The sequence below is a fragment of the Melanotaenia boesemani genome, chromosome 18 (genome assembly GCF_017639745.1).
Source record: "Melanotaenia boesemani isolate fMelBoe1 chromosome 18, fMelBoe1.pri, whole genome shotgun sequence".
Taxonomy (NCBI): domain Eukaryota; kingdom Metazoa; phylum Chordata; class Actinopteri; order Atheriniformes; family Melanotaeniidae; genus Melanotaenia; species Melanotaenia boesemani.
Genome location: NC_055699.1, coordinates 24,740,234 through 24,884,412, shown reverse-complemented (window position 1 = coordinate 24,884,412; position 144,179 = coordinate 24,740,234). Strand labels below are relative to the sequence as shown.

General features: G+C 40.6%; 1 protein-coding gene and 1 long non-coding RNA gene across 2 annotated transcripts; both read right to left on the bottom strand.

Annotated features, from left to right (window-relative positions):
- Positions 1 to 80,425: 80,425 nt before the first annotated feature.
- On the bottom strand, positions 80,426 to 119,059 carry jcada (junctional cadherin 5 associated a). Its single transcript, XM_041968895.1, has 5 exons — positions 118,544 to 119,059; positions 97,188 to 97,716; positions 91,395 to 92,585; positions 84,265 to 87,773; positions 80,426 to 82,625 (listed from the first exon to the last, which is right to left on the bottom strand). The coding sequence occupies exons 2-5, from the start codon at positions 97,550 to 97,552 to the stop codon at positions 82,591 to 82,593; spliced, it is 5,100 nt and encodes a 1,699-aa protein (XP_041824829.1). The 5' UTR covers positions 97,553 to 97,716; positions 118,544 to 119,059; the 3' UTR covers positions 80,426 to 82,590.
- A 447-nt stretch (positions 119,060 to 119,506) lies between these two features.
- Positions 119,507 to 143,026, bottom strand: LOC121628442. The gene is made up of 4 exons (XR_006008175.1): positions 143,015 to 143,026; positions 137,883 to 137,890; positions 133,950 to 133,954; positions 119,507 to 119,574 (listed from the first exon to the last, which is right to left on the bottom strand). It is a non-coding gene; the product is annotated as an uncharacterized LOC121628442 (long non-coding RNA).
- Positions 143,027 to 144,179: the final 1,153 nt, after the last annotated feature.

The following is a 144,179-nucleotide window of genomic DNA, read 5'->3' as shown; positions in this document are numbered from 1 at the left end:
ATCATCATTACTGTGGTTGCATTGTGGAGAGAGGGTTGCGTTGGATCCCTTGTACAATAACTGCCTGCTTTTCCTGTCTGAGAGGGATCCATATCACACAGACCATTGTAAGACTCCTGACAAAAACAGTGGTGAAAGACAGTTCATTTTTCGAGAGCGACCAGATCTGTTTCTTTTGTTCACATCGGCCAGCCACCATCTAACACCTCTGGAGGATAAAATTAGTTGACAACTGACAAGTAAAATTTGCTGTAACCCTTTGACCTGTCTGAACGTTGTGGTCCTGTCTGTTTACACAGACATATATACACCCTGTGCAAACACACAAAGAGAAAACTTCTGTCTATATGCAGAGCACTTAAAGATACAGACGTCAAGCAGAGTTTAACAGTTTGATGGTGTGTTTACTGGTTTATATGAGCAATCTGTGATCACATGAGGCTTGGCTGTGGATTTATATGTGGAATAGATTTGGACTGGGGACAATGTCTAAGGATGTTTTACACTGTGATTCCTCACATAATCCCATGTCAAACATAGACATCACTACTTTTTGAACTGACACAAAAGTTTGGTTTGAAGTGACATATATACACCAACTAGCCCTTTATTTACATACAGCTTGAGCTTTGTGACATGGCGCATTATCTGCCTGGAATTATCCATCGGAAGATGGTGCTCGGTGGTCACAAGTTAGGAAAGTGATGTGTGCATGTGCTTGATATACTGGTTCCTTTTGCAGCCAGTAAATCTGTATGTTACTGGTTCTAGTCAAGCCCACAGAAAAAAATCCAGAGTTTGCTCATTTTTTCCTTATAAGGGATTAGACTTCCTCCTCATTGAATTTATGAACAGATTAACATCATTTTACTGATACTGTGCAAAGAGAAGCAACAGTAGTGGTGGGCAGATTGATCCAAATATCAAAATGACTATACCAACTTTGCTGATATTACTAATAATATGATGATTGATGATCATTACTGTAAAAACATGGACACTTTAGTTTCAGCTCTCCTGTATGCAGGATGTGCTACTGCATTTCATCAAAGAAGTAATCTGCTGTCTTTATCCAAAATGCCTCTCCATCACACATTGCTCCTTCTTGTCTTTGTTGATGATGTACGTCACATGACTCAACTACACATTAGAGAGCAGGCACCCCCACTGTGAAACCAGCCCAAGATCTTGTATTCATTACTTAACAGATTTGTGATCTTCATAAAGAACCTAAAAATAAGTTGATAATAACCAGCCTGTTCACATTGATAAAAAAAAAAAAAGAAAAATGGATTAAATTGTCTTGGAGTAATCTTTAGATCAGGGGTTCCCAAGTCCAGTCCTTGAGATCTAGTATCATGCAACTTTCAAATGCAACCCTTCTCCAACACACCTGAATCAAATGAATGGCTCGCTACCAGGCCTCTTCAGAGCTGAGGCCTGCATTTGTTTCAGGTGTGCTGGAGAAAAGATGAGTCTAAAAGTTGCACGATAGTAGATCTCGAGGACCGGACTTGGGCACCTCTGGTTTAAATGGTACAGTATGTACACCTTAGAAGCTGTGGTTAGCATTATACTTTAATATTTTTGACTGAAAATGAGCTACAGCCACCAAACTTGTAACATATGACCGTGTTCTGAGTGTATTCTAAAAAGTAAATAATGTAAACACCCCCATGGTAAACATATTTACCAGGGAGATGCATATATTTGGCACTGCAAGGATATGCAGCCACTCCTATTTCTGACTAGAAGGATGCTTTTCATGGCAGGGGTGCTTATATTGGCACAACACCGGGAAGCAGCATACCACCAACTAAGGAGTGTGGACCAGAATGTCAGATGCAACAGCTGAGTGGTTCATCATGTGATCCTGCAGCCCTCCTCTAAATGTAATTCTCTAAAAGTATCAGAAACTTCCTATATAAGGAAGATAAAGTTGTTTTTGATTAATTCAATTCCCAGCTGCCACCTGCATGCCCAAAATCAGCTTTTCCTGCCGAGATAATGCCAAATTTGCATATTTAATAGGCCCATGGCATCACTTGTTTCAACATTTTTATCAGTGTGTCATCACAGTGTATGGTTCTTTAAGTCTTAATACCAGGCTGCACATAAATCTTGAAGCAATTTTTCTTTTTGCAGATCACTTACTGAACATTTAAACTCAGTCCTCTATGCACCATTCAGGACCACTGTACACCTTTCTGTTCTTCTGGGCCCCTAACAGCTCCATCTCTCATCCTGCACCCAAATTCCACAAAAAAGAAGAAGACATGGAAAAAAGAGAAAGAGAGAGAGAGAGAAGAAATCATATTGATTATTATTTCTGTGAGGCTGGCTCCAGACAAATTAGATTGAATGGACTCCAAGACAAGTTAAATCAGTCCAATTAGGTTATGATCGGTGGCTATGGATGCCACAGCACAGAGTACATTTGTGGACAGAGATGTACATAGAAGAGACAGAGAGACCAGCCTGGTGCTAATGTCTCTCTAACTCAATGGAGGGGCTGCCTCGCTGCGTTGGCAGGCAGCTCATTTCTCTTTGACCGCTCCATTAAAAACCCACCAACATGAGCACTGTGTGTGTGCAAGAGTTATTCTTTAAGACATATCACACATGACCATTTTTATTGTACAACTGGACCTCACATCTATCTGCTGTATCTCAAATCATTGTGTGTGTGCTGCAGCGTGCTCCAGGAAACACACATTGGATGTCTTACATTCTGGGCTGAGTTCCTCATTGTACCAACATAAAGCCTGGGGTCTACCCTGCTGTCTCTCTCCATAGGCTGGATGTGTTATGGAGTAATTACTGGAAGTAAGACTCCACTGCTGGACATTTTCCCGACCAGATGATCAGGAATAGAGGGAGGAAAAAGGAAAAAATTGTGTGTGTGTGCTACTGATCTGTAACAAATCAGGGAGGTGATATTGAACTGCCTGGACACTGGGATGATGGTGGTAACAGTTTTTAGGCTGGCTGGTACCAAAATGTGAGCAGTTCAAGATGTCTGTGTAAACCTCTGCAGGCTGGTGGGCACAGTCTCGGTAAAAGGAATAGACCTGTGAAGTTGTTAAAATGTTCATGATTTAACATTGTGTGCGAGTATGAAATTGTTTGAATAATTGTCTCAGTTTGGAGAAAAAATATATAATATGAATATATAACTGTATTTCAATACCAAATATAAAATATCTATTAAACAGGGCCTCTTGTCTGCTTCTAATCTCTAACCAACTATCAGTTTCCACATCCCCCAACACATACAGCACAAAGCACACATTCATAGGTTGTGCTCTCTGACCCTGACTGTGATGTCCTGTAGGGCCTGCAGGGTCCCTATAGGTGTGGCTGTGCATGGGTCAGGAAATGCTGGACTACACCCTCTTTTGCTTCCCAACGACCCCTGAGGACCCTGAGGTGGCATTTCCCCCTCCGATATAGAGCTAAAAATACTGAGGCTTGTCTGCTGAGGCCCCTGGCTGATCATGAAGGAGGGAGGAAGGAAGCAGCCTTTCCTGTTTTTTTTTTCTCCTTGTCATTTATCTTCTTTTCTCATTCCATCTTTTCCTTCTTTATTTTCTCATAAACTAACTTTTCTGGATAGGTATTAAAATCGAATGAGAAATATAAAGAATAGCCTGCTTCACCTTAACCCAGGACAGGAGTACACCATAGCATGAAAACATTTTTGAAAGAAGTATCACAAACAGTGGACCGGATTTCAGCAAATGTACGTCCAATGCCTGGACACACATGAAAAAGACATTAGCGAGTTCCATGAATAATATAGAAAGAAAAAGAAAGGAAAAAATCTCATCTTCAGACTTCAGACACATTGTAAATACTGAGTTTGTGACTAGATTAAAGGCATAGTGTGTTAGCATAGCGGACATATGGTGGTAAAAATGAGTATAGCAAGTTGTGAGTGGACAGTTGCCATCAGTGGCTAAAATTCTTCCAGACATAAACATGTTTTTGTGTGTGAGTGGATCCAGTGGCTTCAGGTGCAGCGATGCCTGACCTACAGGTACTACTTCAGCATTGTGTACATGTGTACTGTCTTCTTCTATAGTCCTTGTAAGACATTGCTTATCCTAAACAGTGATCTAGCAGCTACCAAACAAAACCAGAGTACCTGGAGACATAGGTCAGGGACAACACTACGGAGATGGATGATTAGAGTTACAAAGTATGTGCAGCTTTAAAAATCCCATGGAGCACCGTTAAATCCATCTTTACTAAATGGAAGGGCAATTGCACCACTATTAACATGACTAAAGAGGACTGTCCACCTAAAATACACATCAGAGACAACAAAGGTAACTTTGAAGGAGGTGGAAAGGCCACAGTGGAGAGTATGTGTGTTCATACTACCATTATAACCAGTACACTCCACAGCCTTTGGCTTTGTGGCACAGTGATCAGGTCCTCTGGTCAGGTGTTTTGGGATGACTTTGTCTTGAATTGGTGCTATGAAAGTAAAACTGAAATGAATCAAACTGCATGAGACTATAATTCAGCCTTTTGACCACTAAGGAAAAAATGCTCATCGAGACAAACTCAACTCCTCTCCCTCCCAAGAGGCGTGGTGGTGGCAGCATCATCCTCTGGGGATGTGGTTCATCAGAGGGACTGGAAAACTGATAATGAAGAGGAAAACCTGTTTCAGTCTTCCAGAGATTTGAGTTTGTGTTGGATGTATATCTTTCATGAGGATGATGACCCGAAGCAGGAGTCTGTTCCTCGAGGATGTTTCCCCACTTCAACATACCTGAGTGAAATTAATGGGTCTTTGTGCCAACTTGCCAACAAGCTGTTGGGGCCATTTGATTTGAACCTGGAGTTGGAGCAGGAAAACAACTAAAACCTACAAGACAGCGGCCCTCGAGGACCAGAGTTTGACATCCCAGATCTAGAGGAAAATGGGCATTCTAGGGATCTTAAAAAGAGAATCCAACTTGTTAGGATTCTTGGAGATAATTACAATTATGATAGTAGGAAAACAGACCAGAAAAGTATTACATATTGAGAGTATCTAAAAAACACAACACGGGACTGATTACAGGGATTCCAGTGGATGGACATTAAAAAAAAAACTAGGAGTATTCATGACTAAACTAGTTTAGACATTGATAGAGCTGTCTAAAAGTCCACAGCCTGTTTATAGTTTTGGTTTAAGAGCTCACACTCGTCCATGTAGTAACCCACCTCTCACCTGATTGCCAGTGAGATAAGACTTCAGCCTGCCTGATCCTAAATTAGATTAGCAAGCACAGAAATGGATGAATGGATGTATAGCCTATGAATGACCAAACAAGGAAAGCAGGGAACTGTTCCAGCTCCTTCTGCACAGAAATACATTTTGAGCTTCGGGTGATGTTTAAGGTGATGACATATTGTTTAAATACTGCAGATAAGCCAGAAAACATTCAAAAACATGCAATGGGCCCCTGCAGCTCCATCAGTGTCTGAACTTGTGATCAGAAAAATGAACCTATACTGCAAAGCTTGTAGAAAGACCAAATGGTAGTAAGAGGAAATATTTAACATTCCACAGATAGCCAGTGGTGTGTAACCTGCTAAATGCTGCTCAGCCACCATCAACTTCACCACAATACGAATTTTTAAACAAAATCTAGAAGATGTATTTGCGAAGAAACAGCTAAACATTCATTTCCAGTAATAACCAAAAGCCCAAATCCAGGTCTGACTGTAACAAAGGGGAATTTTGCAAGTGTAGCAACAGATGGGGTCTTATCAGAGACGTTAATCACGTTAGATGAGTTTATTAGATGAGGCAACACTTCTCTGTGGTTTCTGTTGTCTTGTGAAAAAAACCAGTCCTCAAACCCAATGTGAGTCTGCTGCAGGATGTAAACACAAGGTTCCCCATGTATTTCCTGTGTAGTGAGCAATTACAACCATCCCATGGGGGATAGAGAGGAACCAACACAGAGAAACTTAATACCTTTTGGGTTGTCATCTTAACCTGGTGTTTATGGGTGGGGCAGGGATGGGGGTGGTACATTCACTTGTAAGAGAAAGATGGACAATTTTACTGTAGCTTAACATCATATTTTACTCTATAAATGGTTGATGTCTCTTCCTTGTTAAAGTGGACCTCTAAGAAGGATGCAGTCCTATCTCATCCAGCACCTAAGAACTGCTCCAGCTTAAGTTTTATGACATAAAAATAAACTGACATATGGGACTCCACCTTGATGGATCATTGATAATTCGATATAATTTATAATGCTCCTTGGCTGTAATGGTTCAGTTGTATTTACCTGGTGATAAGGATTTACAGCTTTATAGCAGGGAAATAAAGCAATTACCGATGCAAGGACACACATGTTTATGGTCTCCTCCTATGTGCACTGTATGTTTTTTCACAAAATCTGTAAGGGGAAAATCTCTCAGTGTGTCTTTACAGCCTTGCTGATTCAAAGCTTTAAAGTTCACTTTGAGCTTTAAAGAAGTAATGTAATCACAGTCTGACACTATTTTACTACTTTTGTTGTACATTTATAGAACAAAAACAAATTAGGGACTTGTTTGTTGTACCAGATGTTGACAGGTACAGATTCTTCTGTTTTTATTTATTGTTATTCACAAAATGAAAATCAAACAAATCTGGGTCATTTAACTCTTTAATACCGTATGTATCATATTTATATACATTTTCTGAGACCTAAATATACAAAAATAATTTTTAAGCATCTTTTTACATTTTATTAAAGGGCCAAATAAAGATGTCAGATTAAAAAAATACCTTTATTTTTTGCTTGGGCCAGTTTTTAAAGGGTCAAACATGCATTTTTAATAGATTAGCGATTCTGAATTGAACCAAGGAGTGTGCGTGTGTGTGCGTGCTGTGTGTTGTGTTTGGGGAGGCAGTGGCTCAGGTGGAGGATATCATCCCACTTAGGCTATGTCCACATGGCCCTGAAGCCGGTTCAGGTGTGAAAACGGTGGCGAAAACTAGTAGAAATTCTTCAACATCCCCACAACACCGCTGTAGTACATAGTACAGGCTGTCGGGGGCGCTAAAGAGTAACACTCCAAAGCTAGAGCAAAACAACGCATGCGCAGATAAAGGCTCATTGCGGGTTGCAGGAAGTTCACATCGGAAGCAGAGAAGAGAAGATAGCTGAGGATTCACTACGAAGTTGAGCTTCTTCTTAAAAAAATGCTTGACTACAAAGCATAAAAAACTTGAGGAAGGATGGATTGGGAATCGGCACGTGTTCGTCACATTAACGTCATATCCTCGAGTTGTGCGGCTTCGCTGTACGAACAGTACCGCAGACGGTAGAGGACTCAAACCTACCCACTTTGGTACCTGGTTTCAGACATGGTCAGTTTCATGGAGACTAATCCCTGGCTTCATGGGGATGAAAGGGTGGTTTGCTAAAATACTTTTGCGTTTTTGCTGCAATCCGGCGTCGTGGGGACGGCCCCTTAATCTATAATTCTGTCCTTGAGCAAGAAACTTCCCCCACCAGCAGAGGTGTTTCTTGGGTCTCTGGAGGCCCCACTGGAAATTTCACAGGGGCCCCCTCCAACCAGCGTTCATTTTCTTTTTTACATTATATACTTATAACTTATATATTATGTTATCTTTAAAGGCATTGTTGTTACACTATTACATTCTTCAACTTTTAAATGCTCTTTGACAGCTTTCACCTGTTCTACTGTCTTCTACTTCATTATTTACTATTTTCAATTAATTAACCAGGATCAATATGATTTAATGTCATTCCAATACTGACGTTTAAACTATGTGCTGAAATCTGCAATATGACCCTTTAGGATGCCATTTATAGCTAATACAGCACACACATAAGTAGTTTTCAGAAGGATAAAACCGACTGGACATGGAAACCGCTTTGCTTACAAAATTTGTTGACTATGAATTCTATAATTTAACATTCTTAGCTTTACAGTTATGCTGAAAGAGTTTTAATTTGATTTTATCCAAGTTATCTGCTTTTATTTTCAGCCTGGTCACCCAGGTATTCATCAGGCGGACAGACTGAGCTCTGAGCTAAATTAGCTTCTGTATTATCTGCACTACTTACCACTGTCTTGCTCTCTTATTTACTCTTCCTGTTATTTAAATCTTTCTTTTGTCATTGCCATACAGAAAGCTTCTCATTTTTATAAACGTGCTCTGTTTACGGCACCTCTACTTGCAGCAAGACTGAGAGGTGGAGGTGGGGCCCCTTTAGGGAGTGTTGTAGTGGTTGGTCACTGTCATTGAAAACTTTCCACACTGTCACTGCCCTGTCTTGATTCAAAGCTGGTTGGCCCTCGGAGGCCTCCCTCTGGCTCAGGGCCCCAGGCATTTGCCTGATTGCCTGTTGGCAAGCAGTGCCTCTGCCCACCAGGCACGCTGGTTGTCTCCAGTGTTTGCACTACTGATGTATAAATGTTTGGTGGTCGGAAAGACAGTTTTCCCGTTTGTCATACATGGTCTGAGGCTGCGCTTGTCTTTGTTTTGTTGTCCAGCATCATAACAGCAGAGTGATGATCTGGCTGCTGTGTTGTGCCCAATAAATTTGCTTTGCCAAAAGGAGCTTTATGGATATACCGCTCCTCATCCTGCAGTCGATTTGTCTGACTTAGGTTAATTTATTCTGCAGTAACATGTGCACTCCTGCTTAGACAGAGCATGTCTGGGCACATCTGTATGACTAGGAGTTGGTGGGGGTCTCCAAATCCTGAGAGCATCTTATCTCCTCATACCTCTGTTGGTATGGGCAGAGGAAAGACCTGGGGAGGAAGAGCTTGAATGAAGTGTGTCCAAGAAACAGGAATTTCAGATGAACATCTGCTTTTTTTACAGCCTTGATCTCAGACTTCATGTCAGTCTGTTCAAATCGGACAATATACATATAAATTTAGTACATTTTGCAGGAGAATCCTTAACTTTGGACATACATTAACTCAGAGAGAGGTTAAATTTATACAGTTTACAGTTATATGAAGTGACTGAGACCCAAGAAGGCAAAGATGCGGTGTGTTAGGGAAAAGCTATCTCAAACATTCCTCTGTTTGTTCCCACTTGACTTCAGAAACAAGAGTAAACAAAGAAAGTATCCAAGGAACTCAGTCAGACTGGAGTCCAGTATGATTTCCATCTGATTTTTTTTACTGCGGATAAAATAGCTTTTATTATCCCTTACTGACCAACCCATGTTATAATGTTCTTCCAGACTTCGTGCTCAAGGCTGGCAGATCCGTTTGAGTCTCATTTTTACCAAACGCATTTGCTGCCATAAAATACAGATGATGACTGCATGTGGAATCTAAATGTGCAGGACTATAACCCACTGACTGCACACAACCGCAACAAAATAACCTAAAACAATTAAATCATATTTTACCCCTGGCAGGAAAACACACACACACACACACACACGCACAAACATTAATTGTGGTAAATTAATTAGCACACCCCGTCTTCCATTATATCTGCTGATTCTTCATGTCTGTGTTTAGACATTTTTTTTTTAAATTTGGAAATTCAACATTTCAGCCACAGAGTAGAGTTGTTGTGATATTGGTGGATATCACAAGACTTTAAAACTTCATTACTTTTTCCAATTTTTAACTCGTCCCATCCAGCACTGTAGGAAGTTTTTTTTTCTAAAATAATACAATTTGTAAAGCAGGAACTGGTCAGTATCAAAAATTTCCTCTTATTTCCATGTCTGAAGTCAAAATTTAATGAAGTATCTGGGTTCTATGTGGTTCTATGATCTTATGGAGTGGCACATGGAGGCATTTTGTAATGAAGTGACCACAAATGGTTCTTTGCCTGATAAAGAGTTTAAGAATTCTTGTGAATTAAAGGGACATTGTGTAAGAATTATTGCCATGTAATGCTGTATTTGTGTATGACATTCTAACATGTTGTGCATTCTAGCGTCTCATTTTCTCAAACACGTATTGCAACAACAGTAGCCGCCGGATCTCAAAAGGCCTCGACAACACAGACGAAAGCATCTGATAGTTATTAGAGTGTTCGCTCTGTTACACACAAAAAACTCACATCTGAAGATGAACGTTAACTTCATTCACTGTCGCCATGTTCACAAACAACGCAGTTCAACTACTTCCGCTCCCTTCACAACCATGAAACAAATACAGAAGTATTAACCAGTAACACAGAAACTGTTTTTCAAACTTAACACACTCAGGTGAAGAAGTTCCCTCTGGATCATAACTGGTCAGGAGGAAAACATCTGGTGGGATAGAAATTCACTGTCAGACATGATTCCTCTCCGTTTAGAAGGAGGAACGGTTCTCACAGGGGGAACGGATCTCGATGGTGAAAAAGGCCTCGACACAGTGCCGGCTTTTTGTCCCAGTAAAACCAACTTATAAAGCCTTCCCACCAGCGTTTAGTCCAGATTTAAAAGTTGGCTTTTACAGTGACTATGAAAACAACTGAAATAGTAGTTCTACCAGCAAACTACTGTTATGCTGCCCATGGTAACCATGGTAATGAGCAACACTGTCTAACAAAACTGAATGAAAAAAATTAGCTTTAGGCTAATTCCTACCAACAGTATTGCAATTCCTACTGGCTTACTCATATACAAGTAGATGCCGCATTCGGGCTTGTCAGGCACGTCAACATGGCCGCCATCTTGCGTCGGTCAGATCAGTCGGACTGTGTCAGACTCTCTGTCTGAAACCAAAATGCCAGACTTTTGTGCTGCATACGAAACACTAAAACCAAGAAATAAGAGATAACGTTTCACAAGTAAGAAGTGGTTTTATTTTATTTAACTGTTATGAACATTTTGAATTTAGTTGTATCTCTTAAGCTATCATAAATGAAACCTGCTTATGTCGGGACAAGAAAACTAAAAAATGTTTTTGTTAGTAAGACATCAGGAAGATGATTTAAGTTACATTTGGCAATTAGCCACTTCATATAACTGTGCTATGTAGGTCATGTCATTTCAACATTATCTATTAAATCAGTTTCATGCTAACATTAACTTTAACTGTTGACCTGTAGCTACATAAGAACTGATAACTGAATGATGTTCAGATGGATTTGTTTTGTATGTTTCCAGAAGATAAATGTAGGAGGCAGCATGGGTAGCAGCACTCAGTAGGAGAGACTTTGTGTTATTTTCCTTATTTTTAAGGAATGGCTTAGTGGGTAGACTGGTCGTCCTGTAACCAAAGGGTTGCCGGTTCGATCCCGGCCTGGTGAGCTCATGCCGAGGTGTCCCTGAACAAGACACCGAACCCCTAATTGCTCTTGATGGGTCGTGGTTGAGCGCCTTGCACAGGAGCTTCCACCATCAGTGTGTGAATGTGTGTGTGAATGGGTGAATGTGACGTACATGTAAAGCTGGGACTCTGCTGGACAGACACCTCCAGAATTGTGCATAATAGACATCACTGTGTCATCACACGAGTCCTGAATGTTGAGTTTTAAGGTTGGCCATTCCAGAAAAACAAGGAGGAAAGGCTATAGCCTCAGATATAGCCTTGGCTATCGATGGATGGATGGATGGATGGATGGGGCATTGTTAAAATATTGCTTTTGATATCTTTCTTGAGCATAATTCTTTTTGTCTTTCTTCTCTTTACTTTTTCAGAATTTTTCTTCTTTTTTACAGTAGCTGTAACAAAAAAGAAGAAGAAAAAAAAACCCAACAAATATGCAGAAGGAAACTCGCAGGATCAGTCTCTCTTTCTTTAGCTCTATTTCTTTCACTCATCACACTGGCTGGTGTTGTGACCCAGAAGCAAGAACCTTGTGACCAGAAGTCAGTGATCTAACGAAGCTTTCACTGCTTGACTGGTCTTTAGGAGGCTGAAAGTGGTACAGGCCGTTACCCTAATGACCCACACTGATCCACTTTATATAGTGATGTTTAATCTGGTAAAATTTACAGAAGCTTTTCAATATCAGGCTGGCTTTTAATATGAAATAATGAAATTCTGCTGAGTTTGTCTCAGTTATGTCATATAAAAGAAAAAGCAGTCATATTCAGACTATGACTCAGGAGGTAACAAGCTGATCTGGCAGCCAGACTATGTCTTGGCAGCTGTACATATTTAAATCTAATCTAGTCTGCCTGAGCTGCACAGATCCAACTTTAAACCAGCCATTGTTCAGTGATAGCCTTCAGTTACACCAGGCTTTCAGGAAGCTGATTAGACACACAAATGCAGAACCAGGCCAATGCTTTCTGGCACCAAACTGCAGTCAAAATTTCAATTATCAAAGTGAAAACACAGGAAAGGAATGTGACTCTCAGAAAATAAGCTGTTAAGCCTGAGCTGACATTATGACCCTGGTCTGAATGTCACATCCATGTTCAAGTTACTCACTTATCTGATAGAATGATGTATTATTTTAAGGTGATACTGCAGGTTTGTTATAGCAGAAAGGTTAATGGTGGCTTTAAAGTGTGCAGTTTTGTGTGTACAAGAGATTTGATAAGTCAGATATCTTCAAACATGCATCCATATATTAGTTTGCCAACTGTATGAAATAAAAACTGTATAAAAAGCCAGTCGAGGCCATGTCTGCCAAAAACAACCTCATGCTAAGTGGGACAAAGATGGTTTTTGAGAAACGGGTTTTTCTGTACTGGTTCAATGGATGCTAAGCTGCTTATTGGTTAGTATTCTATGGACTTTGTTTAGATTTTTTGTCATTATTTTTCCTACAACTTAGAGTTGCAATGACTTGTCTAAAACAAACTGTACAGAAAAAAATATTTTTTCAGATTTAGCTTAAAAGGAAAAATCTTTTTCCAACTGTAACCCTGATACCATAAAAATAGGGACACTGTGAAATGTAAATAAAAACAGAATTCAATGATCTCCAAATCTCATTAACCTATATTTTATTCCCAGTGGAACATAAACAACATATCAGTTGTTAAAACTTAGACATTTTATGAATCTGATGGCAGCATAGAGCAACGAAAGGCTGGAAAAATCTCCCTTACAAAACTGCCCACAGACCCCAGGGAGGAAGCCACTTCATCAGGGGGTTAGCATTAATCAATACCCTGGGGAGTTATTCAAGAAAAAAAAAAAAAAACACCACTGGTACCATGAGTTGGAAACTTCATGCTAAATAGATAATACAGTCTGGCTACTTATGGATTGGCTGAGCTCGTTTAGAATGAACTGAATTCATTGATTTAATGGGATCATAATTGGATTACAAAGAATTTGATCGAATCAAGTGATAACTGGATTAAATTGGACCGCATCTTTAAAAGTGCTTTAAAATGACTTTTATTGAAATGGACAAAATTTTATTTAATGTAATTATTTATTGGACCGCGTATTTACATGTCCTTCAGGAGCTGATTCATCCCTGGAATTGGAAGGGACCACAATTTTAACCCCTCCTCTCCTTGTTGAGAGCTCTTACCATCCCAGGAGGCCACAAGTCCAAATCAGCTGACCTGGTTGACACTTTTATGTCTCATCTGCCTTTCTACCACAGGTCAACCTTTCCAGGGATAATAGTCTTGAATGCTGCAGACAGTAATGAGAGAGATTTTAAAAGAATCCTTGGTTAAACCTTTTAACTGCATATAATCCTACAACAACACTGAGTTCACACCAAAAAGACTACAAAGACAAGCCATGGTTTCAAACTTTTAGTATTTGTGTTTTCCAAGCCACCTTTGAAGGCATCTGGCTCCAGTTCAGCTCCTTTTCACCTGTGCTGCTCCCTATGTCTTTCCTCTCTCCAGTTTTTCTTGTTTATTTCCAGCCTGCTGGATTTCTGACCCCGCCTTCCCCAGCCTGCCGTGAGTCTGAGTTCTGGTTTGGACTGTAATAAGTTTACAAACAAGTTAACCTAAAACTGGATTGATCTGGATGAAAGGAAAGAATGCTGGACTGGATTAAGATTTCTTAAATAGTGATGCTGTGATGAAGCCCCGTAAATGTGTTGAGTGTTTCTGGCCAAGTGCTTCTCCAAAGTGTGACCTGACGTGCGTTGGTGAAAAAGAGGAGAGGAGGCAGGGGGGGTTGTGTGTAGTGTATTGATACAGAAATGTCCACATCTTTTGATATGTTAATCTTCTTTAACTGAATTTAGATTGTCTACATGAAACAGCTTTTTAAATATTTTTATTTTGGCTAAAGACTAAATAAAGTGTTGACCTAAATGTGTGGAAAAAAAATACTATTCCATTCAGTCCATGTTCAGTGTGGTGCTCTGTTTGCATGGGTCAATGTTGCAACTCGAACTCGCAAAATGTTACCTCGCGTCAACGCGAGTGGCCTATGTGCCAAACAAATACTTGCATCAGGTGGCTGCCATGATACATACGGGGACACGTCACTAACAGCACGTATATCCCAGCCCTTTAAATGCAATAAGAGTCACCAGCTGCATGATAACTGGTGATCCGGACACTTACTGGACCATGCACATGAAACAAATCATAACGAAGAACAGAAACCAAACCACATGCCACTCTCCTCCCACTAATTCCACTCACACCAATAACACAGGAGTAAAGAAGATGAGTATAAACTTCTTCATCTGTCTCTGGTGTGTGTTAGTGCTGTGTGATTTACTTGGTGGCAACAAGACTACACTAAATGAGTTACCCAGATGTCCCTGAGCATGAAGCACGATGGAAAGCAGGAGAGTACAAACAGGAAGTGAAGAGCAACACACAGGCCCAGGAAGACATCCTCCCATTCCTCCAAATTATGCTTTTTAATTGGTTTAATGGGTCAAGGCTTTCAGCACGAGGAGAGAAGACATGCTGATAACACAGACGCTGCAGCATCAGCTACAGCAGGGATCTTTGACCTGCAGCCAGGCCACCACTCTAGCACATTTACAGCTGCCACACAAACACCAATCACAACTGTCCATCAGTGAAGCTAACAAATGTTTTAAGTGGCTCTGACTCCCCCAAGACTGTTTCCATGTCATGCCAGTGAGCTATTTTGTTTTCCCTCTTGGAATTTTTCAAGCCATCTAGGGTTCTTAAATTAGACATTTCAGAGTGGTTTTACTCCAGCCTATCATCTCCTCTTGGCATTGTTGCAGACATCAGGACTGGATGGCCGGGATGAGGCGATGCCTTTTGGAAGATTCTCTCTGTCTCTCTCCCTCTTAAACTCATTGTTTTATTTTGTTTTTAGTTGTTATTTTTTTTGGTCCAGAAGCCACAGCAGCTGTTTCAGTACTGCAGCTACTGATCGTTTTTCCCTAACGTGACATATCTATCTATATATCTATCCTTTTGCATGTTATAAAACCTCATCTGTCATGTCTGAGGCTTAAGCTCTGTTTTTTAAGGGGGCAGTGAAATCTCACAAATGCAAACAGGCATGAAAGTGTTCATTTTTTACTGCTCAGCTCTTCTAATTGTGATTCTTCTAGAAAGAATAAATATAATTTTTGAATTTACAAGCAGTAAAGGATCTCTGCATTATTTTTGACTCAAATCCTACTTTTCAGTAACATGTTAGTAATTTTTTTTTTTTTTTTTTTATCTTAAAGACGCACTACAGAACTTTTGCAGATTTTCTCAGAGATGCGCCCCCTACTGACGGCTAAGCCAGCATCCATCTTGCATCCTACATGTACTGAGAGATCTCCCCAGCCAGTAAAAGACAGTCTTATGTTGACTCTTGTCTTATATCTTCCTCTGATAATGTCTTCTTGCGCTTCTTTGCTGGATAAGCCACAGTGCTCGTTCATAATGACCGATGTGTCGATATCCGATTGATAGCATGTGACGAGGTGCATAAAGCAAAACTGCGCTCCAACCTCACGCAGTGTCTCGAAAGAAAAAGTTGTATAGCAGGTTTTCCAGCCTCGAAGCCTGCATTGAGCAAAGTGGGCATGTACAAATATAACCAGTATCGAGGCTCGTATTATTTTTCTGAAAATCCCGTTACCAAAGACACACAAGGCCCTGTGTCTCTGAAATTATGTGACTGCCTTGTAAAGTGATTCGATTGGTGTAAAAGCTGTAGGGAGTACAGGAAGTGTTCTGCATGATTGGAGGTGATGTCGAGGATCAGTACATCCGGGAAATTGACTGACAGCACTGACTCGAAAGAGGAACCACCAAAAAAGTGACGAATCATTTGAGAGCATTTTGACATGTCTCCCAATAAAGAATAAATTAGATACACATAAAACTTTAGAACTTTATTGATATACTTGATTCATGTACAATTGATACATTAATAAATTATTGATAAACCACCCAATCCGCACAGATTAATTTAATCTGACTTTACAATACTCAGTATGGAGATTCTGCGTAACACATCATTATGTTCACAGATCCATTGGTATGTAGCCACATGGAATATCACAGGACTGCTGTACATCAAGTAACCAGCAGACGTCAGTACTCCTAAATGAGCTGTAAAAAGAGGGTTAAAAAAATTGAAACTTTTGGAGAAGCAATTAACTAGAAAGACTTGACACATTAACAGGGCACAGTCACAGCGTCACTGTCCAGTCTGGAGGAAATGTGCAGCCAGATGTCAATATTTTGTAAGGAAACTACATTAGAAATCAAAACCGGTGTGGTGATACTGGTGATCCATGTAGGTCTGGAAAGACTTTTCAGACCATTCTACAGTTACCTGTCAATAACCTGAGGTGGCACCTGAGGTATCCAATCAGATTTCAGAGGTGGCCCATGTGCCCCCCCCCAATAGCTAAAAGCCCATTTACGCTCCTTTTCGTACGTAAATAACAAGTACTCTGTTTCAAACATTGGCATATGTCATTTTACTCATACTTTCATGCATCTTCATGATTATGAAGTGAATTCCTCCACTAGTGGGCAGTGCTAAATGCATGTTTACTCCCGCGAGCCAACATGGTTTCAGACACCTTTTAGTGGCGGCATGTCATCGATATGAACACACTCTACACATTTTCATATCCTCTCTTCAAAATCTCACACAGTTTCTACAGTTGCTGCCTTCATCTTCATTCTTCTTCTGCTTTTTTGTTCCCTTCCTGATTCTCTTCTTCGTCTCTGGTTCGTTACTTTCGCTGGTTGTATGTCAGATATTATGCTCAGCACTGCCCCCGCCATTTCTGGTGGTATTGCTCTGTCTTCTGCGTCAAGCAACGGATAGCTAAGCTCTTTTAAAACCGACCAAATAACGTACGTAACTGATGCAGAAAATGGACGAAACTGCACAAGCATAAATGGGCCTTTAAAAATCTCACCTCTTACCTCTTTTAGCAACATCCCTAGTTTGTCCCTGAGCAGGATTGTAGCTAGTAGGATTTATTTGTTTTTTCATTTTTTTCAGTTTTTTGACATCACTCTGTGAAAAGAAAGATTAATTTAACTGCTGACTGACATGCTGATCTTGCAGACGAGAAGAAAAGCAACAGGATTTTCAGGAAAATTGGGGAACACACATAGTAAAAAGGGAGACCTCTGCAGAGATGCAGAATGCAAACTTTTATAAATGCTAGCCAGCCAATTCCTCTGCCTCCACTGTTCTAAACCCAAGAAACCCAAATGACTCAGAGTAAAAATAATTGGAGGTCTCGTCTCCAGTTGTGACTGGAATGAAGTCTATGAGAATAAGCCACAGCCCCTGGCAGCCTTTATTCCTCCAACTTATTCAGAGGATGTGGAAAACTTGCCATAATGCTGCAGTTTGAACCTCTGTCACAGCTCACCAGGCAGCTGCATTAAAAGCCGCAGGGATTGCAAAAACATTGTCTTTGACACTAAATGACATTTAAATGACAATATGTCAGATTTTATTGAAGTAGATCATTTTACAGGCCTGTGGAACCCTGTTGGACTACAAGCTCATTCAAGATCACTGCAGCATAATGTTAAACTTTTTTCCCTCCTTTTGATGGTGGGGCTCATTTCTGGAGGATATTTTAAAAAAAAAACCTTGTTGTATGAGGAGCATATTATCATAACTGATGGTAATCCTTGATTTTGACTTATAATCACTCTTTTATATGGAGTGTGTCCATATCAGAGGGTCAAAGCCAGGCAGGACTCCAAATCTTCTTACAGGACAACAGATCCGCTCTCATTTAGTTGTTTGTGAGTAAAGCCATGAAATTCAATGCATTTAGCTCGTTTCATGGTTTAGAAATATTTTCATGGTTTTTATTGATCACTTTGTCATGATTTCTTTATGTTCTTGCCTCATATGATGTCTCTCTTTTGATCTTGTATGAGTCTTTTTATTTATCATACTCAACTTTTTTACTTAATTTAATTTAACTTGATTTTCCATCATTTTATTTAAACTTTATTTGACTTTATCTTGTTTTAATTTGTTTTAATGTTCTTGTTCGGTTAAGTGCTAACTCTAAATTCTGCCTAGGTAAGTGGTTGTTGGCTCTGCGATGGACTGGCACCCTGTCTAGGTGTACATGGCCTCTCACCTGCTAATCTGCTGGGATAGGCTCCAGCTGCCCTGCATCCCTTAACTGAACTAAGGGGTATAAAAATTGGATAAACTCAAATTTTTCATTTTATTTAATTTGTTTTTATGTAAATTGCTTTTCAAGTGTTATACAAATAAAAATGTATTCCCTCATGTGGAAGGAGGTTGTGGTGAAGGGGTGGGTCGTACATATTTGTCTCACCTCCAACTCTTAAGCCTAGACTGCCCTTGGTTGAATGTACCCATGCAACTTGGTTGTTGCATGGGTACATTCATGGAGGATTAGATACTACATTAAAGGATTAACCCTGCTCATACTTTTCAGAAACTGACCACCATGTTTCTGCAAGCTCAGTCATTTCTGGGCTTGTAGAACAAGGACATATCAGTCCTCCCCATGTCCAACAGATGAACATAACCAGATGGAGCATGGTGAGACCATGCTAAAAGAGAGAAGGAAAAATAGGTTTATGCATAATTTACTATTTTTATGTATAAGGAACTCAACCTATTCAGTAGTCTTGAACTTCATTCATAGATTGTTTTTATTGTTTTTGTTTTTATCACACCAACATTGATACTATTGCACAGAAGCTCCTGGATTTTCCTCTGTGGTCAAAGTCACGAGATCATGCCTGCTGGGGGACAGGAGGCCAGGAGTATAACAAACTGACCCGGTAAGAGAGTCGAGTCAAATGGGTCACTCCGTGCACACTAACTGGCCAGTCTGAAAAGAGCTGGAAATTCATGGCTTGAAAAATTAGCTGTTGTACTGTCTTTCCTTAGTGTTTCATTCACATTTTTTTAGACATTTCTATGAAGATCTCAGAAAACTGTCAATTTCTTTAAAAAGGGCATAATAAGTTTCTTCGATTTTTTCTTTTTTATTCGTACATGTCAGCTGACGTCACAGACGTGTTCCACTAGCCGCCACCATATTGAATACCTGCACTGTGTACCTGAATCACACAGATGCCTTCAAAATGCTGATGAGAAAAAGAAAGGAAACCAAGATATGTCTTTCTATCGATTACAGAAGGAAGAAGAACATAGTCAGAGATGGTTTTCAGCGATCAGGAGGGCTAACTGGACGCTGACTGCAAGTAGCCGTCTGTCCAGTGTACATTTTGTATCAGGTGAGTTTCACCCACCGCCTGTAATTCTAAAATAGTTTATTTAGGACCTTAACATCACTCTTACATCACTCATCAGTCTTGCTCTATAATTTGGTAGATTATTTATATTGCGGTAGCCTCCTCCTGTGCAGTGCCAACAGCTACATAGAATTAGCCATCGTTTACATAAAGTCGATTACCAGACCAGCTTCCCTTTCTTTTAGCAAAAACATCTTCTTGTCTTTGAAATGCCATATTTTTGGGTCAATGACCCAGCCTGCCGTGAAATATCGACAAGCATCCGTGCATTTAAAAGCTTTCAGACTTTCTCCTGTGTACGAAGATGGGTTGTGTATGAGGTAGATAGAAATGTCGTAAAAAGGAAAAATCCGGTAGCTTATCATATGATGGTAGCGGTTGGAAAACTTCTGCAGTGACTCCGTAAGGATCGCATCCATTAACAGCTATTTTTTCGGTGTATCTTCGTAATTCTCGTGAATTAAAATGAGAAATATCCATCTGTACCGAACACTGAGCCTCTCTCCCTTCCGGTGTTTGGTACTAAAAATGGTGGAAGTAAAGTAGAATGCGTCGCGCCCCTGAAAGGCATATATACTTTATTTTTCCCAATATACTTCCATTATATTTCTTAGGTTGTATACTTTATGTATTATTGTATTTATATTGATATATTGTAGTCTTTGTTTTTAATTTTTTAAATAGTTTTTTTGTAATGCATCAGTTTTGTTGTATACACTGTCATACAACGACAATAAATGCTTTGACGTGATATAATAAGCCTCCTCACCGTAAATGGTCTGTGGCCCATAGTGTGGAGCCACAAGATCCGTTGGTTAGGTTAAAACAAAAACACAGTCAGAGGAGCAGCCTAAAGTGAGTTAGGGTGTTTAATAAGTGCCAACTGAATCTATGAGGTGAATGCACTTACACACTTTTTAACCAATAAGGTGGCACGTGTGAGCCCACACATAAAGCACAGGCTTGTCAAAAAGAGGCCTGTGAATTGAAGTGCTCTGTTTCATGAACTATGAGTGAACTTGCCCAAAATGGGTTGAAATGTTAAACAAATATGGTTTCTAAAAACCTCAGAAATATACTTCTTCCTCCCCTGCCTCAAGCTCTCGTATCCTTCACCCTCACTTCCTCCACCCACTGCCGCTCAAGCTCTGCCAATTTACAGGCTGATATTTTCCAGTGCTGCCAGAACAAGGGCCTGTATGTTAGAGACGACACTTTCCTTCACTAGTTGCACATGTGCTCACATTAGTTTGGCATTTTGTCAGACTAGTCAAACAAAAGATCTTACTAGTTACTCTTTCTTTAGCAGCTTGTGAGACTTTGTTCAACTAATTAAAGCCGAAGCCTCCTGCCCAAAATATAAATCTGATCTGTTTACACCAAATGAACCACGAGAATTCTTAGATCGTGTTTTTGTATGATTTTTATTTTATTTCTCAGTTTTTGCTTCCTCTGTGGCTCAGGGGCTCCCTGCTGGATGTGGTGGTGGTGCTAAGGAGTCGACTCACCTGCTGCAGATCACCTCAGTGCTCCAGATCGTTGCCTTACTAAGTGCTACAACACTGGCCAAGCACCGTTTTTACTCCAACTCCAGAAAAAGTATTGTTTCTGGATTGTGACGTTCTTGATTTTGGGAACCCAAACTGTGTTTAGGTTTAGTTGATTTCTCTCTTTTTTGGTGGGAGGACAACTTCTCGAGCCTTTGAAAACACCCTTTCGTGGCACAGATGAGGCTAGTGGTGAGAGCTTAGCTGCTTCCGAATGAGTCACGTGAACACGGGCAACGAGGCTTCCGACATAATCAGGCCGTTCCTCTGTGAGTATACTTACCCAGATACGAGCTTTGCAGGAATACTTTCTGGATTACTCCTCGCCAGTCCGAAGACTCGGTGCAGTACGTCCCACCACCAATTTTTCTTAACCTACCTGCTGTCTGCTCCGTCCTGGGTCTGGCCTTTCTTCCTGCTAGCCCTAACACATCTGGGTGCAGCTTGCTTTCATCCTCAACTTCGGCTTCAAACTAAACATTTAGTTTTCCTGCCCCTGATATCTGGAACAAACTACCAGAAAACCTGAAGTCTGATCCAAACCTTCGCTTTTTTAAATGGGCTCCTAAAACTTTATTTGCCACTGTTTTTAATTAAGAGCTTTTATGCTTTTTTCTCTTTCTTTCATTTATTGTACAACACTTTGCTCAGCTGGTATGTTGTTTTTAAAGTGCTTTAGAAATAAACTGGTTTGGTAATAGGGTAATTAATTTAATTTTTATATATTTTCTTGCATATGTACACTGACAGTGATGTATTTCCTTTTAACATCTTTATCATATGTATCTCACTGTTTATAGTCTGTTGACTTTTTCTCTCTATTTTTGCTTCTTTCTATTTAATGCCTTTTACTCATTACTTTGTTTCAATGCTCCTATTTAGTGTGTCTTCTGCACCCAGCTGTAATGTTTTTAATGTTTTATGTAAAGCACTTTGAGTTGTTTTGTTATGCAACGTGCTATGCAAATAAACCTGCCTTGCCTTTTTCACCTACATGATGGCCTACTCCACTTCATATGTTAAATATTATCCCTCCTCTTTACCCTTATAAACCCAGCATCCACAGCAAAAGCAGAATGAGAAGAAGCAATTTACTGCTTTTACAGGTTGGTTGGTGCTGCTGTGATCTTGCAGCCACTGTGTTGAATTAATGCCATGTTCTGCTGCTCAGACCGACTGAACTAATGGCCCTAAGGTATGCCTTGGCTCCGCATCTTCATTCCCTCACTCAGTAACCTTCCCTTTCCACTTCTATGCACTCAGAGGCAGAGGTTTTGGTGGCAGACACTGGCCATTTCACCTCAGACGTCAGTTGGGCTTGGACTGAATCTCTGAAATGCAGTGAATTACAGGCTTCTGTGTCACTCAACCCGACTAGCTTTCAGTATTGTTTCCCTTAATTAAAATCTTTATAATTTCTGGGTTTATTTGTGGTGATGTGACTGAGTTTATTTAATCTGAATTACTTGTGTTTCTCCACTGCTGCATGCACAGAGGCATTCATTTGTTTAACTCTGTGAGTGTGTAAGTGAGCTACATTAACGAGCTTCTGTTTTATGTTTGAGTTTCCACTGCTTATTTCCTGATCTCGTAAATGAAGTTTATTCACCAAAAAGGGGAAATTTTAAATACACATCCTTTTTTCCCCTAACAAACCCTTTAAAGGGCACATTTTCCCTGAAAACATGGATGGCTCCTGTTTTATTGATAGATGTTCATCCAACCGGAAACGCTGGGCCGGCCGACATTTGTGCGTCATTTAACTGGATGCTAAGCCAAGTGGGTGGGATAACAGCAGTCATGAGATTTGTTATGGTGGTTAAACCATCTGTGTGTGTTAGGGATTTTTACTTTTTGTGCTTGTTTAGCTGCATTTAAATGAAAGCAAACAAAGATTGAATCTTTTGTGACTGTCTGACAGAGTCCAGCTGTGTTCAACAGTGGTGATTAGTTGAGAAAGGCTAAACAATATTAAAAAAAAGAGCACACATTGCTAACCTTATGTTACAGTTTAATTTACCCTTACATTTCTTACTGTAACCTGATTTGGGCCAACACTTACCCTTCTTATTTACAAGCAACCTATAGATGTCAGAAATCTTTTGTATGAATAGCCAGCTCTTCTTATTTAGCCTCAACTAAACCACAGTTGCAAATCTTCACAATCAGCGAGGTCAACAAGTACCAAACAGGGCTTCTTATAGTGGTTTTCCTTCGAACATCTCTACTGTTTCTTTTCACAGTTACTTTGATTTTATCCCTTGTCATCATGCACATTTTACAATAAGTAAGGATGTCCTACGCGTTCCTTTCTGTTTGTTACTGCTATTTTGTCATGTTCTGTTTTCACTTGTGATTCGGAGATCCTACTGGGCATGGTGGTGGGCTAATTCTAATCAGCTGGTGGTGATGGGAGATGCCATTCACCTGCTGCTGTTTGGCTCAGCCAGCCTACATGGGTCTGCAGCCCACTTGTTGCCAGATTGTTGCCTTACCCTAGAGGTATAACACCAGCCATTCAGAAAAACAATCTGCTCAACTGTACTTGGGCTGAGAGGGTTTTGTCTCTTGCTCAAGATCTCTCCTGCTTTGGAGAATATTCTCTCACAAGGGACTTATGTGGCTGGGATGGAAAGACATGTCTTGGCCAACTCAAATAGATGAGGGAATATGGTGGCATGTTAAGTCCAGTAATCTAGATGGTCATCTCCTCTTGGAAGATATGGAGCTGAGAGATAGCGCTGAACTTCAACAGTTGCATCAGCTGTAACACTCGTTGATTTCTCCAACCCTGCTGTCAAACACATCCCAGAGGCTCTCTTCTTCATCTTCATTGGCCTGTTGTGCTGTAGTGGCCGATGTTGATGGGACAGAAGGATTTGGCTGTTGCTGAGAAGTTGCTCAAATGACAACTGAGCACTCCAAAGCTTTCACAGCTTTGGATGAATTTTCTGAAGATCCAAAGGCCAGAACTTTGAATTGCAGATCCAGGAGAGTTGACACCGCAAGGATCCTTACAGGCTCCTCCCCACATCGTTCTCTCAAGTTCTCTGAAGATAGATGCCTAACCGACAGGCAGGCTGGTTAATCTCTGACCTTTCTCATGCAACTTGTTATGAATTAGTCGGACCAATGGAATGATTTTTGAAGCAGAAACTTTCTTCTCAGATGACAATTCCGAAATTGCTTCATCAAAGGCAGTAAGAAGTTGAAGGCACTCGCTGACCGTGTCTTTGTCAGCACTGTAGAAATGGGTCAAATTGGTGTTCAGGGAGGACAATGCTGCTGCCACAGCAGACAACAAAAATAAGTGCTGTTCCATTTTGTCTCAGCTTCCTGGATAAGTTTCATCACAGGTTTTCCCATTTGCACCTGAATGTCTAAAAGCTTTTGCTTTGCTGTGGCACTAGACTTAAGGAAGCCTACTATCTGCCTTGATGGAAGACGTGATGCATGCAGCCGCGCGGTTTGCTCAATGGCTTTTTTCACTAGCAAATTCAGACTGTGTGAGCAAAACAAGGCACATGTTGAACATGTAACATCTGTGCACAGGCAATCATATCAGGTGCATAATCAGTGATTAAACATGTGACCTTGTTCTGTATTCCCCATGAATGAAGGAAAACACTTTTGGTCTTCTTGAGATGCTCAGCTGTGTGTGGCATAGGAAATTTGGACACTCCAAGAACAGTGGTGGCAAGTTTGTTGCTTTTAATAACAGAGTGGCATGTCACTGCCAGCTAGGCGTCCATGTTAACTGAGGTCCATTTATCTAAAGTCAAGCACACAGCCCTCTGCCTTTTCACCTCATCCATTGCTTTGTCCTTGCACTCAACATACCTGGACTTCAGCATTGTTTTCAATGTATTCCTGGATGGGAAAACGTAATTTGGGTCAAGTTTCTTCACAACATTTCTAAAACCATCATCTTCCACAATTGAAAAGGGTTGTAAATCCTTCACAATCAGGTCAACAAGTGCTTCGTCAAATTACTTTTGCCTCCCTGTCAAGGAACAACAAAAACAAACATGGAGTGAGGAGGAATGTTGATGTGCAACTTTTGCTTTGTATTGTCAATAGTAGAATTAATCATATGTGCGTGAATATATGTAGCTGTTTAACAAATATGACTGTTTTTGCTCCGTTGTAAAATTTACAATCATTGTAAATAGTAGGCCTAATTAAAGTCAAATGTGCACTAAAATATCATTAATAAACAGTCTCCAATTATTTCTGATTCTGAATACAGTGAATGTACATACCACAAACACAGTGCTGGTTTGATTCAGCACTAGATTGTGTTGCACTGGGACTGATGGAGACATTAGGATGTTTAGTCCATAGGTGTCTCCACATTGTTGTTGTATTACTGCAAAAGGCCAAATGCTGCATGCAATGCAAACATTTACCCTTTTCTCCTCAAAAGCTCGAAGTAATCCCAAACAGCTGACCTGGGACGTTTTCTGCTTCCTTTCATTTCCATTTTCAAACTTTCTCAAAAACACTCAGATAAATGAGGCAAGACTTCACAAATTAACACCCGTTAGGAGAGCTTTTAAATGTTTGATGCACATCAGGTGATTAACTATCCGCCAATCCAGCAATAGCATGAGACATAATTAATAATATTAGAGTATTTTTACTTTGTGAAAATGTAGTAAACATTATGGACACAAGTCAAAAAGATCGCTTCACATTCAGTTGTGTTTCACTGAGTTTTGAAGCAGGTGAAACAACCGTGAAGTTCTGTGATTGGTGACATAATGGAACGCCATATGGAGCAGTCACATGACATTCGAGTCTTGATTCAGATCACAGAACATTGTTTCGGATCAAACTTTCCACATCAGTTTCAATACTGACTCGAACACCGTTTTGATCTTGCCATCACTACTTATCAGCCTACTTTTACAGAAGAGTTCCATTTTCCAGTCTGGAAGAACCACCACAAGCTGTTGTCTGGTCTGCTGCACTACCACCACCTCTGCTTCAGTTTTTTTGTTACTCCTTCAAGCACTCTGGATTCACTGAAACAAACCTGTTACCACCTGACTGTGTCTGCTGTCTGCTTCTTCCTGGTTCCTGCCTGACTTCCTGCAAACCTTAACAAGGACCTCCGTTGATAAATTCTCATTTGTTTATCAAGGTGCGGTGCTGTGGAGAGACGTAAAAAGTCCAACAGAATCATGTTTCTCTTTAAATATTTTTAAGACAAAGCTGAAAAAACTCACTACAGATGATCTAGTCACCTTTATATAATTGTGTCTTGTAACTGTCTTGTAATTTTTTTATTCTTTTGTTTTTTGTTTTTTTTTTTGTTGTTGTTGTTGTTTAATATAATCTGTTTAATGCTGTATTGTATATATCTGTGTGTATAAGAAGAAGATATGCACATATGTGTTTGTGCATTCTGTCTGTGTGTTGGAGAGGAGAGGTATGGGGAGGGGAGGGAGCTGTTTGGTGTTAAATATAGTTAGATATAAGTTTAAGATGGGAGGGCTGCTCATAAGCCCTAACACAACTAACACAAGCATTTGTTGTAAGTCATGTACACCTACCAAGAGAAATATGACACTAAAGCTCATTCCTACTAATCAATTCTATTTTCTTAAATCATCTTTGAACTCTGAATATTTTCTTTCGCTTTTTTTTATACATTATGATTGTGCAGTTTATCCATCCATACCAGCTTTATCCTGTTCAGGGTTGTGGTGAGGATGGAGTCTATCCCAGCGACCACTGAGTGAGAGGCAGGTCCACCCCGACCAGGTTACCAGTTCTTCAGTTCATCCAGGATAAAACCACATCAATTTAAATGGAAACGTCTTGTTTAAGAAGTTGTCTGCTATCGATTCAAAATACGTAGAAAGAGTGGGCTTAATTAAATAGCTTGTAGCTCGAACAATAAACAACAAATAAATAACAAGAGCAATAAAGATTAGTTAACACATCCTGCTATAAATCCAGTGCAGATGTGTTTTTTGTTTTGTTTAGTCACAAAGTGCTGTGTGGATAAGGAAGAACCAAGCAGAGGAGCCCAGAGGAGGAAACCATGTAAAAAATAAAAAATATACTGATTACCGATCAAAGCAGAACAACATTTAAAGCACTGCTGGAAAGGAAATGAATCAAAGAATGAAAAACAGAAACTCAGCATGGCAAACTTAGATCTGACAGAAAATAAAGAAACCTGGGGGGACTAAACACTGAAGGACATCCAGACGAATGAACAACAGGTGAGTGGTGATCAGCAGCTAAGGGCTTTGACAAGAGCAGGAGAAAAATGAACAAAGATGAGCAAAGGAAGTGAGATTAACTGCAATACAAGACATAAAAATGGAGGAACATTAACTAAACAGGAGCAAAAACATAACAAAACCAAAACTAACAAAACTAAATTAAGAGATTTTAACAAAACATGACATCAATCTCAGAAACCAAAAGACAAAACCAAAGTTCAACCAAACCCACAGACCATGACATCCTGTCATGACTCGTATGGGGTTAGGACCCACAAATTACCACTAGAGGCTATTTTTATAGGTTGTTCTTGATTGCATGAACCTATGACCCATGGAGTCATTTCTGGGAAGAACAATCTCCTCCATCTACAGCATCAAGCCTGAAAATGACCAACCGCATACACTGGAAAAGCATCTGCTTATCAGATGATTGTGCAGCTAATTTAAACTCATTTTAAAACATGTGTTTCCATTACAGTTTTTCGGAAAATAAAAGCAATATTCCCAAAATTACAACAAAGAGCTACTGCGATTTAGTGTTTCCACTGAATGGTGTTTAGCGCATTAGCCGTTATTTTTGTAAAATCTCGTCTCGTGAGACTCCACTTTGAGGAGGAAGGAGATTTCTAATTCTTTGTAAAACTCTGCATTTTGCTGTTGTTTGCTATCAAGGATAGCAGTTCTATTTTCTTTCCTTAAATTATTTGTAAAAAGATTTCCGTCTCCTGTGTCTACTCATGCCGCGCCATCTTTACTTGATGTGAATTAGTCATCCTGGGACGTGTAAATGCGAACAGAGTGTTTCCATTACACTGCTGCAATATACTTTTATACTGACAAATCTGAAAAACCTTCTCATAAGAGCCTATAAACCTTTTAGTGAAATCTGAGACGTTTTTCAAACTTTACGTGTTTTCATTGTTATTTTCTATTGCAAAGAGTTCTCTAGGGGTAATGGAAATGCATCTACTGCTGCCATAGCAACAGCCAGGAAGGAATGCTGGCAAAAAATTGCCAACTCTGTTAAAGCGTAAATTAGTGAAATAATATAATATTAATTAATCTGACCATATACACGGATATCACTCTGATCCCCCAGTTTCCCTTTATTATGGCCCAGGTGTTTCAGGCTGAGAGTTTCCTCATTTTCCTTTATATTTATAACCTCCGCCATGGCGTACGTACGTTTGTCTGTCTGTAGGTTTGTTGGCAACATAACTCAAAAAGTTATGGATGGATTGTGGTTAGATTTTCAGGAAATGTGAGAAATGAAATAAGGAACAATTCAATTTTGGGATGACTCAGATCACTGCCTGAATCCAAGATATTTTTTAAAAGGACTTTTTACTGTGGGCGGAGATAGAGATAATTTTGCCAGTAGAGCTTCTAACTCAAAAATAATGCAGTCATTTCTTAAAAAGAAGAAGAAGGAAAAAAAAAGAGAATTAATTAATGGCTTGGTGGAGGTCTGCATTCTCAGGAATACTATTTCCTCACCGTGACGGCTCGAGGTTCCATAAATTCGTGGTTCTGCAGTCCTGCCTTGCGTGAGCATTATTATTAAGCTCATTAATTCAGATGCAACCCTAGCAGAGCTAAACAGACATGGAAACAAGTCAAAAAGTACAAAAACATTTTTCAAAGCTTTCAGTGACAAGGCTTTATTTTTTCATCTAAAGTATGCATCTATCCCCAAAAACTCCTTCTCTCCTAACCCCCAACTTACACCGGGTGCGTGTGCACTGTGCTACAGCTGTGCTATGGCCTCTGCAGCTATTTGCAGCCATTTTAGTCGATGGTTTGGTTCCCACCGGGCGCCGCAGTGCATGTCAGAAGCGTCCCAGAAGCGCCTTCTCGTGGCTCTATGCTAAACATACACGCTAAGGCTGTTTTTGATGGAACACGCATCCAGAATACATCAAACTCAGCTTGTCAGATAGAGTCAGCCAGGAAATCAGACACGGGAGCAAAAGCTTGCGGTAATTTTCAAAATAAAAGCCCCCATGTAGATTTGCACTCGCGGAACCATGTAAACATTATGTTTTTAATTGTTTTTTTTGTTTTTTTTCTCTCTTTTCATAATGGATGTTTATCCTGGAAGTGGAGAATCACAAGATCTCCAATTCTCCTCTGAGTACGTGATCTCCCAGATCCAGCTAGGCGGACTGCACTCAGCACCTGACATGCTTCCAGTGTGGACTGACTAATGTGGCGCACATGCACCCGGTGTAAATTGGGGGTAATCATCTTCATCCATGCACCAACAAATGGGTAGGACATTTTCCAAGAGAACTGATTGGTCAGGAGGTGGTGCTTTTATACTCATCGATCTCTTATCCACAGCATAACCTACTCGGGAGCAGGTTAGCTATTCAGCGTAAGTTACCATGGTGATTTACCATGATACGGAGTGAACTGTACAGAAAACCCAGGGTTAACCCTGAAGTTACCTTGATAAGAGAAAATCCAGCTTCATCATATAATATGTGGGTGGGTGGCTGGAGGAGGGTGTATGGGAGTGGGTGAGGGAAGGGAGGAAGGCAGAGTGGGTGATGGTGCCCTGGTTCACGGGGTGCGCTGCTGGAATATTGGGGTAAGTCCTGGCTCTCGCCAGGTGGTTGTTTAGATGGGCTTGGTCCTTCTGGGCATTGTGAGGGCGGCTTCTGGGTTCTTGGGGCCCTGGGCTTTGCCCACCCTGGATGGCCAGTGCCCGGCAGGGGGTTCGGGCTCTGGCTGCCGATCTTGGCATGCTGGGGCCTGTGCCCGTGGGGGGCTCTGCCTGGGACCTTCCTCTGCCATCTTCTGGGTTGTCTTGATGGTGGGGTGGCTGGGGTTCGTGCTCCAGCATTGCTACTGATCGCCTGGGTCCCAGTCTGCCTATGCATAGGCGTGGTGGCTTTTGCACAATCATCTTTGAGTCCTCATACTCTGCATGCTGACACAGCCGCTGCATTATCCAGTGGGTTTATACACTAAGAACTACTTTTGTTTGTGTGTGTCTCTGGTACTCTGGTTTTTGCTGTAATATGTGCTTGTTTTTTCGGGGTTTTTTCAGCTTTTCGTCTCATATAGGAACTCCTGATGATTGTCAGCTTTGTTTTCCTGTTAAAGCTGTAGGGAATCTTTGTTGTGTTTCTGCATAGGTGTAGTAGTTGGTTTTCTGGTGTTAGGTTGGATTGAAGGGTCGTTGCTTTCTGTCTGGTGTATCTCTGTCCCCTCTTTCTTTTCTCTGCTCTCTTTTTCATTTCTATTCACTCTTCTCATTTTTTCTGTCCCAGATCCAGCAATATTATGTAAAGTATGTAATTCAAAATAAATAAATAGGAATTTAAATAAAAAATCAGATTATCAAGAGGAGCTGCATACCCTTAAAACTCCTCATAGAAAATCAAATTTGTTTGGCACAACACAGCAGCCAGACCATCATTCTGCTGCTACCATGCTGGACAGTCGAAGGTAAAAAAAAATAATCCTTAGCACATTAATGCTGCCTCAGTTCCTACGCATTGCATCTCTAAATGCTTTATCTGCCATGACTACACTGCGTAATGGAGTCCACTCAGTGCTGAGACAGGAAAGTCGGCGCCACAAGCAAGAAACGATGACCTCAATCAGAAGCCACTCATTTTCAACTGGTGCACCAGTTTTATCAGGTTTCTTCTCTCACTTTAACCCGGTAGAAGGAATAATGGACTGGACAACATAAAAGGCCTCAGACAACAACAGATTCTGGCCTCTGTGGTGATACTCTGTGATTAAGGCTAAAGAAGGAGAAAAGTAGGTATTTTCCATTTTAGACCTTCTTGTCTACAAGCATCAACAAGTACTAATTAATATTCAATATTCATTTATTTGTTTTGTTATCACAGAATTGAATTTCTAATTCCTGATTAATCTTTCTTTAGCCCTTGGTTCATCTCTTAACAATTTTAAACTGAAAAAACTGGGATTAGTGCATTAATCTTTAGTCTTTATTGTTTGTAAAAATCCGAAGTAAAGAAGTCAGATATTTGATTTCACATCATTACTTTTACCCTAACCTGTTTACCTGCTTGCTTTCCAAACACAACACTTACAAACAAAATCCTTGGAGCACAATGAGACGTTAGTGAGCTTTGATAGTATGTCAAGTATCCAGCACAGCTGGAATACCAGCATGTTATAATCCTAAAAGAATTTTAGCTGGTTAATCCTTTTGTGTTTGTGGAGGCAAACCAAGCCCGGTTGCATGAAAGGACCCCTGAAAGCTCATATCTGTAGATTGTTCTTCTGCGTTTGTTAGACTTCATGTTTTCCATCTACACCCACAGACATCAAGCAGAGTAATCTCATTGATAAAATGTTTCTGTCTGTCACAGTGTTTTTTGTTGACCATTCTCTGATCCTTCGTTAGATCCAGGAAAGACGACGGGCTGGAGAAGCAGGCAAAAAGGTTGGGATCTGGGGTGATATGAAAATGAAAACAGGAAAGGAAGGAAGAAAGAATGCATAAAGGTTAAATGTTTTGAAAAAGAAGTCTTACAGGTGTGTTTCTTCTGATTTAATCAGAGACTTGACAGGCTGCCAAGATGCTGTGTCTCAAAGATAGTATATCAGTGCCACATGAGACACACGAGACTGGAAGACCAAGAAGATAAAATCCCATAAATTCCAGTCCAGGATAAAAAGTGATGCTGTCCTCCGTTAAATCCAAATCTTTCCCATAATCAATAAAGGGGTTCCAGATACATTCAAAAAGTTCCTGTTTGCCTTTTAATACGTAATCTTCTCTAGTGGCAGAGCAGACCACATCTTCCGAATCCAGTGGGTGCTGCTTGGTCTGGACGTTTTTTTTCCAAAACAAAGCTAAACATTCATTTTTAGTGTAGTTATGTTTCTCTGGATATAGGCTAAATAAAAACAATTTTGGTTCTAGTATTATTTGTTTGGAAATAATATTGTGAATGAAATCTCTTACCTCTTCCCAAAAAAGGACAGGTTTTCTACAATGCCACATACAATGAACCAGTGTTCCTCCACATTCATTACATGTTGAGCATACATCAGGTATATTTCCATTATATCCTAAGTTGGAGGTATTTAAAGAAATGCTTCCTAGCCAAGTGAAATTTATCCTGTAGTTTCTGAAAGGTCATATGTCTGATTTCGGCAAATAGACGTCTCGAACCATCACTAGTCCCTTAGCTTTCCACAACTTACATATTGCGTCTGCTCTGCTCGGTGCCCCATAATGGACTAAACTGGGAGAGGCATTGCGGTTCTTTCAAAAACTTTTTTATTTCCCTCCATACTTTTATCATATTTTTAAGAACTGGATTTTTGGTCTGACTCAGTAGATTTCTTATTGTGTTTGAATAGATATAAGAGGGAAGAGGTAAATGTAATCATTGAGTTTCCATTTCTATCCAGTGTGGTGAATTATTAGTATAATAAAACATAATAGACTTTAGCTGTGTAGCCCAATAATACAAATTAATGTCTGGACATCTTCATGAGGCAAGTACAGTAAGGACAAACAAAGTCTTGCCCGTCTATTATTCCAAAAAGAAGTAGAAACATCTTCTTCATTAGAGGGAAAAAACCAAGAGGAGGTGGTATGGGAATGCTCTGAAATAAATAAAGTACCTTTGGCAAAATGTTCATTTTTAAAACGTTAATTCTCCCTATTATAGTTAGTAATTTTTATTTTATTTTATTTTATTTCTTATTTTAACTTTTGAATTTAATTACACTTTTTGATTTATTTATCTTGCTTTTTTATCTTGCTTATATTGTATTTTAACTTGATTTAGTTTATTTTATTTTAACTTATGAATTTAATTTCATTTTAATTACTTAATTCATTCATCTATTTATTTAATATGTCATTTTATTCCTCCTTTTTTGTGCATCCTCCAACCACGAAACAGGAGAGCAGGAAAGTAAAATCAACAAAGCAGACCAATCATTTGCAGAAGTTAAAAAGAAGAAGGAGCAAGAGGAAAAAACATATTTAAAAAAAAAAATCCGCCCATTTTTGTGGAAAATATGGTTAGAGGTGGTTTCCAGGGAAAGGAGGACATATCTGATAGGCCCCGCTGACAAACATGCTGCCAGGTTGAGGCCTGTTTGTAGGCAGGACCCACAGAAGCCACATCTCCCTCCCTCCCTCTCTCTCTCTCCATTGTTATTTGAGGATTTTCTTGGCAGGGTTAAGGATGCAGGCCATTTGCTGCAGGAAAGTATAACCACATTGTCTGAGCTCAGACAGCCTAATTGTACCACAACAAACATGGTGTAAACTGAGGCTGAATATGAGTTGGGCCCCGAGCCTCCGTCGGATGGCTGTAGAAAGGTAGGGGGCTCCAGTATCTATTTCTTTAAGTCCCCGGGGCCAGCAGGCTATAAGGGTAAATATATTTACTCACATTTTTGGGATGTGTGGTCAAGCAAAGTTAGATTTAAAATGAAGGTTTCATTTTATTCCTTGTAGCCCAGCAGTAAACAAGCATGTAACACAAGCGTGGGCTCAGGGACGGAATAAGGGAGCCACAGTGAACCATGTGCTGCTGTGTGCCCGAATTAGGGGGTTACAGTAAAAAAGTCTGTAGTCAGGATTCAGGTCTGGGAACAGATCCAGAACAGCGGTAGTGTACAGCCTCATTACTTCCTGTTATAAATGAGATGCATCCTTAACATCACAGAATCATTTCACACATCTTTCTTGCTGGAGTCGATATCTGGCACTTTTAAAGCAATCAGTTTGGCTGTAATTTATGTAATTTAGTTTTTTTCTATTTGTTGCTGCCTTTTACTACTTTTTAATGCTTTCTTTGCACCATCTGTAATGCTTTTAATGTTTTAAGTAAATGGTCTTGCAAATGAAATGTGCTGCACAAATAAAGTTGCCTTGCCTTGATGACTTAGTAAACATTGGTCATTGTAAAAGATAACTGGGACATCAACACAATTTAGCTGTTTACACCGGTACAAAATGCACCCTGGATTAACAGCAGTCTCCATCCTACATAAGTTTTTTTTTGTCCTGTCCAGCATCATGACAGCAGAATGATGGTCTGGCTGTCGTTGTGCCACGAGGAGTTTTATGAATATAGGGCTCCTCTTGCTGAATTGAAATATTAGTGCTGGACCTGACAAGGGGGATAGGGGCAAAAGAGAGAAGCAGTAAACAGAAGAGAAAAAGAGAGAAAAGAGAAGAAAAAGAAGGCAAAGGTAAGCCAGACAGAAAGCAACAGCATCCGCAGTTCAATCTAAACAGGAAAAACCAGACAGCTGGAAGGAAACAAAACCACCCACAGCATCTGCAAGAAAAACAAAGCTGACAACCATCAGGAGCACCTCTAAAAAAATAAATAAAAAAAAAACAGCAAAGCTGGGAAAAAACATGAATTACGTCCCAACATGCCGTCTCTTCTCTTTGATCTCTCCAGTCAGTAAAAGTCATTACAATGTTGACTCTCATCTCTTGGTCTGTCACTATTTCTTTCTCCCTTCATCGGATCCAATAAAATTTTATTTATGAAGCTCTTTTCATGCGAATAGTAACACAAAGTGCTTTACATAACAAAATTAATTTATGCATATCAAAAATAAAACAAGTCTAAATATATAACATAGCAATTTAAAAACACACACCTCATTATAATCTCTTTCACACACAAAAGTGCATGTATGACTTGCTGACTTTAGGAACAACTACCAAGTACCAGAGGACTTCAGGGTCTGTGGGGGGCTATGAATTTAAGAGGTCAGGTAAATAAGAAGGCCCAAGATCATTAAGACATTTAAAATTTACTAAAATAAGCTTAAAACCAATCCTGAAATGCACTGGTAGCCAATGCAGTGATTTTAAAACTGGTATGATGTGTTCCCGTCCGGTGCTGTCTGACAATGCCGTCTAGCATTTTCTTTGCTTAATCAGCCACAGTGTGCATTCAAAACAGCCAGTGTATTGATATCCAGTTGCTGGTGTGTGCCACATAAAGCAAAATGCAGCTGTCACATGATGCCCCAGGCTGGGAAAGGGTCGGAAATCTTTGCAGGTAAGGGCACGTTATAAGAGCGACATAATCTCTGTATGTGAGGGGTGCAGCGTACCTGGTTGGATGTGCAACCTTGTACCAGTCAGAGTACAGGATGCCATCACAGCAGGGGAAGTGTGTGTGTGAAACTGTATGCTCAGCAGCATATGTGCTGTGTGGGATGCAAATTGTGGTAATAAATGTTGCAGCTCCTCAAGCTACAAGCCAAGTCCTGTGTTTATTTTCCCCACTGCTGTGTAAAATAAAGTTGGTTGCAGCTTCCACCCTGGAGGAATCATCTCCCTTGTGCTTTTGGAGGCGGAAACTGGAGTGGTTCATGCTTCTTTTCTTAAATGGTAGCAATGTAAACATTTTGTACACTACTGCTTACAAAATCTGTTAGTATGTTGCAGCATAGCGCTCCTAAGCTGTGGTGTGGATGTAACAATCTTTTTCTTTTTATTATATTACACAAAATGGCACATTTTATAGGAACGCTTAGGGAATTTTAAATGGGATGATGGGAAAATTGATAAATTGAAAAGAAAAAAAAAAAGAAAAGCCAAAACAAAAACACAGAAGTTCAAAGTAGCCTTGATTCAAAAGCTGGTCCCTTTCCACACCCCTGCCCTCCCATTCTCTTGGGGGCTTATTATTGTTAATCATCTTATTACTGAAGCGGGAGTGAATCCCAGCTTTTTTGGGGCCAGATGAAAGATCAGCCGCTGAGCTTTGCAGACACGGAGCTGTCACCAGATCAAAGCTGATGCTGTGTGATGATCTTAGACCGTGTTGCTTTGATACTGTAGTGCACAAAGAAGCATAAGCCTCGGTCGGATGACAAAGTTTGATTGTATTTTCAACAGATACCTTTACCCTTTCCTTTCAAAGTCAGACAGTGGGCTGCCTTGATGACACATGTCTTTATGAGTGGATGTTTTGTGGTACGTGGGCAGGTTGATGCGCCTCACTCACCTCGTTGCTATGACACAGATCTGGTTGTGGGACTCTATGTTTGTTGCTTTTAAAGCCAGTGTTCCCTCAATTCATTTAAAAGTTTAATTGATTTTGTAAATGTTTAGAGGATACATGGATCCATTCATCATTTTTTTCTGCTTTGGTTGGTGAAAGAATGTATTATTATAGATGTGAGCAATGCCATTTATGCACAAGTATCAGTGCTCTGTTTATAGAACATCAGGGTCAATAATACAGACTTATCAATAATCAGGACTATTTTTGTGACACATAATAAAACAGATAAAAAGCTCAGTGTGACTGTTAGCTCAGGGCTGTAGAACAGGTAAGAGACTGTAGAAACAGAGACGAAGACATTAAGCATGTGCAGGAACTCATGTAATGTAAGCAAACATAGAAAGACGATGCCAGAGAATTGAGGTAAAAAGGAGACATTTGTGTGGACTGATGACGAGCTGGAACTTCTGCTTCCGTAACTTCTGCAGCAGGAACACTAATCGTCCATTACTGCAGCTGTTGGCGGGGTCTGATGTGCAGGTTAGAGGAGAGGAGGAGGTGTAGCATCATCGGTTCAGGAAAGATGTGCATGGCTTGTAAACACTGAAATGAAACTGGGACATTTTCAGATATGATCACTGTTTAAAAAATGAGCATTTTCAGGTTCCCGAAACTCTGGTTCCGTGTGGGCAATACATCAAAACGACAAAAGCTTAGTTTGGGATACAAATAAACTAATCTCTGTGTAGGTGTCAGTCCCTCCAGGATTGTGTGACATTTTTTATGATTGTTGGGACGTTAAATGTCTAATTTTGTGGCAGCTTTGGTGACAAGTTGCAATAAATATGGTGGGTTTTGGAGTTTTTTCCAGCAAAAGATCCTGAAATCTACTTAGAATATTTTTTATTTTAGCTATTACATTGAAATAAATTAATAAAAATACTAATTTGATATTCTAACATTGTTTATTAAAATAAGCCCATTGGGAGAGTATTTCATTATTCTGCAGAGCGAAGCTTCAATGTACTGTTGAGGCAAACTAATAAAACTATTCTGATTCTTTGATCATCAGCAGGTTCGGATGTTGAAACTCTGTCGTGGTGATTTGTCTCGTCTCTTCTCACATTTAACTTTTTAATTAATTGATAACTTTCATTTGTCTTCTGCCACACACAGTACAACACGACTTACCTCCACTTTAATGCAGGACTCTGAAGGAGTGTTGTACGGCAGATGAGACTCACATGTCTGCATGTTCGTCATTAGAAACATGGAAATAAAGCTGATATACTGGGAGTATATCAGGTCGCATGCAGGAGTGCTGTAACTGGTTGCATAAAAGTTGCAGTGATTGGACGAAGCTGTAAGGATGTGCAGAATTCACGAGAATAACTGAATTTGCATTAATAGATGCAGCTGCAGCGTTATGAACTGATTATTGTTTAAAGATGTCCTCACTGATAGAAAACGTAGAGTCTCTGCTGCTAATCAGATCTGGTTTCTTGTGGGTTTCTCTGTTGGTATTCAGCAAACTGTGTTTATCTTCATTTATTACCTAAATAGTTTTAAAGACTAAATTATTTAGATAACTTTCTTTTAAATGTTCTTGGGAAATTTGGAGTATTTTAAGTCCATCCAGAGAAAAAAAATCCTCCCATCATGTTCCATTTGTTCCATCATGTGAAAGCTTCAGTTGAAACGGGAGACATGGAGAATATTTGTAATTTTCTTCCCATCTCTTTATGACTGAAAGTGATCTTAAGTTTTCACCATTTGTGGTTTGAAGTTTTTTGATGGTCCAAAAAAATTGGGACACTGAATTAAATGTAAATTAAAACAAAATGCTGAGATTTACAGTGTGGATCCTGTTCACATCTGGCTTCTTCTTTGCATGATGGAGCTTTAACCTGCATTTGTGGATTTCAGGGTGAACTGTGTTCACAGACAGTGATTTCTGGAAGTCTTCCTGAGTCCATGCAGTGGTTTCCAGTAGAGAATCATGTCTGCTTTTAATGCAGAAGATCACCAGCATCCTAGTTTTGACCTTTGTCCTTGTCTTCTGCACACAGAGATTCCACCTGATTCTCGATCTTTTGATAGAATACACTCTAGAAGGTGGGATCTTCAAAGTCTTCTTAATGTTACGTTGAGGAACTTTCTTTTTAAATTGTTCCACAACTTTTAGATTCAGTTTGTCTCAGATTGGTGTCCATCTTTCCATCTGAGAGACTCTGCCTCTGTGAAATGCTCCTTTTAAACCCAGTCATGTTACTGATCCAATTAACCTGATTAGTTGTCAAAATTACTTCTATTCCAACTTTTTACAGACATGTTGCTGCCATCAGCTCATATTTTCCATCAAATGGTAAAATGTCTGAGTTTCAACATCTGATGTGTTGTTTATCTTGGAAATAAAATATGAGTTGATAAGATTTGCAAATCATTGTATTCTGTTTTAATTTACATTTTACACAGCATTTTCACTTTTTTTGAGAGTTGTAATTCCAATTAACTTTTTAAGCCTGCTCACATCAGTTTGTCCAAATAATACATCAAAGTCAACTCTGAGTTCTCTGAGGCACTTAAATGGATAGAATTTCAATAAACTTGATATCTGCTGTGATACTAGTGCTGTCTGGACTCTGCTGTCTGGTTCCTCACGTGTCAGCTGTTTAACTGCCGGACGATCACAGCAAAGTGGCAGTAGCAAGCCTCCCCCTACGCTTCAGTGCTCTGAGGTGTGAATGAGTTTCTGTTGTGACCCTCTGACCTTTCTCTGTCTCAAGACCTGCAGTCAGCAGGGGGTCAGAGGGCATCTCTTCCCTGATTAATCCACCAAGCGTCGGCTGTTTCACACCGGCCAAGGCTGGACGTGGAGCAAGGATTAGCCAGCTCGTGATCGATTAGTGGCCCGGCCCGGCTCGGGGAGGAAGTGGGAATGTAAACCTGATGTTAGCTAAAACCTGTTTGTGCGACTTTCCATTTACATAATCTAAAAGGACAAAACAGTCTTGGCAGCTACAGTTCCAACATTATTTACGCCTATAAGTGGATTGATGGGGAAAATAAGCTATCACAAGTGAGTTAAATGAACCAAGGATAAATATTGATGCAGCAGCCAGAGAGACTTCAGCCCTCTGAAATCAGACTGGAAAGCTGCTTGAACTCTGGTTTACACACATTCTCCAGAACTGATGTGGAAGTTTAGAAATCCCCCTTCCTTCCCCCCAGAACCTCTGATATGGGATCAACTCATGACCGCCATCATTAGGACAGAAAGGTGAACTACAGGGTTTATTAAGAAATGTATATAATCTAAAGTATGTTATGTGTAGACATTTTAAGGTCTACTACCCTGTTTTAAAACCTAGTAAGGACCACTTTTTTAAGTTATGTCTTTATTTTTTAAACTTAACATGTAAAAGAAGTGCTTTTTGTCAGTGATGCCGTCTTCTTTTTTATCCCAGACGTACAGACAGTTTTACACTGCTTCACATACAGCTTTGTTTTCTTGTTTAAATCTTTTCTTCTTATGTGTTTAAAAAATCTCTTTCTTGCTCTTTTAACTTGCCTTGATGGAAATAAACAGATGTTACACTGACTGCTTTATGTGGTAAAATAATTAAAATCATTACATGTCCATCCATATTTCTTTGTTCTTTTCATTTTTATTTGTCATATCTGTGATGAGATCTATTGCAACTCCAAGGAATGGTTGGAAAATTACACATAAAATGTGCTTGACCAGATAAACAGTTAAAATGTTTGAAATTTACTACAAGCCCACAGAGATCACACGATGCCTCAGATGTGCTAATCTGCACTATACAATATGTAGGATCTATTGATAATAGTTTAGTATTTTAGAACAGAGGTAAATTATATTTACTTATACAGTCCTGATTCAGAAAAGAGATCTCAAGATGCAGCACAATTCAGTCCCATTATAATCCAGTTAATTGTAATCCAATTATAATCCAACTAAAATTTGTTTATCTAAATTACTTCTATTCATTGTAAATCTATTCATATTATAAAAATCCATAAAAAGTTGCCCAGCTACTGAAAACAATGCATTGCATTAAATCTTTTCAAACTTTAATCCTAATCTTTAAAGTAGAGGGTGACCATCTCTCAAACTCACTGGGAGATGTTTCCACAGAGTCTGATAGCCTCCCTTTCTACTTTTAGAACCAGAAACCACAAGTAAACCTGCTCTGGGAAAATCTGTAACTGTAAGATATTTAATAATGATCTCTGATCAGCTAGTGGAACTTGGTTATTAAGAGGGTTATATGTGTGGAGAAGGATTTTAAATTATCTCTATTAAAGAGAGAGAAAGTCAAAATCAGAGAAATATAATCTCGCCTGGTGATTTATCAAAACTCTGGCTGTAGAACTTTGGATCAACTGGATGCTTTTATTCTGCAGAAGTATCATCTTAGTTTTTCTGAATCAGTTAGGATGTTTCTTATTTTTGGAATACGTGAAAGAAGCGAGACAAAGGACAGATCCTGGTCCAAAATAACTCCAAGGTTTCTCATGGTGGCTCTAAAAGCCAAAATAATTGGCAATCCAGAGTAAAGAGATGGAAAGAGAGTGTCTTCCAGAGTTCAGACTTGTGTGAATTTAGAGAAGTCTTTCAGGTCTTTATGACTTTAAAATGTTTGCAGTCTACCTAACTGACTTCATGGATAAGTATAGCTGATGATCATCTATGTTTAATGATATTGTGGGGTGGATGCATGTACAGAACCGTGCAGAAACCCTCAGCAGTCTGCCTCTAGCAGAAGACTTTAATAATAATTTACAATCCAAAGAATTTCCAACCAGCTGTACAGTTACTGCAACCCAGTCTCTGGAGGAAGAGGTCAGTGGAATTTTATCTAAACAAGTTTAATCTACAGAGATACATCATTTTAACATCTCTCAGCCAAAGCAGCTGAGTTTTTCTATCCCCTCATTACAAAGTGATGCTTTTAGAGGAACCGTTACCTGACCCAAACTAGTCAGGTAAAGGTAACCACTTCATCAACCACAAACATACTAACTTAAACTGCACCCTTATCCCTATTCTGCCCTCAAATGTACTCAAAGTGCTTCACAATAGTCATGAAACGTACATAAAAACATAAAATAATTAAAACAACACATAGAATCACAGCTGGGAAGTGTTCCAGTGCTGCACGGTATTAAGAGCCTTCCAGCAGTGCATAAAACGGACAAAAAAAGAATAAAAAATGCGCCTAGAAAGACGGCCCTAGTTGGAATTAAAAGCCAATCTAAAAAGGTGCCATCTTAATTTTACTTGTTAAGTATCTGAAAGTGTAAGCAGAGAACCCATCATCTGTTATCAGATTTTAGTTTTTCTTTTATAATATCTATAAAAAAAAAAAAAAACACTGAGAAAAAGTCGCTCTATTAACATGTCGGCATGACAACTTTAAAGGGAAACAAGATATTGGGGGGAATCTGCAAATTTCTCACATAACCACTGGTAGAAAAATCACTTTAGTTTGCCTGCATGTACAATGAAAAACATCCTGCATTTTCAGTCCTTGATGTAATTTCATGATGTTCTTTTTGTCAAATGTATTAAATCTTATTCACACTGCAAATAAAAAAGGAAGCTAAGGGTGGAATTAGAATTATTCAGCCAAGCCCAGAAGTTGGCGTTGACATGTTTTTTTCCTGGAGAAGTCTCTCTGGACCACTAACTGCTGTGTGAGAGGAGGAACATCCTTGTACATTCATAGATGTGTGGGAAATGGAAGCAGGAAGCTCAACCATGTGTAAATACATCATGTTTGTCTGAACTTTATGAGTTCTTTGCTACTGCAGTCATATATAAGAGCTGGGAAGCACTCATCTATAAAAAGAAAAAAGAAAAAGATTTCTTTTTTTTTTTTTTTTTTTTTTTTTAACTTGTCCTGTCCAGCATCATAGCAAGCAAAATGATAATCTGGTTGCTGTATCGTGCTGAACAAATTTGCTCTGCCAAGGGGAGGCCTATGGGTAAGGTTCCTCTTGATAATCTGATTCATTTATTTATTTATTTACTTTGAATCACGGAATCTATGTAATCTTGCTGGACCTGACCAGAGGGGACAGAACAAGATGGAAAATAGCAAAAAGAGCAAAAGGGAAAGAAGAAAGGAGACAAAAAGATCACAGACAGAAGGAAACGACCCTTCAATCCACACCATCACCAGACAACAAACTGTTACACCTGTACATGAACACACCAGAAAATTTCCTAGAACTTTTACAAAAGCAGGAACACACACACAGAAAAAAAAAAACAGGGCTGCCAGTCATTAAGAGTTTTTAAATAATAACCAAATCAAAAAGACATAACAGCGACCAGATACTAACTCACAGGAAAAATACAAAAAAAAAAAAAAAAATTTAATAATTATCGCATAGTATTAAAACCCACTAGACAACTCAGTGACTGTGTCAGCATGCAGAGCATGAGAAACAAGGTGTGATCAGTGATGAAGAGTGGTGAGTGAGATCATGCAAATGCGACCTCGCCTCCACGGAGGCCAGAGGCAGACCAGGGCCTGGGCCGGGCCCTCAGCAGCAGACCCGGAGCACCAACCCAAGCCACCCCACCACAAAGACGACTCCAGCCCCACCCGAAGGGCGGCAGAGGAGAGACCCAGCAAGAGCCCCCTACGGTCCCGGGGCACAGGCCCCAGTGGGCCAAGATCAGCAGCCGCCGGCCCCCCCAGGGACCGGCCACCCAGGGCAGCCCAAGCGAAGGGCCCAGGGCCCCAGGAGCCCAGAGGCGGCCTCCCCACCCCCCAAAGGCAGAGGGCCCGCAACATGCCTAGGAGGACCAGGCCCCCCCAGACAGCCACCCGGCGTAGGCCAGCACACACCCCGATGTTCCAGCCGCACACCCCGGGAACCAGGGTGCTATCGGCCCCCTCCCCCCACTCCCCACCTACTTCAATCTGCACCCCATATAACCCCACACTCACACCCTCCCCCGTGCCGCACCCACAATCACTCACCACCACACAGTCACGCCACACACAACCCACCCACCATGCCCCGTGGGGGACACCCCAGGCAGACCAGCGGACAGCGAGCCCCAAGCACCCCCCCTTGACCCAACCCCCACAGAGCCAGCAGCAGCCCACCAGCACAGCCCCAGGGCAACCCCCCCCCCCCCACAAGTGCACTTAACCCTCCCCAACCACACATGCACACACCTATTTCCTTGCACACTCCCACTCATCCTCACTCACATATGCCATCTCAGCCCCACCCAAAAAATATAAACACTCACACAGCATCCAACCCTCCCACTCTCACTCCCCAGATACACCCCCACTCATCCTAACACATGCATACGCACGCACACAAACATCCAAAGTATAGACACACACACACAACATACAAGCATCCCTGTCTCACACCCCAGCAGAAAAAGATTTCTGTTTGTAATGTTTTTTTGTTTGTTTGTTTGTTTTTTCTAGCTTTCTAGTCAAACAGTATGAGCAAAATTGAGGGATTTAACATGAAACATTCATTTCTATGATATTTATGCAAGGTAAACAACTTGTGGTACACACTGAGCAGCTGCCCTCAGCATCAACCTGCAGCTCCGGGCTCCTGGACTTAAAGGTGAAGCATTTAGCCATCAATTCTAACATTGGTTTAATAGGATATCATTTATAATTTATTACTGCTGATAGTGAATCTGATGGCAGCAACACGTCTGTAAAAAGTAGTTCCAGGGTGATTATCAGCATGGTGTGGCATCCCCTCTTCTTCTAACAACTGTCTGGAAACATCTGGGAAGTGAGGAGACCAGTTGCTGGAGTTTTAGGAGAGGAATGTTGTCCCATTCTGGTCTGATGCAGGATTCTAGCTGCTCTACAGTCCTGGAACTTGGTTGCTGGATTTCTGCTTCCATGATGCTCCAGATGTTTAGTATTGGTGAAAGGTCTTGATTGCAGGAAGGCCAGTTCAGCAGCCGGACTCTTCTCCTGTGAAGCCATGCTGCTGTGATGGATGCAGGATGTGGTTCAGCATCGTCTTGCTGAAATCTGCAAGGTCTTCCCTGAAAGAGACGTTGTCTGGATGGGAGCAGATGTTGCTCTAAAACCTCCATGTACTTTTCAGCATTGATGGAGCTTCACAGATGTGGAAGCTGCCCACGCCATAGACACTAATGCAGCTCCATACCATCAGAGATGCAGCTTTTCACCTGCATGCTCCCTCTCTGCTTTATTCTGCAGGACACGCCGTCCATGCTTTCCAGAAACTAGTTCACATTTTCATCCAGGTTTCCCATTTGCCTCAGAGCATTTTAAATGAGCTTTGGTCCAGAGTAGACGACGCTGTTTCTGGATTGTGAACAGATTTATTTAGGGAGTATAAAATGAAAACAAATTTATCTCATGTCACCTTTGATGATCTCTACCTTTAAAAGCTCCTTGTATGAGGAAAGCTGTTCTGAGCAAAAGTTTTTCTGGTCTCCATATTGACCTCATATCAGCAATAATCCACTTTTCACCATAGTTTCAGTGTATAGACAACATGTTTTAGACATAAAAATACAGTTTAACTGGTATAATATTGATTGATGATGAATATAATTACTTTTTAATGAACGTTGGAGGTGTCATGCGACTGCTTTCATGTTACTGCTGGTACACTGTCTTGATGTTTTTAGGTAGCAGGTATAACAGGTAGTTTGGAAGTTTGTCTGACTGACTTGGATCCTCGTGCTTTATCAAACAGCCACAGTATCTTTAGTGGTGGACACTTGATGGAACATAAAGACCTGCTATCCCTCTGTTCATCTCTACATGACAAACACATAAGGTCATATTAAATGTTGTTTTCCTGAGTGTGTTGAAGACATTCACAGTCTCAGCTGCTGTCTTTTGTCTCCTCTGTCTCGCTCAGTTCTCTTTATGTATGACTCTTTTATTCCCTCACCACCCTTTCTTTTCATCTCTCTTCATCCTTCTGCAGACATGACGGTATCCTGCACCATACCAATGTGACGCCTGACCTCCTGCCTCTCCTCTCCACTCTCCACCTCTAAGACATGACGTTACGATAGCAGCAGTACCACTCAGCGCTCATATCTTGTCTCTTAATGGTCAAGGACAACACAGTCCACCCTGTCTCAGCCTATGTCACATTTATGTCTCCATTCTGACGGTTTCAGACCAATAGTTTATGGTCTGCTCTGATTTGATTGTGTGGTGTGATTTAAAGCAAGAGAACCACATCTCTGAATCTTGTTTTACCCTCACTGCATACATTTAGTTTCATCTGTCTCCCCTGAAACTTCAGATGTAGATCTGGATCTGCTCACCCCAACTTACCCCACACTGACATGTTTATGACAAGTTGTAGTGTGATTTATGCCACCCACTGCAGAACAGTCAGCGCCATCATGAAAACTGTGTGGAAAATGAGGCTGGTCGGACTGGACTAAAGAATTTATTTCTTATTATAACTGGGGATCAACAGCTTGGAGATGCTACAAGTCACTGAAGTGTAGAATTGTTATGAATGGGCCAAAGCCATGCGAGATACTATGTGTGGCACAGCTGAAAAACAAGCTGGTGTAGAGGAGAACTCAGCATTTTTATACTAGACAGGCACAAATGTACATTTATGTGTGTATAAGCATGTATACACACAAGAGAGTTGATGGTTTTGGTTGCATAGGTTGATGTACCCCAGCTGCTGAGGCCCCTGGGGGGTGAAAAGGTCAGAAACATTACCCACCATTTGTAAAAGAGAGAGTAGGCATGTCCAACAAGTCCCACCTGCCACTACATTAACAAAATGACTCATTGAGGCATTTGGCTTCCATCAGGCTTGAAAGTGGGAAATCCAGCTGTCTATTAGTTTTGGTCCATGTCTACACAATGTTGTTGGAAAGTTAGAAACTCCAGAAGCCCAACCCATCAGCCAGTCCAGGCATGTCATGGCTATTATCTAAATCTATTACTTCTCCTAGTTGCTTGCTTGCATTAAAGTTGTGTGCATAAAAAATGGCTATATTATTATTATTATTATTATTATTATTATATAGTTGAAAAAAGTAAATAGTTTTTTTTTTCTTCCTGCGTGGGTCAGAATTTGGTGGAAACATCATGAAAACATAGATCCATCCTGCCTTGGATCAACCACCACAGCCTACCTGAGTATTGTTGCTGACCATGTCCATCCTTTTATGATCACAGTGGAGCATCTTCTGATGCTACTTCCAGCAGGATAATGCTTCTTGTCACAAAGCTCAGATCATCTCCACCTGCTTTCTAGAACATGACGAGGAGTCCACTGGACTCCAACGGCCTCCACAGTCACCAGATCTCAGTCCAGTACAGCTTTGGGATGTGGTGGAACGGGAGATTCTCATCATGGATGCAGCCGACAAACCTGCAGCAATTGTATGACGCTGATGTCAACACGGAGCAAAACTTCTGAGGAAGGTTTCTAACACCTTGTTTTATCTGAAGGTAGTTCTGGGGGAAAAAGGGGGTCAAACTCAGTACTAGAAGGTGGACCTAATGAAGTGGACGGTGAGTGTAATGTTGCCATTTTATCATCCAGAAAAACAAATTTACATTTCAAATGTTTACTTTGTAGTTTGCTTTTTTCTACTTTTATGTGCATGAATGACTTTGAGGTCAGGTTTTAATGTCAGCTCAGTCAAAAAAAAAAAAAAAAAAAAAAAAAAAACTACCAACATGCACTTTCACCTGTCCTAACATCTTTTGAAGAAAGTTGGTTAGGAGATAAAATACCTCAGTAGGTTAAGGTTAGCACATGAATATATGGTTAAAATTATAGATATAATACTAGCTGAATAATGAGTTAAAATATTGTGTTCACACTGTGTGCTCCTTCAGAAACATAAAATACCCACTAAAGGGACATATACACTGTATGTATTACGAGTTCTCACACATGTAAAATTGTAATGTATTTCTTTATAGATTTGACTGAACTTACCATAGACAATGAAATTTAAGGTGGAGCTGAGGCGAAAGTGGTCCACATGAGAAAAACGTTCAAAGTGCAGCAGATCATTTTAGGTAGATACATTAATAATGTGTAAATGGGAAATTATATATCTACAAATATATAAAAGGCTCATGGTCAACTCACAGATTCATCCAGTAAAACTAAGCTGTGATCACATGACCTGATTATCAAACTAAATAATCTATAAAGAAAATTACGTACCCTGAAGATGCAGTGAAAGACAGAAATGAAAACAAATATTTCTGAGCTCTTTGAGCATTTTATTATTTGTATTTTTGTTTATTTATTATAGCTAAATACTTCTTGAACCCATCTTCTGATAAGGTCTATCCTGGACCTGCACAGATAAGGCCGGTACTAATCTTCTCATCTCCCTCTTGGTAAGGTAAACAAGAACTAGATCGTGAGAATATGTGATTGTATTTGATGATTTTCTGAAAACACTGAAGCTGAAGATGGGCAGCACAGCTGCAGATCAACAGCTGGTAGCAGTTCATTCCCTCCATTGTGAGTTAAATGTGCTGATTCTGTTCAGCAAAGTTTCATTTAAGTTGTTAAATAAGAGCATTTTCACAACAAGGCTGGCAATCAAAGCCCAGTGGTGGTTGGGGGAAGGTTATTTGGAGAATGGCAGGGCTTTGGCTAAACTTTGATCAGTACTTGTGCAACCACAGACTGACCAGCGAACATTGTCTTCCACAGCAGCCGACCCCAGTATCCCAGCAACAGGGACAAGCCTGACTCCATTGAGTAGCTTCCTGCTGGGAGGATGGATCGCTGTCATGTAACTCTTTGATTATTTCATTTATAAAATGCCTGCATATGAACAGTGATTATTTAGAAGATAAGAAGATGGCGGCAGAACTTCAGGTGTCTATTATTTTTAAAACTCATCAGAGAAGAAATATAATGAATGTTCATCCTGTGAACAAATCTATGATTCAATCTGAGATTCTTTAAGATTCCATATTATTTATTCTGAATCTTATTAGCTGCCACCTTAGTGACAGCTACTCTTCCTGGGGTCCGCATACTACAAAGTGTTAAATGAAAACATGACATGTCTCATTCAGCATAGTTAACATTCATTATATCTGATACAAGAAGTCAAATTAAAAACATTCATGAGAAAAACAAGACACAAGAACTACCTAAACCAGATGTCAGATAGCTGCTTCAACAAGTCAGATTATGATAAAAAACATTTCAATTCTAAAAATCCCCTAAAAATTAAGTTACTTTTTTAATTAATGAAATAGTCTAAGTCATATTTTAAAACTTGCCTTGCAGGGTATGTTGGTGATTATATAATTAACATATCGGTAACATGTTCCGTGTTATGATGACCCTGTACATCACAGATCTGCGTAAAGCGTCTGTCTTGGGTTTTTGTTTAGTAATATAACCTCTGGTAACCTGCACAGCATTATGTTGATCCCTCACATCAACTATTTGAGAGTATGGATAATTTGGTTCATTCTTGGAGCAGATGTTTCTAAAACAAACCCAATAAGTTCCCTTTTAAGCCACGAGAGACTGGAAGTAAGATTAGAAACTATATTTCCATGTTGTTATTAGCAGCAGTATAAATCACAGTTTTGATCACAATATTATCCATCCATCCATCCATCCATCCATCCATCCATCCATCCATTCATCCATCCATGGCAGCCAGCTGTTTCATAGGGATCCCGGGCATTCCCAGACCAGCTGAGAGATGTTGTCCCTCCAGCATTTCTTCCCCGGGGTTAGCTCACCAGAGAGGAATCCAGGAGGCATCTGGATCAGATGCCCAAGACACCTCATCTGTCTCCTCTGGATGTGAAGGAGCAGCGGTTCTACTCTGAGCCCCTCCTTGATTACCAAGGTTCTCTCACTATCTCTAAGAGAGAACCTGGGCACCATTTCGGCCGCTTGTATTTGCAATCTCATTCTTTCAGTCACTACCCAGAGCTCATGACCATAGGTGAGGGTAGGAACATAGATCGACCGGTAAATCGAGAGCTTTGCCTTCTGGCTCAGCTCCCTCTTCACCACAACAGACCAATGCAGAGTCCGCATCACTGCAGACGCCACACCGATCCGCCTGTCGATCTCCCACTCCATCCTTCCCTCACTCATGAACAAGACCTTGAGATACGTAAACTTCTCCACTTGGGGCAGGACCTCATTGCCGACCCGGAGAAGGCACTCCACCCTTCTCAGGCTGAGGACCATGGTGTCGGATTTGGAGGTGCTGATTCCCATCCCAGCCACTTCACACTCCGCTGCAAATCCCTTCAGTGAGAGCTGAAGATCCCGGCCCGATGAAGCCAACAGAACCACATCATCTGCAAAGAGCAGAGACCCAATCCTGAGGCCATTAAACCAGATCCCCTCAACACCTCGGCTGCGCCTAGAAATTCTGTCCATAAAAGTTATGAACAGGATCGGTGGCAAAGGGTAGACTTGGCGGAGTCCAACCCTCACCGGAAACCATGGACACAGGTTTCCCTTGCCCTGACGTGGGTCACCGGGGCCCCCCTTTGGAGCCAGGCCTGGAGGTGGGGCACGGAGACGAGCGCTTGGTGGCCAGGCCTTTGTCCATGGGGCTCTGTCGGGCTCAGCCCGAAAGGGTGACATGGGCCCCTCGGTCAGGTGCAGTGTGAGCTGGGTGGCTGCCAGAGGCAGGGACCCTGACGGTCTGATCCTTGGCTGCAGAAGCTATTTACAACATATATAGAATAAAATATGTATAATCATAAATTTAAAAATTCTATTTATTGGCGCCTTCTTACCCCAAATAGCTAGACGAAATATCTAATCTAATGCAAGTCAAACTAAAGCTTGGGTATCAGGAGGTTGAGGGTTAAGCTCTAAGTCTGTGCAAGCCTTAAGGTACAGACTCCATGAACTCAGAAAAACTGATAAAAATTATTGACCTGGGTTTGTCTGTCTGAGCAACACAATGGTTGATGAAACCAGCAATCATCCAGCTCTGAAGAAGCTCCTCTTAACCTCACTGAATCACACCATTGTGCAAACTTGACCTTTCAGGTTCTTATTCCAGTTATGACACCCTGTGTTTTGGCTAGAGGGCAAAGCTGAAGGTGAGCTTAGCCAAAGCGATATGAAACTACGGTCCAGAGACGCTGCATAAGCTGGAATTTTCCTTTCAGAAACTGCAACAGAGGAGGAGGTCAGGGGGTCAGAACAGTCTGCAAGCTCCTATAGCCCCAGCAACAGAGATGAAAGTTAGCCTAAATAATCCTGTAAGTGCTCAAAATGGGCTGAATTCCCTCAAGAGGGGTCTCCAGTCTGACCTCCATCTCTTTGTCCCACCCAGCCCAACGTGCTACATACACTTTAGTTCACATCCATTAGGCAAATTAGTAATCAGACAACTGCTAAACACAACCAGCCAGTGTTTGAGATTGAAGCCAACAATACGGGTGGATGTTGGTGGGTGTGTCACAGCCAGAAGGTTTTCTTTGACATTTTCAAACTGGATGTCACCAACACTGAGAGCTGAGTGATTAGTTTTGGCATGCAACGTTTCATCTGTCCCATCTGCCTGCTATTACCTCAATCCCCGTCAACATAGTTAGAAAAACACTCTCAGACATATGAAAGGTCAACTTAGGAGACTAATGGAGCTAAAAAACCCAATGAAAAGAAACACCGAGCTAATAAATGTCATGTTTGTAACAAGTTGGACAAACAAAGACTTAAAAGCACCTTGGTTATGTTTACTCGCTGATACTTAGAAGACATGGATCCAGTGAACATGGAGCCTCTTGAGAAAGATGTAAAAGTTCCTCCAAGTTCAGCTGGAGGACAAACATGTATTTTTATTTTCTTTTTGTTAGTTTTACATCCAGAAAAGCTGTATTTAGCTTAAATGTACTCTAACTTTCCATGTTGACATTGCTTTTATCTTCAGCCTTTTGAATGAGTCATCACTTCAGATGTTTGCGTGTTGTACTTCAGATCATTAAAGCCGCTAAAAACCTGCACTCACCCCAAGAAACATACCAATTATTCCAAATTATAGTGAAATATGGGCGTTCTCTGTAACTTATTTACCTGAAAAACCCCTTCATATCATTGTCTCCCTCTCAGCTTTTTTATCTCACATGGAGCTTTATCGGCTGTTCATCAGCAGCAAGTGACTTCCCACAAAAGGAGGTTCAGACCTGATGAGGTCTTTGACCTCAGCAGCACATCTGCAGCCCAAACAACTCACCTCTGTTGCAGTTTGCCTGGTTTTGATTACAGACTTGGAGACGTTTCAGGTTTGATGTGGATGGGTGGCTGAGAGGTACAGAAAAAGAGGTGGTGGAAGGAGGGGGGCGGCAAAAAACATCAGTGTCTGAACTGGGCAGCTTGTCTATTTGATGTATTCCAGACCAGCGGGTTCTGTCACTCAGGCTGAGCCGAGCCTCCGTTCAGAGGCACTCAACTTCAAAGGGAGGAACTCATCTCTCTCCTGCTGTTGTTCCCTCTCAGCGGAGACCACCAGGAAGAACATATAGAGTAGGGAAAAAGGAGAAGCTATGATCCCAGACTAGATGACGTGGTACAAAGATGGGATGATACTTAGAAGTCATGAAGGGAGCATATAAAACTTGTGCTTTTTTATATGAAAAACAGAACAATAATTTCAGTGAGTCTGAGCTTAGCTTGAGTTTAACAAAAATCTGGAACAAGAACAGAGTTCAGAGGGAGAGCTCTGATTTCTCCATCTGTGATCAAAAAGAGGTCCACAAATTGAGGAAGACTTCGGTAGATCTCTGTTACAACTTAAAAGAAGGACTTTGTGCACCTCTCTGTTTGGGAGAGAAATGAAAGAGGCATAGACCATATTTGGGTTTTACATGTAACTCAGCTTTTTAGGGGAAATAAACATGTTTTAGATCACATTGTTTCTAATTTTCTTCTCCTCTAGGAAATGCCCTTTAAATGGTTTCAAGTACAATTTTCCATGGTCTCACCAGTAACCAGATCTGAACCCAGGAGAGCACATTTAGCCCAATTTCCACTGATGAGACTAACATAGGATAGTTTAGTAAACCCTGATCCTGATCTCTGCGTTTCCACAGCCAAACTGTATTAGCATGAAGTCATAGTGGCGTGATGCCTTACTTAGGATGGCGGAGAGTGGTGGACATTCAGCAGTTCTTTCTTCTTGGTATTTGGCTTTAAAAACAAATAATCCACCATATATTCAAACATGGAGCTGTTCCTGCTTTGTTCTTATTGGTGAGTCATACAGAAAGTAACAATTCTTTCAACCAATCAATAGCTTGCAGTGTGTCAAGCTCCACCCCTTAGGGTTGAATCATTAAGACTGTGACCCCGACAGAACTGTCCCAATAAAGCAGGATGGTAGGATTTTCTTTGTGTCATATAGGTCTACTCAAGCAAAGGTGAGGTGGAGTTCTGCGTTACTGCTGGTGTACAAGGTTCTAAATGGTTCTGGTCCAAAATATATATATGATCTGCTGACACCATGTGAGCCTCCAAGACTTCTAAGATCATCTGGATCCAGTTTGATTTCCACCCTGAGAGTTACAACTAAACATTTAGTTTTTCTGCTCCTGATCCCAAGAACAAACTACCAGAAAACCTAAAGTCTGGTGCAAACCTTAATTTTTTTTTTTTTTTTAGCCACAGCTTTTAATTAAAATAGAGAGATTTTCTTTTTGAATATCTTTAAGGTTTATGTAAAGCACTTTGACTTGTCTTTTACTTGCCTTGCCTTGCTTGACTCCTTGGTGAAAAAGGGGCTTTAGTGAATGGTAGAGTAGTAGATTCACAGTGTACTGCACATAATTTGAAAAGGATGTTTCCAGCATCTTGTGACGTCAGTAGTACCAACAGCAGGACTTTGAGAGTATCAGCATGGTTTGTTTGCTGAATTTAAAACAGCAGTGTTGGCAGGGTTGTGGTTTAGTCTTAGATGTAGTACATTTTAACAGAGACCCAGTAGAAAAGTTTTGTTTGTCAGAGATAATGACTGTCCCTTGAGGACTGACCCAAAGTGGTGGAAATCACAAGAAGATAGTGATGTCTTTTCTTCTGAGATAGGGAATCAGCACCTGCCAGCTGGGTACAGCTACGCCACTATTCCACAACAAACTACCCACACAATGGGCACTTTCTTTGGATGAAATTACAGGCAGGATTGGGTGGCAGTGTATGGGAGAGGGAAGGTTTTGGGTTGGTAGTGAGAACAGGACAAGGGGATGACAGTGCTGCTTTGATTGTATGTCACTTTTTAGAGTCATGCAGGGGGTACCGCTGAGGGACAGAGCAGAGGCCTGAGCATCCCATAATATAACTACAGATTATGTTACACTGTACATGGCTCCCCCCACAGTTCAAAGAGAGTGGGTCATTTAGCTGTTATGAATACTGGGTTTGTTTTGGGGTCAGGCAGAAAGAGAGTGTTTTCACTTACAATCCCAGTTCCAAAAACAGTAGGATGCTGTATGAAATGTAAATAAAAAGAGAATACAATGATTTCCAGTAGTTTATTCCTAATAGAAGATAAACAACATATCAGATATTGAAACTGAGACTTTTTACCATTTCATGAAAAATATGAGCTGATTGTGAATCAGATTGCAGCAACACGTCTGTAAAAAAGTAGTTCCAGGGTGATGTTCAGCATCGTGTAGCATTCCCTCTTCTTCTAATAACTGTCTGGAAACATCAGGGAACTGAGGAGACCAATTGCTGGAGTTTTAGGAGAGGAATGTTGTCCCATACTATCAGAGCTGCAGCTTTTCACTTGTCCACTGACAACAAGCTGGATGCTCCCTCTCCTCTTTAGTCTGCAGGACATGCCGTCCACGCTTTCCAGAAACTAGTTCACATTTTCATCCATCTGACCACATAACAGTATTCCACTTTGTCTCATTTTAAATGATCTTTGGTCCAGAGAAGACGGCGCTGTTTCTGGATCCTGTTCACATCTGGCTTCTTCTTTGCATGATGGAGCTTTAACCTGCATTTGTGGATTTCAGGGTGAACTGTGTTCACAGACAGTGATTTCTGGAAGTCTTCCTGAGTCCAGTAGTTTTAAATTGAGTGCTGCTTGAGGACCCCATGATCATCAGCATCCAGGTTTGACTTTCTGTCTTTTCCCACGTGCACAGAAATTCTGTTGATTTTCTGAATCTTTTAATAATATACACTCTAGATGGTGGGATCTTGAAACTCTCCACAATTCTATGCTAAGGAATTCTCTAAAATTGTTCCATGACTTTTAAACACAGTTAGTCTCAGATTGGTGAACCTCTGTCCATCTTTCCATCTGAGAGACTCTGTCTCTCTGAAATGCTCCTTTTATACCCAGTCATGTTACTGACCTGTTGTCAGTTAACCTGATTGGTTGTCAAATGCTTCTCCAGTTTATACTTTGTTGCTCGTGTTCCAACTTTTTACAGACTATTACTGCCATCAGCTCATATTTTCCATATTGGACCTCAAATGTGAGAAATTGGTAATATGTGCAACCAGAGATACTTTAACTTTTGAAACAGACTTCAGTGCAATGCTCAGGGACAGGTTGAGGACATGTTACAAAAGACTTAAAGGTCCCATATTATACACTTTATTCCCAATCTGAGACCATTCATTAATATCTAAATGAAATATTTCCGCCATGGTATGGACAAATCGACCCTCAGTTTGAGTGCAGCGGCTTCTCTTCACCTCCCTCTTTTTAGCAGCTTCAGAAATGTGCCGTTTATGGTGGGCGGAACCCTGGTGGAGCAGCTCAGCTGTTGGCTCCGCCCATCGCATCGCCCGTCATGAGGTGATTGACAGGTTAATATATTTTCAAGCTATCAGACTAATAAGGCCGAAACGATAAAATAACTGCCAGCTCTTACCTCTCCAGCTGTGTCACGGACAGTTGGTATTGAACCTGGCTTCAGCTTCAAACGGTTGGCGAAGCCTGCTTTCCATGCCCCCATGTTGTGGAAACAGTCCTCTTTGAAATGCTGGCCACAGACATGCAAAACCTTTGGAAGTTTTCCGGGTACATTTCCTCCAAAAATAAAATTAATCCACTCAGTCCTCGTGGGTTCAGTGGATGGAAGTAAAAAAAACGTTTTCGTGTTCATTTATGCAGCCACAAACAGAACAGTGCTTCTGTCGCTTAGCCATGTCCGCTAACGAGGGTTGCCGAAGAGGGAAAAACACTGGGCGCTAGGTGATTTTTAGAGGGCGGGCTTTGAGAGCCGGTAGACGGGTCCATCGCTCTGTGGGGAGTGGTTATTGTCCCTTATGACGTCATAACGTACACGCTTTCAAACAAGCTCATTTCAGCGCTTACTTCCCTAGAGGTGGAGCAGGGGGGAGAGAGAGCGCCTGAAAGAGTTTCACACTTACGGGTCTCCTACACATGCGGGGGGACCAGTATGACTGTTCCAAAACCATTAAAAAGTGAATTTTGCATAATATGGGACCTTTAAGTTTTCAAAAGAAGGTATGACACTAAAGACTGCATTAATACATTTTCACCTTTTAATGAAGCTTGATAGCGAAAACTTTGTATAGCGATTTATTTTACCTCTCAAAGTGATTTGCACATTTATTTCAGCAGTGTGTAAGTGTGTTTGTAGTGTGACCTTTAACAGGCTGATGGGATCAACAACGAAAACGCTAGCTTAAAAGCCGTCAAGAAAAACCCCACATTTGTTACTAGTAGGTTACAAGCCACCCCCCACCCCAAGGCAAGTTTTGAGGCGTGTCATTGGACAATAACTACAGCTACATCATGCATGTCGGGCCTCGAGCATAGCTGACCACTCGGTTTGCCGGTACCAGCAACTCTGACAAAGTTGCTGATAAACAAAAAATGTGCAAGAAGTGAGAATGCCAACAAGTTTTGTTTCAACTGATGAAAAATGAAAATGCTGTTAACAAAAATTAGGTCCTTCAGGAGCCGTTCTTTTCAAAGAGCCATTCAAAAGGCTGGCTCATTCTTACAATATCTTATAAAATTTAACAATATATAAGAATGACAAACAATCAAAATATGTACCTACATAAAATCTACTATAGAAGATTTGAAAAATGATAGGAAAAATATAGATAAAAAAGGATAAACCCGCAGTCAGTGCAAATTCTAGTAAATGTTTTGGATAGAACTCACAGTATTTATTTTTGAACAGTAGGCTACTCTCTGCCCATAGATGCTTCACATGAATGGATTGTGTTGGATATCAGACCTCTATGATGTCACAAATATGATGAAGGCAGTGTGGAAAATTTGTATATAAAAAGAATGGCTCACAAATGAACGGCTCACAGCTGTGACTTGGTTCCCATCATTCATTTTAAAGAGCTGTTCAAAAGAATTGATTAGTTCATGAACGTCACATCTCTAATGTGACTAATTAACCCATCCATTCATCCATCCATCCATCAATTGTCTGCCACTTATCCGTAGTCGAGTTGCGGGGGACAGCTGCCTAAGCAGGGAAACCAGATTTCCCTCTCCCCGGCCACATTCATCAGCTCATCCGGGGGGGATCCCGAGGCGTTCCCAGGCCAGTCAAGAGATGTAGTCCGTCCAGCATGTTCTAGGTCATCCTCAAGGACACTTTCTGGTGGAATGTGCCTGGTGGAATGTGACAGAAGGCGTCCAGGAGGCATCCTGACCAGATGCCCGAGCCACCTCATCTGGCTCCTCTTGATGTGAAGGCGCAACGACTCAACTCTGAGCCCTTTCAGGTCACCGAGCTTCTCACCCTATCCCTAGGGAGAGCCCAGCCACCCTGCGAAGAAAATTCATTTCAGCTTGTATTCATGATCTTGTTCTTTCAGTCACTACCCACAGCTCGTGACCATAGGTGAGAGTAGGAACGTAGATCGACCGGTAAATCGAGAGCTTTGCCTTCTGGCTCAGCTCCCTCTTCGCCACAACAGACTGATGCGTCACTGCAGACGCCACACCGATCTGCCTGTCGATCTCCCTCTCCATCCTTCCCTTACTCGTGAACAAGACGCTGAGATACGTGAACTCTTTCACTTGGGGCAGGACCTCATTGCCGACCCGGAGAAGGCACTCCGCCCTTTTTCAGCTGAGGACCATGGTCTCGGATTTGGAGGTGCTTATTCTCATCCCAGCCGCTTCACACTCGGCTGTGACTCGCTCCAGTGAGAGCTGAAGATGCCATGCCCCCTCCAAGATCCTGAAGAGAGTGTAGAGCTGGTCCACTGTTCCACGACTGGGACGAAAACCACACTGCTCCTCCTCAATCCGATGTTTAACTATCTGACGGACCCTCTCCTCCAGCACCCCTGAATAGACCTTACCAGGGAGGCTGAGGAGTGTGATCCCCCTGTAGTTGGAGCACACCCTCCAGTCCCCCTTTTTGAAGAGGGGGACCACCACCCCAGTCTGCCAGTCCAGGGGAACTGTCCCTGATGTCTACGCGATGCTGCAGAGGCGTGTGAACCAAGGCAGCCCTACAGCATCTAGAGCCTTAAGGAACTCTGGGCGGACCTTATCCACCTCTGGGGCCCTGCCACCGAGGAGCTTTTTAACCACCTCAGCAAACTCAGCCCCAGAGACGGGAGAGCCAACACCAGGGTCCCCAGACAACATGTCTTCCTCATCGGAAGACATGTTGGTGGGATTGATAAGGTCTTGAAGTATTCCCTCCACCGCCTCACAATGTCTCGAGTTGAGGTCAGCACCCCCCCATCCCCACTGTACACTGCTTTCCCCTCCTGAGCCGCCAGATGGTGGACCCAAATCGCCTCGAAGTCATCCGGACGTCATTCTCCATGGCCTCTCCAAACTCCTCCCATGCCAGAGTTTTTGCCTTAGCGACCGCCAAAACTGCGCTCCGCTTAGACCGCCGATACCCATCAGCTGCCTCTGGAGTCCCACAGCCCAAAAAGGCAAGATAGGACTTCTTCAGCTGCCATGACAGGCACCGACAAACCTTGCGGCCACAGCTGTGGCTGGCCGCCTCAACAATAGAGGCACGGAACACAGCCCACTCAGACTCAGTGTCCCCCGCCTCACCCGGGACATGGTTGAAGCTCTTTCTGACAGGGGACTCCACCAGATGTTCCCAGCAGACCCTCACAACATGCTTGGGTCTGCCATGCCTGACCGGCATCCTCCCCCACCATCTAAGCCAACTCCCCACCAGATGGTGATCAGTTGACAGCTCCATCCCGCTCTTCACCCGAGTGTCCAAGACATGCGGCCGCAAGTCCAATGATACAACTACAAAGTTGATCATCAAACTGCGGCCCAGAGTGTCCTGGTGCCAAGTGCACTCTTATGCCTAAACAAGGTGTTCGTTATGGACAATTCATAATGAGCACAGGCGTCCAACAACAAAACACCTCTCCAATTTAGATCAGGGTGGCTATTCCTCCCAATCACGCCCCTCCAGGTCTCACTGTCATTGCCCACGTGGGCATTGAAGTCCCTCAGCAAAACGAGGGAGTCCCCAGAGGGAATGTTCCCCAACACCCCCTCTAAGGAGTCCAAAAAGGGTGGGTATCCGAACTGCTGTTTGGTGCATAAGCACAAACAACAGTTAGAACCCATCATCCTTTCGGGCTGAGCCCGACTGAGCCCCATGGGTAAAGGCCATGCCCCCAAGCGCTTGCCTCCGTGCCCCACCTCCAGGCCTGGCTCCAGAGGGGGGTCCAGGTGACCCACGTTCACGCAAGGGAAACCTGGATCCATGATTTGTTGTCATCATAGGGGTGTTTTGAGCCACCATTCATCTGGTCCCTCCCCTAGACACCTGTTTGCCATGGGTGACCCTACCAGGGGCATAAAGCCCCCGACAACATAGCCACTAGGATCATCAGGACATGCAAACTCCTCCACCACGGTAAGGTGGCGGCTCAGGGAGGAGGACTAATTAAATCCACTAATTTAATGCCTTCACCTGTGAGTCTACAGATTTGGAGATAAATTAGATTTGCATGTTTGGCTACATGAGGGAGACAATGACGTGGAGTATTGGTAGTCAAATCAATTTCCCTTGACATTTTTGGTGAAATCACTGAAAGTACCTTTAAGTAAAACAAAATAGTGAGAGGCCTCCAGAAATAATGATTATGATGTTACTACAAATTACATTAAAGAGTGATGTACACCATCTTGATATTATAGAAAGGTTAAAAGCATTTATCTCTGCTTGCAAAAGGACCCAGAGGTCAGCAATAATAACACAAAAGAGACTCTCCCTGATGAGGGAAGAAGATAAACTCTCACATGGCGGACGTACAGCCTGGGCCAACAAAGGACCAGCATTGTTTGATCCTTCTCTCTTCCATCTCCTCCCATGCTGAACAATGTCTACATTCAGTATTTTTGTGTCTTTTTTAAGCTATGTTCGACACATATGACTATAGCAGACTTCGAGACGCATTCCACTCAGATAAGTTTTTTTTTCACGTGAGGCATCACAGAAAAATGAAAAGCAGAGATTTATTGTGCAGATAAGGTCGCATTCCACAACATCTGTGTGTGTTGTCTTAAAGTTCAGCCAGTGAGCAGGGCTAAGAGGTAGATTGTTGGTTTTGTGCTGATAGTGCATATGAAATATTTTGGAGTGACTGCCTTCATTGAGAGAGTGAACGGAGCGGTTTGCACACTTGAGTGCAGTGGCTATTTTAATAAACTGAGCAAACATGGCTGGGATAGACCAGGCTTTGTGTGGAAACATGCTGCCTTAGAAAATTTCTTAATAATAACTCATACAGGTTACAAAAAGTGAGCAATGAGTGTGGGAAAATTATGTTCCTGAAAAATGCTCACTTTGTGCACTAATCCCTAAAGATGGCAAAAAAATGGTATCGTAGGCAAATTGCCTACGATACCATTTTTTCTGCCATCTTTAGTGTCATAATCCTATTTTCCACCTCAGTGTGATTTCTTTCTTAATTAAACTGCTCCTGAGCTTTTGGAATCAGCTCTTTTCACTTTCCCTGCAAAATGAAAGACTTCCATCAACATTGCAATGCCATTTCAACGCGTGCGCTCCTGCTTCAGACAGACACACTCAAAGGTTGTCATTTTTTTCTTTCTGAATGTTAATAATTTGACCTTTATGCCAAGACAGCTCACACCTTTAACCAATGTTTCTGCTGTTTAATCACAGGCAGGAATTTAAAAGGTCACGACTCTCCATAAGTGAGAGATGCCTTACAACTAATAAAAAAGTGCAAGTTCAACAACCTTTAGGGGTCGGAGGCCCGAGGGAAGAGTGCATGAGTATGCATGTAAAAGCAAACAGCAGTGCAGTTGTTGTATTTCTGTTATTTTCATATGTAACACTAATAGTATCAGGTCAGTTTCACTTACAGATGATTGACTGGTGGACGTTAAACCCGAAAGTATCAGTTTAAGAGACAAACTGTCCAACTCTTCCTTTCTTTCTTTTGTTTGTGACCCTGACCTCTCTTCGGGGGGCCCATCACCCACTTCTGTTTGACAGAGAAATAGAGAAAGGCTTTAATAAAGGACTAGAAGGTTTGAGAGTGAACTGGAGGAGTGCCCACCCGAATAGCCAGCCTGGGAATGTACTTTTTCACTTTGAGACAAGCCTCACTGACCTTATCAGTTAGAAACATAACTTTCAGAGGGAGGTGTGTGTGAGAGTTGCATTAAGAGACACTGAGAGTGAGCTGCACAATCCCATATTGAAGCTTGGACCCCCCTCTGTAGGCAGTGGGCAGACATACTCAGTAGGATGCTCATCAAACCCCCAAAGCAGACAGTAGGTGATGGGGGTGGAGAGTTAAAGCTCAGGACAAGCCCATATTGAAGCTTGAACCCCCCTCTGCAGGTAGAGGGCAGACACACACAGTAGGATACTTATCGAAGCCCAAACGTCACAAAGCAGAGAGGAGGTAGTGGGGATGGAGAGATGAAGCTCAGCCTCAGACCTCCAAGTTAAAGAGAGTAAAAGGAAGTGTAGAAATGGCCAGATTTAGTTTCATTCCAAATCTTGGGTACCACTAGATTAGCTTTGTATCCATCATAACTCCAAACAGGTTTTAATTAAATCAGAATAAGGAAGATTTGGTGGTAGTGTCTTTTGATTAGTCAAATTCCTAGATACCTGCTGAGTAGGCAGGCGAAAGCACCAACGTGTGGGCTTGCATTCTCATGGTGGGAAGAGGTGTAGGGGGACGGCTGTCTAGAGTATTTTTTTTTGTTCTCGCAGTGTGATAATAGAAAGTGAGACACATTGTCATGTTGACATTAGAACCGCATGTATCCATACATGTCCATGATAGATGAGAGTCAACAGAAAGGAGCATACAGGTCAGCAGAAATGACAAACTCACTCACATACAAGGGTCAAACGTAGTTGCCTCCATCTGCTAACAGGTTCTTAAAGGTCCCATATTATACACTTTATTCCCAATCTGAGACCATTCATTAATATCTAAATGAAATATTTCCGCCATGGTATGGACAAATCGACCCTCAGTTTGAGTGCAGCGGCTTCTCTTCACCTCCCTCTTTTTAGCAGCTTCAGAAATGTGCCGTTTATGGTGGGCGGAACCCTGGTGGAGCAGCTCAGCTGTTGGTTCCGCCCATCGCATCGCCCGTCATGAGGTGATTGACAGGTTAGGCCTTAGCGGTTACTAGACGCTGATTACAGCGTAGTGAAGGATAAACAAACGCCGGAACACCGGAACCCATTCCTGAAGAATTTCGAGCAAGAAGACTAACAGGACGTTAGTGAAAGGTTAGTGTGACTTTTACTCGTCCAGCCAGTAAAGTTTCAGCCATTCCATTAGGCCCTGTCTTGAATTTTTTCCCCCTCTTTTGTAACTATGTTCATGGATGATGCCCGTTCATGCCGCTCTCGTGAACAGCAGCGTTATGGCAACTGGTAGAGACGCTGTCGTTCTCCCTTACCAGTTTGAGCCAGAGTCGGACCCAGAAGGAGAGATATCTGAGGAGGGTCAAACTCTGCGGCTGCAGCAGGGAGTTTCTGCATGGTTAGTTGTAAATATTGTCTCTAAATATGTTGTCAAGTTTTTTTCATATTTGGTACAATGTAGCTAACGGCAGCTTTTTACTGTCACAAACACATACTATACTAAAATTAATCCACTCAGTCCTCGTGGGTTCAGTGGATGGAAGTAAAAAAAACGTTTTCGTGTTCATTTATGCAGCCACAAACAGAACAGTGCTTCTGTCGCTTAGCCATGTCCGCTAACGAGGGTTGCCGAAGAGGGAAAAACACTGGGCGCTAGGTGATTTTTAGAGGGCGGGCTTTGAGAGCCGGTAGACGGGTCCATCGCTCTGTGGGGAGTGGTTATTGTCCCTTATGACGTCATAACGTACACGCTTTCAAACAAGCTCATTTCAGCGCTTACTTCCCTAGAGGTGGAGCAGGGGGGAGAGAGAGCGCCTGAAAGAGTTTCACACTTACGGGTCTCCTACACATGCGGGGGGACCAGTATGACTGTTCCAAAACCATTAAAAAGTGAATTTTGCATAATATGGGACCTTTAACATGTTTTGCCTGTTGATGACCCAGAAAAATCTCTGCAGTAAGTCTGCAGTAAATGTTGCGGGCATGCACATTGTCACATGCCACTGCTTCAGAACATGTCTAGAACATTTCAGGACTTCTCTGGGGGCGTTGAGGCTTTTACTGTATGATCCATGACTGACAGGGTGACACCTCAGACATGGATTTTACGCTCTTTTTGTTGGAGTAAGCAAGGCTTCCCTTTCAGGTTATGGCTAAGAAGTGTAAAACACATTTACATTTCAAAAAACACAATATCAAAATCTAAAAATTACATTTAGAAAACTGATTCATATTTCATAAAACACATTCAGAAATTTGAAAACAAATTTACAAAATATTAAACATTTGTACAAGTGTCGAGACAAATCTACAAGTGGCAAAACACAAATACAATTTCCAAACATATTAACAAAAGACGGTTCTTAATGAAAAGGGAATATTTTAAATACCAGAAGTGATGCAGCAATGGCCTCATCTTGTAGTTCAGCTACGTACGGGACGTCAATGGCGATTCTTTGAGGACAAGAACGTGTTTTGTGAAGTTTTTGATGACTGAAAAATGTTTTACCCTGTTTCAACTTAAGCCAGCTTAGACCTTTTTGTTCTTTAAATCCCCCACTTAAGCCAGGATCGAATTTTCAACCTGGTGAGGACACTCCACGCTTTTCCAGCTGAGGTCTCTGATTTGGAGGTGCTCATCTTCATCCCAACTGCTTCACACTTGACCTCAAATCGCTCCAGTGATAGTTGAAGATCCTGAACTGATTTAGCAAATAGGAGTACATCATCTGCAAAAAGCAGAGACCTAAAGCCCCCCAAAAAATTCTTGAATAAAACATTTTACCCCAAGTTCTTCAACTATCCTGATTTAATACATCTCAAACCAAAACAAAGTAATATAAAATCAGGTAATAGGCCTATAACTCATACTACTCAGCTTGTATTTTTATCAGAAGATGTTTAAAAATATATTTTTCATTACATATAGCTTATCCAAGCTCTTTCACAAACCTCCTTTACTCTATATGCCATGTAATAATTGGCCCCTCATCAGCATCTGTTCATGCATCAATCTACAAAAACCTCATTGTTCAGGGTTTCAAGGTTGAACAGGACAGGTCTTAAATGTATCTGTATGCGTTTTTATAAAGTGACAAGCTCACCACAAAACTAACACTATTTAGCTCTTGTACTTATTCTAACCTTTCTATCCTCAGCCCTTGTGCAACATCTTAACCTCAGCTCTGTAAATATCCTGGCCTCCTCGTTGCTGTGTCAGCTGTGTCCATGATGACTTGCAAACAAAAAGACTTTATCTTCAAATAATGTAGTTATTCACTCTTTGGTTTCAAACATGTTTCCCAAGAGCCCAAACGTGGCTCTTCCTCCATTTTAAGAAAGTTCATTTCTCGGCCAAGTATCCTCCACAAATCATTCACACACACACCCAAGTTGCAAACAGTCTGGAGCTTTAGTGCCCCTCGGATGAAAGAAATGAAAGCAAGGGGACGCAGGGCTAGGAAGGGATGCTTCCCTTGTCTTTGGACCATGTTTTGGTTGGACTCCTGTTTATTCCTGATCGTTCAAAAACAGGCTACACTTTCTGTCCTTCAGAGAATATGACCAGAATGGAGAAATTAAAAAAAGATTCAGCATGATGACTATGTCATTGGGACGAGGGTGAGTTAGCTGAGTTCATGACCACCATGTCTTTTTGGACATTGCCTTCCTTTGTCTTGACTCGAGGAGCAGCTTGACTATGTATCATGAATTCAGCCTTTTTTATTTTTGTCCTCAGCCACTTTATGTCTCTTCCAGGAGATTCATAAAACAGCTCTTATGTAAAAAACCTCGTCTGAGTGACGGAAATTTACAGTTGAATGATGAGACACGCAAATAGGAGTTTTCACATTATGTTTAACACAACATTAATTCTGTGTCCTCCATCCTTCTCAGTTCATAGCCAAAGTGAGAGTCACAGTCTCTTTCTGGCTTTTAACCACATCCCGTCCAAGTTGTTTATGCACATTATAGTGCACAGTGTTGGACTTGTTGCTAAGGATGTGTTCAGTTATACCTACAACATCTAAAAATACACAGATGAATATCTGTGTAAGATGGAAATGTTATCTATGTGCAGCTGTGTAGTGCAGGCTTTTACTGAAATCTGACTTCCAAGCCTCAGAAAACGTCCAAATCCAAAACATCCCTTGCAACCTGCAGGACTGCTTTCAGGTCGTCCCAGGTGCATGTTTACCACCAACCAAAAACTCTCACCAGAGCACGCTAACTTGGGGTGTTTGAAAATAAAAGCACAAATACTTTACCCCTCTTCGGCTATATAATAAACAAAAAATAAACTCTTAATCATTTACTTGGTAAAGAAAAAGTACACAAACATACAATTTTAGAAAGACAATAAATACTTTATACCAGGGGTTTTCAAAGTCGGTCCTCGAGTGCAGCTGTCCTGCAGGTTTTCAATGTTTCCTGCTTCAGCACACCTGACTCAAATTAAATGGATCATTTTGCAAAATTGCTTAATAATTTGAGTCAGGTGGTTTTGGAACAGGGACACATCTAAAACCAGCAGGATTGTGGTCCTCAAGGACCGGAGCTGGACACCCCTGCTTTATACAATATGATTGTCACAGTTACACATAATAAGAACAGAAAATATGGAAGGAATGTACATGATGTCATGTGATGTTAGCTGCTTCAACACTGGTTATACTGGGACGGCTGTAGCTCAGTATGAAGATCATCTACCAATCAGAAAGTCAGTAGATCGATTCCAGGCTTCTTTGGGCAAGACACTGAGCCCCACATTGCCTCCCAATGTGTCTGTCAGTATTAGTGTCTGCAGCAATGTGTGTCTGCATCAGTCTGCATCAGTCTGTCGTGGTGAAGAAGAAGCTGAGCCAAAAGGCAAAGACCTTGATTTACTGGTCGACCTACGCTTCTACCCTCCCCTATGGTCACGAGCAATGGGTATTGACCAAAAAAATAAGATCACGAATACAAGCGGCTGAAATGAGGTTTCTCCGCAGGGTGGCCGGACTCTCCCTCAGATGCTCGGTGAGCAGGGCCGGCCGCTGGCATAAACACTCTATGTGGTTGTTTAGGGCCACAACCACTAGAGGGGGCCACATGATAAGTGTTTGATACACATTTTATCCCTTTCTTTATTCTAATTAAACAAAAATCACGGTAACATGAATTTAAATGGACTAATTAGAAAACTAAACAGAAAAAAATGGTGGTGAAAAAATAAACCAGCAAAATCAGATGTTGACTTCCTGATTCGTGTGTAACCATGATGACACGGCACCGCACGGCAATGGAGGGAATCCGAGGCGTAACGTAACGTATTACGCTAAACCCAAGCATTACCGATGGCTCTGAAAAGAAAATTTAGAAGTGGTGCTGAAGGACGGAAAAAAAAAAGATGGAGATGGAGAGAAGGACACAAGATAAAGGTATGTTGTCATGTCACTGTTTAATCTGAGTGAATTAACTGTCTGGAGAAATCTATCGTTTTTCTTGCTAGCTGCTAGCATGATGCAGCATTACAGCTATTCTGAAAAACAGCATCGTGAGAGGACTTTTGTGTTGTGTCCGATATGTCGGCAAGTTGTCAACAGAATAAGCAGGTAGTTATTAAACGTAATAATACATAAGCTAGCTAGCCTGTAAGATAGCCGGGCAGTCAAGCTCAACACTGCAGCCTGGGCGGGGATAAGAGGCTCTCTGCTGGCTGCATGTTCAAATGTGAAAAAAAGACGTGAAAACAAACTTTTAATCAAGAATAGACTATGAACAGAAGGCAGTTCAATGTATCAAATAAGCACAATTCTTTTGTGATATTATATAGTCAATCCATCTTATTTTAGGATGCACATTTTTGTCAAAAGCTAACTCTTATATTTAGACCTTTCACTATACTTAAGAAAGGGAAAAAATAGACTGTAATAAAAATTAACAATTAACCTTTGTATAATGTGAATGATAGATTTTTGGTGTATACACTCATTCACTCATCAAATCAATAGTATGTGTTGAAGCTGCAGGCCAAGCAATAACATGAATAGGAGTATTGTTTTAATGTTTTATTGCAACATTAAATTTGTGTTTTGATTTATTATTTTAATGCATATAATATCCAATATCTAAGCTGACCCAAAAGATTTAAGAATTTCCATTTACTTTCCAAGCTGTTAAATTGTATATTTTAAGTCTTATATAAAAACATATAAACTTACATAAAAATAATTAAATTCGAATGTATTATTTTTTTCAGGGGCATTACTGAAATATTTTGGGCCAGCCTCCGCCATACCGGGTCCATCTGCTGCTGAAGGAACATCAGAATCTTCAGGGGATTCTACTCCATCCTCTGATGTGAGTGTGGCAGCAGAGGACATAGATGAGGTACCACAACCCTCTACAGTTAAGAATTGTCTTTATTGTTTTGAGGATACCTCATTTTAAAATAAAGTAAGATATTTGCTGTTCACCATGTGCAAGTCTGTTTTAATTCAATTATGAGCTGTGCGTGTAATTTGGTAGTTGCCCTGTGCATGTTTTGGGGCCACAAAAAAAATCTTGCTTAGGGCCACCAAAATCCTAGGGCCGGCCCTGTCGGTGAGAAGCTTGGTGATCTGGGAGGGGCTCAGAGTAGCTCCTCTGCATCGAGAGGAAACAGATGAGGATGGCTTGGACATCTGGACACCTCCCTGATGAGGTGTTCCGGGCAAGTCCCATGGGGAGGAGACCCTGGGGAAGACCCAGGACACTCTGGAGGGACTTCAACTCTCGGCTGGCCTGGGAATGCCTCGGGGTCCCCTCACATGAGCTGGTGAATGTGGATGGATGGATGGATGGATGGATGGATGGATGGATGGATGGATGGATGGATGGATGGATGGATGAATAGATGTGTCTGTCAGGGTATAAAGAGAAGTGTTGTATGAGCACGGGTGAATGTGACATGTAGTGTAAAAGTGCTTTGCGTAGTCAACATAGGGTCAACACAGTCCATTTACCAAAAACACAGAAAGCATGTTAAAAATTAAAATTAAAACTGTTATGCAATTGACAGCAGATTCAGTAACAAGCTGGGTTTTTTTCTCTAAACTTCCAAAACGTAAAAATAAGACAAAAAAAACTGAATATTTACAAAAAACAATAATATTTAGCATTTCCTTCCAAAGGTGTCAAAAGCCGCCCAGATTAGACTCAAATGTGTATGTTATCTGGGATAGTCACCTTGTCCCATAATCAGCTAATGATTTCATCAGACTAAATCACCCTCTCATTCTGTCCTCCCATGAGGAAATCTACTGGAAACCAAAGGAGGTGGCGCACAGATTGTCCCCTGTCTGGGCTTCATTGTTATTCATCTTCTCTACCATCTAACTGGGAATAACCAAATCATAATATTACTGCATGCTATATTACCAGGGAAATGAAACTAGGTGCCATCCCTGAAGTTTTTACAAGAGGAGAATTGGATTATGGCCAAAGAGCAGCAACAAAGCAGAAGATTAAACTTTTTTGGCCAAAACAGCTTTGAATAAAAGAACAAGATCTAAAATTATGAGGCTGTGCGCTGGTACAGCTCTATGAGAGCAACGTTTGCAGCTCATGTAGGATCAATATGGTTTTCCATGATGGGTTTTAAGTCAGGCTTCTTCCACACAGAGGACGCAGGGTGACATAGAACCTCTAAAACATTAGAAAGATGTTTACTTTTTTTGGACGTTTGGTCATTTTATAACCAAATCACGTAGTAGTAAAGCACTAAAGATAAAAAATGACAGTATTGCATAAGGTTGATGTAAGTTATCCACTTTTTTATGCTGCTGTTCCTCAGTATTGTAAATGTTTCATGACTATGTCACTTTGCCCTATTTTACCTCTGCAATATTGAGTAGTGTTACAGCTCTGTATACTATAGGATGACTTCACATGCCATTCAAGTTTGTTTGTAAATTAAACTAATAATGTTCAAACAATTCTGGCATTTTGGAGAAATGTTTTACCCTGAAAAACACACACTATAAATAAATCAGAGTAGGACACAAACAGCATCAACAACAACAGTTGTTTTCATGTATAAATGAGACAAATGGCTTTGTGTGCTTTTATGTGCATGAAGTATATATGTCTATAGAGTTTTAATGGAAGGAAGCCTGAAGCCTTCCCCGTTAGCTTCAGCATTGTTAGGAGAGGTCAGGACCCCAACACAGAAGAAGACACAGTGTTGAATGTGTCTTTCTCTTAGCTGAAGTCTGACTGAGAGTGTGTGAGGCGCCAGAGGAGGAGGGATACGCTGATGATGAGAGGAAAAAAGAGAAGGCGGAAGACCGGGCATATCTGTGGTCTCCCTGAGCTGCATGCCAAACCCAACTCTTCCAACCCACCCAGGTTGCTGAATTTCTGCTCTCTCTCTCTCTCTCTCTCTCTCTCTCTCTCTCTCTCTCTCTCTCTCTCTCTCACACTATTTTCCTGAGTAAATAGACCAACAGAAAACAGGATGTATTAATTAAAACTTCGACATGTAGGTGGGTCATTTTGAAAACATGAATAAGTAGCCAGCTCCTTATAGATAGATAGATAGATAGATAGATAGATAGATAGATAGATAGATAGATAGATAGATAGATAGATAGATAGATAGATAGATAGATAGATAGATAGATAGATAGATAGATAAACTTTTCCACTTGAAAATGTATTATTTAACAAGACAGCCAAAAACCAGAAAAATTTTTTTTTCTTTCCTCTCTGTCTTTGTTTCCGTTGTAGAAGTGGAAGACAAAGGAGGAAGCCAGTTTTGCTGTGATTGTTGAAAAGCTTTAGCAGTCTCTGTGCTGTGCAGCTCTTTGCTCAGATGGGTCATTAAAAGACATGTGAAGAACTGAGGTTTGGCTGGGACGAAGCCACCGGACAGGGACTGCACATAAAGGGATGGCTAAGAAAACAGAGACATGCAAAGCTGTAGGAAGTTACAGTTTGGTGAATTAATTCTCTTGTGTTTTGCTGTTTCTGTAAGGTTTATCGGTAAATTAAATTTTTCTGTTTTTCTCATCGAATTAAAAAATTTCCCCATCGTCATTTCTTCTCACGACACTGCAAACACATGATAAGATGTGCAGTATTCTCTATTCAGGGGGTCCAGTATCCTGTCTGTAATGTGTGCAGAGTGTTTGCATTGTGTTGTTGAAAACTACCTGGATATCTCTTTTTATAGCTCTAACACATCAAAGAACTTTCATTTGCAGGAAAGTTTCCACCACAGAGGTTTAAATGAGCATCAGTAAGGGCACCGATGCAACCATGCAGTCACTCATCCTTACTTTTGATTTCTCCAGAGAGAAATTTTCTTAAAACGCAAGGCGAATCCTGTCTGTGGAAACATAAACTGGAATCTTTTAGTGACGATGACATCTCTGTTGTCCTACATTTGTGCACTCAGCCCATGTTTACGCCCACAACAACATCCATGTTCTGTTTGTGCTGCTGAGTCTTTAAAGTTATTTTCGTTATTTTCTGCTTTTTGTGTAACATTTATGCCGCCAGTGAAAACACAGAGATGACATCTACTAGATTAGTGGTTCCCAAACTTGACTCTGCAGTAACCTGTAACTGCAGGGTGTTAGAAAGGCATCAGCTGTTTATATATTTCAGCTCAAAGAATCACATAAATCCTAAAGTAAACCCAATTTGTCAGTTATTGCAGGCAGTCTGTCACAGTAATGGCCTTGGGAACAAATGAGGACCTGATGGCAAAGTCTCAACTAGAAGCCCCCCCCCCCCCATATGGTGAACCCCTCAGCCATGCATTTTACCCCCTTTCCTTTAAAAAGACACATAAAGACAAAAAGACTTGGTGTGTCCCACACAGGAAGGAGCTGGTAGGAACCGCCTGTGTTTGCTCTAAACTCTTGAGAAGCTGAATATGAAATCCTGGGTCACAGCAGACCCACCCCCACTCTGCCTCCACAGAGGACCAACACCAAAGCAGGTTAGGCCAAGATCTGAGCCCCAGATAAGACAGGCAGCAGGAAGGAGACAGCCAAGAACCCGTAACTCCCTCAAGTGACAGACCCACTATTCATTTTTCAGGAAGAAAGAGAGAAAAACAACATCAACAATATCAGATGCAGCATGGGGGGGGGGATGGGGGGGGGGGGGGGGGGGGTAGTGGACAACTTGACTTCATTAGGAATCAATGTCTGTCTGTTTGCTTTGAATTGCTGCCTCACTAAATATTTTATATAATATTTTATAGAAGTGAAAAAAAGCAGAAAATGAATCATTTGCTTTTAGGTTCAGTTTTTGCTTGTCAGCTTCCAGGGATTCGTAGTCAGACATTTAGTTCAAATTTCCATTTATAAACCCTGCAGCAGAGCGGGTGCCTCTGGGCTTCAGACGATTCTGCAGGATAAGAAGAGCATTGGCGCCACGGCAGCCCAAACACTTGTTGTTGTCATTGCAAACATAAATCATCCCTTTCTCTCCATCTCCACACAGAAGCTGTGAACAATAGCAGGTAAACAGAGATGAGGTTGGAGGGAAAGCCTGTTAACTGACCACTGTACTCTCCCATACACATTCCTGATAGCTTGCGTGTCTTGTAAAGGTGCAGATAAATGGCCACGGCACCATATGTCAAGGCAAAGTAAACACACCAGACAGGCAAGAGCAGAGAGACGATAGGGATCACACACATGCAAATGCAAACAGAAAAACCATATGCAACGAATCCAGGACGTAACAGCAGAACAGATGTGTAGACGTCCATCACAAAGGATTTTCTGCTTTCGGCTCTCACTACCTTTTTCATTTTCCTTATTTTTTATTTATAAATTTATTGCATTCCTTACAAAAAAATAAGAAAAAACAATCCATAAAAAGATAAATCTCAAACACTTGAATGAAAAGGAATAGAAAGAAGAAAAATCTTACATGATCTGCCCCTCTCACACAAATAATTAAACCAATCCAAACCAATTTTTTAGATAGCACTTAAATACATGGATGTCAGTGTGCAGCACTTATAAAATTAATTTATTGAAACACAGAGACATTCCACACAGCCAGAAAAACTGCACCCAAAAGGCCATAAGAAGACTTGAGAAACAAAACACACAAATATATCTGCAAGAAATCTGAAAGCTAAAAATACCCTAAAAGCAACTAAAAGATGAAAATATATTAAAGGGTTTGGTTGAGCCCAGCATACGCTGCATTACAGTAGTCCCAGCAAGATGTAATAAAAGCATGAATTAAACGTTTAAATAAAAAAACTAATAAATTAATACATTTTTGATAAACGCTGTAATTGATAAAAACTGGATTTCATTACATCATTAAACCGGTAAACCAAATATAGCAAAATTTAACTGATCCTTCTTTCCCACTAGTACCTACTCTGCTCTACTCTACCCGATCGCCTCTACCCTGCTTGGTTTTGAGGTGGTTTTCCATTACAACTGGGGACCCTCTAATGTGGGAGGGGTCCGTGGTGCAGGGCATCTTGAATGCTGTCGGATTCAGTCTAAAAGAAAGAATCAAGACAAGGCTGGATGTAGCAAATGAAACCCGCTGGAAAAGCCAAAGAGAGTTTGGCTTTTCCTTGACGACGAGAGGATACAAAAAACCCTAGTATGACAGTAGGCTAAGGGATGTTAACGCTAGTTACACTCGTTTGTGATAACGCAAATAAAAACTCAAATAAAAAACTGGAACCATATCATGTCATAACGTGATATGTTTCATGTTTTTACAATTTAGATTCATTTAAAATTATCCTTTTTCTAGAATAAATTGCACTTCTTCTTCTTCTCGTGTTTCGTGGTGATTAGTAAACAAAGACAAATTTGGGTCACTGTTGTGGGGGTTTTTAAAAATGGCGGGGCGGTCCTAGAGTTGCTCTGACTTGTCTGGTGATGCCACTTCCTTATCAATCAGTGGCCTGAACTCGGTAGATGTCACGTTTTCAGCCCTACTCGGAACCATGATGAAGTAAGTACCACGGAGGTATCTACTTGACCCAGGAAACCCCCAGTGGAAAACCCCAGAAAGCTTGTCTGTAAGGTAGGGCAGAGCATGTAGTAGTGGGAAAAGGGCTTAAAACAGCTGCAGGCCAACATGCTACCAATTTCTAACAGATATATCATATTTTACACTTCATTTACTATTTACACAACAAAACAGAACAAAACAATAACATCTTTTTTTATATTTTCTTAATTATAGCAGCTTTAATAATGTTTTTTTTTTTCAAGAATTTCTTTGTTGATTTTGTCACTGGGGAACACATTCAAGTGCATAAGCATGGTACACAGAGTAAGTTACAGAGTGATTGAGAGTGGCCCCAGCTTAGTTCCCAACCCATCAGCACTTCTTACCTGCCCACTCAAAAAGAAACAAGCCCCAGGACAAGACAACTCATTCACATCCATGCACACCAGGACTTGATCTTACAGTCAGTGCGGTTCATCGGGAAGCATTCGGTTCAGTGTGTGATCACACATGGGTTGAGTCAGTCAGCTGTTTTCAGCATCAGTGGCTTAGAAAGGGTTGCAACATCTTGCTGAATTTGTCTAGGGAACCTCTGAGGGCAAATCTAATCTTCTCTAGGGCGATACACTGCAACATTTCGTGGATCTATTTATTGTGGGTAGGCAGTGTGTGTGTGGGTCCATTTTAGACAAATGAGCCTCCATGCCAGAAGGGAAGAAAATATGATTATCTGTTGTGAGGATTGAGGCATGTTACAGGAGGGATGCCAAAAAGGGCCACCAATGGTTCCGGGTGTACGGTTTGGCCTATTACTGCACTGATCGTTTAGAACATTGTGAACCACTATTCCGATAGTCGTGGACAGGATAAGAACATATGGACATGATCAGCAGTGGAGCCCTTACATCTGTTGCATATGTCTGTTTTGTCAGGGTAGATTTTGGCAAGTCTGGCATTGGTGAGGTGGACTCTACGTAATATTTTGCACTGCAGCAGACCATGTCTTGCGTACATAGAAGAGGTGTGTGCACAATTTAAGATTTGACCCCAGCAGTCCTTGGAAATTGGGGTTCTAAGGTCCCGGCTCCAGGCTGCCCTCAGGTAGATCAGTTGCTTCTGGCACAATAACTGAATATGATTGTTGGCAGCAGTTTGCAAAGTGCCTAACTTGAAAAAAGCTTAATAAATGAGTGTTTGGAAAGTTAAACTTAGCCGATAAGCCTTCAAAGGAAGAAAAGATCCATCAAAATATAAATCTTTAATTTATTGGAGACCTTTTTCAGACCAGTAACCAAAGGCTGGATCAGGAAGGAGGGAAAGTGGTATTTGTTGTAAATTGGCGAGAGCTCGGAAGGAGAGTGTAGCCCAAAGGCTTTTCTGAAGTAGTTCCAAATGATAATTGTATTTTTGACAACAGGGTTAGGACTCATTTGTTTAGTGGTGATGGGCAGTTGGGAGCAGACCACCGACCAGAGGGAGAGGCTTGAGGAGAAGATCTCAAGACAGACCCAATGTGGACGCTCATCTTGACTGTTAAGAGTTGACCAATAGAGGAGTTTGGTGATGTTACAGGCCCAGGAGTAATGGCGAAAATTAGGAAGCCCCACCCCACCCCTTGATCTTGAAAGACAGAGTGTCACTCGACTAATTCCCACCCGTTTGTTGCAGTTAAATCATATTTTTAACATAACTGATTTTATGCAGATTGTTCTAGAACAGGGGTGTCAAACTCCGGTCCTCGAGGACTGGTATCCTGCAGGTTTTTATTGTTTCCCTTATCTAACACATCTGACTGAAATTAATGGGTTATTGTGAAGATATTGACCATTTGATTTTATTCTGGTGTGTTGGAGCAAGGAAATAACTAAAACCTGCAGGAGAACGGCACTATGAGGATCGCAGTTTGACACCCCTGTTCTAGAAACTGACTCCGTGTACTGAAACGTATCCACTGACACTTTACTTCTGAATCTTGGTTTCAAAAATATCTCACATCATTTAAATTATAGGGGATTCAATGTTTTATGAAAGACTTTCTTCTGCTGAGTGGAAGAAGCTGGAAGGTTATAACAGCTAAAATTGGTCAAAACCTTTCAAAGTATTAAATAATATATTATTTAAATACATCCATCCATCCATCCATCCATCCATCCATCCATTTTCTATACAGCTTAGTCCAATTTAGGGTTACGGGGAGAAGATCCCAGCATTTAGCAGGTGAGAGGCAGGTACACTTTAACAGGTTGCTGGTCCATCTCAGGGCTTGTTTCAACACAATAAACAGAAAAGCCGTGTTGAATAGAAATGAACTGAGACATTTGTATTGTAGACATAAAGTTAGATCATTTGGTTGAAGGCTAGAGGCTCCTTGAGAAGATGTTCCTTTTTTTGTTGCTTCTGCACCTTAATGCTTGTTTTTTGGTTTGTTTGTTAACAGTTTACAACCTAAATACTGTGGGGTTTTTGTGTGTTTTCTTTTCTTTGCGAGCAGAATGATGGTCAGGCTTTGCTTTACCAAGATGAGTTTTATGTATAGAAGGCCCCTATTGATCATTTAGGTATTATTCTTTATTATAAGATTTGTCTATAGCTGCATTTATATATTTATGCCAAACCTGACAAGGAGGGTGGGGGGAAAGAAAGGGGAGAGTAAACAGAATAGAAAAACAGAGCAAAAAGAAAAAAAAAAAAACAAGGATCCACCAGACAGAAACAGCAGGAGATTGTCAGTTAAAACAGGAAAAACCAACCACCTGTTTCTGTAAGGAAACAGAAAACAACCTGCAGCATCTGCTAGAAAATAAAGCTGATAATCATCAGGAGGACCTAGCTGGAATAAAAAACATGCATCACAACAACAAAAACATCAGCAACACAAAGAAAAAACATGAACATTACTGTGGTTGTTGGTGATTAAATGCACAAGACAACACAGTCACTATCTCAGCATGCAGGTTAATAAATGTGGGGACAAGATAAGAAGCATGAATGCTGATCAGTGATGTGCAAATGTGACCAGGTCACAGCAAAGATCAGAGGCAGACCAGAGGAACCACCCAAACACTGAAAACAAAGTATTATTGCAGAGAAGACGGCGCTGTTTCTGGGTCCTGTTCACATCTGGCTTCTTCTTTGCATGATGGAGCTTTAACCTGCAATTGTGGATTTCAGGGTGAACTGTGTTCACAGACAGTGGTTTCTGGAAGTCTTCCTGAGTCCATGCAGTGGTTTCCAGTAGGGAGCCTGTTTTAATGCAGAAGATCCCCAGCATCCAACCTTGTCCGATGCACACAGAGATTTCTATTCTATCTTTTGATATTATACACTGTAGATGGTGGGATCCTCAAACTCTTTATAGTTTTACATTGAAGAACATTTTTATCTTCATTATTAATTTAACCTGTTTCATCTAAATTTTATCTTAACTGAAGATTTATTTCAGATTAATTAAAAATTGGTCCTTTTTCTAGAACAAATATTTTTAAACACTTTTAAGGTAATGTATATATTTATTTATTTATTTCCAGATTTGCAGCTTTAATGTAATGGTGTGGGGAACATTTTCTTGGCCCACTTTGGGCCTCTTAGTACCAACGTGGCCTGCTTTAAGTATTGTTGCTGACCATGTCCATCCCTTTATGACCACAGTGGAGCATCTTCTGATGCTTCTTCCAGCAGGATAATGCACCATGTCACAAAGCTCAGATCATCTCCAGCTGCTTTCTAGAACATGACAATGAGTTCACTGGACTGTAACAGCCTCCACAGGTTCCAGATCTCAGTCCAGTAGAGCAGCTTTGGGATGTGGTGGAACGGGAGATTCTTATCATGGATGCTCAGCAACTGTAGGTACTAGTCATATCTACATATGTGTTTTTTTTACTGGAAGACATAAACATGTTCAAATGTCTAAATAAGGATCAAACAAGGATGAGTTTAAAGAGTGTAACTCTCTCTGCTGTGTGTGAAATCTTAGAAATCCTTCTATCCTCAGTTTTGTTCAGCTCAGAAGATAAATCTCCCCGGGAGTTACAGAATACGCTTCCTTGTTGTCAAGTGAGATTTAATGCTTGTTTTACTGCAGAAACCTGCCAAGCCTGTCTGAATGGGCAGACAAGGCAGCCAAATGAGATTGTAAAATAACTATTACCCTTCAAATCTAACCTATCTCCCAGATCTCACATTCACCTGTAGAATGTTTATCCAGACAGGACTTCTCATGCAGAAGGGAATTAACAGCAAACCTGCTTGTTGGCTGTAGATTTTCATGAGTGAGGAAAAGTGGAAGGAGCCTGGAGAGGTTTAAAATTCTGCGAAGGACACAAAGGAAGTCATAAAGTTTAGTGGTTTTAATGTAAGACTGTGGTTGATTAAAGCTAAATAAACTATGTTATCAACCCCAGAGAGGCTGGATGTTTGACCAAATAAAACAGCAGCATGTTTACACATGCATTAACATTTCTTTTAGCTGCTTGTCTATTCAGTTCCAGGATTTAGTCATCTAATTTAAGATAAAAAACCACACCTCTCTTCTCTGCAGGGCTGATGCTTTATGCAGAACTGGATTTCCCACCATTAGAGCCAGCAAATAGTCAAACATGTCAAATCCAACACATACAAAAAAAATCATACAAATGTGCTGCAGAAGCTTAGAAGTTACTTAAAATGAATCCCATAGAAACACTGCAAAAAGACTTAATAATCCCACTTTTACTTTGTTCATTATAAAATATTCCAGTTCACTTTTGACCAATACAAACCAGTTCCCAGTGGAGGAACGAGATTATTTGCCTTATTTTAAGATAAAAGACCGCTTGTGAAACCTTTCAGTAAAAATGTTTATTTTCAGGCTGCACATTTATTATTGATATAACTTCCTGGCAAACAACCATGTTTAACAAAAGTTTCACGGCTCATAGAATCATCATAACTAAACATGTTTCTCAGTCCCCTTTCTGAAGTTTTTATTACAAGTTAGCCATGTTTTGGTGTTATTAAAAAATGGTTTTTCTTTGGGATATTGTGCACAGCTGCTGCAGTTTTTATATTTACTGTCATGGTCTGCTGTGATATATTTATGTACTGATGTGAGGTTTCTGCTCAGCCGCAGTGAAGCTGCAGCTGCAGGGGATCGTTGGTCATGCTGAGGCGTCTGCACAAACTGGAAAACTGCCTGAATGATTTGTTGTAGCTGGTTTCTACAGTCCGGTTCTGAATCAAATCAGCAAGAGCTCTTTAATCCGACAGATGCTGCTCCGTTTGAGACCAGAGAACAGATCCTCGATAAATGTTCAATTAACCAGTGTTAATAAAGCTGGTTAATCAAAAAGAAATGATGAAAATTAGGATGTTTTGGTGTCTGAAATTCATTCAGAATTACTTGTTTTAATTGTTCTGTTTGAAGAAATTTGGTCCTTGTTTCTAATTGTTAATCTCACATTAAGGTCATTCAAGAGACCAAAACTCTAATTTGAAGTAAGTTAATCTGAAATAAACGACTTTTCATTGCTTGTAATAAGACAAAATGTCTGACTTTAAGATTTTATGCTCAGTTTTAAGGCTCATTTTAGTGTTTTAGCAGCTTGAAATGTATTCTAATTTTAAGAATTCTCATCAAGCTATATTTTCTTCCATCATCTGCAGATTTTTATTAATTTATTTATTTATCTTTTGCTTGATTTAAGATTATTTGATCAACTATAAGGGATATTAAGTTGTTTCTACTATGGATCTGCTAGTACCAGACACACAGTCAGGATTGTGTCAGGATTAGAGCCATGGCCTGAGTCAGCAATCAGCCGTGATAGTGACCTGCTTTGTGGTCACATTCATGTCTAAATCAGAGGAGGTTGTGAGCCAGTGGAGTAGTGATGGGACGTTTGGATCTTTTTAAAGATTCAGCTCTTTTGACTCGGCTCCCTTAGAAGAATCAACTCCTTCAGCTTCTATATGGCTCTTTATTTAGTTTCACCCAGAGTTTCTATTTTAGTCTAATTCAGCAATTATGAGTGGTTTGTTTGTTGGTCAACATTTTTTTTTTTTTTTTTTTTTATCATAAAAGCTTTATTTTTGCACATTTTTTTAATTAGAAAATATAGTTACAGTTATGTTTAATATATTATTCAAACCTTTAAACAAACAACTGAACAAAGAACCACAACAGCAAATCAAGAAAATAAATAAATTGTAATTTAAATCCGGCTTCCAACTCTCTGTGTACCTGGTCTGTACCACATCAAATCATTGACAAGATAATCATAATTGCATCAAATCAAATCGTGAGACCAGTGAGGATGCACAGCCCATGTGGAAAGACACATCCCGTGGTTATAGAAAAGATGTTAGTGTGTTTAGGAAGAGTCAGATCATTGGCATCAAACAGAGAAAACATCTGAAGAAACCACTAAAACTGGGTTCAGAACTGTCCAACGCATTATTAAAAACTGGAAGGATGGTGGGGAATCATCGTGATGGTGAATCAGATGGAAGAAAAACTACAGTAGAACTCAGGTCTATGTTTAATAGAGAAAGTAAGAACATTTCCAAATGTGAAGGAACTGAACAGCTGTGTAGCCATAAGAAAACCACTAATGAGGGAGGCTAACCCATTTGTATATAATAATTTGTAGATATTTAGGTAACAATATTTCCCATCTGTGGATCCACTAAAATAAGATGTTTATTTTTTTGCAGTTGTATGATTCCTGCAATTGTTTAAAATGACAGTGACCTTTAGTTAAAGTCTATTAAATATATTTTCACATTTGTTAACTATTTTTGCAGGTTCTGCTATTTTACTATATTTATTATGTGCAGAACGGATCAACAATAACTGCGTCTGTTTCTAGGTATTGTATATTTTCTTGTAAGGACTAAAATATGACATTGGGTCATTTTATATATTATGACAAAATATTTTATTTTGATCTCAACACTTTAGTTTAGTTCAATTTTCTATACTTTCAGAACTTTGCCAATATCTGGCTGGATCATCTGTGAAGAAACAGCACAAAACTTTACAAACACGGCTGCAACAATACAACAATGCCATCATGTGGTCATATTAGAACACTGCAGCACTTTTTAAAAGTTTTAACAAGAATTCATCATTCATGAAGAACAACCCATCCAGTCCGGGGGACTTCAGCCTACTTTATTAGCTACTAGGCAGGAGGCAGGGTACACCCTGAACAGGTCATGGACAGGGGAATTACAACAACTTATACTCACTCCTAGGGAGAATTTTGCAACACCAGTTAACCTAACATGCATGTCAGGTTAATTCAGTGGTTTCAAATTATATTTATTCCTATTTATACACTCTGCACGCCACTTTATAAACCTGTGAAGACAGTGAGATCCCCGTCATAAGTCTTAATGTATTTATTCACAGAAGTATAATAAAAACACAGGAAAAAATTTTCATGCAAAGACTTTTTATTTATGAACAGTCTGCAGTACTATATAATAGCACACACTTTGTCTCTGTTTCTGATCATTCTTAATGATCATATGAAATACAGACAAATGCTGTGCCTTCAAAAGCATCTCCCTTTTCACAATAATCAAAAAATATCTTGTTCTGTTTTAAATATGTAGCTTAACTTCTTAAAATAAAATATACATTGTACGAAATATAACAGTTGTTTAATTTGATAGACTATATTGTACCAAATGCAATTATATGCAAATACACCTGTGATTTATTTTTTATGCATTGCATGCACAAAAAGGTGAGAAAGAAAAAAATGTTGCTGTGCTCACAAAAAATGCTGTACTTCTGTATGAAAATAGAGAATATCAAAGCAAGATGCGCACCAATAGTCTAGATTATGTTACAAAGAAGTTGCAGTACAAAAAGACTTACGAGACAGACCAGATAACACATTACCTGGAGCACAGAGGCATGGGTCTGGGCTGGAAACAGGACAAAGACAACCTTACACAACAGGTGATGAGCTGATGAATCAGGGCTGCTTGCAATGCAAGTCTACAACCAGTTCACCATGCACACACACACACACACACACACAGAGCTGGATCCAAGAGTGATGAGGTCAAACAAGCAAGCTGAATGTCGCTGGTTAAGCTTTGAATTTTAGCCATTTAACCCGGTGAAAGTTGATGTCTGATGCATAGCATAAAGTTTGGTTTGGTATATCAATTTTTCATATTGCTACCCTTTTAGTAAACTGCCTGGAAACCAATTACCAGTTATACCTGCAAGTTATATCAGCATTAAATAATTCAGCATGTTCAGATACTGGGATTAGTATTCCAACAGCAATGTTCTATACAGCATTACTTCTAAGCATCTTCAGCTTATTATTATTATTATTATTATTATTGCCTTGACAACTTCATATGATTTTGTTTTCATAAAAGAAAAACAGTTGGTGACATCCAGTTTAAATCCGGTTTAAATTTTAAACACTTTGATGGACTACACACAGATGAAGTTCTCCTCTGCGACAGTGTGTTCAAGGCACACTGCGATCAGCATAGCTACATCTAGCTTTTCCCACAAAATGCACTTCTGAATTCCCACAGAAACTGAAATGTGAATGAAGAAAAACCTCCATAGTTACATACAGACTTCTGTTAACACCACAACATTTACTTCTGGGGCAGTTTGATGATGTTTCTGTTGACTGCTGATGATCCCTCTGAGTGTAAAATCTGAGTATGTGAACATATTTTCAGGTATTTCCAAAGAACACAGAGCCACAGATTAGCAGTGCAAATCTAACACTTGAACCAAAAGGTTGAACTTTAGAGCAGATGAGTATCCATCCATCATCTATCCGTTTTCTCCGGTTCATCTGAGGTCTGGTAGAGGAGGCAACAGACATCCCTCAGAAAGGATAAATAATCTCTGCAGCATGTTGTCAGTCCAGAGTCTCCTCCACCAGATGAAAGCAGCTCCTCAAAAACACAACATGCTACTGATATCATGTCACTAATATATTGCTCTTAAGTGAAACTATTCATGGACCACAGTGTTTCCCTTTCCAGACTCTATAAGTACATTCTCTATAACACAAGTATAAGAATAAAGAGTAGGGGTTTCACTACTGGTCATACACTCTAAGTTTACATATTCAAAAACCTCTTTCTACATAAGAAAATATACATATCAATTTAATGTATTAGATGAATCTTTTTTATGGTTTTAATAAACTCTGAAAACTTTCTATGTTACATTTGGTGTGTGTTAATACTGATTGCAAGGCGGTACTGATGCTGCCTTGTGTTTTCTTCAGTTACATTTCTTTTGTTTGTTGAGCAGAAGCACTTAAACATTCATGTTTCTACACAGAAGCTCGCCACGGAGCTCGAGTGCAGAGGAGGATAAGATGCAAAAGATGAAGGAAGTCCGCTCGCTTGAGCAAATGGGCCAGCTAAGAGGTGGAGGGGATGGAAGTGACGAGGTTGGAGGACCAGCACCCAGCAGCAGCAGTAAAAAACGCTCGTGCAGCACCGGGACAGTCAGTTCTGTGACAAGTCGCGTGTTACAACACTGAAGGGGGTCACAGCTGACTGAGCCATGTCAGATGAAGGTCTTTGTTGTTAAGAAGAAAGATTTCCACAGTGGTGAAGGCAGCGATTGGAGGTTACACCCTCTCCACTCGACTGGGGTCGTAAGAGTCTGATGACAAAAGACAGGAAAGGAAAGATGAGACGACCTGATCTAAACCAGTCCGAACAGAATTATTTCATCTTACCAACATGGATGCTAGCTTCTCTATTCTAGTTTTATTTTAGAAACTCTTTTACTGACACTTTTATATTTGTACTTTTATATATATAATCATGTTGTCATTCTGTATGCTGAGTTTTAGTAAATATTGATTTAACATAAATACCTTGTATGTGTGTATATTCATTGCACCTATTTGTTTATTTTCATATGAAAGGCCGTGATTAAAGCTCAGCAGCATGGTTGAGACATCTAGCCTACATTATTGTAGATATCTGTGATCTCACCTCCTTCAAACCCCTTCTTAGATCACATTTTTTCAGACAGGTATGTGCCATTTAGTTCTGGAACTTAAAAAAAATTCAATGTTGCTGTTTTTATAACATTGTATTATATGCTATTGTGTGTGTGTGTGTGTGTGTGTGTTTTGTTTTATTTTTTTGTTCTTTCTATTAATGTATTAATTTATTTGTCTTTTGTACAGTAAGTGTTCTGAGAGGTGTCCATATTTAAAATGTATTATTATTATTTATTTATTTTTCTCTTAATAAAATATAAAAATAATAATAATAACAATAATCTGCTTAACTGTTTGGAATATAAATAATGTCATTTTGTAGTATTGTAGTACCAAAGGCCTCCACCAGGGGCCAGAAGACAAGTATCACAGGGTCACAGTTACAGGGTGACATTGAACGTGTCAGAAATTCAGATATCACCCAACCCGTCAATCGATGCAGTAAAGAATGACACGATAACGTCTCGTTTCAGATCTAACACTGGCAGGAAGTTAAGAGTTAGAGTTTTTTGGCGAAGCTACGGCTCCTAGTAGGTGAAGCAGCAAAGGGTTCTTTCAAGAAAAAAAATCCAGTCCAGTCCAACCCCTGATAGGTAAAGCTAACATATCATAACTTTACCACAACAATGTAAAGTCATACCAAAGGCAACTTTGTTACCAGATGAAGTAAGTTTGATGTTAGACATGAAGAACAAACAGCACACCTCATCTCAAAGAACATAGCTGAAGACATGTTCCCATCACTCTAGTTTGGAAGTTTGATGGAATTTGTGAAGCCTGAGTTAACAGAGTTTAACTTTTAAGAAATTTTCATCAGTTCAAGACTGAAGAAACTGTCTGATGATGCTGAAGGTGAGCCAAACATTTAGTTAGTGAGTGTTGAAAATCCATCTCTGAGCACAGATTCATGACATAGCTACAACTGAGTCATATGCAACGTCACATTTTTCACATATTCAACTGGAAAATACAAAGAGATGTTCTGCTGGCCAAAGCCATGAACCCCAGGGACTAAATGGAAAAGAAACAACACTTCTGATAATACTCAGTAAGTTGAAATAGTATTTTTGCTAGAAATGTCTATCCCACCAGGAACCGTCTTGCTACAAGGGGACAGTGCTAACCACTAAACCACAGTTTGGCCCACAAATAAATTTTTTTCCTCAACTGGCCATCTAACAATAACAAGCATCATTATTCAGTAAATAACTCACTATAACTGGCTGGGGAATGTAATTTAAAGAGTATGCATGAATCTGAAGAGACATTAGTGTATTATTTTGTACCGACCTGAGGCAGAGAGCATTTCCTCATCCTCCATATTTGTGGGGCCACAGGTCCCAGTGCTGAAACTTAGTGGCAGCGTAATTTCTCTCTTGGGAACGCTGCGAGGCTTAGGAAGCAGAGGAGGTTTCTGGAGCCTGGTACGCTGTTTTGCTTTGGGCATCCTTCCTCCTTCTGCATGCCAAGGGGCCCCAGCTTTTTTCACCGCTGCTGTCGTATGGTCATCTTTCACCATTTCCAAACGACTTTCTTTGTCTTCCTCCATCTTTCCTGCCTCCAATTTTAGTTCAACATTTACCTCTTTCCTCTGCTCATTATTGGCCATCTCTTTTGCTTTTTCTTCCTGTCTTTGCTCCTCCTCACACACCCTGTCGTTTTCTACCTTTGGTCCATCAACATCTCCCAAGTCGATATGTTTGTCTTGGTTTACCTGTTCTTGATCCATTTCATTCATTTTCACCTCCTCTTTTTCCACTTGTTGATTGACAATTTCCCCCTCTGACTCTACCCGAACTTCGCATTCCTTTCTGACCTCCTCTGTTTCTTTGGAATTAGCTTCTCCTCCACACTCTGGACTTCTTAGGTTGATGCATTTTACTGGAGACACAGAGTCCAGTTCTTTCAGGCTAGCCTTTCTGCCTGTGGTTGACCTGGCCAGAGACGTACCAGACAAGGCCACGGGACAGTTCAGCTTATCTTGAATGGATTCAGTTAGTTCACAAGCTCCATCTCTCTGTTTCTTCTCCTCGCTGCACATGCTCAGTGCTAGCTTCTCATTCGGGGTGGGTGGCAAAGACAGAAGAAGCTTATTTGGTGGGAACTCAGGAAGATCGATTACTGAATGAGTCTCTGTGTGCTGGTTGTTTCTACCATCATTGGGGATGTTGATGTGCTTTAGTTCATCTTTTTTCGGTTCTTCTTGATCCATACCTGATTGTGCCTCCTTGACTTCTCTTGTATCTGCTCCCTGGACTATTAGGGACTCTTCTTTTACTTCCTCAGACTCTTCTATCACCTGCTCTGTCTCTGCATTTGAACTTGGTGATTTCACAGCTAACATGGCGCCTCCATCAGTCTGACTGTCACCTGGCTGTTTGTCAGCATCCACTAAGGCCTCCACTGGAACGGATATACCCAGGATCCTCGCTGCCCTCTCCTCTATGGACTCATTTTCAGGGATTCCTTTCCCATATTTGACCTCATATAAGTTACTGATGTCCTCTGCAGGTAAAGCATTAGCTTTCTCCTTAATGAGTAAGCTTTCTAAGTGCTTATCTGCCATTGTTGAGTCATTCTTGTAGGCCAGAGGTTCAGAGAGGGCACAGCTTTCATCATCATCATAGTCAGAATAAATCTGACTTGTCTGCTTTGTGATATGTTGTGGACTGTCTTTCTGAAGTGTTTCAGAAGTGTCTTTCTTATGCTCTCCTAGTCTTGCAGGCACCTCACACCTGAATGGGGAAACAGTGTCTGCTTTAGCTTTTTGCTCACTATTCGTTTCATGTTCCAGCTCTTTGTTTGACTTGTGCTCAGAGAAACTGCTTTTTTCAACTAATACCATCCTGGTCACGCAGGAGAGCTGCACCGAGTGACTAAGACCCTTATGATCAAGTGTATTTGGGACTGAGAGGGAGCGCTTCATTGGCTCTCCGGGACCTCCGGGAGTTTCCGTGTACACAGTTAGCCCCACATCCCTCAGTAAGGACTCTTGAGGAACAGGGATATCCTGCCTGTAGAGTTGGTTTGATTCATTGTGTAGAGGGGCAGAGGAAAGGAGGCAGTTGGGACTTGGGTTAGGGAGTATGGAAAGCTCATTTTTTGGTGTTGTGTTGTTGGCATGTGTCCAGGGGAAAAAACTCATTGTGTCCATGGATTCTATATCAGCAGCAGAAGCAAAGGATTTTGATCTCTTTTTTATATTGCTGGCCTTTTCCATGTGCATTGGAGGAAGACTTATTGCCTCCCGGCCTGGTTCTGGACCAGTCAAGTGTGCTCCTGATTTAAACCAAGTTAGTCTTTTATTTAGCCCATCAAGATCATCAACACACCGACCCACATTGGGTCTCTTGCTGATTGTGTCTTCCATCTCTTTATTGATAGTCTCCAATTCACCAATGGCATCACAGGGTCGTCGGTTCACTGGCTTCAAGAGAAACTGACCAAAAGCCACTTGTTCGGGACTCTCAGGGGGAATCTTCTTCTTAGGAGAGGATGGCTGCTGTTCTCCCTGATTCTGCACCTTGGAAGGAGAGGAAGGGTTCTGTTGTAGGTCCTGAAGTAACGGTGTTTGTGTTGGGCTAAGGCTGAGACGGGAGAAAGCACTGTTGCTGGAAGGATGAAGGTTTTTCTGGCCTGCCATAGGGTAGCCATATGGGGGGCTACTGTCAGTCCCAACAACACTATCAGTGGTTGTATTTGAGGCAGACTGAGCAGGCTCTTGCATTGAATTAGGGTGATGGTGTTCTGGACTTTTTACCACTGTCAGAGGTGAGCCAGTCTGGGTTTCTTGATTACGGTACTGGTTTCCAGGCCAGGACCCGGCGTAGCATAACTCTTTGTCTTCCTTTGCTTGGAGTGCCCAGGCATCTATGATCTCCTTCCTTAAAGGAGCTCTTTTGTAATTGCTCATTGAAGATGTACTGCTGTTGTGAAAGTGAGAATAGCAGGATTTGATAGGCATCTCGTTCACAGACTTGCTACGAATGTTTGGGCTCTCTCTGAGGCCTACAGCAAAAGTGTTGGTAACACTCAGGTTTGTTATTGCCTCGTTATTGTTTGGATCTGCTGATAAGGTTTTACTAAAGTTGGTTGGTGTGCGAACAGGAACAGACACGAGGCAGAAGATGGTCTCACTAACTCTTCTCTTGGTGTTCCTAATGTTCTCGGGTCTTGAATCCGGCGCAATTTTCTTTACTTGGGTGATGGTTTCGGCAAAGACCTGGCCTGAGCTGGAGCCCTGATGAGAAGAGGATCTTGTCAACGGGGCCTGAAAAGCTGAAGAGGTCGAGAGAAGAGGAAGTTGGATTTTGGGATGTCTGTTATTACAGTTTTGGTCAGCTGATGGCAAGTTATCGACAGTCTCTTTGTGCAAATTGTTTTGCCACCTCTTAATGTCATTGTCATAGTCAGAAGATATCTGGTTAGCTTCATCTGCCAGTTTGGCAGTGATGAAAGGCCCCAGTGGCGGGGGCAAAAAGGCACTGTTGTCGGGCGCAGGCTCCGACATGGTGACACTGGGAAGCTCATTACGAATGTGGCGAATCTTGTCAGAGTCTGTCAGGGAGTTGCCACCCAGGGCTGAGGAAATATGACGGATACGGGGATCATCAAAGGGGATGCATTGTACTCCTCCCCCTCCTGGGAGCACTTGGGTAGAATACACAGGGTAAAGCTGCTTTTGGCTGGACACACCTCTCTTTCTATGGGGATCAGGCCAGGAACCAGTTGGATATCTGATGAACCAGTGAGCTCCATCTGGAGTCACTTGCATCTGCTGATATAAGTCCCCTCTGTACCTTAGAGCAAAAAAAAAAGGAGGTCACACATAGACAACACTGACTCAGTAGGGCTGAAATAATAAATTAACTAATGTTAGTCCAGTGACTCCACTCCAGTTCCTGTTTAGCCAGACTGGGAGTGAATGAACATGATAGATTTATCCATGACTGTGCTTTAATTGAAGAAAATCCAGAAGGTTACATCAAATATTCTGATGGTTTAAACTTCTTAAGTAACTCATTACAATTATTAGATGTACTTAATGTTTTATATACAACCCAGACTCCAAAAAAGTTTGGACGCTATGTAAAATGTATAATCCAATGAGGATGCATGTCTAAATTTTTAACTAGTAGTGCATAAAAATTAAATACAATTATTTAAAAATCTTATAAACCCATATTTCATACCCAGTAGAAAAAAACAACCTCTCAGATGTTGAAACACTTTGAATCTGATGGCAGCAACACATCTGTAAAATGTTGGAACATCGTCAACATAAGGCTGGAAAAGTAACTGACACAAATCAAAAACAAGTGGAGGAGCATTTGCCAACTAATCAGGGTAATTGGCAACAGGTCAGCAATATGACTGGGTATAAAAGGAGCATTTCAGAGAGGCAGAGTCTCTCTGTTAAGCTGGACAGAGGTTCACCTATCTGAGACTAACTGGCTCTAAAAGTAGTGTATAAAAATGTTTCAAAAACATTGTTTAATATCATCAAAAGATTCAGAGAATTAGGAGGAATCTGTGCATGGGACAAGGCCAAAGGTCAAAACTGGATGCTGTGATCTTGGGGTCCTCAGGCAGCGCTGCATTAAAAGCAGACATGATTCTCTACTAGAAACCACTGCATGGACTCAGGAATACTTCCAGAAATCACTGTCTGTGAACACAGTTCACCCTGAAATCCACAAATGCAGGTTAAAGCTCCACCATGCAAAGAAGAAACCAGATGGGAACAGGATCCAGAAACAGTGCCGTCTTCTCTGGACCAAAGCTCATTTAAAATGGTCTGAGGAAAAGTGGAAACCTGGATGAAGATGTGAACTAGTTTCTGGAAAGCATGGACGGCGTGTCCTGCAGACTAAAGAGGAGAGGCAGCATCCAGCTTGTTATCAGTGTTCAGGTGAAAAGCTGCATCTCTGATGGGATGGGGCTGCATTAGTGTCTATGGCATGGACAGCTTCCACATCTGTGAAGCTCCATCAATGCTAAAAAGTACATGGAGGTTTTAGAGCAACATCTGCTCCCATCCAGACAACGTCTCTTTCAGGGAAGACCTTGCAGGTTTCAGCAAGACAATGCTGAACCACATCCTGCATCCATCACAACAGCATGGCTTCACAGGAGAAGAGTCCGGCTGCTGAACTGGCCTGCCTGCAGTCCAGACCTTTCACCAATACTAAACATCTGGAGCATCATGGAAGTAGAAATCCACCAACCAAGGTCCAGAACTGTAGAGCAGCTAGAATCCTGCATCAGACCAGAATGAGACAACATTCCTCTCCTAAAACTCCAGCAACTGGTCTCCTCACTTCCCAGATGTTTCCAGACAGTTGTTAGAAGATGAAGGAGATGCTATATGATGCTGAACATCACCCTGGAACTACTTTCTACAGACATGTTGCTGCCATCAGCTAAAATTAATATTCTTTACAGATGGTACAAATACTCAATATTGGAAAAACTAAGGAAATAGTTTTTGGTAATTATAAAAATAAAGATGATATACATATCCATATAGACAATGAAATTACTGAATATGTAAAAGAAATTAAATTTCTGGGAGTAATACTAGATAATAAAATAAGTTGGAAGTCTCACATCAGACACATACAAAATAAAGTGGCAAAAAATATCTCAATCATAAATTAAATTAAGCAGGTCCTGGATTACAAATCACTTTATATTCTTTCTTGTTAATTAATATTACCTTACTTAGAGGACAGTATAGAGGTCTGGGACAACAATTATAAAAATACACTTTACTCGCTATTACAAAAAAGGGAAGTCTGTGTTATACGTAAAGTCGGTTATCTGGATCATACAAACTCCCTGTTTATACAATCTAATTTACTAAAAATCCAGGACCTGGTTAATTATCACACAGCACAGGTTATCATTATCATTTTTGAGGGAACACAGTATTTAAAATGCACTTTGTGAGAAGCACCAGGAAAAGTTTTTGTGTGTTTGTTTGTGAGTCAAACTGGAACAGGATGGGGGAAGAACACAGGCAGTCTCATCATATTCAAATATTTAAATTAATATGTAAGGAGATAGTAATGCAACAGTACAGAAATGGTCTGGAATGAAGAAGTATTATATAGACTAAGTATTTCTGTTATCATCATTATTGTTATAATTGTTGCTATTATTATTATTATCATTATCATTATTATTATTATTACTGCATAACTCCATCATTGTAATTGATTACTGTAGGCTTATAGATTATGTAACATCCATCCATCCATTCTCTACCGCTTATTCGGAGTCGGGTAGTGGGGGCAGCTGCCTAAGCAGGGAAACCCAGACTTCCCTCTCCCCAGCCACATTCAACAGCTCATCCAGGGGGATCCCAAAGCGTTCCCAGGCTAGCCAAGAGATGTAGTCTGTCCAGCGTGTCTTGGGTCTTCCCCGGAGCCTCCTCCCGGTGGGACGTGCACAGAACACCTCACCAGGGAGGCATCCTGGAGGCATCCTGACCAGATGCCCGAGCCACCTCATTTGGCTCCTCTCGAAGCGGAGGAGTAGCGACTCTGAGCCCCTCCCGGATCACCGAGCTTCTCACCCTATCTCTGAAGGAGAGCACGGCAGCTCTGCAGAGAAAACTCATTTCGGCCACTTGTATTTGACATTTCGCTCTTTTGGTCACTACCCACAGCTCGTGACCAAAGGTGAGGGTAGGAACGTAGATCGACCGGTAAATTGAGAGTCTTGCCTTCTGTCACCACAACAGACTGATGCAGATGTGACCGATGTAACATAATTAGGATAATTCTACTAAATAGGTATTATTATTATTATTATTTTTGTATTATTGTTATTATTGTTTTATATTTTTATGATAAACAGTTATTCTGTAAAGAGATATTGATTGTATAGACTGAATATTGTTACTAGCACTATTAATTCTATGTGATTATCTCGTGCCTGGTAGTGGTTGTGATAATGTTATAATATCTGAAGATTGTTGTAATTTACTGGGGTGTGATTATTTAAGCTTACGTTTTCCCCCACTCCTTTTATTGTCATATATTTTATTTTTGTTTTTATATTGGTCATTATGTTCAACTAAACCTTCTAATCCGAAATCCAATCAGCTTCACTATCAGCTCATATTTTCCATCAAATGAGAAAACGTCTCAGTTTCAACATCTGATCTGTTGTTTATCTTCTACTAGAAATGAAATATGGGTGGATGAGATTTAGAAACCATTGCATTCTGGTATTACTTACAGGCTTTTAGGAATCAGGGTTACAGATAAGTAGAATCTAAAACTCATGAAAACCAAAGGTTGGCTCTTACACTCAGACTTTTTCAAATTTTTTCTAAAGGATGTGAAAAACAAACTAATAATAATAAAAGAAAAAGACTCAGATTAATTATAGAAAAAACAGAACCAACATACCTGTAGTCAACTGCAATTTGTCCATAACCCCGATGCCCCCCTGCTATTATAGGAGCTCTTTTATATGATGGAGGAGGGATGTATACTGGGGGTCCAGAGTCCTGTGCAAAGCAGTCCAACGGAGGGTCAGTTCCTCTTGATATGGGTCGGGGCGTTCTGTCCCTGTTCTGGGGAATGACTGATTCTCTGCCAGACAACACCTCACAGCTTCCCCTGATCTGCTGGTGCATCTCATAAGACGGAGGTCTGGGAGGTCGGGTGAAGCGGGGCTTTGGTGTCATAGAGAGCTGGTTGGCACTAGCCGGTCTCCCGTTCTCTGGCCAGCGGGGTGCCCTGTAAAAGCGGTGGTGTGACAGTGGGTGGCCATTCATTCGCCTGTGCAGTTCCTGGTTGGACAACGCAATGTTCACATATTGCAGGCTCTCAGGTTGTAGCATCCTGGGCAGGGACTGGGATTTGATTTTAGTCCTGGGGTGGACAACCATGCCCTCTGGTGTTCTGGCATGAAGCCGTTGCTGCTCTTGAGTCCAATGCTCAACGTCCCTCTGAGACGGCTGGGGGCCAAAGTTTACAGCTGGGTGCCACTCATCTGTCCCCAGGCTCTGACATTTTCTCTCATTCACCATTCTCCACTGATGGAGAGCCGCCTCCCTTTCTCTACAGCGGGCCTGAACCTGGGCCTGAGCCTGAGCCTGAGCCTGAGCTTGGACCTGAACCTGAGCCTGAGCCTGAGCCTGAGCCTGAGCCTGGGCCTGAGCCTGGGCCTGAGCCTGAGCCTGAGCCTGGGCCTGAGCCTGGGCCTGAGCCTGAGCCTGAGCCTGAGCTTGGGCCTGGGCCTGAGCCTGGACCTGGGCCTGGGCCTGAGCCTGAGCCTGAGCCTGAGCCTGAGCCTGAGCCTGGGCTTGAGCCTGAGCCTGAGCCTGAGCCTGAGCCTGAGCCTGAGCCTGAGCCTGGGCTGCCCAGCGCAGCTTCTCCTGAGCTGCCATCTGAGGGTCTTCTAAAAGGAGCTCTTGGCTTCTTGCTTGCTGAGGCCCTTCTTGCCTCAAAGTAGGTGACAAGCAAGCTTGTCCTCCTCCATAAGGTTCTCTAAAGTCAGCATAGTCCAACAGCACACTGAAGTCTTGTCCTCTCCTCCTCCAGTAGGACACATCCTTGGACTGTGACACAGGACCTCTGGCACCATCACAAAACCTATGAGAAAATATAATATAATAAAATATAATATAATATAATATAATATAATATAATATAATATAATATAATATAATATAATATAAAATTCATGTTGTGAAATGTTTGTTCGATAGACAACTCAGGTTTGATACAGAGCAGCAATAAGTAAGTTAAAAAAAAGTGTGTCTGGGACACTGGTATGTGCATCTTTTAAACGTCCAAAGACATGCATGTTAGGTGTTACAGTCTGTCCTGCCAGTCCTCCAGCACTCCCCTGATTCTCCAGCACTCCCCTGATTCTCCACACCTGTCCCTGATCCCAGCTCTCCAAACCACCCAACCTGTCACACCTGTTCCTCATTGTCTCACTCATCCTTATATACTCCAGCACCACAGTCACTCCCTGTTGGACCATAACCACGTACCCTGGACTCACTCCCCTGCTAGATTCCGCTCCTCTGCATTGGTAACAGTATGTTTATCATCAGTCTATCGGTTCCTGAATAAACCTGTTAACCTTCCTTGGTATTCCTGGAGTCCATACGTAACATTAGGTTAATTGGTCACTCTAAATTCTCCCTGTGTGTGTGTGTGTGTGTGTGTGAATGGTTGTTTGTTTATAGGCTAATAATGAAATGTTGACCATCATAAATGCCCAATTAGAATTTGTCTGCAGAACACAGCTAGTGGTGAGGCATTGAAGTCAGACTATGGCAATTGCAGACTGGTGTTAGTCTTAGTGGTGTAATCCAATGACTCACTAAGCAGTCTTACTAAAAGATGCTTCACTCTATTCTCTCTGCTGTCCCACAGTAGACCATCTACCAGCATGAAAGATGAGGAAGATAGGGAGAGCAGTGTCAGATCAGTACCAGGTTCATGTACAGTAACATTTTTCAATAAATTTGCAAGTACATAAATGCCTGTAATGTTTTTGTTATGTTTTTTCCCCCACTGTAAATAAAAATAGGTGGTGGTTCCACATGCTCTGCAAAGTGCCCTTTTTTAAAAACTGAGCACCTGCTACTCAAAATGTCTGTGCACACCACTGCCCAAGATACTGTTTCCTCACAGCAGTGTCAGGCCAGATGTTTATTTTTCTATAAATTTTCAATTAAGAGATGTGTGTGTGGGTGCGCTCTTTTTAACATGGTTTTTATTGTGCAAAGCACTTTGTGCTGGTATTGTACTGAATATGCTTTGTAAATAAAAATTTAAATGGAAATAACATCATTTAGCCAATAAATGACTTCAATGTTATAAAAAGTCACACATTATCGCCTGTTTCTTTCTTCGAACGGTAAAGACAAAGGAGGTTTGAGGGCATCAGATGTGCTGTTTTTAGCAAACACAAAACCCTGTTTCAGTGTTACAAAGCGTGGGAATGTCATAAACGTGGCGGGGGGAGGAATATTGATGAGAGAAGTCCTTAAAGATGGAAACTGTGGAAAAATCTCCACATTAAACATCCAGATATGTACAATATGCTGCACACTAAACCAAGTAGGGCTTTAAGGATGAAGGCTGAGGGAGACCCCGTTGCTGAGAAAGAACTGGAACAAGCCCAATCTTCGGGGAAAATGTTCTGTAGACAGACTAAACACAAACAGAACTTCCATAATGCTTTGCTGCATCTGGCATTAGAGGTCTCGACTGCAAAACAAGAATAATAAAATCAAACGATTACAGAAGGATTTTAGGATGAAATGTGATACCCATTGAAGAAAACCACGTCTGAGTTGAAGATCATGGGTTCTCCAGCAAGATAAAGATACAAATGTCCACAGCAATAGTTGAAAAGCAAAAAAATGGAGTGTTTTAAACTGGTCAGCCAAGAGTCCTGATCAGAATATTTGCCATCAGGGAGAAGAATCCTGCAAACATTCAGTAGCTTCAACAAACTGCAAAGAAAGAGTGGAAGAAAATACCAGCTGAGAAGCTTGTAGAAACATTCTGAGCATGAGACACCAAATACTATGTCCATGTCATTTTTTATGTTTCCTCTTTAAAATTAGAACATGGAAGTTGAAAAATAAATTACTTAAATTAATCTAGAAATCAAACAATAGGGTTCTGATTATATCAAATCATTTCAAAGATTTCTACTGAACTGGGTAGAGTTGCATTTCCGTATTGTTGCACCTTGGTCCTGGAAAACCCTCCAAGACACCTCAAAGCTCAGCAAGTTGGTCTCTTTTGGTCAGTTTGAAGCTCAGTTATGAACTCACTGAACTGTAAATGAGTCAGTAAATGCTCCTCCTTAGATAATACTTTTTTATTGTTTGTTTCATTCAGTAGAACAAGTAGATATGATCACACTTTCTATGTAGAATAAAAAAGAGAAAATGTCCCACTAGATGGAGACAGATAGCTGTAAGTAGCCATGTGATGTTAGGTAACAACATGCTTCTATGGGGGGATAATGAAAACCTTACACAATGACAGACTGTGGCTGTTAGTCCTCCAATGTCCTCCAAAGCAGATCAGAGCCGCTTCACTGACATTCTTCATGTTGCAGTGATCTTTAGGTTCTAATCTGATTAAAAAAATGAGCTGCAGTTCAATACCAGACTAAGAAGAAGTCAGATGACAGACAAGGAGAGACAGGGAGTCCATCCATGCAGCCTCGTCTTCTCAGAAAATTTTATGGACAGAGACGCTGACATTATAGAGAAGATGCGAGCACACGTGTTCTCCAGCCGGAGGCCTTGGCTACTGAATGTCCTTATGATTTCCAGGATCATCACTGGCTTGGAATGTTTTCAGACAGAGAGGAGGGCAGCTAGCCACAACAGTAGGGAGATTTGAGAGCGTTTCATGTAAGATGAGCTGCCACCATTAGTCTAATTGAGTCCAAGTAGAACCCGTCTAATGGGAGAGCCAAGATAAGCTCAGTCCATACCTAAACTAAAGCTAACAGGGTAAATTAATTTGGATTAAGGGAATATAAGAAACATGAACAAACAACAAACTGAAATCCCAGAACATGTCTTTTCAACACAAAGCTTTGATAGCAGCAGCAGACCAGCAACTTAAAATGCTGATTACTCATCTCGAGGAATGAGTAACCAGCAAAGGATGAATAAAGAGTAAAAGGAATGACAGAAAAAAGGGAAGAAAAACAACCACTAGTACTACTGAAGGTCATTTGCCTATTTTGAGATGCTCTGTCACTGGCTGTTGGCCATAATCGTTTAGAGACAGAGAGAGAAATAAAAAACATGTTTAGAAAAATTCTGGCAAGCCTCAGCTGGACTGACGTGGTCTCAGTTACAGCACACTAACCCCTGGAACTGGTACAAACTGGGAAAATTAGAAGAAAAAACCTGAGACTGGATGAAGCTGGGAAGTAACTCTGGATATATCACACGCTACTCAAGTGAGTTTGAATTGCATAACTCCAGACTGAGCTAAATTTAGCCTTCCCCTCATATACATATTTAAATAATCCCTATATGACTCCTGTTTTATTGATGAGGGTATGCATTATGTAAGTAGGTATACCCTGTGGGAACCAGTGGAAGCCAGTCAGGCATTTTGGTTTTGTATGAAAAAAGTGGAACCCTGAATAACCAGAGGATACACAAACTAAAGCTGTAGTGATTATAACTCTTAGGGTCCCATGTGGCAGACTAAGACACGGAAATATTAAAATATCCTCCCACCACTTAAGACTTGATTGAGAAGAAGAGAGAAGGGGGGAGACAAGAAATGAGAGGAAGTTAAACACCAGCGGAGAAGCAGGAGGAAGAGAGAGAAGGCAAGAGGGACTGAACGCCAGCATGAGGCAGTTTCATTAAGGATATGATGTCAAATCCCCAAATAAAACTCCTTGATGAATTATTTCATTTCATGAACCATGAAGCTCTTCACAGCAAAGAACTGTGTCATCAGTCTAACCCTTAAATGCCATGAATATCATAACTGATACAGTTTCTGAGACCGATCGCATTATTTTATGGTAAAAACTTTGCTCAAATCCCTGTTATCAATCTGACTTGTCTTCTGCCCCCTGGTGGACAGCTTTTGCACTACAATCATTTTGACATAACACATGGTAATAAATCGTAGATGCAAATTTTTTTTTTTTTTTTTTTTTTTTTATTTATTTTTTTGGCCCTAGTCTTTTTTTTTTTAAGTTTTTCTTAAAACACAAAAAATTAAGCTAAATATTGAAACAGGAATTCTGAAAAGGTTTTTAATGTTTTGAGAAAAACTTGAGTAAAAACATTAAAACAGCCATTATTTTTAGAGCAGGATAATAATCCAAAACGTTATCTTTTGGGGTATGCTTTAATGGTGTCTATTGTTGCATTTTTCATTTATTATTATTATTAATTTATTTAATATTTTTACTGTACTTAATTTTAGGGTATTGGTCTAATAGTTATTCATAGTTATTAATAGTTGAACCCGATACCAATTTTAATAAAGCGAGGGCTATCAAACTTAACATGTTAATGCAAAGAGATTAATCCGTGCAATTAACACATGCTTTTTTTTTACGATATTTATTTTGTTTTTGTATAATTGTTAATAAATTTAGGTGTTAAGGGGTTGAAGGTTTGAAAATGAAAAGTGATGTTCAGGTCCGGAGGTGCAGCAGAAACCAAATCTTACCCACTGTCTGATGTCAGGGACTGTCCTATGAAGTGGGTGTCGGCTAGGCCTTGGTTCTCGCCCTCCCGGTTTGGCTGGCTTCTGTGTCTGGATTCGTTGTTGTTAGGACAGCTGCTACTGTACTCATGTGGCTCCCTTGTTCTGCAGCTATTCCCAAAGGGGACCACGGATCTTCTTTCGTAGCCATTTACTGTCCTCGGGCCAGGCCTGTTCTCCTGAAGTTCATGGTGTTTGTTGTAGGGCGGTGGTGAGGATGAGGGAGGCTGGCGGGCTGAGGATGCAAGATCTGGGGTAGGGGTGGAGGAGATGGTGTGCTTGGGCAGCTTGTATCCATGAGAGATGAGGAGGTCCTCCACACTGTACATGGTGGCATTTGTTTATACTGATATGGGTTTTCGTTCCTCTCTCTGTCTTTTTTGTTTTCTTTGTTGAGAGAGAGAGGAAGGTAGATGGATTGTCGAGGTGTCTCTGCTTCTTCCCGATGTGCAGCAGCAAGATCACTGGCACAGCTGCATAGCCAAGGCCATCACTGGGAAAAGAACAGAGACGGGGATGACATGAATGGAAAAGAAAAAAGAGAATGACAATAAAACCATTATTTCTGCTATCAATGTCCAGTTTTGTTTTTTGGTTTTTTTTTGGGGGGGGGGGGGGGGGGGGGGGGGGGGGGGGGATTCCCTCCCTCCTCTCCACTCCAGCTCTGGAAAATATCCTTTTTCTATTTTTCTTGGACTTCACTTGCATCATATAAGTCCATATTCCAGTCCTGAAAAGGACTAGGACATAAACAAACAACCACAAACATAACCTACAACAGCATCATTCTTAGCAATGGAGGCGTTTTAAAGGGCTGCTGGTGCTGCGCTGAAAACTCAAAATGTCACTGCGGACAAAGGAACCCCTGCAGACTTTCATGCAAGGCTGCGATCGGCCTTCTACCGCAAGTGCTGTATGTCAAAGTCAGCCGGATGACTTATCACTGCTTATCACTGCATAAGGCAAGTGTCCTAAATAAAGCTCAGTATGAGAGTTTGGATGTATTAAACTAAGACAAAGACAAAGACTGCACAGAAAGGTCGCTGTTCGAACCCCCCCAGCCGAGGCATGAACCAGTGACCTTCTGTGAGACAGCAGTGCTAACCACCGAACCACCATGCATCTCAATAAAAAAAAAAAAAAAAAACTGAAAACTTTTTAATGTAAAAATTTCTCACTAATTAGAAAAAACTAAACTTTATTTTTCTTCAAGGGAATGCAATAAAGTGCAACTTGAGCCACGTAAAGCTAGCATATCATCAGTCTATCATGACTACAGGTCAGCGTGAAATGTAAGTAACATTATGATAAATGACCTGATAAAATGCTGAGTTGCTTCTTTCCTGATATCTGAGACAAGCAAATGCAGTGATTAATGCATGCATTCAAAGATATAAAACAGAAATAAATATTAGAATTATACTTGGACTACTGACTAAAATGTAGCCTATAGCGCTGGGCAACGATAAAAAAATTTTTAATCACAATTAATCGCATCATTTTCTGCGATTAATCACAATTAATCACATTGTTAGGTGCGAAATTAAATGATGAATCAATATTTGTGTATTGCATATTTTCAAATAATACTTTAAATCAGCTTCCTTTAACAGCAGCTAAAATACTTTGTACAGATATCAATTTAAATATTAACATCAGTAAAACACATAAAAGCTTTTCTATACTCTTTCAATCATGACTGTTTAATCACATCATACTGGTTTAATTACTGTACACCCTGCTGCCTCTGACGCATGTTTCATGGAGGTTTTTTCTCAGTAGAGCTTTCTAGAACAGGGGTGTCAAACTCAAATACACAGTCAAGGGACACTGGTTCAGTGTTTAATGAAAAGTGAGTATGCACCTTTTCCTAGAATTAACACAGCCTATAAGTCAATGCTTATGAAACAACATTACACAGTAAAAAAAAAAAATTGTTGAATTTGTTTTATTATGGTTTTATTTACAGCTTTGTGTGGGCCAGAAGTGAACCATATCTCAGTTGCCATCCTGAGTTGGATTATGGTGAATCTCCTGTGGGCCACATGTGGTATAGATGTCAGTTGTTGGCCTGGACATGGATAACGGTGAGGGCCAGAAGTGGTCCTAATGTGGGAAGCCTTCCTTGTGGCAATTTCCTTGTAACCCACATGTGGTGGCCATGTGACTGAGTTTTGGACGCCACATTCACATTTAGTCAACGCCATACCTCAAGGCCAAATTTGGGCCAAACAAAAATGGACATTTGGCCATATATCTGGGTTATGAGCTGTACTCAGTTCTGTGACTGTTTTCCTCTATGTAAAATATGTTTAATACTTTTGGCTGCATAACAATCCACCACCTTTAGAACCAGTTTCACATGCATATCAATATGTGCTGGTCTCAGCATCAACAGACTGAAGGATTCTAGTACTTTTCAAGGCAAATGGACAGCTGTATAGTCCTTAAAAAAACAAAAAGAAACTAACAATGCAAGCCTGATATTTTGTGCCATGGTGGACTGATAGTTAACTCAGACAACTAACTACTGAAATGCTCATATCATGAGCAAAAATCATCCCCTCCAATAATACTTCCAGTAATGATCTGTACTTATAACCACTCAGTTTATCAATGTATACTTTCCAACCAAAAACCAACAACTGGAAAAATAAAACTAAGGGCTCATTCATGCTCCCTTTCCGCATGTAAATAGGTACCCTATGTAAAGCCAATACCATAGGGCAGGGTTGAGCAATTTGGCTGATACACCACCAGCAAAAGGACCAAACCAGGGAAGAAGAAAAGGAACAGGAGGAAGAAGAAACAGAAGACGAAGACAATCACTGTGTCCCAATTCAGGGTCTACGTACTTCGAAGTGGTGCGCCAAGCACTGTCCTGTTTGAAAGGCATCTCTAAATTCACCCTTCAAACCCGCACTTCGCTCGGCCTGTAGCGAAGGCTACTGGTGGTGGATCCTTCGCAGCCTCTTTTCTCCCAGAATTCATTGTGCACAAAATGAACAACAAAGCTCCAAAGAGTTTTCATTTACCTCACTTTAGTAATAATGTGACAAAACCTAAATACATTAAAAACACGTTTGTTAAACGGTGGCATGAAAGTCTGTAATTTTTGATATATTTTAGATTTTAAGGGGTTAATAAAGAGTCTGTGCCTGCTGGAAAACAACAGAGCATCAGATTCAGTTTTATTTTAGTTTTTTTTGTTTGTTCTTTCTTACATTATTACTCGGCCGGTGTAAAAATAAAAGTCATTTCAGAGGTTTAATTGATTCATTCACATCCTACATTGTTGTTATGGGACATACTTGTTGGCTGTCCCATTTCACCAACTGTATGCAGCTTCGGCGTGCACAGACTACGTAGGACACTCCATAGCCTACGTAGTCTGTGCACTCTGAAGTGTGTAGACCCTGAATTGGGACACAGCTAGTGATGAGGACAAAAACTGTAGGGATGGTGAGAACTTTTAAAGGAAGGGACTGCAAGTGTGTCGGACGTGTTGGGAGGTTGTAAACAACTTTATAGCGGTACATTGCTGCCACCACCCGGTGTCTGGAACTGACGACAGAACACAGGAGTGAACTCTGAACTCAGCACTGCCCACTAGTGGATGAATTGACAGAACGTATGGCAGTGTAAAGACGTATGGAAGTTTGAGGGCAGCAGGCACGGCGCCAGGATTTTTTTTCTCCTGGTGCTAATGAGGGACTTGACCAATACGTGGGGGTGCTAAGAAAATAACAGATTTCCATAACTTAGGTAACTTTATACATAGGTTATCGATTTTTTCAATAAAAGTGGCTAAGATACACAGCAATTTAACTGAATTAGCCAAAGAACATTCAGCAAAATAACCAGGCCTACAACGAGCCACAAAGCAACGGCAAAAATGTTTTCACGTGGAAAGGTGCAAGATTCAGCACCAGACAGCGACCATGTGATAAACAAGCAACACATACAGAATGCAACAAACGCATTTATTCTACATGCATAATTAATGAAATCAACTATGCATTGCTTTTATTGCCTCGGATCACAACATAACTTAAGAAATTAAACTGATTGCGAGATAAATTTAACATACTACACAGTGCAGGCGCAACGAGAAGTGCAAACAATTTGTATCTAATGATTCGGACCACAACATGGTAAAAAATGGAGATAATGCAAACATGCAAGCGGAGAATCTCCGCAAACTGTTTTTAAACTAATACATTCCTTTATTATAATATTATATATAAATTCATAATTATATTTTTTATAATCTAATTTCTTGGGGGGGCTTAATGGGGCTACACAGATTTATCACGGGGCTGTAGCACCCCCTAGCCCCGGTGTGGCGCCGTGGATGGAGGGCAGCGACATATGACAGTGTTTGAATTGCACATGCCTGTTTATGTATGTAAGGTAGCATAAACGGGCCTTAAAATGTTGTCAAACATCACTGCCCACATACTCCCCATCCACTAGAGGGCAGTGCAGAGTCCTGAGTTTACTTCTGAGTTCTAACATCAGTTTCAATAGCAAACATGGTGATAATAGAGGCGATCGTGATAATGTACATTTTCAGAATGAGGCAGAAGACTTAAAAAGAGGCAGCGTAGTAGACATTAGTGGTCTTTGCAGCCATCTACATCATAATTTCTTTTTCTTCTCTGTTGCTTCCGTTGGTCCCACATAAGCTATGCAAACTCCTTTATATCTCTTCACCAAGAAATGAATCTAAACTGACTTGAGTACCCAGGGTGCACCTTCTAATAACGCCATGCCCTTGATGAAATCATATTTGTTGCCTTGTCAGCAGGAAAGACACTATTACAGTCTAGAGTGCCAACAACCTGGCAGTACTCAATATGAAATATTATACAACAGCAGCACTATGAGACTCATTGCCAGGATCAAATATTTTGGAGATGGTTTAAAAGCCAATCACACTATGATAGTTAAAATGCAGAGCCAACAGGCCTGTTTTCCTCTTTTAAAAACAGATAACAGAAATGTATTCAGCTACAAACTGATTAACATTTATTATACTTCTTTGCATCTGTTTAGCTGTGATAGTCCCATAGAGATGGAAAAAATCAGTAATATGAGTCCTGTCCCTGAGGGCAGCATCACTACCCCTGGTACCTGGACGCTAGGATCCCTACTAGGTGATTAACAGGATCTAAGACCATGAAATGCCGCTCTCTTTGTGTGTCTGGTTCTCTAATACGATTATCTCTTTCATTTAAAACCTTAAACCTGTTAGCTTTGGAGGATTGACTCTTGGTGCTTACCCAGTTAATACTGAGTAGCTGAGTTTAACTCATTTCCTCACGAAGAGGCTGGTTCTGACTTTGCAAGGAGCTTCTTGTCAGTGCAAAACAAATATGGTTGTGGTTTGCCTAATTTGTTTCCAGTCAAGCATCTATACAATAGAGACAGACTGTAATACACTCTTGCGTTGGACAACTAGCCAATAATTATGTTTAACAAGTCAATTCATGTTGTAGTGATTCTGTAAACGCCAGCAAAATATCATCTAAAATGGTAATATTAGTGCCTATTTATGATCATGGATTATTCACGCAATCTCACTCATAAAACATGAAAAGCTTTATCTTTTGAACTTTAAATGAAGAACCACTGGCAGGCCTGCCTGCAGCCTGCGAGAACATATCGTCCTTTAAGATCATAATCACACTGATGCAGATGCAGCCTACGCCTCTAACTAGGCTTAATTAAGTCTTAGGTCAATGTTAATATGTTAACACATAATAATATTTACATTTTAATGTGCCTTGACATCCATATGCTTTTTAATCTTCCTAAATCATTAATCTGAGGTATTTAGCCTCGTTTTCATCACTTATAATTAAGGACTACCTTCATCGTCACTAAAAAAAAAAGAGGATTTCCTTCCTTAAAGTGAATTGCTCTCATTCAACCTCCTCCCAACCCCTCCATCCACCCCCACTCCTTCCTTCCCACGACAAGCTCTGTTGAAATTCTGCTAATGCTGTTATGCAATGTAATTATCCATTTTATATCACATAAAAACTCAGATTCAAGCAACAGTCTGCAACAATGGTCAGCTTGATCCCCTACAACACAACAGCATTGTGTTTCACAACAATGCCGTCTTGTGTGGAAAGACACTACAGGCTTTCAGTATCTGGGAAAAAGAAAAGGCACTTCTACAGTATTTGTAATGACATGGCAAACTCAAAAAGAAAAAATAACAACATGGCTTATGGATAAAAAATGCTACTGAATAAACTAAGAATGCAACCCTGGTTCCAATAAGGTTGAGAGAATGTTTATAACAGAAGCAGAATAAAATAAGCTTATAAACAGCTATTTTACATAAAAAAAATATATAAAATGCTAAAAGCAAGACATGTTTTTCATGAAAAGTATTGGATTATCTGGAATTTATTGGCAGTAGCAGATATCAAATTGGGAACTGGCTTACTGGCTTACTGGCTTTAGGTCAGTAACATGACTGGGTAGGATTGGGAGTCTGTTACAGAGGTGAACCACTGTAGGCCCTGAGCTGGACCCTTAAACCTGTGCATGCTCAGGATAAGGGACTGAATTAAATATCTGGGAGTACTCAGATAATTGTAATAACTGGGTATGACGCGTCTACATGCACTCCTTAAATATGATGCTCCAAAAAAAAACTTCTATTCCAGTCTATTATCCGGTTCGGAGTTTGGAGTACGTACGTGCGTAGTGACGTAACTTGTTACTGGTTATTTTCAAAAACACCTGCGCTTTGTTGACATGGTGGCGCCTGCGGTTTTAGCATTAGCTGCTAAAGTGGAAGCTAATAAACTGCTAAATAGACTAAATGTGAATGTTGGATCCCTATTTACAAGCCAACTTCCCACTATTTCACACCACTGTGTGTTTCTTTTGCTTCTTCTGTTCATGTTGTCTATCACTTCCGTCTTTTTAACAGAAGACGTTAAAAAGATGGAAGAAACACAGTTTTTGCACTTGCACAGATTTAAAAACACAAAATCAGATTTATGAGTGTACAAGCACAAACACATTGGAATATTGGGGAGTAATCTAATCTAATCTAATCTAATCTAATCTAACCTAATCTAATCTAATCTAATCTAATCTAATTTTTCATAATCAGATAACTAGTGTTATCTGATAAAGGATATCAGATTTTGCTGTCTACATAATTGATTGAATTATCTGGTAACTCCTGAAACCACGTAACGATCACATGATAAACAACTTGACTCAGATAAAGTCTGAGCTGCAAGGTGTGAAAACGGAGCTAAGTGCTAGCATTAAATCAGAGGTGGATGTACTAAGGGGGACTGTCAATGATATGGAGAACTCGCTGTTGACATACACTGATGATGTGGTTCCACTCAAAAGCATAGTGGACAAACTTTCGACCCAACTTGTCACTCTTGACAATAAATGGGAGGATTTGGAGGCAAGGTCTCGCTGCAATAACATCAGGATAATAGGGCTACCCAAGGAGCACGGCCCAGTTAATGCGGCTACAGTTTCCACCCTGCTTAAAGACGCTTTGGTTTAGAAAACAAACCAGTTCTCTCTAGATACTACGAACATGGCCACAAGTCTGGGAGGTTACTAGCTCATCAGTTGCATTGCCAAGCAGCTTCCCGTTTCATTCCTCACATTAAGCATGGATCTGAAGTGTTGCAGGATGACCCAGATATTATAAATTTTGTTTTTTTCATCTTATTATGAGTCCCTGTATAAGTCTGAACTACCATCAGATCTATCAGACATGCACACGTTTTTGGAGAAACTTCAGTTTCCCTCCACAAGTCCAGAATTGATAAATCAATTAAACTCTGCACTGACTATTTCAAAACTAAATTCGGCCTTAGGAAATATGCAAAATGATAAAGCCTTGGAGAATTAAAGGGGTTTCAGGTCAAATGTTTTAAGGAATTTCACTCCAAACTTGTCCCATTACTTTATTCTGTTTAAACCAAATCTCTATCACTTGGCTCCCTTCCTCCTTCACTGAGACAAGCCTCTATAAATGTTCTTCTAAAGAAGGACAAAGATCTTGATCTTTGTACCACCTATAGACCATTCTCTTTAATGAACATAGATACAAAGATTCTTGCAAAGGCCTTAGCCCACCAGCTTGAAAAAGTTCTTCCTACAATCATTTCCAAGGAACAGACTAGCTTTATCAAGGAGCGTTAGCTCTTTTATAATGTTTGTCTTTTGCCTAGTGTAATCTACTCAAAAGAAACGTCAGTTATGCTCGAAGTTTTGATATTAATTCACAGCAAAAAGGCATTTGATCGGGTTGAATGGACTTATTTATTTGCAGTCTTAGCCAAATTTGGTTTGGGTAAAAATTTTATGAAAACGCCTTCTTTATACATTCCCGTGTGCCAATATTACCACTAACAGTAGTTGATCCGATTATTTTTCCCGAAACAAAGGATGTAGACAGGGCTGCCCCCTCTCTCCCCAACAGAGTCCCTGTCAATTTATTTAAGATCCTTTCTCAGTTTTAATGGCATTATTAGGACTCATATAGAGTTCAAATTATCGTTATATGCCGATGATTTGTTGTTATATGTTTCAAATCCAGCAAGAGCATGTCCTGCCATTGTTTCATTCTTTCCTAGACTCAGTCTATTTTCAGGATATAAAGTTAATGAGGCCAAGAGTGAATGGTACACCATCAATAAATTAGCAACGCAGCTCTAAACTTTCAAAAATGGAGTTCTCTCCCTCTCTCTTTGATTGGGAGAATTAATACAGTCAAGACAAACATCTTGCCAAAATTTTTGTTTTTGTTTCAGTGCTTGCATATATTTTTACCAAAGAATTTTTTTTAAAAACAGTAGACTCAATCATTTGTGTTTTTTGTGGGATGGCAAAACTCCCAGAGTCAGACAAAAAACACTTCAGAAATGTAAGTTCTTTGGTAGCCTTTCTCTGCCACATTTTCAATTTTACTACTGAGCCACAAATATAACTAGAATTGCGCTCTGGTTCAAGTCAATTGATATACCTTGGTGTCAACTGGAGGCACAGTCGTGCCCCCCAGTATCTCTTTCTTCCTTATTAACTGGTCCATTCATCACAAACCCCTCTGGCCTTGCTTGCAACCCCTTGGTAATAGCTACTCTTCAGATGTGGTTTAAGTTTAGGAAACAGTTTAAATTTAATGCTCCCATGGCCTTAACCCCATTATTAAAAAAACCCTCTGTTTGAACCAACATTTGCTGACCCCACTTTCTCCTCATGGCAGGACAGAGGACTGAAATGTTTTAATTTCTACAGGGATGGGTTTTTTGCTCTTTCACTGATTTGGCTAATGAATTCAATCTTCCACTCTCCCATGTCTTTAGATACTTCCAGGTGAGGAATTGTGCAAAATTCCTATTTTCCAACTTCCCTCACCTCCCACCCGAGCAGCCATGGACTGAACTTTTGCAACTCGATCTTTTACGAAAGTCTTTATTTTCAAAAGTTTATGGATCAATCCAGTCATATGATGGCTATTTAACCACTAATATAAAAGAAACCTGGGAGCGGGAACTAAGATTTTTTTTATGAGCACTGGTGGGAATCTGTGCTGCAGACCATTCACAAAACCTCTATTTGTGCCCATTTGACCTTGATAAAGTTTAAAGTTGTGTTTAGATGTCATTATGCAAAGACAAGGCTGGCAAAGACCTTCCCAAATACAATGTTTGTGACAGGTATGGAGGCTCACCCTGCAATCTTACACACGTTTTTCTCTTGTCCAGCCCTCACAAATGTTTGGCAGACGTACTTCAACATTATGTCCAAAGTACTTTCAAAAAGCATTGACATCTCACCACACATTAGTAATTTTGGTCTTCTGCGAGAATATACCCGATACTCTATCAAAGAGCTGGAAGTAATAGCTTTTACCTCTATAATTGCAAAACGTCGCCTCCTTCTTAACTGGAAATTTGTAGCAGCTCCCTCCAGCACACAATGGATTAATAAGGTTATGTCCGTCTTAAAAGTAGATTTAAGTAGATCTTAAATTTAGGTATTCAAAAACGGAAATGTGAACAAATTCTTTGGTTGGTGGCAGCCTTTTATGGATTGTTTTAAAATAATCTAACTCCCTCCTCCCCTTTTTCTTTTTTTTTTTTTTGTTTCTGTTTGTTCGTTTCTGTTCATTTTTGTTATTGGTTCTTAAATATGCAAATCCAATTTACCGGTGTATACAATCATGTTTGAAGCTGACATTAATGTCTCCTGACATATGTAAGCACTTGTTTCTCTTTATTTTGTATACACATTAATAAAAACATTAAACAGAAGAATCTATATTTATTGTTGTGCTTGTGGGACATGGCCAGAGATCAGTATAGGATGCCCATGATCCTTGGGCCCTTAGGTGACACTGCAATAAAAACATGCATGATTCTGTCATGGAAGTCACTGTGGGGGCTCAGGGATGCTTCCACAAAACACCGTGTCTGAAGACAGTTTACTGTGGTTTCCACAAACACTGGCTAAAGCTTTTTCATGCAAGGAAAAAGCCATGTTTCATCATATCCGCAGAACCATCTTCTCTGGGCGAAAGCTCATAGAAAATGGACTGATGCAAAGTGGAAAACTTTTCTGTGGTTAAAAAACGTTTTATTTCTTCTGCACTAAAGAGGAGAGGGACCATTCAGCTTGTTATGTATCTCTGATGGTATGGGGATACTTAAGTCCCAGTAAAACTGCTAACTTTCACTTCTAGAAAAACACCAACCCTGCAAGGTATTTAAAGGCTTTAAAGTAATGTGTGCTCCAATCCAGACAGCTTGCATATTTAAGGAAGAGAACTCTGAACAGCGTACCGAATCACCATCAAGAGCCCAGGTGTTTGGCCTGCCTGCAGTCCACACCTTTCAACAACTAAAAACATCATGAAACATCTTCTGGCATCATCCTCCAAGCTGATTACAGACTCATGCAGTAATTATTTTAAAATGACTCCCAACAATTTTTTTTCACATGCATTATTTTACTTCAAATGAGAATATTTATATTTTATATTGGTCAGTGTGTGGAAGCGTAAGGGACGACTCACTGATATCCACTTAAGCAGCTAATGTGCAATTATAGCCTCCCTACCAATCTTTGAATAAGCATACACTGTAATTCTCACCATGTATCAAAGAGTTAAACAGAACAGAAGGTGCTGCAAAGTGGTAAAAATTAAAGGTAAAGTTTGCCATATTTGATATGTTTTCTATGTTCTATGGTAAATAAAATATTGGTTCATGAAATCTGCAAATCACTGCACCCTGAAGACAGGTTTCCTGAATAGTTAGATGCAGCACTAAACACCAACAATTATATAGCATCCTGACTTATTCAGGAATTGTGGTGGTAGGCACAGACCATGTTTTCGCCAGTCAACCACTGTAAAGGCTGTGTGATATAAGAGTGGTTTCTTTTTTTTCTCTCCGCAGAACAGAAAATGGATAATGGGGCAGAAAGGTGGTAACGCCAGCAACATGCTGTGGGGGTATGAAAGCTTTCAGGTTGACAGTTTGGTGTCAGCTCTTTATTCATGACCAGGTTGAGATGAGACAGAAAAAAGGGAGGCCGAGGGTCAGCTTGGATGCAGACACTGCAAGATGAAGGCCTAAATTTGGCCTCTGGATGACAGATCTGCATCATTTTGCCTTTTTTTTCATCAAGAGTAGCATATTTGTTTGTTTAAAAAAATTTTACCATTCTAATATAATTCCACTTCCCAAAAGGCCTTTCCTCTGGTAGGTAGAAATAAAATTTATTTCTCCTTTATTAAAATTAAGAGGAAAAATGTTCAATCTTGTCTCTTTTTGCCTGGAAGTTTGCCTTGTTGCTTACAGAACCTCTGTGGGAAATAGATGGGAAGCATGTGAGGAGAAAGAGCTGTGTCCATTTCTGTTCCCCTGAATGCAACATTGTTCATAAACGTTAGCATGTATACCCAGGTGGAGTGTTCCCTTTAAGCTGAGCATCTGCTGCACAGTCATTTGATAAAAGAGTCAATACCAAGCAGAGGTCTTCCTGTTAGACTCAAGAGCCTAATGCATTAGTTTGTTTCTTTATCAGTGTTAAAAGGGCTTTAGAACATATAAACAGCCAAGTAAAAAGACCTAACAGTAAATTAAAGGTACACCCCAAAAAACATTTTCATCCATCTGACCACAGAGCAGATTTTCACTTTGCCTCCAAACATTTTAAATGATCTTTGGTCCAGAGAAGACGGCGCTGTTTCTGGATCCTGTTCACATCCGGCTTCTTCGTTGCATGATGGAGCTTTAACCTGCATTTGTGGATTTCAGTGGTTACTGGAAGTTTTCCTGAGTCCATGCAGTGGTTTCCAGTAGAGAATCATCTCTGCTTTTAATGCAGAAGATCACCAGCATCCAGTTTCACCTTCAGCCTTGTTCTATGCACACAGAGGTTCCTCCTGATTCTCTGAATCTTCTGATGATATTATACACTGTTGATGGTGGGTTCTTCAAAGTCTTTCAAATTTTCCTTTGAGGAACATTTTTCTGAAATCGCTCCACAATATTTAGACCCATCTTTCCATTTGAGAGACTCTGCTTCTCTGAAATGCTCCTTTTATACCCAGTCATGTTACTGACCTGTTTCCAATTAACCAGGTTAGTTGCCAAATGCCCCTCCAGTTGTTTTTGATGTGTCAATCACTTTTCCAGCCTTTTGTTGCTTCTGTTCCAATGTTTTCCAGATGTGTTGCTGCCATCAGATTAACTATCAGCTCATATTTTCCATCAGATGGTAAAATGTCTTAGTTTTATCATCTGTTTATGTTCTATTGTGAAAAAAGTGGTTGATAAGATTTGCACTTTATTTCTTTTTGTTTTTATTTACATTTTACACACTGTCCAAACTGTTTAGGAATTTTTTGTAAAATACACATATAGATTGACTTAAATGGACATTGTGTTTGAATTACTTCCATCTAACTTTGGAATCGTTGCATTCTAACCTTTAGTGCATTTTAACTCCTCACTTTCTCAGACACATATTGCAACTACGGTAGCAACCGTGATTCAAAAAGCCTCGACAACACATGTGATCCAATAGTTAGTGGAGTGTTCACTCAGGTGAAGAGGTTTGGGATTTCATAAATATTGCAAACTGCATCCCATCAAACTGTCAGATATGGTTCCTTCGTGTTTAGAAGGAAGAACGGTTCTCACAGAGGGAACAGATATCAACAGGGAAACTGGCCTTAACACAACACCAGCTTTTTGTACCAGTAAAACCAGCTTATAAACACTTCCCAATGGTTTTTAGTCCAGTTTTACCAAGACTGAAAGCCGAAGTTTACCGTGACTATGAAAGCGACTGAATATACACTGCTGTACCTAAGAGGCGGATATATTTTAGCAGAAACTACTTTTATGCTGCCCATGGTAACCATGGTAACAAGCAACACTGTGTAACAAAACTGAATGAAAAAAGTTAGCTTTAGGCTAACTGAGGCAGCACCATTGATTTACTCGTCTGGTCACGTTGCCGTTTTCTGAATAACAATTTAACAGATTTTCCAACTTGCTGGAATAGTATGCCGCTCTCGTTTATCTTCTCCTCCCGTATCTCAATCACTGTGCGCTGACGCAGGGATTTCACACTGGTGCTATTTGTCCCTTCCCGGCGGCTGTAGTTTTAAGATGGCAGACCGTCACGGCGCTGCTCTGCCTGATTACTCGTCATAAGTATGAACAAATCTAAAAGTCTTTGCTTACAAGAATGTGTCAGATCATTAGTGGAGGTCATAATACACCAATGATAACACATTTATACCTGCAGACACTGATTTTGACCAATAAACAACAGAAAATGTTACACAATGTCCCTTTAAACAGTACATCTTTATACTTTATACAAAAACAGATCTGGATTTAACAGGTTCCTGCACAATGGACCCATAACAAAGGAATTCTTGAACACCAGAGCTTGGAACCAAAAACGCTACAAGCCCTTTTCCAAAAATAATCCACACATGTAAAATCCACATGTGCATCTTTCCAGCACATTGCTCCCAGTCTCCTTGGTTCTATAACTGACCAAAGTGCGTACACACTTGGCAAGTTTCCGAGCTGCATCAGTGAGAACTGTGCACATAAAGGAGTTTCTGAGGGATGACACGCCATCACATTCAGCAAACAGCGATGCTCTGCAGATTGTTTATCTATGTGACATCACAGTGTCCAACGAAGGGGCTGTCTCTCTTCCTGAGGAAGTATGTCATTGTGTGGAAAGAGGAGAGCTGACGGTGTCGCAAATGTTTCCAATGAGGCTCTTCTCTGGGATCCTGTGTGTCCCTGGGAAAGAAGCGAGAGGTATGTTCTTTGGCAAAGAAATAAATAGCCCGAACCATCAAAAGCCGTATTTTACCAACAAAGACCCTGTATGTTTTTTCCACTTCTGGTAAGATTGTAACTCAGCAACAATAAACGTGGGTATTTTATTTGAGGAGTTATGTGTCCTCTGGAAACTTGCCATCCATCAGGAAAATCCCACTGATCTAAGCAGACACTGGAGGTTACTGCAATTACAGTATGAGCTACCGAAGCAATGAAAAATGAATGCATTACACCTTTGATCACCTTTGCAACCCTGCAGATGCTTCTATCATGCATACCCCCACAGACTTTGCAGCAACAGGCAACAGTAAATGAGCTTGCAGGTTTTATCCAAAAATAATAAATAAAAAATATATTCCATGACAACAGTTGATTTGCATTTGTAAATGGCAGCTCAAACAATACTCCCTCTGCATTGCTCCTCGATTACAATCAGATCCTGCTGACACTGAAATCAAAGGTAGGATGAGATGAAGCAAAGGGTGGGAGGTTGGTTGTCTCTGTGGGGTTATGAGGGGGCTGGTGTGATTCTGTCTTATTCCAACAAATCACAGTATACTAGATTATAATGAGGCTCTGGTTCATTTCAATTGCAGTATTAAACACCACGATAAATTAATTGTAAAGATCCCTCAATATCAGTTTCCAGAAAAGATTGTTCCTGAGCCATATCAGTGCAACTCATGCACGGAAGGAAAACAAAGTTCCATGTGTTGCTTTGTTTTCGTTCCATTCAAGCTGCAGAAAAGGCGGGTCGAGTGGGAAAGTACTGCAGAGGAAGAGTTATTCCCTCCAAACAAAGGAATAAGTCATCGTGGAGAACGGCTCACCAGCCTGTAGAGCATGACATAAAAAAGTTGCAATTAACCCTTCCATGCATGAATTATTTTTTAAAAAGTGTTGCACGTTTTTTACATATAATATTGTACAATACAGTGATGCAATTTTTTATTTCCTAATTATATTTTATTTTTGGTTTATTTCTTTTATTTAGATATACTTAAAAAGTATTTATAACATAGTATGTTTTCATACTATGTTATAAATATTCTATAAAAGTGTAGCTGTATCATTTTTCTTTCCTGTTTATCACTGAGGCATTAATTCCAATGTATGTATATATGTTTATTTATTCTACAGTGAGTTGCAGTGTATTGGATGACTCACCGAGGTCCACTAAAGCAGCAAATTTCCAAATATCCCATCCCTACCCAGAGTAATGACAGGAGGGGCGCAGCAAGGCTAAATAAAACTTATAGTTTTTGTACTGCAAGCAAAACATGGACAAATGATGCAAACGATGATTTCAACTACCAAAAACAAGACAACATTAACTTTAGAAATAAACTACACAACTGTTGTGTATTGCTGAGTGGTTTAACTAAAGCAGCATCCATCTCCTCGAAAGCTCAATTCACCTGAAGTAGAATGCAGTTTCCTGGTGTAAAACTTACACTATAGTAGAGGAATTGATGATTCTGACATGGTTTTAACAAAGCAGCAGCCAATAAACTAAAGATTATTTTCATGGCACATTTCTTCATACGTTTCTTTGTAAGCATCGGGGTGCATGTGGTAGTGGGATCGGGGGGAACTTATTGTTGTCGATGAAAAGGAGAAAGGTCATTGTGTAATTTGCATTTTTAGAATTGCAGGATTTAGGTTGGGCATACGGCAACATGACGAGTTCACTTTAAGTTACTTTATGCTGATGCAAAGAAACGGGAAAGTCTCCAACTTTTGATGGAAAGTTCCGCTGAAAACATGAACGTCTCGGCAGCCTTTTCTTCATCAGCGTTTGATGGTCTGTAGAAGAAAGCGCATTTAATTTCTGATATGTGGTCTTGTTTTTTTAGCAGAATAGATACTGTTTGACACATACAGTGAAGTTGAGACCCACAATCAAATCATGATTCACCAACATGTACATCTATTAAGTTAAATGTGTCAGTGACAGTTTGCTTTCTGGCTGCTTTTTTTTTTTTATTGTCTCCAAACCACTCGCCTCATCTGCACCTCCTCCTGACTCTCCTGCTTCCTCTGCCTCACCTGTGTCACGCTGTTCTGCACCTCACCACTTGAGCTACTGCTGCCTGTCAAACATTCAGTCCATCGATAGTAAGTTTACTGCGTCCTTTCAGGTTTTAATTCATTTTCAGGGAAGCAGGACGCTTAGAAACAGGGTTCTAAGCAGAACCTCTAACCCTAAGCCAAACCCATAAATAATACTTAAACAGTGGGAATAAAGGACAGCTGGGAGTCAAAGCTAGCTAGATATGTTTTCTGGGTTTCTAAAGAATTTTTTAAAACCATTTTTATAATGTAGTTTCCAGAAAGAAGCCTCCCCAGTCCAGATAGATATCCTGTAGTCTTTTCAACCGTTTTCTCTGGGAGAAATCCAGAGTTAATAAGCAGGATTTATTTATTCTTTACACAGTAGAGGAGGTTTATTTGGAATGAGATGCTTTAGCTACTTTATTTATGTTTTCATATTATTATGTTATGTTGGCATCAAGAGATAAAATAAATAAAACTGAAAGACCAATAAGATTAATTTGATTTTAGAAAATTATAGTGTTGGGAAATTAATTATTGAAGAATAATTGTAATATTTGTCATATCATGATTATTTCTCTGAATAATCATACTAAGAAAATCTATCTCTAAAAGTGGCAGCAGCAGTTACGTTTACACAGACACATATCCAATCTGATCAGGTTCCAGCTGACATGTTTGCTGGATAAAATTATCCCATCAGTTGTGTGTTTACATGATGGAAAGTTTTAATGTGATTGTTATGCTTTTGACATGCCTAATTTGTAGTAATAATTAAGAAGATTTTATCAAATAATCGCATGAAAACTGGTTTTGAGCCTTTTGCTATTGAGAGCCTCAAAAGTCCTTAAACTTTTACATACTCCACGAGAAGCGAGAACTTTGTTCTTGATCTCGAGGCGGAGAGAACAAGAACAAAGTATATTTTGGTCCGGTTGATTCATATTCCACGAAAAGCGTTGTCTGCAACGGGGCAGGGATTAATGCAGGGGGTGTCTGTGTTTATACGTCCAATGAACAATTGACCCGGTTATTTCAGTCTGAAAGACAAACTTCGTCCGTGGCAGGTTGTGCACGCAGCTGTGTACGTGTCTTTAAATGCCACATGTTGCATACATTTTCATTCTTTTTCACCAGCTAGATCAGCTGTTCATTAAAACTATCTGTTCAACCTCACATTAGTGATGGGTGGCTTGACCCAAATATTGATAATATCGATACCAATGTTGGTATCGAGCTTATCAATAGTAGTGTGATAACACAGATACTTTGATATAAGGCTTGAAAACTGTCAGAATCTCCAAAAATAAGGAGGATAAAGTGATTTTTAGTGGATTCGATTCACTACTGTGACAAGGCACCTACATGCCCAAAATCAGCTCCTTTCATTGATATAATGCCAAATTCAGATTATCATTGTATGAGTATTAACTTTGTTGCTCATGCATTAAGATGAGAGGTATTCCACAGATTAATTAACGTGTACATTTTGACGGCCCTATTAAAAGTATCAGTATCAACTATCTTTATTTACTTGGTATCGGATCAATACCAAATCGTGCAGTATCGCACACCCCTACCACACATCAGCTGAAATGCAGAAGTTACAACTTTCAGCTTCACACTTTTCCGCATTAACCACGCCCACCTCAAATGTCCGACCAATCACACAATGCTTCCCATGACAAGCCCATGTCAAGAAAGTTCTGCTCGGCTGATGTGTTGGGAACAAACAGCAAGAACTCCCAAACCAAGGCTGGTGCAGTGCATCTCAACTCAGTCTGGTCTGCGTTTGATGCTTTACTTTGATTCCTGAGAAATAGGTAAAGTGTTTACATGACGCATTTTTATTCTGACTGGAAGTTCGATCAGATCAAAAGTGGTCCATGCAAACACCGGTAGTATTTCTCACACCAACCCCTCCCTCATCTTGCTAACAAGAGCTTTTTATACACAACTCAAAAAGAAAGATCCTGATGTTGTAATTATGCTACTGGACTTTATTTCCATTCTGTAAAAAAAAAAAAAGGTTTGGCTTAGTTCAGCTCCTTTTGTTGGTCTGAGAACATTTAACAGTGGTATGTGGGAGGATAATCAACATTTCACATGAGACTGATAAAAATATAGATTTTAATGAGCATGCTAATCTGCAGGGCTACATGCTATGGTAGACTTCACCTGCACTGAAATGCTCCAAGCCCGTGTTGTTTTTCAGCCTGCCGAGCTGGCTTCATAATAATTAGTGTCTGTCAAGGTCTGGGGCTTGCTAGAGATGGCAGTGGCATGGTTTATCAGCCAGAAACACAATGATCAAAGGGTTAGCATGCTTTGGCTTTCTGCTAATCAGCTGTGGACTCTGCATGCCTCCTGCTCAGCACTACAGAGGGGAAGGTAGTAACAATCCAGCATAAACATGTCCTACAAACAGATTCCAGCACATGCCTCATCAAAGTAACTTTAACAAATCAAGAGTGTTGGAGCTGATGGAGTTTTGTTGACACGTGTCTGTGCAGCCTGTTAAGGCTGGGTAAAATAAAAAAATGTCATAACTGTCATGACAGATATCCTGATGAATGTGGCAAACTGCTCCACAAAAACATGAAAATAAAAACTCAGGATTCCATCACGGCATTAGCATAACACAGACACACAGAAATCATAATGCAGGCAGCTTAAACCCTCTGCAAAACATATGGAGATCCAGGATTTAACAATATATAGACACAAAGCTTTCATCTCTCAGTAGCTTTTCCACCAGCATCCTTCCTCCTGCCTGCGTCACCTCTGCTCTGACATCACACAGGACGTCAAATGACTTTCAAAGGCTTTACCTACAGCTGCCGAATGACACACAAACTCACTTTCTTGGTGTGCTGCTAAGCTGAGAAATGATGTTCCAGTCAGATAATAAACCAATCAGTAAATATAAAGTTATGTGGCTGTTTGAAGCACTCCTGAGAGCTGATCCAACATGACTCCAGTTCTGCTGACCAACCCTTTCTTCTTGCTGCTGGAAGGAATTAATGAGCTGCTTCCCTTCTTAATATGCTCCCCAGCCCACCAGGTTCCACACCCTCCTTCCTCGGGGCATCTACCACAACCTCGGGTTCCCACATCATCCTGGTCTCAGACACATGCATTGTCTCACACAGACTTTTCTTATCCATTTATGTAAAAAAAAGTCCTGATATATAGAACGGCTTTAGGCTTAATCTGCTTTTTAAGCAGGTTAGAGCCCGTTGTCTGCAAATCTTTCTCTGAAAATCTTAAAATATCTCTTTGTTGACATTTACTAACAGCTTTTGATGTAAGCTTCCTGAGCTACGAAGGGTCTTAGTGAGAGGAAAAAGGTCACTCTTTGCATGTTTGCATGGGGCTCTTTCATAAACTCTAAAATTTATATAAGTACAATCTTGGGGCAGATCCTAACTTTTAAGAGCAGCACTGTAATACTAATAACATCAAAATTGAGCTGAACTGCACAGGAAAATATTGCTTATCCACCTCTAGAGGTCCCTAAGTGACAGTGACAATTTAGGTGGGAAACGGATCTGAAATCAAAGCCACAGAGACATGTAAACACTGACATAATCTAGGTTATGAGTGAAGAGCAGTACAGGATGCTTTCTCCCATCCAGTCAGCTTTATTCCTAAAAGGCAGCCTGCAGAAGGCTGGGGGGAAGGAGAGGTCAAGCAACAGTCACCGTCATGCAAACATGCTGCAGGTGTGACAAAGTGACAACATGCAAACATCAAAGCAGCCTAAACTTGGCACACCATTTGCTGAGGGCTGTTTGTAGCTCATTTCCATCGCCATTTGGCGCTCCATTGCATCCGAGCAGAACCGAGAGCTGCACGTAGACGAACCGGAGTGTTGTCATCATGTCGGTGTGAAATGATTGACGGGCTCGGCGTGATGCAAACCCGGCTGGGTTCCCTGGTATGTTGCTGCCGTAGCGTAGAAGATGCCCCCCACCCGAACTGCGCAGTTCACAGATGTGGGAGGAAATCATGAAATTCCATCACAAGGTCTTTATGTTTTGTAAAGAAAGGCAGGGCATCTGTTAAAAAAGGTCATTTACTGAGGGTGAATTAGTTCGAGATATATATATATATATATATATATATATATATATATATATATATATATATGTATAGTCGCTGCCCCATCATGGAACAGTGTGGTTGAACCACATGAGGATAAAGCTTATGGCAGGGCGACCCTACAAGTTAAGAAAAGCTAGATATTAATAACTGTTGTTTGTTTGTTTGTTTTAAGTAACACGACATGACTCCCGAATCCAAGCCCTGGCCGCGGTGCTTCATCTCTGCCTTTAATTATCCCGCCTCTTGTAATAAATCCCTGTCTGTGAGTGAATACATTTTAAAACTGCGTAATTTTTGAAGGAGTTTGGCCTCTTTTGCCCAGCAGAACCTGGAAGGCTAGCGCTAGCCCGGCTAGCTCCATCAGCAATCTTTAACCTTCAGTTGATGGAAGCGCGTCAGCAAATAGTGGCAGCAGCCGCCGCTTCGCGTCAAACAAATAAATTAATTAACTAAACATTGAGACCGCTACCGTCCCTGCATCGCCTAATGCTGTCTCCGGAAAGTGTCACGGTATTTGGAAGCTCTCATTCAGGGACAGCCGGGGCACGCGAGCGCCGACGCAGCTGGCTCGGCTCGGCTCGGCTGCAAGTTAAGGAACCGCTGGAATTGTTGAGGGCAGAACAGATGCGACTCTCTCTCCCCCAGCAGCAGCTTTCCCTCCTGCTCCACTTCATGTGTCGTGACAGAGAAAAACACGCGCACGCACACAAGCTCAACTCATCCCCTGAATGTGAAGCGTTGCTCGACCTAGAGCCACTTTTTCTCTTTTACCTGTGAAACGAGAGGTTGCGTTGCAGCCTGGTCCCCAGCGCTCATCCCGGCGGTTGCTCCGGACGGACTGAGCTGGGATCTGCGAGGAAACAGCCCCTCCTTTTACATCACAGCTCCGTGGTAACATCCCCTTTCTGTACCCGAGAGGCAGCTGGATTCTGCTCAGCAATAAGGTCACTTCACTCCTCATCTTATTTATACTTCCATCTGTAAAAAGCCCTGCACGTTTTGCATTCATTGATCACAGTTGATTATTTAAAATGATCAGAAGGACAAATAAGCAAAAATGAGATTCATTGTTATCACTTGCTGTGATTTATAACATGTGTAGCAGGCAATGCCTAAGTTTCACTAGTAAGAATTTAAACTTAGCACAAAAAGTAAATAAATGATTGTTTACTGGATTATATATTCAAGGGTTATTTCGTTCTGTTTTTTATTATAGTTATTTGTGCGCAATATCATTTTATTGAGCGAATAGAAAATCTGAACAATCAGTTTATAATGCAAAATATTCTATTCAGAGACAAGAATTCCACAAATTAAATTAACCAGCTTAATGAAACCTTAAAAAGAAAATGTTCGAGTTAAAAGATATAACTGCAAACACAGTGATGAACCATTACTACACTCTTCATCATCCTTATAGTTGTGTTCATTTTAAAAAAGAAAATCTAAAAATGAGAGGGAATGTTATATTAGGGCTGTCAAAAATAATGCGTTAATGGCATTAATTAATTTAAAAACATTAACATTTTTAATGAAATTAAGGCATGCGTGGATCCGTATCAGCATGGATATGTTGTTTATTGACAAGCCCCATACATCCATCATTTCTCTGTTATGACGGCGGGACGTGGAAAAGAACGATGGTAAAGATCAGCTGGCTGGCTCTATGGATGGACTTGAGAATAAACACAGCATTAATGGAGCAACCCATGGACGAAGAATGGAGGGTGTTTTAACACACACTCTTTTCCCGGTAATAGGGTTCCACACCCGCACTTTTCCCATATTTTTTTATTTTTAAACTTATCCTGTGTTTTGTACCAAAGTGTCTGCTCTAGCAGATCTCTTCTCTGTTTGTGGAGCAGTGCCTCCTCGTCTTATGTTGTTCTGTGAATTATAACGGCTTTTCTCTCTTGTTACGTGTGTTTATGGTTCATCTGAGAAGGAGGAAACTAGCAGCTCATGGTTCACACCATCGCATATTTACCCCAAAGTTTTTGGCAGGACCTTCTTTAACACAGTAGCTGACGAAAGGATGCAGCTGTAGAAAGGATTTATGTTTCAGCTATGCAGGGGCGGGTCTAGAAAAGTTCTGGAGGCCAGGAAGGAGCACTGACCAGGAAAAAAGTGTAAAAAAAATGAAGAAAAATTAGTAAAACAAACAGCCAATGGTGTATTTTATCAGCAGGTGTTTACTTTGGGTGATGCTGCTATAGAACTTTTATCACAACACTCGCACTTCAATGGTAAAAGGAAAAACCAGTTTTTATTCAGATCATCAGTTTTATCAGAGTTTCTTCATCAGTGTTGGCTGTTTAACTTCAGTCGTCACATCTGCTGGTTTTATGGCAGATATTCTCTTATCTTTCTCTCTTCTTCTTCATCCCAGTCTTCAAAATGATCAAATTCACCAAATAGGTGAAAACTATAAAATCACTCGTGTTTTATCTAATGTCTTGCCATTGTGATAAATAAACAGTGAAATGTCAACATAAGTTCTGAGTTTCTGTTGCCACAATTACCAACTAGTGTGTAGCCAGTGCAATAATTTACAAAAATAAGGCTATTCGACCGGAACTTTTTTTTATAGGTGTCCTATAACTCTTGTTAACAGACACCCTACAGCCAATCAGAATCGAATATTCACCCAGACCATGATAAAAAACAATATAGAAGTACATTGCATGCTGCATTTACTGACCATTGGACATCTGACATTTACCCAAGAGAAGGTCACTTAACAATAAATATTTGTAACAGCAGCTCGTTCTCTTACAATGTACAGTGTGTGCAGAATTATTAGGCAAATGAGTATTTTGATCACATCATCCTCTTTATGCATGTTGTTCTACTCCAACCGGTACAGGCTTGAAAGCCTACTACCAATTAAGCATATCAGGTGATGTGCATCTCTGTAATGAGAAGGGGTGTGGTCTGATGACATCAACACCCTATATCAGGTGTGCATAATTATTAGGCAACTTCCATTCCTTTGGCAAAATGGGTCAGAAGAGAGATTTGACGGACTCTGAAAAGTCAAAAATAGTGAGATGTCTTGCAGAGGGATGCAGCACTCTTAAAATCGCCAAGCTTTTGAGGCGTGATCATCGAACAATCGAGCGTTTCATTCAAAATAGTCAACAGGGTCGCAAGAAGCATGTTGAAAAAACAAGGCGCAAAATAACTGCCCATGAACTGAGGAAAATCAAGCGTGAAGTTGCCAAGATGCCATTGGCCACCAGTTTGCCATATTTCAGAGCTGCAACATCACTGGAGTGCCAAGAAGCACAAGGTGTGCAATACTCAGGGACATGGCCAAGGTAAGGAAGGCTGAAAAACAACCACCACTGAACAAGACACACAAGATAAAACGTCAAGACTGGGCCAAGAAATATCATAAGACTGATTTTTCTAAGGTTTTATGGACTGATGAAATGAGAGTGAGTCTTGATGGGCCAGATGGATGGGCCCGTGGCTGGATCAGTACAGGGCAGAGAGCTCCACTCCGACTCAGACGCCAGCAAGGTGGAGGTGGGGTACTGGTATGGGCTGGTATCATCAAAGATGAGCTTGTGGGACTGTTTCGGGTTGAGGATGGAGTCAAGCTCAACACCCAGTCCTACTGCCAGTTTCTGGAAGACACCTTCTTCAAGCAGTGGTACAGGAAGAAGTCAGGATCGTTCAAGAAAAACATGATTTTCATGCAGGACAATGCTCCTTCACACGCATCCAAGTACTCCACTGCGTGGCTGGCCAGAAAAGGTCTAAAAGAAGAAAAAATAATGACATGGCCTCCTTGTTCACCTGATCTTAACCCCATAGAGAACCTGTGGTCCCTCATCAAATGTGAGATCTACAGGGAGGGAAAACAGTACACCTCTCTGAACAGGGTCTGGGAGGCTGTGGTTGCTGCTGCACGCAATGTTGATCGTGAACAGATCAAGACACTGACAGAATCTATGGATGGCAGGCTTTTGAGTGTCCTCGCAAAGAAAGGTGGTTATATTGGTCACTGATTTGTTTTTGTTTTGTTTTTGAATGCCAGAAATGTATATTTGTAAATTTTGAGTTGTTATATTGGTTTCCCTGGTGAAAATAAATAAGTGAAATGGGTATATATTTGGTTTTTGTTAAGTTGCCTAATAATTATGCACAGTAATAGTCACCTGCACACACAGATATCCTCCTAAGATACTAAAACTAAAAAAGCCCCACTCCAACTTCCAAAAATATTCAGCTTTGATATTAATGTGTCTTTTCTGTTCATTGCGAACATAGTTGTTGTTCTATAATAAAATTAATCCTCAAAAATACAACTTGCCTAATAGTTCTGCACACCCTGTAGTGAAAATAAGCAGATTTCAGGCATAATATACACACACATTTAGATTTTAGAAGTTATGTCTCTGGTTTAGGCTACATGAAAAGATAAAAGGAACTGAGATTTGGAGCAGGCAAATCTTTAAGACATTTCCATTTGGACTGTAACTCACTGGCATCTGGTCAGTCTTCCCTGAAAGTTAACGTTTGCACCGCTCTATGTCCTCAGACTTTACAGTGCACCCCCCGTACTGCAACCAACGCCCCACCACCGCAGCTACGTCTGTTTTCCATTGTGCTGTAGTTGCTCATATGCAGAGCAGTGAAATGTGCTGCACAGGCACTGATGTCATTGCTCTTTTTGCCAGCTGTGGTTTTAAGTTGGAGTATTGTGGAAATTTGGGAGCAGAGTTGCCCACTGTGGGCTGTTGCAGAGGCCACTCCCCAATTCCCTCTGACTCTGGTCCAACATCTTGACTGTCTAGGTGTGGGAGGGAGTTTATATGGATATGTCCCTGCTCCTCCAGTCATCCAGCAGCACCAACCACAGAGAAATTAATAGGCTTTAAACGTACTTCTACAACCTCTGCATTGCAAACAGATGCCTACATGTTATAACGCCTTGCTACCTCTAGAGGTAAAGTCCCGTTTTCTACAAGGACTATTTTTCTCGGTGGAAGCATGACTGGACGATAACATCATTAAATTAAAATATTGTGTGAAGTTTCTTTTAGGGTTTTGGTAAGTAACCGTATGATTAGCAGGATCATTTATAATCAGATGGTCATTATTAAAAAATTGCCATTTGGTCCTGCAGGGATTTACTTGATCAATAACAAGAAGGTAACTAGTCTACTAAATCAATCAAAGAGGTCAGGTGATGTTAGACCCTCCTTCACCTGCAGCAGCAGCACTAACCGGTGGTAAAACATCTATCTCTGCAGGTCACGACTAACATAAACTTCATTCTGATTCATCATAATAATGAAGAACAATAACCTTTCTAATCATTCATGTGGCATTTTTCCAGTGTTCCTAGTAACATCATCTGTTTCATTGGGAATTAAAATGGTACAGCCCAAAATATTGATGTGTTAACTTACACATACCCACCTCTTTATCCAAAATTTAGCAAGTACTTTTAATACTTTAACTATGTTTAAAAGCACATACTTACTTACTTTAAGTGGTACTTTTAGCAAAGTAAAGTAGTAAAGTATTTTTAGTACAGTAGGTATTTAAATCCTTCTAGCACTACTGTTCTGTGTTGACTATACATCCAGAGTCATTCACCTACGCACAGAGAGCTGCGTTACATGAGCAATGATGCATGTCTATGCAAAAGTACACAATAGAAATCACTACATTTAACAAAGCTGAATAGCCACAGCAGCAGAAAGTACAAGGGATGCGTTGTCATAGGAACCTGCATAAAAACTGATGCAAACGGACAGAACTATGCTTTTACTTTTACTCTGCCCGACTCTTCCTTCTCTAGGCTCGGGAAAATGCACAAATTGTGCTGGAACAGCATCAGTCATCAGTCTCAGCTGCTCTTTTTCTTGTCCTCAAAACACACCTGCAGAGTGACGTCTGAAACTCATTTCTCACGTTGTCCCATGACAGTCAGGCACAATCTCACATTAGTGTTATAAAATACCTACATGTGCAGTAAAAACAGTTTTCTGTTAGGTTGTTTCTCGTTTTCTAGTTGCATCATCTTGAGGGAAGCCAAACATCCAGATCTATTGTTAGTGGATGAAACTCTGCCGATTCTAATAAACACATCACATTTCCCCAATGTCTAAACCTGTTTAATCTTACAGAACATGAGTCATTGCTGCAGATTTGAACCAACAGTGGTTGTGTAACAAATGAAGCTGCTGATACTTGCATCTGTTTTAATAAAGCTTTTGAATGCATGACTTTAACTCTGAGTAGTTTTACTGAGGTTTTGTCAGTGGAATTCCTCCAAAGTTTCACTAATCGACATCAAGTAACATCTGACTTTTACCGCCTGTTTTTCCCTCTGATTATCTGGTGAATGTCATCTTTGAAGCTCTCAGCCAGGTGTTCAGGTCTCCTTGAAGAGTTGTATAGATTTCTCTCCACGTAGGAGGTTGGAAATGTGTCCTTGAGGAAAAACCTCCCACCTTCTCTTTGATTTCATTGTATAATAAAGTCTTTTGTTTGAGTCATTATTTTTTTCTATTATTTTTCTCTGTTAGTATAGTTATGTTTAAACATAAAAATGTGAATTGAAATAAATGTTTTGCAAGAATCTTCCAGCCGGCAGAGAAAGCAGCATGGAGAGCTGGGTTGCAGACATTCATATGACAGTTTACATAAGCAGAAATCAATATTTGATCAGGAGTGTGTGCCGTTCTGTGTGTATGCAAAAGTGAAGTATCAGAGAAATCTTGATGGAGTTATATAAAAAAAAAAAAGACTGAAAATTCTTATACAAATCTCTTCGTTAATATTAAATATTCATGTTTTGACAGATAACTTTTACAGTTGCTGCTTGTATAATACTTATAATTTGGATAAATGATTTAATTCTCCTCAGCGTGCTGAAGCTTCTCTCTGACAGCTGATTGGTTGTGGTGGCTGTTTATGTTATTTCATCATTTAAAATTTAAAGATTGTTTTCAGTCAACATCCTTAAAAACTTTTTGCTAACTCCCCAAACTCTGCAAAAAGTAAGCATGAAAAGCAGAGCCTTGACTTTATAGTTATTAGTTAGTCTTTCTGGTGAAACTTGATGCCGTTTGAATAACCTGTGGATGAAATGCCCATCAAGTTTTTTCTCTAAAAACTTGGATGAAAAGTGTGTTGCACTGCTTGGGCTGTAAATTATTTACCCATTTCGAAGGATTTTGTTTTTTCATAGTAAAAATTTTACAGTTTCTGTTCTTGGTTTCAATATGAAATTTAAAACGGTCTGTTCAAAGCTTTAATTAATTTTATTTTATTTTAATCTCAGGAGGGCTGTTAGCACGATGATACCAGTCATCCCTGAAAGTACTGCTTTCTTGCTGAAAGTTAGATGATTATAAACCACTTAAATAAATAAAAATAAACACCTAAGAGACGATTAATCAGTATAAAGATAAAAACGGGGCTATCCTGGGTTTGTCCAAAGGTCAAACGCTAGTCACTGCACACAGCCAGAAAGTTTTGTGACACATCTTTCCAACTATTCATCCTCTGTGTTCTGCAGAAAGGTCAGGTTGCCATGGTAATAGGTTAATAAGGGTATTCCAAACATTTGAAGAAAGTATCTTAAAATGCTTTCCATTTCCTCAGGCTGCATCAGATATTTTATCAGTCTAACAAGTTCTTCCAGATGTTTCTGTCTGGACGCCCAAACATCTCAACCAACTCTCTCCAGTGTTAACCCAGGATGTCTGGAAGGCTGACCTATCTTCCCTGTTCACTGTTGCTTTACAGTTAAGCCTCAAACCAGGGGCAGTGCCACCCTTACAGCATGTTCAGACCTTCCTGATGATAATTGAGGTAAAACATTACCTCATGACATGACATGAAAATGTTTGTTTTCCTTAAAGCACAGTGTAATTGTATGGATTTGTACTGTATATAGTAGCATTCAAAGTAAACTTAACATTAAATCCTGATCAGAATTAATTTAGCTGAAGAAAAAAAGCGGGAAGGATGAGCACACATTGTTCATAAATGTGGAAACCCTTCTGGCTTTAAGGCCAAAATGTTTCCATCGTTATGTCCAATGCTGCAATCCAGCCAACTTCCTCAAACTTAGCGGGGTCCCGACAGAGAACCACTGATGGTCTCCAGCGCCGCCTGGCCAGCAACACTGACCCAACATGGCGGTTGTCACTAACTCCTGCTTGTTCACATTTTCCTTCTCACAACTAAAATAACTCTGCAGGACACTTTAAAGCTATATGACCACTCTTGGAAATCTTATTTACCACATGGCTCACTGTCAGAGGAAAGGCCTACAAATGTCCCTGTGCTGCTGCGAGTCCATGTAGACTTTAAAAGTTGGACACTGCAGCAGAAGGAATGTGCTAAACTTGGCTGAGCTATAATAACTGCATGTTTGTGGGAGTCCTGGATAGAAATTGTTCATTTCCCATCAGAATTCATCTGCAGACCTATAATTTGGGTTATTTTAGGAATGTCAGACTATCCAGTGGTCACTGCATCCTCTGAATGGCTCTGGCAAAACCGCAGGGGCTGACCTGCACCCAAACAATCGCACCACAGTATAACAAACACAAATGCCTTATCCATCAGCATTCCCTGGAATGAATCAGCAGCAGAAAAACATGCTCAACATTTCAGATAATGTTGGGCAGTCATCATGAGGGTGCATTTCACATTTAGGTCGTCTAAAACTGAATGTGCAGGACATCTAAGTTCTAGGATGTGATTACGCTCTATGCAGAGGGAGAAAAAGTGAGCTCACCACATTATAACCCAAAGCCGGTATCTTATCTTTTCAGTTTCTTCCTTTGGAGAGCTTTTAGGTTTCTGGGCGGTGAGCCCACAGCAACTGATCAGCAGCTGGCTGAAGAGGAAGAGAGAAATCCAGCCAGTAACAATCATATACAACCACATTTCCAAAAAACTGTTTAAAATGTAAATAATGTAAATCTCCCAGGCTTCAAAATGGTTCAGCAGCCTGCATTGACTACATTAAGAAGCAACATGATTCTAATGTTCCTCAATGTAAAATTGCAAGAACTTTAAATTTCATATTATCCAGAATTGGAAGACATCTCTGTGCACAAGGGATAAAAAAAACAATTCAGGAGGCCCATGATGATGATGTTCTGCATTATAAACAGACATGATTCTGTCATGGAAATTATTACATGAGCAGAAGAACATTTTCAGAAATCTCTGGTGCAATATCATCCACGCATGCAGGTTCAAGCTCGATCATGCAGAGAAGAAGCCAGACACGATCCAGAAATGGCCCCGTCTTCTGGTTAAAGCTCATCTAAAATGGATGGATGCAGAATGGAAAACTGTTCTGTGGTCAGAAAAACTTTTTTTCATGAAAGTCTCATCCTGCAGTTTACCGAGTAGAGGCCATCCAGCTTGGTGTACATTACTGATGGTGTGGGAGTACATTAGCACCTATGGAACTGTGAGTTTACTCATCTAGAAAAGTGCTAATAGGTTGTAGAGCAGGGCTGTCAAAGATACAGTCAAACCCGGCCTGCCAGAGGGTCCTAATTACTCATGAGGATGACATAGATGTGGAAATGTACAGATACGTACATTTAAAATAACTTCTAGCTCTTGATACATGAATAATTTTAAAAAAATGTAATTAAGAAGAAAATATAATTAGCATAATTTGTCAAGAGCTAGAAGTTATTTTAATTGTACTTAAATTAAATTTTAAAATGTTGATAATGTACTAAAACAGAGGAAAAATTGTGAGTGTTCATGATTTATAGGTTGATATGTTGTTATTTCAGTTTAAGAAGTTTATCGTCATGTGCACAGCAGCAAAGAAGGGTTTGTACTGAGGGATGTAAAATCTTTTGACAATGCACGCTAAAACTAAGCTCCAAGCAATAAAAAAACAATAAAATATTTATACATCAATTAAAGTTTGAAGAAAAAACATTAAATAAAATTAAATAAATTAGCATGAATAGGTATAAATGTTCAGAATAATTTAACTGCAAATAAAAAAGCAACTAAATAATATATACACATCAATAAAGTCTGCATGAAAAGATGTGCATGAGCAAATATAAGTTTGCAAGATGGTGCAAATGCAAATCACAGTAGATGGAGGTGTTGCATGGTGTTGTTTTATTAGCCCGACCCAACAGAGATCAAATTGCGCTGCATGTGGCCCCTGTACTAACATGAATTAGATACTCCTGCTGTGGAGCAATATAATTTCTAATCTAGAGAACCTCTCTTTCAGGGAATGTGTTGCATATTCCAGCAAAGCAACGCAAGACTGCATATCATACCTGTATGATTTGTAGTACAGTAACATGGTAGCTGGACTGACCTGCTTACGCCCCACATCGTTCACACACTGAAAGTAGTTGCCACATCAGAAAATGCAAAATATGACAAATAAGAGTGGGACTGTTGAGCAGGTTGTCTCCTTTAGACAGACAAGAATGGGACAGCACATTTACCAGAGGAAAGGATGCGACACTGAAAACATGATTAATGCACTTTTAATGTGTACTACTGCCATCAAATTCATGATGAGTTGATATTCATCACGAAATAAAAAGCACAGCAAATATTGAAAATGAGGCCTTCATGCTCTGTTTCTTTTTTGAGATTTGCAAGTCAATCCTCACACCAGCATAAAATCCACTCAAATCCAGTGTAGATTAGATTTTAAAACGTTTATTACTTGTTTTCAGGTGTTTAAATCTGTTAGCTCCTTCTTATTTCTTACTTCTTATAGCTTTTAAAAGGAAATTAATCTTAGTGGATACAAGGCTCCCCTTAATACTTAAGTGTTTTTTTATTTCTTTTAATTTTCTATTTGTTTATTGCTGAATTGCTGAACATGTTGTTGCTGGACCTGACACGAGGACCTAAAGAAAGGGGCTAAGCAGAAGAGGAAGAAGACAAGGATACAAAATTTAGAAAACAGCAAAACCTTAAAATCAAAATCAGACAACCAACTGCTACAAGTGTAAAGAAATTTACCAGAGAACATCCCACAGCCTCTATGAGAAAACAAAGCAGACAATTATCAGGAGCACCTTTAGGAAAACAAACATAACTGCAGCTGTAGGTGATTAAACCTGCAGGACAACAGTGTCTGTGGGAGTGTAAATGATAAAAGAATGAGTTGTATTTAATAATGAGTGTCATCATGCAAAAGAAACAATCCCTCCTGCAAGGATCAGAGGGAGACCAAGAGGTCCCAAAGACCTGGGCAGCCATCACAGACAACCACCCAGCAGGTCAGACATTTTAACTTTGTTCTCTCCTTCCAGAGCTCTGCGATCCACTGATCAGTTGCTTCTGGTTGTCCCAGGTTAAAACTATGGAACTGCCTTGTCCTCTACATCAGGACCTCACCAGCTCACCAGTACCAAGACCTTTTATTTACTTCTAATTTTTTATTTTTTTTTTTAAGTTCGGCAACATAAGAACATTCATTAGAAGTGAAATCGAATAAGACTTGTGGGTGTTGTGAAATGCAGAGAGAAAGTAAAAAAACAAAGAAAAAGTTGTTTGTAGACATTTTGCAGAATTCAAATATAGATGTAGGCACTTTAAATTTAAATTTTATTTGTCACATACAAAATCATATACAGTACGATATGTAGTGAAAAGCTTATTACAACTGTCCTATATTTGAAGAAGAATGAAAAACTAAGTTGAGATGTTTTCATTACAGTTGATAGTACAATAAATTTAATCTCCAAGCTCCATCTAAGGAAGGAGTCCGTTCTCAGCTGCAGGCATGCGTCATTTGTTCTATCATGTAGACCTGCATCCACTGCATCTTTAACCATTATTATTTTTTAGCTATTAATAAGAGTATATTTAAGATGTCTATTAGTCCTAGTTTTGTTTTTGTTAAGTGTTTTTCATAAAACAAAAGAATTACAGATATTAAGAAATAGTAAAAGGCAGCAACACATAGCAAGAATCAGAAGGGTTTTAAAATCTGTTCTGTGACTGACTGGAAACCAGTGTAAATATTTTAAAACTGGTGTGATGTGTTTTGTATGAGCTGCAGATGTTTAATGCTCTTTTTAGGAAGTCCTGTTAAAAGACCGTTAGAGTAAATCAGCCTTCTGGAGATGAATGCATGGAAGAGTTTCTCTTGGTCTTTCTGGGAGACTAAACTTTTAATTCTGTTGATGTTTCTAAGCTGGTAAAAAGCTGTCTTAGTGACAGCTTTGATGTGGCTGCTGAAAGTCAGATCTGAGTCTATCAACACTCCCAGGTTACGAACTTGGTCGGTGATTTTAAGAGCCCGAGTCTCCAGGTGTTTGCCAATGCTGACCCTCTTCTCTTTGCTACCAAACAGAATAATCTCAGTTTTGTCTTCATTTAATTGTAGAAAATTATCCCTCATCCAGGTGTTTATTTGCTCCAGACACTGACACAATAAGTCTATTGGACTGCAGTCATCTGGTGACAGAGACACATAAAGTTGTGTATCATCTGCATAACTTTGATAATTAATGCTATAGTTCAGTAATATTTTACCCAAAGGGAGCATATACAAGTTGAACAGAAGAAGTCCAAGTTCTGAACCCTAGGGGACTCCACAAGTCATGCCCACGCACTCAGATTCGTAGCTGCTTATCGTAACAAAATAACTCCGGCCTTCTAAATTGGGCCTGAACCAGTTAAGAACCGCTCCAGAAAGTCCAACCCAGTTTTCCAGCCTGTGCAACAGGATTCTGTGATTTACAGTATCAAACTTGGCACTGAGATCCAACAGAACCAGGACTGATACTTGACCAGAATCAGTATTCAACCTAATGTCATTTAGCACTTTGACCAGGGCTGTTTCAGTGCTGTGATGAGGTCGGAAGCCGGACTGAAATTTATCAAGATTTCCACTTTCATTTAAAAAGTCATTAAGCTGGTGAAATACAACTTTCTCAATAATCTTGGAAATAAAAGAAAGGTTAGAGACAGGTCTATAGTTGTTCATTATAAAGGGATATCTGTTTGTAAAATCTTTTCTATTTCTGCTTTTACATTATTCCAAAGCTGTTCCAAACTCATTAAAAAAAAAAAATTAATTCAGGCTGAGTTTTTGACATTTTGTTATTTGTATTGTTTTTTGGTATTTTAATCTATTTTTGTGACGCTGTTCTCTTGTTTTTGTTTTGTTTTGTTTTTTTGTTTGTTTGTTTTTTGTTTGTTTTTTTTGTACAGCACTTTGATCAATGTCTTGTTTTGAACATGCCTATAAACAAACTTGACTTAAACATTATTTGAAGACTACTTTCCACAAAACACTAAAATCTGCTCAACACCAACAAAGTAAAATCCTTCTACACCTGAACTCCTCCTGTTGGTATCACACCACACAGAAGCTTATGCTCAAACAGATCTGAGGGACTGTTCCAGGATTTTGTGTGTGCTTTAGTTTGGATATGAACTGTTGTTATACTTGTAAGGGAAGAAAAGTGTGGGTAAGAGGGCACGCTGGCCAATCCCAGCACATGGGGATGATGTAAAGCCTCCTCACCTCTGAATCTGTGGTATGAACAGCTGCTTTGTGTTAATGGAGAGATTCACTATGATCCACCCTGATCTGGGTCTAAGCAAGCGGACAGCTGCACTCATATTACACAGGAAAGTGGCTTTTTTGTAGTTGTTCATCTACCTGTTTTTAATTCTTACCTGTGTAAACGAAGTCAGAAAGGCTGAATTAACCTGCTGCAGAAAAGTGTACTGTGAGTCCCTACTGGGCTCTGAAATTTAGATGTTCCCCAAAAGCAGCATAAAGATGTTCTCATGTAGATGAAAAATTATTATCCACGACATATGCAAAATCCTCTGTTTCCAAAAATGGAATATCACATTGTTTTATGGATGCATGCATGATGCTGCATCTGCTGAATCCACACATGGTCTTGTTTGATTTGCTGGACTTTTAAAGATAAAGGGAAATGTGCAAACCTTATGTGCTGCAGACTCAGTTTTACATGCACCAACATTCGTAACGCACATTTTCAGGCACAAACTGACTATGAGCAAATACATTTATGGAAATTAAAAAAGTAATACCTGTTTCAGTCTCTTGTTCTATGCTGATTCATGTTTACTTTGCTTGGCTTGATCATGAAGTTGCCTTCTCTTGTAATCATAAAAAAGTTAATATTATTGGATGTCAGATACTAAGACCAAACTATGATTGATGTTTAATAAAGATATAGTCACTGCTCCTCTACACCCAGAGGAGCCAGATAAGGTGGCTCGGGCATCAGGTCAGGATGCCTCCTGGTGAGGTGTTCCGGACACGTCCCACCGGGAGGAGGCCTCGGGGAAGGCCCAGGATACGCTGGAGGGACAACACCTCTCGGCTGGCATGGGAACGCCTCGGGATTCCCTGGACAAGCAGGTGAAAGTGGACGGGGAGAGGGAAGTCTGGGTTTCCCTGCTTAGGCAGCTGCCCCCACAACCTGACCCCGAATAAGCGGCAGAAAATGGATGGATAGATGGATGGATGGATGGATGGATGGATTCACCAGAACAATTTAATTAATTCCCTCTTTCCTTCTTCTGGACCATCTACCTCCTACATTCTTTGCTTCAACCAATAGCCACTATTGTATTTCACACAGGAATGATACCTGAGGAAGTCCACTAGAAGGATTGTTGATGTCTTCAGTGCTTTTACAGAAGGAATGTTAGGTGGGTGGCAGAGTTGTGGTAAACCACTTCCCTTAACATGTCTGCAGCCTGGATTCAGACATCCTCTGCACAAGTAAGCCATTACTTCAGTACATTTGTTTCAGTTCATCACACAGAGCCATCGTGGTCACTCACACATATCACTCTTTTGGAAAATGCCCACCAGACTTGGAAGAGGTCGCTCTCAATGTGTATTTTGCCATCCCAGTGTACTGTTTGAGCTCCTCTGAGTATCACTAGGTTGCTGAATGGCAAAACACACAGTCCCAGTCACACACACATGGCCAGAGTAATATAAATCTGACTGGAGCAACAGATGTGCAGACAACTCCGGAAAATTCTAATTATATGTAAGAAGGAGTTTCAAGCAGGCATAAAATGATAAATATATCATGGAATACATTCATCTCAGTGAAACCAGGGATCGTGCCTATACAAAGATGTGTGTACTACTGAAGAACATTCCTATGCAAAGTGTGGAATTTACTAATCTGTACTTATATTTAGGGATATAGGCAGATTTAAGCAGAGCTCTGGCTTTATTGACTTCACAGCATTCAGTCTTCATGTCCTCAAAATAGTAAATATTACCTTTGCAAAGGTCTGTCTGTCTGTTAGCAACATAACTCAGAAAGTTATGGATGGATTTTGATAAAATTTTCAGGAAATCTCAGAAATGGAATAAGAAATAAGAGATTATATTTTGGGGGTGATCCCAACCACCATCTGGATCCAGGAATTTTTTAAAGGATTCTTTACCACGGGGAGCTTCTAACTCAACAGATAATGCTCAAAATCATTGGCAAATAATTTATAAGATGACATTATGGTAGATGTTAAATCCACTAACAATGAACCCAAAGAGCCACCATTACAGAAAATGCTCATTTCTTCAATAACTTCAAGACTCTTACAACCAGGACGGGTCAGACCGAATATTCTGGCACCCCCACCAGTTTTGAACCCACCCCATGCCAAAACTTAGTAAAACACACAATGGTCTGGACGACTTTTGATGAGACTAAAGCTGTTGTCTTAGGACCTGAGCACCACAGGACACACAGGCGAGCCATGTTACTCTGCATGGTATTAACTTCATATCTCACTACCTATGTCTAGAAATAAGACTCAGTGTAGCCTTCGCTTTCATTCTGGACCACAGATGGTGGTCCATAAAGTGAGAACACAACTTGGGGAAAAAAAACTTTTAAATATGTTGCTTGTTCCATTTGGAATAACTTACAAACTGATTTAAAATGAACAAAACTAATATCTCTGGGGAAATTCAAGTTGATTCTATGAGCTCGAGAAGCATGAGTGTGAGCCCTTTGCAGTAGAGCCCACGCTAATGTACTACCTGATGTTGGTTACCTTGTGTTGTACCACTATGTGTAATGACAATAAAGGCTTTGAACTGAATTTTATACCTTCATTTTGATTGGTTTGATAGTTGATCTCTGTTATGTGGTGTATTACAAACTTGTGCTTGTGCTGCTTTCTTGGCTAAGTCATGCTTTAAAAAGAGGTTTATAATCTTAAAGAGGTTTTTATCTGGTTAAATAAAGGAGGAGGAGAGAACTTGGCTTCTAGTTCTACGATGGGGAGCAGGTTTTAAGGACCACCTTGTTTAATTTGCATTATGCTGCCAGAATCAGGAACATCCTTTCTCAGAGCGAGGCAGAAGAACTAGTCCATGCATTTGTCTCTTCAGGATAGGACAACTATAATTCCTTTATTAGTGGATTGTCCCAAAACTTCTCTGAAAGACCTCCAGCTGAAGCGAGGGTTCTGATTAGCATTAGCTGGAGAGATCATGTTTCTCCACTTTTAGCTTCTCCTTACTGGCTGTCTGTTAAACCCAGGATATAATTTAAAATTCTCCTCCTCAAATATAAAGTTCATAATTACTAAGCTCCATTGGATTTTACTGATGTCATAGTACCATATTTTCTTCACTCTCAGACTGCTGGTTTATTTGTGGTTCGTAGAGTTTCTATAACTAGAATGGGAGGCCGAACCTTCAGTTATCAGACCCCTCTCTGTGGAACCAGCTCCCAGTTTGGCTTCAGGGAGCAGACACCCTCTCTAGGCTTTAACCTTTCCTTTTTGATAAATCTTACAGTAAGTTCTGGTTTAAACTTGCACAATGTCTGCATAAGGTCGGTTACGTCGTCACCGCTGTAGGCTGTGCGCAGGTCCGTAAAGGCTTGAGGTGCACCTCTTGTGATTGGTCAGTTTGTTATTACGTGTTTCCAGATATTTGGATCTTCTAGCTGAATTGGCATGGTAACTTCCATTCATTTGTTTGCAGTGTAAATTTTTTAACATAAGAATTTTTTTTTTCATATGCGTCCATGTACTGCACCACGTCAGCGGCCAGTTAAACAAACAACAAATGCCAACCAGAACTGAAAAGAGAAACTGCAACACCATGCTGTAACCCTACACTCAAGCATCAGCTACGCCAGGGATCACCAACTCCGGACCTCTTGAGCCAGTGTCCTGCAGTACCTGCTGGCATCCCTGATCTATGCCAACCCTACCAAATGTAGACACCGTATACATCCACCTTAAGCCATCCCAAAAGTTCTGCAGTTATAAGCCGAGGCTGATGCCAGGAGCTAATCTTTAACTTGTGTTCCTCTTTTTCTTTCTTAGAAGGTATCCCTCAATAAGAGTTATGGTGCTTGTTGGCCCCCCTTTTTCTGTCCTTTCAACCCTCAACCAGACAAGCCAACTGTCCACCCTTTCTGAGTCTGGTTTTGCTGCAGATATCTTCCTATCAAAGGAAAATTCTCTTCTCCATTGTCACCCAATGCACTGGATGGGGGATTGGATCAAGAATAGGATTTGATGAGACCAACTGGTTTCGTTGGCTAGGCAATTTTTTTATGAATTGGCTTGGATCTTATTGGATTACAGTGAATTAGATTGAACTGGATTATAACAAGATTGGACTAAATCTTTAAACGAACTTTGAGGGGACTCTTTTTTGTGAATTAAACTCAGCTAAATTGAATAAAACCTGAAATGTTTGGACACTTGGTGCCCTCGATGCCAGAATGTCTTAAATGTAGTTAGAGGGAATCTGAACATTAGAAAGTGGTAACAGCTTTACCGTCCCACCTTCTTTAGGAGCATGCTGCATGCCTGGGATTGTATAATTATCCTGGTCTAAACCAAGTAAAATTATACTACACTGAAACACATATCTATATGACAAGTAGGAGATCTGTATGCTTGATAGATTAAATCCTTCCTTGACCAGAATCAGGTACCCATCAACCTTTTTCATCCTCCATCTCTGCATAGATTCAACACCTTGAAGGGAGTACTAATAAGCATACTGGGTTAACATGGTGCAGAATGCGATAACTCACATCTGGAGCACAAACAGCACCTCCATTCAGCTTAATTGCAGATACTGAAACACTGGCAAAAAGACAGAACATCCATGCTTGAACCAGATGTAAAAAAATATGTGCCTGTAGAGAAAACCTTCGCATTTCATCTGCTGCTGCAGGTCTCCTCTGCTTATTCACTGTTCAGTGAGCACTGGTTCGGTTAACAAGCATCAGAAAACCAACACTGACTGATTTCAACATAATCAACGTGCTACAGAACGTTTGTACAGCATTTTCTATCCAAACCTAAATGACATTTCATTATATTTGGGACTGATGAAATGTTTATTGAACCAAAATGTGCAACCATTAATGAGTAAGTTGCTTTGCAAAAATAATATAGATACCTCACAGTCTTCATTACTACTCTCTCTCTCTCGCACACACACACACACACACACACACACAATGACATCTGTCCTTCCCACAGGATGCATTACCTGTATGATTTGTTCTGTGAGGGCCAACAGGCATGAAAAATGGATGAGTCACAGGGCTTGATGGAGAACATACAAACACATACGCATACAAACACACACACAAACACTATCTCATACGCATAAGAGTAGTTAAGAGATTACTCAACACATTGCCTCTCTCTCTTTTTTTTTTCTTTTTTTTTGTTTTTGCCATGTTTCTTTCATGGATACGAAATTCTCTAAAGGAAGGTTGGGCTTAATTAGCTGTAACCCACAAAAGACAATCCACAAATATGCTGCACAATCCATAATACTGCAGAAGACAGAAATACAGCCACAGTTCCAAAAAAAGTTGGGTTACTGTGTAAAATGTAACTAAGAACAGAATGCAATGATTTACAAATCTCATCAACACATATTTTATTCCCATATCAGATGTTGAAAGTGAGACATTTTATCATTTCATGGAAAACATTTTTAATCTGATGGTAGCAACATGTCTGTAAAAAGCTGGAGCAGGAGCAACAAAAGGCTGGAAAAATAACAACTGGAGGAGCATTTGACAACTAATCAGGTTAACTGGCAACAGGTCAGTAACATGACTGGGTATAAAAGGAGTATTTCAGAGAGGCAGAGTCCCTCAGATGGAAAGATGAACTAGTTTCTGGAAAGCATGGACGGCGTGTCCTGCAGACTAAAGAGGAGAGGGAGAATCCAGCTTGTTATCAGTGGACAGGTGAAAAGCTGCATCTCTGATGGGATGGGGCTGCATTAGTGTCTATGACGTGGGCAGCTTCCTCATCTGTGAAGCTCCATCAATGCTGAAAAGTACATGGAGGTTTTAGAGCAACATCTGCTCCCATCCAGACAACGTCTCTTTCAGGGAAGGCCTTGCAGATTTCAGCAAGACAATGCTGAACCACATCCTGCATCCATCACAACAGCCTGGCTTCACAGGAGAAGGGTCCGGCTCCTGAACTGGCCTGCCTGCAGTCCAGACCTTTCACCATAGCATCCTGTTTTTATTTCCATTTTACACACCATCCCATTTGCTTTCTTTCAGTTTCTAAATCACATTACATTTGTGACTTCTCTACTCTTTCTTTGTTTGCCCAGCAGGTACCACAGCTAACCTGTAAACATCTGGAAACCAAATTAATCTTAGAGCTCATATTTCATTGGCTCTGGCAGAATGCACCCTGAAACTATAATACAAGCATGTAGGATGGTAAGAGTGTTATATTCAGTTGTTACAGCATATTAAATGCAATTGTTTTTACATTTTCTCCCAAATCCTCAGCTTTGGATTGTTTACATTTGCGCAAACAAGGCTCTCTTAATGACTGCAATCATATGAATCCATGCAATGAGCAGCACAATTAAAGATTTCATGCAATAGTGCAAATCTAGGGTTGCCTGGCACAGTCTGTTTTGCTCCAAGGCTTGCATGCACTCAGCCCATTGTCGGAAGCCAGTATCCTACTTTCCAAACAGGCCACCTACAAAATCACCTCTCCCTCCTGTAAACAGCAATTTATTGGGAGTCCAGCTGCAGCTCTGGGACTGAAGTAGGAGTAAGGCCTCTTTTACACAGTCAACTGTCGAGCACATCTGGAGCATCTGTGAACCTCTGTGTTGTCTATATTATCAGTTTGCACCCTTGTTGTCATTGTCAGACTCCATCAGCTTTTTTTTAGCTGATCTGCATCCTGTCCACTAGTTAGAGCACTCAGTCTGTTTGTTGAACGTAGTGAATGGGTGTAGAAGGCAGTGAGGACAGAAAGCTAATGGCTGCTTCATATTACACACAATCTGTTCTCATTTGTTATCTTCATTTCACAAAGACAGGCCCCTGTTGAATGAACAAACTGAAGACCAACTAATAATCATAACTCCAGTGAGAGCACTGCTGTTTAAAATGACAGAAAAACACTCAGCACATCATGCTTTGTCTCTATTTTTGTTTTAATCTATGCAATCTTTTTTGTCATTCCCTTCTGGACTGTCTTCTTGCAGAGCAGACTGTACATACTAGGCATCAGTTGGAAGCAGTCTTTGTGGTTTGTTTATGTGGTGTTTTGTTTGTTCAGACGCTGGCAACATGAGCACACACAGCAAGGGGCCTCTCATCAGTGCTGGGTCTTTACATCAGTTTGAGGCATCAGAGTCCCAAGGCTCACAAAGTGGTGGTTGAAGATTCTCATGCTGCTACAGATCAGGGGAGATAGGACAGCAAATAACGGGTCCTAAAAATTTTACTTAGTGTTTATGTTTGTACAACCGACTCTGATCTGATTCCCCCGTCCAACTGCAGGTCCTGTCTGCCGTGGGTAGCAGTTTTTTCATCAGCGCTGGTGCTATTGACAGAAAAAACAGAGCTTGGTCCATTAACTCCCCACCTGTAATAAATTAAAACAATCTGACTTTCACTTGCCTTTGCTGCTGTCCAAGAAAACTCTGAAAGTTCTGACTAGACCGGCCTTGTTTTTCCTTAAGCAAGGAGGACCACCAACATAGTGAGGCCCCTTGGAGTGCCAGCTTAGTGGTTGCTTTGTACCCTAACATCCCCCGATTAGTGTGCATTACTCAGTTTTACTGTCCAGCTGCATGAACTTTGCTGATGTCTGCTGAAAATAAAAAAACATGAACAGAGAACAATGAAAATATTGATCTAAGCAGTTGGTTAGGTGGGATGTAGAGTTTGGGATATTAATGCTTCCTCATGACGACCGCCACCGGGGCCAACGGTACGTCTGCCTCCGACATGACGACCGCCACCGGGGCCAACGGTACGTCTGCCTCCGTCATGACGACCGCCACCGGGGCCAACGACACGTCTGCCTCCGACATGACGACCGCCACCGGGGCCAACGACACGTCTGCCTCCGACATGACGACCGCCACCGGGGCCAACGGCACGTCTGCCTCCGACATGACGACCGCCACCGGGGCCAACGGCACGTCTGCCTCCGACATGACGACCGCCACCGGGGCCAACGGCACGTCTGCCTCCGACATGACGACCGCCACCGGGGCCAACGGCACGTCTGCCTCCGTCATGACGACCGCCACCGGGGCCAACGGCACGTCTGCCTCCGACATGACGACCGCCACCGGGGCCAACGGCACGTCTGCCTCCGACATGACGACCGCCACCGGGGCCAACGGTACGTCTGCCTCCGACATGACGACCGCCACCGGGGCCAACGGTACGTCTGCCTCCGTCATGACGACCGCCACCGGGGCCAACGACACGTCTGCCTCCGACATGACGACCGCCACCGGGGCCAACGGTACGTCTGCCTCCGACATGACGACCGCCACCGGGGCCAACGGTACGTCTGCCTCCGACATGACGACCGCCACCGGGGCCAACGGTACGTCTGCCTCCGACATGACGACCGCCACCGGGGCCAACGGCACGTCTGGACAAGGAGCGCTGTGGAAACGGCTGCTCCGTCGGTCTGCCTGTTCCTGTATGTGTTATGTGTTTATGTTTTTGTCTAGTCTTGGACGGGTTGTACCGAAAACATGAATTTCCCTGCAAAGGGATTAATAAAGTATTTCTGATCTGATCTGATCTAAACATTCATTCAGTAAGGCTGACTTTTTTTATTCTGTGTATCAGATGGTGTTGAGAGTTTACACTCAAATTACTGACTAACAGACATTAACAGACTTGCGCAGAATTTCACAACAAGCTGTCGTGGAAATTCATTTAATTTAAATCAAGTGTCACGGAGCAGTGAAACATCTAAAACCTGCAGCACAGTAGCCCGGAAGGACTAGAACTGGTTAATCCCCGTTTTTTTCTTTTTTCTTTTTTTTTAACATGTACAGTAGATCTTTATTCATACTTCAAATCACACCTGTTGACAAGTCAGCAAAGTGACTGCAAACTGAGGAAGATGTCTAGTGAATCTCTTTTAGGACTCTTTTTGAAGCTCAAATTTTAAAACCAGTCTTATAGGTGTGACCTACAACCCCAATTCCAAAAAGTTAGGATCCTGTGTAAAATGTAAAGAAAAACAGAATGCAATGATTTCCAAATCTCATCAACTCATATTTTATTTCCAGTAAAAATGAACAGTAGATCACATGAGTGCACCCCTCACATTTTTGCAAATATTTTAGTATATCTTTTCATGAGATAACACTATATACATTAAACTTTGTTATACAGAATATCAAATATCTGTATTTCAAATTTTCATTTCTATAGTGCTGTCTCATGAAAAGATATACTAAAGTATTTACAAAAATGTGAAGGGTGTACTCACTTATATGAGATACTGTCGCTGATAGTGAATCTGATGGCAGCAACACTTCTGTAAAAAGTAGTTCCAGAGTGATGTTCAGCATGGTGTAGCATCTCCTCTTCTTCTAACAACTGTCTGGAAACATCTGGAAAGTGAGGCGACCAGTTGCTGGAGTTTTAGGAGAGGAATGTTGTCCCATTCTGGTCTGATGCAGGATTCTAGTTGCTCTAGTCCTAAACCTTGGTTCTTGGATTTCTGCTTCCGTGATGCTCCAGATGTTTAGTATTGGTGAAAGGTCTGGACTGCAGGCAGGCCAGTTCAGCAGCCAGACTCTTCTCCTGTGAAGCCATGATGCTGTGATGGATGCAGGATGTGATTCAGCATTTTCTTACTGAAATCTGCAAGACCTTCCCTGAAAGAGACGTTGTCTGGATGGGAGCAGATGTTGCTCTAAAACCTCCATGTACTTTTCAGCATTGATGGAGCTTCACAATTTTTCATTGAAGACTTTTTCTGAATTTGTTTTACAATATTTCGACCCACTTTGTGTCAGATTGGTGATCATGTCCATCTTTCCACCTGAGGGACTCTGCCTCTCTGAAATACTCCTTTTATACTCAGTCATGTTACTGACCTGTTGCCAATTAACCTGATTAGTTGTCAAATGCTCCTCCGGTTATTTTTATTTTTCCAGCCTTTTATTGTTCCTGATCCAACTTTTTACAGACGTGTTGCTACCAGTAGATTCAAAATCAGCTCATATTTTCCATGAAATGTTAAAATGTCTTGTTTAAACATCTGATTTGTTGTTTGTATTCTGCTAATAAAATATGGGCTGATGAGATTTGCAAATGATAGAAATCTGTTTCAGCAACTATTTTCATATACACCCTAGCAGACTCTTTTGATGCAGATGAACAGCAGCTGTACTCATAACTCTCCCTTGATGCTCAAAGTCCTAACTCTATTTCTAAGTCTGAGCCCTACCCTCAAAAGAAAACTAATTTCAGCTGTTTGAGTCCACAACCTTGTTTTTTTAGTCACTACCAACATCTTACTACCATAGATGAGGGTTGGAATGACAATGTTCCAGTAAACAGAAAACTTTTTGGCTCAGCTTCGTCTTCACAACAACAGACCAGAGCAACACCCTCATTTCTGCTAACAAAGCACCAGTTCTTCTGACTGTCTCTCACTCCAATTTACCATCACTCATCAACAAGACTGCAAAATACTCAACTCTTCCATTTGGGACAGTCTTGTCCTGGACATGGAGGCGGCACTCCACCCTTCTTCAGTTAAAAAGCATGGCCTCCTATTTGGAGGATTTTCATCCCGACCGCTTCCCACTGTGAGCTGAAGGTCACAGCTTGATGAGACCAACAGAATCACATAATCCTCTAAAAAACAGAGACGAAACCCTGATGCCTCAAGATCCAGTCCATGAAGATCACAAGCAACTTTGGTGACAAGTAGCTGCCCTGAGTGAGTCTAACATGCACCATAATTACCTCAAGTTTGTGCCAAGGAAAAGCCCACAACAATGAATCTAGAGGCCTAATAGAATCCCAGTCCATGGGTCCTCAAAACACACGTAGACTGGGTGGTCAAACTCCCATGACCTGGTCTGATTTTCCACGACCTGGACAAAAATGGCTTCTCTCGAATATGTAGTTCAACAATCAATCAGAACCTCCTTTCCATCATGGTGGAAAAAACTTTTCCAGGGAGCCTGATCAGTTTGATTCTCTGGAGTTTGATGACACTGTCCACCATCACTAAGTCCACTGCCTATGGAGAGAAAATTGGCTCAGTATCATTGTGTGGACATGGTTTGTAAACTGTGTAAACCATTTTGTGTGTAACTTATTAGCATACAAAAATATCTACGAATTACACAAAATAAATTTACACATGCACAAATGACAAGAATGCACAAACATTAAAATTCTAAAGACATGTTTTTACCTTCAGCCTTACAAAGCTAATACTTTCATGTTCAAAAAGATCTCTACACAGACAAATCTTTAAATCCGTGTGCACAGATCGTCTGGTTCGCATGGACAAAATTGCCTTTATGAACAGATCAGTTCGTGCGTACATGGTGCATTTGAAGTGCTTGTGGAAATCTAGATCGCCTGGATTTTCTTCTCCAGTCATTTCAAGGTGGGAAAGATGCTTTCTGAGACAATAGTTTGTCCTACGGATGGATGGATGGATGGATGGATGGATGGATGGATTTGGCTGAAATGTTTGGTCTAAAGCAGATATTAATATTATTGAAATCTGTTAGAAAACCAGTAATTCTGATATTTACCTGTGTCCTAATAAACACCAAAAAAAAAAAAAAAAAAAAAAACTGCTACCAAAGCTAACAGACAGAAAAGTCCACCACAGCCAATGACCAGATAGATGATTCTGATGTGCATCTTTCAACAAAGACCACCAGACTTTCCCATTAACGCTTGTGTTTTCCCCCAGCAAGAACAGAAACAGAGCAGGAACTACACCAGCTGCCCAGCCCACAAACAGCATCTAACGCCCTCCTCCAGCAGTGACGCATAATGTAGTTATTGATATTGACTGTTGTGAGGCAGAGAGCAGTGTCACCTCCATGTGACCGAGTTCAGGGAGAGGACACAGATTCTCAATGAGCCGATAACTGCCCCAAACAACCACATGCTCCACTGCACACTTCTCCCTCCTGGAAACCTTTACACCTTCTTCTTTTATTGTCCATTTCTTTTTTAATCTCCCATCTTGCTCTTTGTCTTAATAATCCCAACCTCTGTAATCTTACATGACAAACTGTCCGTTTACAGAATTGCTGTGAGATTTGACTTTAAATCTGTGGATCTCCTCAGCAGTCAGGAAAAGAGGTTTCTGTTTCATCCCCCACTTTCCTCTTTCTCCGGCACACACCCATGTTTTTATCTGCAGCTCGGGGTGGGGAACATGACTTGGCCAGACAGCAGGGGTGGGTTTCATGTAGCAGAAACCGCTCCAAAAGAGCCAAGACTGATCACTTTTTCACTTCACGCTAATAGCTCATTGCAGCACAGTCATACATTCTCCAAAATATAGATGACAGATGACTGATTACCATGTGGCACCAAGAGGATCACTATCCTTTCTGTAATATATCAATCAAGTAAGAATCCCTTTTGGATATGTGATATATATCTGGAGCTTTTCTGAGATAACTGGGGCAGAATCTGAATGTAGCCTATATATTGTATAATTCATATTTGCATGCAGCAAATTCTTTTTTCTTGTGCAGTTGTAAATAAGAGAAAGAGGAAGGAGCCGGTCATTAGTTTCAGTATCAGTTACTGTTTGTAAAAGAAGATTTTATGTTGAGAGAACAGTAGCTGCTCTGAAGTAATTTTGCAGGGCCAGGAAATTAATTTTCCTTAATATAACAGCACTTAGAGTAGGAGGTCTGAATGCTCTCTCACAGTATCCAAAATATCAAAGCATTAGCATAATTACTATTTTAAGTGGAAGGGGTCCAGCCGTTTTGCCACTCCTCTCCATAATTTCTCGCAGAAAACTTCAAAGGTCTTTCATCAGCGTTCTTTTTATAACCCAGATTTTTCCTCCGGAGTTAGACAAAAGGAGCCGACAT

What these genes read in the sequence shown, in the direction of transcription:
- jcada (XM_041968895.1), bottom strand. Translation starts at nt 97,552, where the DNA reads ATGTACAGTGTGGAGGACCTCCTCATCTCTCATGGATACAAGCTGCCC. An exon ending in CAAATTGCAGTTGACTACAG is followed by an intron (nt 87,774 to 91,394) that starts GTATGTTGGTTC and finishes TTTTGCTCTAAG; the next exon opens with GTACAGAGGGGACTTATATC. An exon ending in GGAAATGCTCTCTGCCTCAG is followed by an intron (nt 82,626 to 84,264) that starts GTCGGTACAAAA and finishes TTTTGTCATCAG; the next exon opens with ACTCTTACGACCCCAGTCGA.